The 138,788-nt window shown below is 42.2% G+C and overlaps 20 protein-coding genes and 2 pseudogenes across 22 annotated transcripts in view; 14 read left to right on the plus strand and 8 right to left on the minus strand.

The window, feature by feature from the left end:
- LOC127763417 (vacuolar protein sorting-associated protein 29) overlaps positions 1 to 4,349 on the minus strand; it is a 5,480-nt gene extending 1,131 nt beyond the window's left edge. Inside the window, exons 1-2 of the mRNA XM_052288110.1 lie at positions 3,874 to 4,349; positions 1,238 to 1,375 (exon numbers count right to left, since the gene is read on the minus strand). Coding sequence (XP_052144070.1) covers positions 1,238 to 1,375; positions 3,874 to 4,005 — 270 coding nt within the window. The 5' untranslated portion in view covers positions 4,006 to 4,349. The remainder of the gene's footprint in view (positions 1 to 1,237; positions 1,376 to 3,873) is intronic.
- Positions 4,350 to 11,191: 6,842 nt separating this feature from the next.
- LOC127764113 (uncharacterized) lies at positions 11,192 to 12,796 on the minus strand. The gene is made up of 2 exons (XM_052288947.1): positions 12,369 to 12,796; positions 11,192 to 12,265 (listed from the first exon to the last, which is right to left on the minus strand). Exons 1-2 carry the CDS (start codon positions 12,519 to 12,521, stop codon positions 11,696 to 11,698), a joined length of 723 nt encoding a protein of 240 aa, XP_052144907.1. The 5' UTR covers positions 12,522 to 12,796; the 3' UTR covers positions 11,192 to 11,695.
- A 7,665-nt stretch (positions 12,797 to 20,461) lies between these two features.
- Positions 20,462 to 28,432, plus strand: LOC127762854 (uncharacterized). Its single transcript, XM_052287357.1, has 6 exons — positions 20,462 to 20,840; positions 23,329 to 23,658; positions 24,418 to 24,570; positions 26,235 to 26,527; positions 26,614 to 27,181; positions 27,579 to 28,432. Exons 1-6 carry the CDS (start codon positions 20,672 to 20,674, stop codon positions 28,085 to 28,087), a joined length of 2,022 nt encoding a protein of 673 aa, XP_052143317.1. The 5' UTR covers positions 20,462 to 20,671; the 3' UTR covers positions 28,088 to 28,432.
- A 680-nt stretch (positions 28,433 to 29,112) lies between these two features.
- LOC127764263 (uncharacterized) lies at positions 29,113 to 30,136 on the plus strand. The gene has a single exon (XM_052289117.1). The coding sequence runs from the start codon at positions 29,284 to 29,286 to the stop codon at positions 29,887 to 29,889; it is 606 nt and encodes a 201-aa protein (XP_052145077.1). The 5' UTR covers positions 29,113 to 29,283; the 3' UTR covers positions 29,890 to 30,136.
- Positions 30,137 to 31,778: 1,642 nt separating this feature from the next.
- On the plus strand, positions 31,779 to 34,511 carry LOC127761085 (reticulon-like protein B2). Its single transcript, XM_052285303.1, has 5 exons — positions 31,779 to 32,104; positions 33,343 to 33,523; positions 33,600 to 33,741; positions 33,838 to 33,907; positions 34,000 to 34,511. Exons 1-5 carry the CDS (start codon positions 31,975 to 31,977, stop codon positions 34,167 to 34,169), a joined length of 693 nt encoding a protein of 230 aa, XP_052141263.1. The 5' UTR covers positions 31,779 to 31,974; the 3' UTR covers positions 34,170 to 34,511.
- A 2,111-nt stretch (positions 34,512 to 36,622) lies between these two features.
- LOC127764630 (N-(5'-phosphoribosyl)anthranilate isomerase 1, chloroplastic-like) lies at positions 36,623 to 39,481 on the plus strand. Its single transcript, XM_052289533.1, has 5 exons — positions 36,623 to 37,087; positions 37,254 to 37,322; positions 37,968 to 38,323; positions 38,426 to 38,586; positions 38,944 to 39,481. The coding sequence occupies exons 1-5, from the start codon at positions 37,069 to 37,071 to the stop codon at positions 39,173 to 39,175; spliced, it is 837 nt and encodes a 278-aa protein (XP_052145493.1). The 5' UTR covers positions 36,623 to 37,068; the 3' UTR covers positions 39,176 to 39,481.
- Positions 39,482 to 40,012: 531 nt separating this feature from the next.
- Positions 40,013 to 44,062, minus strand: LOC127764632 (U1 small nuclear ribonucleoprotein C-1). Its single transcript, XM_052289534.1, has 5 exons — positions 43,958 to 44,062; positions 43,521 to 43,563; positions 42,754 to 42,795; positions 42,367 to 42,637; positions 40,013 to 40,722 (listed from the first exon to the last, which is right to left on the minus strand). Exons 1-5 carry the CDS (start codon positions 43,963 to 43,965, stop codon positions 40,400 to 40,402), a joined length of 687 nt encoding a protein of 228 aa, XP_052145494.1. The 5' UTR covers positions 43,966 to 44,062; the 3' UTR covers positions 40,013 to 40,399.
- A 105-nt stretch (positions 44,063 to 44,167) lies between these two features.
- Positions 44,168 to 48,250, plus strand: LOC127764628 (pentatricopeptide repeat-containing protein At3g16010). The gene is made up of 3 exons (XM_052289531.1): positions 44,168 to 44,386; positions 44,999 to 47,020; positions 47,466 to 48,250. The coding sequence occupies exons 1-2, from the start codon at positions 44,305 to 44,307 to the stop codon at positions 46,813 to 46,815; spliced, it is 1,899 nt and encodes a 632-aa protein (XP_052145491.1). The 5' UTR covers positions 44,168 to 44,304; the 3' UTR covers positions 46,816 to 47,020; positions 47,466 to 48,250.
- A 281-nt stretch (positions 48,251 to 48,531) lies between these two features.
- LOC127764629 (uncharacterized) lies at positions 48,532 to 52,492 on the minus strand. Its single transcript, XM_052289532.1, has 7 exons — positions 52,195 to 52,492; positions 51,108 to 51,218; positions 50,904 to 51,002; positions 50,703 to 50,813; positions 50,309 to 50,609; positions 49,876 to 50,015; positions 48,532 to 49,386 (listed from the first exon to the last, which is right to left on the minus strand). The coding sequence occupies exons 1-7, from the start codon at positions 52,336 to 52,338 to the stop codon at positions 48,835 to 48,837; spliced, it is 1,458 nt and encodes a 485-aa protein (XP_052145492.1). The 5' UTR covers positions 52,339 to 52,492; the 3' UTR covers positions 48,532 to 48,834.
- Positions 52,493 to 57,939: 5,447 nt separating this feature from the next.
- LOC127764008 (uncharacterized) lies at positions 57,940 to 66,785 on the plus strand. 2 transcript variants are annotated; one of them, XM_052288814.1, is made up of 12 exons: positions 57,940 to 58,188; positions 58,267 to 58,479; positions 58,695 to 58,779; positions 59,597 to 59,672; positions 60,198 to 60,374; positions 60,736 to 60,841; positions 61,582 to 61,691; positions 61,793 to 61,882; positions 61,977 to 62,057; positions 63,686 to 64,495; positions 65,423 to 65,575; positions 65,693 to 66,785. In XM_052288814.1, exons 1-11 carry the CDS (start codon positions 57,975 to 57,977, stop codon positions 65,513 to 65,515), a joined length of 2,055 nt encoding a protein of 684 aa, XP_052144774.1. In that variant the 5' UTR covers positions 57,940 to 57,974; the 3' UTR covers positions 65,516 to 65,575; positions 65,693 to 66,785. The 2 variants fall into 2 exon arrangements, with proteins under 2 accessions (XP_052144774.1, XP_052144773.1); XM_052288813.1 differs by having other exon boundaries at positions 65,423 to 65,589; positions 65,693 to 66,782.
- Positions 66,786 to 69,742: 2,957 nt separating this feature from the next.
- LOC127761266 (bZIP transcription factor RISBZ3) lies at positions 69,743 to 72,858 on the minus strand. Of its 2 annotated transcripts, none has more exons than XM_052285536.1 (6): positions 72,467 to 72,858; positions 71,310 to 71,415; positions 70,853 to 71,009; positions 70,622 to 70,697; positions 70,326 to 70,451; positions 69,743 to 70,208 (listed from the first exon to the last, which is right to left on the minus strand). In XM_052285536.1, the coding sequence occupies exons 1-6, from the start codon at positions 72,638 to 72,640 to the stop codon at positions 69,954 to 69,956; spliced, it is 894 nt and encodes a 297-aa protein (XP_052141496.1). In that variant the 5' UTR covers positions 72,641 to 72,858; the 3' UTR covers positions 69,743 to 69,953. The 2 variants fall into 2 exon arrangements, with proteins under 2 accessions (XP_052141496.1, XP_052141495.1); XM_052285535.1 differs by having other exon boundaries at positions 70,853 to 71,012; positions 72,467 to 72,838.
- Positions 72,859 to 78,493: 5,635 nt separating this feature from the next.
- LOC127763306 (chloroplast processing peptidase) lies at positions 78,494 to 85,014 on the plus strand. The gene is made up of 6 exons (XM_052287962.1): positions 78,494 to 79,121; positions 82,493 to 82,561; positions 82,653 to 82,721; positions 83,603 to 83,689; positions 84,294 to 84,361; positions 84,459 to 85,014. The coding sequence occupies exons 1-6, from the start codon at positions 78,660 to 78,662 to the stop codon at positions 84,598 to 84,600; spliced, it is 897 nt and encodes a 298-aa protein (XP_052143922.1). The 5' UTR covers positions 78,494 to 78,659; the 3' UTR covers positions 84,601 to 85,014.
- A 1,227-nt stretch (positions 85,015 to 86,241) lies between these two features.
- LOC127763308 (expansin-A13) lies at positions 86,242 to 87,818 on the plus strand. Its single transcript, XM_052287963.1, has 2 exons — positions 86,242 to 86,794; positions 87,230 to 87,818. The coding sequence occupies exons 1-2, from the start codon at positions 86,319 to 86,321 to the stop codon at positions 87,540 to 87,542; spliced, it is 789 nt and encodes a 262-aa protein (XP_052143923.1). The 5' UTR covers positions 86,242 to 86,318; the 3' UTR covers positions 87,543 to 87,818.
- Positions 87,819 to 97,117: 9,299 nt separating this feature from the next.
- Positions 97,118 to 98,289, plus strand: LOC127762051 (uncharacterized; annotated as a pseudogene).
- A 7,015-nt stretch (positions 98,290 to 105,304) lies between these two features.
- On the plus strand, positions 105,305 to 106,176 carry LOC127761959 (uncharacterized). The gene is made up of 2 exons (XM_052286297.1): positions 105,305 to 106,088; positions 106,172 to 106,176. Exons 1-2 carry the CDS (start codon positions 105,305 to 105,307, stop codon positions 106,174 to 106,176), a joined length of 789 nt encoding a protein of 262 aa, XP_052142257.1.
- A 5,385-nt stretch (positions 106,177 to 111,561) lies between these two features.
- Positions 111,562 to 112,714, plus strand: LOC127763711 (expansin-A14-like). Its single transcript, XM_052288492.1, is given in 3 exon segments — positions 111,562 to 112,127; positions 112,235 to 112,296; positions 112,299 to 112,714. Coding segments are annotated over 3 exon segments (771 nt in total). The 5' UTR covers positions 111,562 to 111,651; the 3' UTR covers positions 112,532 to 112,714.
- Positions 112,715 to 114,640: 1,926 nt separating this feature from the next.
- Positions 114,641 to 115,885, plus strand: LOC127763710 (expansin-A24). The gene is made up of 2 exons (XM_052288491.1): positions 114,641 to 115,260; positions 115,357 to 115,885. The coding sequence occupies exons 1-2, from the start codon at positions 114,737 to 114,739 to the stop codon at positions 115,667 to 115,669; spliced, it is 837 nt and encodes a 278-aa protein (XP_052144451.1). The 5' UTR covers positions 114,641 to 114,736; the 3' UTR covers positions 115,670 to 115,885.
- Positions 115,886 to 118,933: 3,048 nt separating this feature from the next.
- LOC127761291 (expansin-A23) lies at positions 118,934 to 120,160 on the plus strand. Its single transcript, XM_052285562.1, has 2 exons — positions 118,934 to 119,550; positions 119,663 to 120,160. Exons 1-2 carry the CDS (start codon positions 119,048 to 119,050, stop codon positions 119,973 to 119,975), a joined length of 816 nt encoding a protein of 271 aa, XP_052141522.1. The 5' UTR covers positions 118,934 to 119,047; the 3' UTR covers positions 119,976 to 120,160.
- A 972-nt stretch (positions 120,161 to 121,132) lies between these two features.
- LOC127763811 (glutelin type-B 4) lies at positions 121,133 to 122,967 on the plus strand. Its single transcript, XM_052288606.1, has 4 exons — positions 121,133 to 121,460; positions 121,571 to 121,833; positions 121,941 to 122,426; positions 122,542 to 122,967. The coding sequence occupies exons 1-4, from the start codon at positions 121,133 to 121,135 to the stop codon at positions 122,965 to 122,967; spliced, it is 1,503 nt and encodes a 500-aa protein (XP_052144566.1).
- A 3,360-nt stretch (positions 122,968 to 126,327) lies between these two features.
- Positions 126,328 to 128,018, minus strand: LOC127762015 (uncharacterized; annotated as a pseudogene).
- Positions 128,019 to 131,344: 3,326 nt separating this feature from the next.
- LOC127763830 (glutelin type-B 5) lies at positions 131,345 to 133,179 on the minus strand. The gene is made up of 4 exons (XM_052288627.1): positions 132,852 to 133,179; positions 132,479 to 132,741; positions 131,886 to 132,371; positions 131,345 to 131,770 (listed from the first exon to the last, which is right to left on the minus strand). Exons 1-4 carry the CDS (start codon positions 133,177 to 133,179, stop codon positions 131,345 to 131,347), a joined length of 1,503 nt encoding a protein of 500 aa, XP_052144587.1.
- A 972-nt stretch (positions 133,180 to 134,151) lies between these two features.
- LOC127761290 (expansin-A23) lies at positions 134,152 to 135,378 on the minus strand. Its single transcript, XM_052285561.1, has 2 exons — positions 134,762 to 135,378; positions 134,152 to 134,649 (listed from the first exon to the last, which is right to left on the minus strand). Exons 1-2 carry the CDS (start codon positions 135,262 to 135,264, stop codon positions 134,337 to 134,339), a joined length of 816 nt encoding a protein of 271 aa, XP_052141521.1. The 5' UTR covers positions 135,265 to 135,378; the 3' UTR covers positions 134,152 to 134,336.
- Positions 135,379 to 138,788: the final 3,410 nt, after the last annotated feature.

Genomic DNA, 138,788 nt, shown 5'->3' on the forward strand with positions numbered 1-138,788 from the left:
GCAACATGTGGAAAGCAAATATACACACACGCTCATCCACTACCCTGCAGTCAGTGGGAAACCACATAACATCCATTGAACTAAATAACATCTTTTTTGCATGAGCCCTAGACCATTTGACTGCTGAAATATTGCAACATCTCAAGTTGCCAACCATGTGTCTTCCATACATGTACGGTGTACCCACATAAAAATAAAAAATGTGATATGTGTTTCAATCCCATAAATTGCAAACATTTCCATAAGCTAACAAAACATCCCAACAAAGAAACTAGCAATTAACATGGAGAAAAACTTAGCCGTGTTTTTACAAGTACCTTATGGGGTAAAGTAGACATCTGAAGCTATAGCAATTCCAACTAAAGGTACGGTGGAAATGTCCTTGTTGATCACTAACTGAATTTAGAATCGATAGTAGTAGAATATTTCCAGAAAATAAGCCGCAATTTTGCCGCGATGGAATGACCTAACATAACGCGATGTGTTAAAGTGCTTTATCTCGCCGCAATCATGCGAGGGTGTAAAGAACAAACAGCACTCCCGGTTCAAGGATGCAAACCATGTAGTGCCTGGGTTACAAACCACTACAAATATTTAAAATGTTTAGCCCAAACTCCATTGGCATTTGAAGAAATATAAGCGAGAAGGTTGCTATAGATACTAGCATTGTTTCTTTATTTATAGAAACAAAAGAAGCAAACATTCTGGTTTAGCAAGAATAAAATATTCTTATATTCATTCCTAGTAGTGTAACATTTAATTAGCATGGCCTCATGTGGAACAATATATAATCACATAAGAGCAAGTACTATGGGCCTCCAAGTACAAGCCCTAAGATGCCACATAGGACTAAATGGTGCGGTGGAGGAGAAAAGGTGTGTGTGTGTGTGTGTGTGTGTGTGTGTGTGTGTGTGTGTGTGTGTGTGAGAGAGAGAGAGAGAGAGAGAGAGAGAGATACCCCTCATGCAAGGGGCAACCTATACACAAACTCCAAGAAAAATGTGAGAGTATGAAAAGTATTGGGGTTTGTGTGTTAGAGGTAACACGTTGTACATGCTATCTCTCAATTTATAGGTTGATGATGTGGACTAAATAAGAGGTAGCAGCCACCTCTACTATAAAACTTGCTCTATGACTGTTCTAAAAAAGTAGCATATTAAAAGTCTAGTATCCCTGATTCATGGTCATGAAGCTCATACTAACAAGGCAAGTAATAGTTCTAGAGTCAAAAGCAAACCTGATGACCATGGCACAGCCCTAGCTTGAACTGACCAATAGTAAGTGTCTTGGTCTCTGGGTAACGAGCATCCTCATCATATTCACCTCTGGTTATATGGAGATCAGGACAAAGGCTTTTCAGGTAGTCATGAACTTCCTATAGAAAAATTACAAAAAAATAAAAATAAAAATCAGTCTGCATTTCATCAGACCAAAAGATAAACAGTTCCATACAGTAAGTCTGTGTCAACAAATCAGTAGATGAAAAACAACTACCTTAGTATCGTCCTGATAACATGTTAATCCAATACAAAGTTCAAAAGCAAGAACAGTCCAATAAAAGAAACAGCACAAGGATCAAGAGCCATTAATCATGCAAAGAAGCTGATGAAAACAGGCAAATAGTTCTTCGGCTGTTATTTCATCATGGCCCCACAATTTTGTGGCATGGATCCTTAATCCTCTAGGAGAGCTTCCTATTCTTCACTCACTTTAATATGGTTTATTGTGCAGCCCTCTAGTATAAACAATTTCAAATTGCTGTCAACAGAACTGATGTAATCTTTTGAGCTTCGTGTGCTTGGCATCTATAAAACCCTATCACTTTAATACGGTTTATTGTGCAGCCCTCTAGTATAAACAATTTCAAATTGCTGTCAACAGAGCTGATGTAATCTTTTGAGCTTGGTGTGCTTGGCATCTATAAAACCTACTGTATGGTTTACACAACTCAACATCTTGCACCGCTGGTATGTAACAGTAGTCCTTATTTAAAATAACAATTGTTGGCCTCTTTCACCTGGCTGCAATTTAACTTCATTTAATGGTTGTTCATAGCTACAACTAAACCACGCAGGTGGAAGCTTGAGCATCTCCTGTGAGCTTGAATCTTTTACTGTTTTTTGTACTAGTATCATAAAATAAGCTGAAAGCAGTGCAAGCATGGGCAAACAGGTTAATTATCATGGTAATCACTCTATTTGAAAATATTGATTATGTAGCTTCTAGAAGCCAACTGTTTACATTTAAACTTCTAAAGTGTGAATTGATCATCCAACTTGTAACAGCACAAGCATAGTTCTGAGTAGACACGATATTTTGGCAGGCAAATAGAGTTCCTTTAATCATGTACCTCGGCAGTACATAAATTATCTGGGAAAAGCTCCTCATAGTATCAGAGAAAAGTTCAGTGAAAACAATCTAATGAGAGAAAGTTCATTCGAATTCAATTTGAACATTAAATTCAATGTACAGTTGTACATTGAGAGTTTACCCCTGAATTTCTAACGAGAAATGGAGATCTCTGTCACCAAGATGTGAGATGACAAGAGTCCACTAATAAATTGGAGAAGCTGTTACTTTTGAGAAAGCATCAATAGTGGGGAAAAGAGTGACCCTTGCAAAGATGCCACACAAAAGGTAAAATTTAAACATCAGGAAATAAGTTCACCAATCATAACACTAAAATTTCTTATCTCAAGGGAAGAAGGATACTGACTCTATCTACTCTAGTGCAACTATCATGAAGTGTCTGTTGATAGGACAACCTAGATCCCCTTAACACTCTGTTAGAAGAAGTTTTACTATATGTGGTGACCAATTATTTGTTTCCAGAACACTTCAAAGTAACAACTGCATTTTCTTCGAGTCGACGAAATTCATAAAATTCTCTGTGAACGTATTGAACAATATAATAGAAAAGTAGGGATTAAGAATAACGGTTGCATAGTTCAAGTGGGGGATGGGATTGCTCGTATTATAGGTCTTGGTGAAATAATGTCAGTCGAATTAGTCGAATTTGCAGAAGGGAGTACTAGGGGTATTGCTCTGAATTTGGTATCCAAAAATGTTGGGATTGTATTAATGAGCTATGAGTTGATGATACAAGAGAGCAGTTTTGTAAAAGCAACAGGAAGAATTGCTTAGATACGCGTGAACAAGGCTTACTTGGGTCGTGTTATAAATGCTCTATCTAAACCTATTAATGGGAGAGGCAAAATTGTAGCTTCGGAATCTCGCTTAATTGAATCTCCTGCTCCGGGTATAATTTCCAGGTTTTCTGTGTAATGTTCTATGTGTGTCTATCAAGGACCAAGTGGCACCTCTCGTGTAACTTGGTGAGAACAATGCAAGCGTCACCAACTGGAATTTAAGCTCAACCTCCAAAAACCAGGCCCTTTGCTAAAATCAAAACCAATGGTGCTCACCAATCATCAATAGGTTTTAAGATAATGAAGCATCACATTTGGCCCCGTTTGTTTTCTTGTTCTTCCTCTTTCGGAATTACATTTGATCCCACTATCTCTTCAAATATGTACATTTGATCCTAATCTTTGATCCATGTAAGCTCACGTAGTGTTAATGGTATTCATCCCCACATCATTTTCTCCCTCCAGTACTCAAAGTAGTTATTGTACCTCTGCTTTAGATAAACTGATAAACTAGTAGTACTAGTCAAAATCATACGACCAATGAACCAAAGGTAATCTCAGACCAAAATCGGCGTTCTCTGATTCCAACGAGAGGGCGAATACCTCAACAACAGATTCGCTGGGCAATGCTAAACAGGACGCTACAAACAAACTAGTCAACCATGATGGGGCGCGCGCCAAGCACGAGAAACCGCGGTAGGGAAGGGAGGTAGCGGCCGCTAACCTTGATGCAGAGGTTCCCCGTGCAGATGATGTGCTGGATCTTGCCCGGGACGAGCATGGACTTGAACTTGGCCGGCAGGTCGGCCGCCCGGTGCGGCACGTGCAGATCCCCGAGCGCGAGCACCAGCACCATCTCCTCCTCCTCCTCCTACTACTCCTCCCCTCCTTCCCCCGAACCGGAAACCCGCTCCTCTCGCCGCCTCAGTCCGCGCCCCTTCGAGCTCGCCGCGATCCGGCTCAAATCCCTAGCCCCCCACCGCCGCGCCCCCCGAGGTGAGTGAGAGGGGGGGAGAGCTCGATCGATCCTGCGGGCGATCAGGAGGGGATCGGGAAGAAGCTCCCCGCCGTCGCCGTCGCCGACGCCGCCGCCGCCGCCGCGACCGCCGATCGGATTCGGAAGTTGTGGGGGATCTCTGTTTTTTTTTTCTTTTTTCTTTTTCTTCCTCGCTTCGAGCGTTGGATGCGGAGAGGAGGAAGAAGAAGAGCACGTGGGGATACGAATCGGATTCTGATTTATATTGAGGAAGTCAAATTGGACTTCTCCGGTGGAGAAGCATCGATGGGGTGATTGATGGGCTTTGGGCCGGAAATTTATGGGCCTCCATTGTTGTCACGTTTGTCATCGATGGGGTGAAGTTCCAGTTCTGCTGTTCTCCTTGTGATCTTCTTCTACCTGTTGTTTCTTGGTACTATTCTCTCCATTTTCAAAATTTCAAATGTATAGCAATTTTTCTTATATTTGATAATTCATTTTATTAAATTTAGTGTAGATATTAAATAAAATCATTTTTAAAGTACTTTTGACAATAAAAAAATTCACAACAAATAAATGATATACTTACGTAGCTATGTAGCTTTTTTTAATTAGATAAATGATCTAACGAGTACTTAAAAACTTGCATTTAAAACGAATGCGCTAAAGTCTTAGTGATATGACAAGGATAATTTCTGCGGCGCTGCCTAACAAACGTGTCTCTGGGACACCCGACTCAACCAGCTGATTTCCTAGAAACTGAACTTGGTTGACTTCGCAATGCCCTGCATCATTCCTGCCCCAGTTTTCTGCTAATTGTAACTGGATTTGAGTAATTCAGATTATGTTTTCTTGACCACTGGAGATTTTTTTAAAAAAAATTAGGGAGTAGGTCAACAAGGGATGAGGAATTTGGCTCTTCATGAACAACACTTGTCACACTTGTACGGCATAAGACAAAAGGGATCGTTATTCGTGAGCGACTTTTGTTTCTCCGGTAATCTGATTACGCAAAGTGATCTAAGCAATTAGGATTACGTCTGATTCAAGTTGATCTAAACAAATTAGTGTCCTATCGAATTATATACGACTTGTTCATCAACTAGAACACCTTGTATTGTCCTTTTAAAAAAAGCCTCTATGCTATGCTTTTGTTGCAGAATGTGTTCGTGTTGGATGATGTGTTTGCCTCTAATTATCTCTCTCAGGAATTGATTGACTCCTCCGTCTTTAAATATTTGACGCTGTTGACTTTTTTAAACATGTTTGACCGTTCGTCCTATTCAAAAACTTATGTGAAATATGCAAAACTATATATATATATACACACACACAAAAGTATATTTAACAATGAATCAAATGATAGGAAAAAAAATTAATAATTACTTAAATTTTTTGAATAAGACGAACGGTCAAACATATTTTAAAAAGTCAATAACGTCAAATATTTAGGAACGGATAGAATATAATTGGGTAGCTGTTTGACCCTCCAAGGTTCCGAATGACACAGTGAACTGATCAAGGTTTTTCTTTTTCTTTTTTTTTTTTTGGCAAGACTAATAATTGATGAAGAACATGAACCAATCAGGCACTGCTTGTATCACAACCTTAACCATCCAATGCTGCACCAACAAATGCATGCATACGGCTATCACAATTCACAAGTGGCTATGTTTTCTACTCCTTTTCTTGCAGCTACCGTTCTGCTTTGAGAATTCGCGTCATGGGCATCCAGTATTGCTGATCACTGTTGCTGCAAACAGTATGTTGCTAACAACTATTGCATCTTTTTTTGGATAGAAAGCATAGCGCTGACACTTGAGATCAACGAGAGCCTAGCGACCAATAAGTTTTTATTACATGGTAGATGCACAAGCATGCACATCACTGTATACATAACACCATACATGTACAATCGTAAATACACCCCTAACATAGGTAAAATTCCTCCATTCATCGATGCCTACAAGAGAAAAACTCTCTATAGGCACATAAACATGTGGTTTATTTAGATATTGTCACAGTTTAGGTAGCATATGTTTGTAAAATAAAATATGTAGTATTTTGATTTTTTTTTTCATGTGTCCCATCTAAATACCTCTCTCTTTTTTAATATATAACGTTGTTAACTTTTAAACATAAGTTTGATCATTCGTCTTATTTAAAAAAGTATATGTAATTATCGTTTATTCTGTTGTGATTTGATTTGGTTCTTTTAAGTATGACTTATAGATTTTTCTATGTCTGCATGAAAATTTTAAATAAGACGAATAATCAAACGTATATAGAAAAAGTTAACGCATCATAGATTTAGAAAAACGGATGTAGTAGTAGTATCTTATAGTGTACTAGCTAGTGCATAAATTAGTTTGGAAGTTTGACCAAAGTTTTATCTAAAAACAATAGATCTCATGACAAACATCCGAAGAAGGCAGGCACTAGCTAGTGTGATCCATGCATAAGGAGCTTGAACTGACAAAGATCAAACTAAACTATTAGTAACAATTTTAACACACCAAAATTTAGCCTAATACATTGCGTGAAGGATATGGCTAATTATGTGCAGCCTAATATTAGGCTAAAAAAACCGTCAATGTCATGGATCACATGCCGCCACCGGCTTGTAGTAGTTTCAGCAATGGTAAAAAACCGGACCAGCTATTGAACCGATCGAAGTGTTGGTTCACCGGTCCACCGATTGGACCGGCGGTTCGCCGATTAAACTGTGGTTTGCAAACCTTTGTTAGGTTTCATATTCTCTCTATGCCACATGGCCCACATCTAGTCCACAGCCTAGGTCACTAGAGGAAGCTCCCATCGCAGTCACCCATGATAGAATCCCATAATTGCTCCTATTTTGACCTCTTTTTTCCATAGAAATGTGCCTTCAAAGCCTATATTTGGCCTTAAAGTGGCCCAAGTTCTGGTGCAGAAAACGTTGAGCCGGCCGGATCGGTCTCCATCGGCCACGATTCACTAGAGAAATCTATTGGTTTTGGCCTTTTTTTTACTGGTTCAATTGCAAGGGCGGTCTTGGGAGCAGGTAACGGAGCCGTCTAAAGTACTGGTTTTGGTTTTTTCGGTTCAACCATGGTCCGGTACGGTTTTTTCCACTAGGGTCTTTTCCGGTTCCACCATCGGTCCGATCGTTTTTTCACTAGGATCCTAGCAGCAAACACACGGAAAAGCTAGTTAGCGCACGCACGCCGACGGCGCGCGTTTCAGGGCCAGAAGGCCCAGCACCGTTGCGCCGGCGCGCGTGCGCCTCCTCCACGCTTTTTTTTTGTTTTTTTACCCCTTTTTTCCCACTTTTTTCTGATTTTTTTTATCTTTAGCATGTTTTGAGTTTGAAAGTTTTTAAATTTTGAGTTGAAAATTTTCAAATCTAAACTTGAAAGTTTTTAAATCTCGATTTGAAAATTTTCAAATCTGGATTTGAAAGTTTTCGAATCTCGAGTTGAAAGTTTTCGAATCTCGGGTTGAAAGTTTTCAAATCTTAAGTTGAAAGTTTTCAAATCCGAGTTGAAAGTTTTCAAATCTCGAGTTGAAAGTTTTTAAATCCAAGTTGAAAGTTTTCAAATTTGAGATAAAAATTTGAATGTTTTCAAAAATTGACTTAAAAAATTCAAATTTCAAGTCAATATTTAGATAACTTTCAAATCATATTTTAAAAATTTTCAAGTCAATATTAGAAAAACTTTTTACTCAAAAATTCAAAATCAATTGTTTCTATTTTTATTGAGAAATTACTGTAGCATTTCGTGATTAGTGCTAATTATTTAGATTAGCAATATTGCGCTATTTTTCTTCCAGAAAAGCGCTAAGCGCTTGAGGCGGAGGCCCGCGTGCACGCGACTTAAAGTATACGCGCGAGCTAGCCACCCCCGCAAACACAATCGATCCTCATCCTCATTCCTTTGCATGACCAGTGACCACATATATATATATAGGGTGTGTTTAGTTATTGAAAAAAGTTAGAAGTTTAGAAAAAAAAAGTTGAAAGCTTATGTGTGTAGGAAAGTTTTGGATGTGATGTGATGTGATAGAAAGTTGGAAGTTGGGGTGAACTAAACACGGCTAATGCGTGGTTTTCGATCAAACCACCCATGGAAGGAACATGTGGTTTAATTCAGGGTGGTATCGCACTTCACATGGGGAGAAATGCTATTAGGGCAAAAGCTGATTGCATGTGAGAGGCAGCCTAGCTGGGACGGGGCTAGTGGCCACACTAGCTATCCCAATAATTTTTGCGAGGGTATAAACACTATTGGCTGATTGGTTGATTGGCTTTCCCCGACAAGATATTTCGTAGCGGATGTGTTGCTGCCTTCCAAATCGATCAATAATTCAGCAATTCAATTAGCGATCGGTCGGTCGAGCACAAGCTGTTTCTGTCTGCTCATTAATTTATTAACCAACTTGCTTTTCGAAGCGTTCGTGGTAATGCTGCTGCCCTGTCGACTTTGTCCATGAGATCAGCCCGGCCAATGTTCGAATTTGTCGGAGTCCAGAACACAGTAATTTGCGCATTACTTCTTTTCAAGCTTGTTTTCTCTAAATAAAATGTAAATCGTGTGTCTGAAATTTAGACACTCATTATTTTAAAAGCTATTTATACATTTCATCTATAACCATACAATCTGAAACCAAAACCTAGCTAGCGTCCCTATCAACCCTAAAAAAAAAAACCATCTCCATATCCCTTTAACTTTAGTTTTATGCCACCACTTTTAATATGATGCTACCTGTGTCATATAATGTAAGCGATTTTCCCCATGTAATTCTCTCTCGGACACTGTTTCGGTACACTTTAGACTACTAAAGGAAGGTAGTGGTAGTAGAATTGAAATCTAACTATAGATCTTCATGAGTATATAATTTTTTATTCAACACTTTTTTGAAAAATATTTACCAATTCATCTATTTTAACATTCTCTACCGAATGTTAAAACATATGAATTTATCACAGGATTATATATTTTAATTCCAAATTTAGCACTACAACAAAACGCACCATCCTCGTCCCACTTTCTCCTATCTATGGTTCCTACAGTCTCAGATAAGTGTGTCTCTCTTTCTTGTCTCTAGCTATTGTTAGACCGATCATCTCCTAAACATTCTCATCATCATCGCCTACATCCATCTTCTAGTATCATTCACCCTCTATTGGCGTATGAATCCAACGGCGCCACCACTGCCTTGCCCTTATCATCTAGCTATGATTGTTCCAACCTTTCGCTAATCAATCTTACATGAAAACCCCCCAACCATGGCTAATTTCTACCGTACTTATCTAGACAACTGTGCGAATCAACATAAATTCTATGCATCGTCCAACAAAATTTATGAATTCAATTGTTCTATTTTTTGAACGAAATTATTTTGGTAGAGCTATGGGTTTTTACGCCCATTTAAAGTGAGAATAACTTGCCCAACCAAAATTGACAAATTCTGGTCAAAGACAACAGGAATAATAAAGAGATTATCATATTAACCTATACCCTTGTAGATAACTGCATGACCGACTAGTCAAATGAACCATTGAGAGTTATGGTAGGGGAAAAAGACCAAGACCGAGGACCCGATTGAAATAATCGAGACCGAGACAAAATTTCGCTCTCCCTACTCAACTAACTGAATTTCCTTCGACCAATTCGGTTAGAGTCCTCGGTAGCTGAATTAACCAAACTCTAAATCCCCACTTAATGTTCGACGATTCCATGAACACACGCACCCAAGTAGTAGTTCATTTGCAGCCTTGCACGATTGAGCGTAACCACACCTCTTGCTCGCATGTAACGCCGCCTCTGCCTACATCTCACTATCGCCAACCACATCTCGAGACAACCTGCATCGTAGGATGCCCCGACCGTCGAGCCCACCCCTCCGCCAACCGCATCAACCCCGTCGCCCATTGATTGCGTCGCGCTCCCCCGCTTTGATGGGCATGGGTGGCACTTCCTTTACTTGGACGACGATATACGATAACTTCGGGTAACACCTCCACAATGAGGTTGACTATGACGAAAGGCCAAGTAGCCAATGGCCCACTGCCCGATCTGAGATTTTTTTTCCTTGTGATATTGGTGAGTTTTTTAGGTGTACTATTTATTCATGATTCGTGTGTTTTCTTGACCTGCTGAAATTTTAGTCATCACCAAGACCGAATTGCTCGGTATTTACTATTTTACAATGCAATTTGGTCTCCAGTTTTAAATGATGGAAATTTTCTAAAAGATTGAAGACGGTCTAAGGGCATGTTTAGATCCTCCAAAACGGCAAAAGTTTTATCATTTTGGAGCACTTTTTGCCATTTTAAATCTAAACACTAGTAACAAAAGTTGGCAATTTAACATTTGGCATTTGCTAGTCCATGGTAGTAAATTTTGCAAAAAAGTGTTCCGGGACCACACCATCTCTCTTTCTCTCTCTCTTTAGTGCTAAAATGATAAAACTTTAAGATGCATTTAAACACCAACTAGTAGTTTTGCAATGACAAATTTTTTGCCATCAAAACTTTTGTCATTTGCCATTCCAAATGGATCTAAACAGGCTCTAATTGAATGCCCACCACCTAAGAGCAAGTTTAATAGTATAGCCAACTACTAGCTCTAATTCATCTATAGCCAATCTAATAGCTCATTTATACAATAGTTATATACTATACTATTAATATCTGGTCCCATCTATCATACACACGCTACGTCTTGGAGTTCGTGCTACAGCTGGCTACAAATCTGTAGCCCGCTGCCCTTTTCTCTTCTTATTTATCTTCTTAAAATATGTTTGCAGCTGGCTTATAGCCTACTATTGTACCTGCTCTAATTGAGAGGGTAAAAAGTGAAACAATACCTGTGTAAAATAATAATATAAAAGGATTTCACCAGTCTACTTGGACACACTTTTGGCATGCGTGGTGTGATGTGCTGTTGCTGTAAAAGCGATGGCCAAACTGGACGAGTCCCTCACGGGCTGCAACCGCTGTTTATCAGCTTGCGTGCAATGTGGACCCGGGTCTCCAGTGACTGGCCGGCCAGCTTTCAAACGGCTCTTTCCCAGACCACAGTGACCTCTGCGCTGCGCATACGAGGTTTTAGTATTTGGGGTATTGGGAGGGACGAGCGGCTTTGCTTCCGTGTGCAAAAGCTGTTAGGCCTATTGATTCTTTAATTTGTTTTCCCTTCAAGTGCAAATTAAAGCTCAAGTTGCGCTGTTAATATATTAAAAAGAGGGGCTCAAGTTGCAGTTTTCATATTAACCGATAGATAGATTTTCTCTTTGATTTGGAATAAAAGTAGAAGGAAAAAGTACGAATTACCCCCCGAACTATCGCGGTCGTCCGAATTACCAACCTAAACCCGAAAACCAAACATCCTTCACCCTTAACTTTTAATACCGGACAAATTACCCCCCTCGACCCAACTTAAGCGGTTTTGCCCTACGTGGCGTACGCGTGGCAGTACAGTCAGCATTTTATTTATTAAAAAATATGGGGCCCACGTGTCATACTCCCCTCTCTCTTCCTCTCTCTTCTCTCTCTCACTCTCTCTCTCTCACTCTTCTTCTCGCTTTATCGCTGGCGGCGCAGACGGGGGATGCGGCGGCGGAGGCGGCAGCGGGTGACGCGGACGCAGCGGCTGCGGCGGCGGGGGACGAGGCGGCGGTGTCGGCCGCCGCCACGACGAGCAGGCACCCCTCGGCGCGGGGACAGATGGAGGCGGTTGCGGGCGGCGGCGCGGGACGCAGAGACGGAGGCGGCGGCGGCGGCCATGACGAGCAGCCGCCCCCTCGCGCGCGGAGTCGGACAGAGGCAGCGGCGGCGGGGGACGCGGAAGCGGCGGCGCGGCGGGCGGGATGGACGAACGGCGGCGGTAGCGGCGAACCACGCGAGCCCGCCACCGCTGCTGGCCTCCTCCAGGAGCTCGCCGCCGCGCGACGCCTCCACGGCGAGCGCCGACACGAACCCCACCATCGCCAGCCGCCCGTTGATCGGCTCCGGCGCCGGCCCGCTGAACGCCAGCACGTCCCACAGCCCCGTGCTCGCCGCCGGCTTCGCCTTGGGCGCCGCCGCCACGGGGCTCGGAGTCGGGGTCGGGGTCGACGATGTGGTCGTCTCCTCCTTCGTCGGCTCCACATCCAGCTGTAGATCGATCGAACGACGATGACGAAGTCGCCCCAAGTTAGCACACGAAGCAAATCACCAGAACACGCACAGTGAAACCAATCAAGAACGCTCAGCTAACCTCGGCTTGGGCCCTAACGACGAGCGCGACAGCACGCCGGCGAGGCAGGAAGCCAACCGCGACGCGGCCGGCGCCGACGACACCACGCCATGGCGCGCCACCAGCGGGGGCAGCGGCGAAGGAGGAGCTCAGCGCCATGGTAGCAGCCGCCATTGTTGCTAATAACTCAAATTACACAGCAGATGAACTCAGGCGAGCTAGTTAGATCACTCTTTTTTCTTTTTCTTCTTTTGCTGCTGCTGCTGTTGATGATGAGGCGGGTGACGAGACGAGTATAAATAGGCGGGGGATCAAGGAGGAGGTCACGAGGGCACGCGGCGAGGTGGGGAGTGGTGGTGGTGGTGGCAGCGGCGGCGGCCACGTCGGCGAGGGAGGAGGAGGCGGCGACGTGGAAGACGAGAGGTTCCGCGCCGAGGGGGTGGCTGCTCGTCGTGGCCGCCGCCGGCTCCGTCTCCGCGTCCCGAGCCGCCGCCCACACCCGCCTCCATCCATCCCCGCACTGAGGGGCGGCTGCTCGTCGTGGCCGTGGCCGCCGCCGCCTCCTCGTTCCCCGCCGTCGTCGCTGCGTCCCCCGCCTGCCGCCGAGTCGCGCCGACCGGCGAGAAAGCGAGAGGAAGAGTGTGAGAGGAGAGAGAGGAGAGAGAGGGGAGTATGACAGGTGGGTCCCATATTTTTAATAAATAAAATGCTGACTGAACTACCACGTGTACGCCACGTAGGACAAAACCGGTCTGGATTGGGTCGAGGGGGGTAATTTGTCCGGTGTTGAAAGTTGAGGATGAATAATGTCTAGTTTTCGGGTTCAGGGGGTAACTCGGATGACTGTGATAGTTCCGGGGAGTAATTCTTACTTTTTCCAAAGTTAGAAATGGATGAATCTTTAAACAATTCCAGGACGAGAGCTTAGGCAATTGGTAATCCACTAGCTTTAGCTTGAGCTAGCTTCAGTGAGATACATTGTTAGGGCTAAATAAGGGCACATGAAAAATATATAAATTAGCTGTATATAATTCTTGCCCATGTCATCGAGCCAAGTAGACAAGCAGTGGATAACATAATAGATAGACTTCCATCACTTTATCTATCCTTTTTCCAATGAGGCTGCACAACTAGCACTTTATTTTTCTTTTCTCTTATTTTCTTCGTAGATGAGAAGCATCAATGAAACAACTTTACAATGACGTGCGATATCGACTCACAAGAATGGCCAAATAGCTCACTACAAGGCCACTATACCCCCAACCTGCAGGCATTCGTCACTAGTTTTAGCGTCCCACACGTTAGTTGGTGCTCCATATTACCGATGTCATGCATGTCTTTTGTTCTAGCTAGATATCTGCAATAACTTGTAATGTCCATATGCACTTTTATGATTTAAAAGGCCAAATCCGAGAAAAAGGTTATTTTTTCTCCTTTTATCCATTTTCATAATGAAATGTATATTTCAATCATCTTAACTACTATTTTCAATATAACTACGACTATTTATTTCACTTTGCATATTTTTTTGGGGCTTCGAGTCTATTAAGAAATTGCCAAAAAAATCTAAACCACAATTTATTTATCATAAAATATATGCTTAATAGTGATGAAACTGACATGATATGGTAGCACTTTGAGATGTGATTCAAATTGATTTTTTTTATATACTAAACATGCAAACCGTTGATCAACATATACAAAGTTTTACTTCCCAAATACGTTCATTTTTTTCATTCATCCCACATACCAATATAAAATAAAAAATATATAATATCTATACTTTATCAAACCCCAATGCAGTTATTTTTCTTTATCTACTTTCAATGCATTTACCCTCTACTTTTATAAATTTCGATATAATGATGGCTAAAAAACAGTGGGATAAAAATATATTACTACTATTATGGAACAGATGTAGCATCTTTTTATTTGTTGATTAACCCTTTCACTCACTGTTCTTCCGCATTAATATCTTCAATCATCACAATCCAGTTCTTGCGTCTTCCGTCCAGACCATCATTGAGCATCCTAACGAAAAGGTCAATAGCACATAGAGAAACAATTCAATTTCACCTGCACATGCCATCATAATTGAAATAATAATCAAGAGTTAACACTGGTAGAGAAACCATCTTTCATCGGTCGGGCTAATTCCACAATAGTCCTGATTGCAACAAAAACCGGGACTAACAACAACCGGGACTAAAGATCATCTTTTGTTCCGGTTCAAATGCTGTCAAGTTTTGGCAGGCCCCCCCGGATCTTTAGTTCCGGTTGGTAAAGATCGTAACTTTAGTCCCGGTTGGTGTTACCAACCGAGACTAAAGATCCCGGCGATCTTTAGCCCCGGTTCATAATACCAACCGGGACTAAAGTCCCACCCCTATATATATGTCTTCTTCCTCCTCTAGCCCGAGCAAGCTTCAAAATTTCTCAAAAAAAGAGGGGAGGTTATGCCAAATTTTCTAGTGAATTTATTTTGGTGATTATATACAAATCGGAGGTGCCTAAAAGGTTAGCAACTTCATCCTCCAATGTTTTTTTTTCATATTACATTTGGAGCTATGTTTTGCACACTTTTTTGTCTCCAAAATTTTGTTGTTAGTTGATGAGAGAGAAAATTTGTGTGGGGGAAGAAAGAATATATAGAAATTTAGTTTATTTAGTTGAGAAGGAAAATATAGTGAAAGTTAATCTTCAAAAATAGAAAACAAACTAAAATGAAAAATTAAAATAAGTACAACACATTAAAATTAGTTTTAAACTTTATAAATAGTAAATATATAATTATTTGGTGTAATATTTCATAATTTGTGTATGAATAATGATATGTCATTATTGTGTGACTGTTGAAAGAGTTTATAATTATTTTATAATTATTATATGACTTTCATTATTGTACGAATAATTATGTGTGTACGATTTTTTTTCATGTCATGTAGATGGATCGGCAATGGATGTACGCTGACCGGCGGTCCAAAGAGTTTATTGACGGCGTGCATTATTTTTTGAGAGTGGCCGAAGCTAACAGGCAAAAGGGTTTTATTTGTTGTATTTCCCTATAATACCACGGCTAAGGCGTTTGTTCAGGAACAAGGGGAATGCTAGAATGATGCGATGGCATGCTGAAGAGCGTCAACAGGACGGGATGCTGAGACACCCCGCCGATGGTTCGCAGTGGCGAAACATCGACAGAAAATTTAAAGACTTTGGAAAGGACGCACGAAACATACGTTTGGTTTAAGTACGGATGGCATGAATCCTTTTGGAGAGATGAGTAGCGGCCATAGCACTTGGCCCGTTACAATGTGTATCTACAACCTACCCCCGTGGCTATGCATGAAGAGGAAGTACATAATGATGCCGATTATAATTCAAGGCCCCAAGCAACCTGGTAACGACATCGATATATACCTAAGACCATGGACCTCTCAAGGTCCCTCTATTCCGGTGCCAATGGGCTAGGTTGACTGGTGAAGGCGTAACGATTGATGACAGTAGGATGGCATCGGTTGACCTTAACAAGGTTGGATACTCGGACGAACCTTTTGTCCTTGCCAATGATGTAACCCAAGTTTTTTACGTCAAGGACATGTCTAGCAAAGGAAAAAAGGGCAAAGGGCCTGACGAGCCGAAGCGCCACGTGGTTCTCCCAGGAAAAAGAAAAATCGTCGGAGTGGAGGACAAGACTGACGAGGATTACGATCAGTTTGATGGGCAACCCCCTTTCACGGTGACGATTGACCCTAGCATCCTCCTATCAAATGAAGACACCCTTTACTCACGTAGTGATCACAAGGAAGGAACAATAGTGAGGAGAAAGTACGTGCGGTCAACCGTCACCGCCGATGTATTGCCGTAATTGTTCTGTACACGATGTAAACTATATTGGATGTACTGAATATCCATACAAATCAATTGTTGTATGGCATATGTTAATTATGTATGATTATTAGAATTTTTATCAAATTGAAATCATCCATATGCTAGTTATATATGATTATTAGATTTTTTATTAATTATGTATGATTATTAGAATTTTAATCAAATTGAAATCATCCATATGCTAGTTATATATGATTATTAGAATTTTTAAAGGTTTTAAATCATGCACGTGGTATTTACATATGTTAATTAGAATTTTCAACAATTTAATATCATGATATGCTAGTTATATATGATTATTAGATTCTTTATTAAAATCATGCATGTGTTATTTACATATGTTAATTAGAATTTTCAACAATTTAATATCATGATATGCTAATTATATATGATTGTTAGATTTTGTATTAATTTTAAATCATGCATGTGCTATTTATATATGTTAATTAGAATTTTTAACAATTTAATATCATGCATATGCTAATTATATATGATTATTAGAATTTTTAACAATTTTAAATCATTCGTGTGCTTATTATATATTATCCACGTATTCTACTACATACAACAATAATTTTTTGAAGGAGAGGGGAACGAGGATCCAAACCAGTACTTAACGAGGAGGGGAACGTGGAGAGGGATGCGGAGGGGAACGAGGAGGGGAACGATGAGGAGGAGGCTAGTCGAAGTCATCCCTCCGCTGGATAGAAGAGGGCACGCGGACAACGAGGTATATTCCCTTCAAGAACTTATCAATCAAGGTATACTCGTAGTTTGATGATTTTTGACTTGTACATTCCGCAAGTTGCTGCTTAGGTTGATTACTAATAGATAACCTCTCATCACGTGAAGGTGGCGTCGGGAATGGCCATCCCAACGGACCCTTCCGGGACTTACCACTGCAGGCCGATTCCAGCAGGATACTCGAGGGTCGAAGTTGAGCTGGTGGAAGCCGCGTACGAGGACCTCGAGTTGGACTACCCAGGAGGAGACGGTGAGACGCATCTATGAGACACAAGCCACACCATCATAGTATGGCGCAAGCGGTACATCATCCTTCCTGGGCGACAAGCGGCGTCTCGTGCACCATCTCCTCTGGCTCCGCCATCTCCTCCTGCACCATCTCCTCCGGTTCCTCTGCCACGTCCTCCTGCACCATCTCCTCCGGCTCCTCCGCCACCTCCTGCTGCACCATCTCCTCCGGCTCCTCCGGCTCCTCCGGCTCCTCCGCCTCCGCCTGCACCTCCCAAGACGAGGTCTCGCCAAGCTCCTCCGCCTGCCCGTACAAGGGCAACGAAGAAGGCGAAAGTTGACGCCACCAAAAACAAGGAGCCACCGTACGATTGTAGTCAAGAGGAGCTTGATGCTTATGTGGCAGGAGAGGTGAAGAGGCAACTCAAGCCTCGGAGTCCTGAAAAGAAGATACCTATTGACCCGAGCGTGAAGAACTTCTTCAAGGGAATGTCCACAACAAACAAGGAGGCGTTACAGATATTGGACTATGACCGAACACTTCAGAGAGCCTATCACAGGAAGTCCAAACCAGTCCCTCGGCTTGGAGAACAACCAAACCAAGAGGTCGAGCCGTTGGTGACCGGCGAAGATTTTGGCATAACGGAATTCATTTCAGACACCGGTCTAACTGTGGATCAGTTGGTTGGAGGCGCACCAATCCCGAAGGCGGAAGTGGCATACAAGTTTGAACTCGGTAAACCGCTTGTCAAACCTGAACAGCTGCAGTCCCTACCGACACAGATGTACAAATTCCATGAACGGTACATGGAAATGAGCGCCGAGGGTAGAGTGATGTTCGGAGCGAGGATCAGAAACCCCGACTTCTTGCAAGGAGAAGATGTTCTCTGGATCCATTTCAAGGATCTCTTCGATCTGTACTAGTTGGACGCCCTCGACGTCTCTCTTCTGAGCGCATGGATTTTGTGAGTATCTTTGAGTTCGATTTGTTTCGTTCAATAATTATCTCCTAGCATATATGTAAGCAATAATACTTTTCTTTCATCGTTGTAGAATGGAGATTCAAAGGGCCTGACGGCGGAGGGTCTACGATACTGGGTTCATCGACCCTCGGAAAATCAACACCGAAATGATCGACAAGTACGAGAAAGACACAGAGGACAATCTCGTCCATCTCCTAACGCATCAGCATTTCAAGACGTACATACTATTGCCGTACAACACAGAGTGAGTTTTTATTGTTGTTCGAACAAATTTCGTTCCCATACATATAGCATGTACATTTTCGATCATATATATCTCATCTCACGCATATTCCAGATTCCACTGTGTCCTGTTATTCTTCGACTTGGACGCATGCAGAGTCACTGTGTACAACTCAATGAATAAAGAGGAGAAGATTTTTGACAAGGTCTTCAAACTGATAGACAAGTAATATAATGCCATCTATTCCAAAGTCGCGGGGAATCTATTGCTATTATGTTGATCTCAGGTAATAATTAATTAATCATAGCTTGCAACTGCATATGTAGGGCTTGGGATCGGTTCCGTCAATTGGTCCGCGGGACTTGGAAAGAAAAACTTGGACTGAGGTTTCATTTTCCAGTGAGTACATGCATGATCCAAAATTATATTGAATTGAATCTCTAATTATAGTTAATATAAAGAGTATATTAAATCTCTCATCGTTTCTCATGTAGTGTGTAAAGCAGGACCAGGGAACTAACTTATGCGGCTACTACGTATGCGAGTATGCCCACTGCCTATCAAACCAAATATGCACAACACGAGAGCTCGATGTACGTATACATAAACCATTCAAAATTTCATTGCGTATCGATTTGTTAAGTTGTTTATTAATTTCATATATTGATACGTCATTATTTTTCGAACGATAGCGTATTCACATGAGGGATAATCTCCCAAACAAGGATTTTATCACGGCTGTTCAAGAACAACTGATGGGATTCATCAACGAAGAAGTCCTTAATCCCGACGGTGAATTCTACTACGACGGATCGACAATTCATAACATCGTTCCTTCCTCTTCGGACATAATGCCGGCGTCGAAGTTGTAGCTATAGCTACCGAGCAAATGAATTTTACTATATATGCATGTATATATATATTTATATATGTACACATTTTTTTTGTGTTAATATATATTTTGGTAACATATATATATGCACATAAAATGTTAAGTGCTTTAAATTGTACATATGTGTGTGTAATATATGATTTATTCGTATGCATATATATATATATATATATATATATATATATATATATATATATATATATATATATATATAATCAACCATGCAGCGAACAGGGCCATGCAAATAAAAAAATGGTGCACCGATCTTTAGTCCCGGTTGGTAACACAAACCGGGACTAAAGATGGTTTAGCCGGCCACGTGGCTGATCGATCTTTAGTCCCGGTTGGTAACACGAACCGGGACTAAAGATCGATCTTTAGTCCCGGTTATTTCACTCGGGACTAAAGATAGCTATCTTTAGTTCCGGATTCGTAGTCCCGGTTAGAAAACCAGTTTAGTCCCGGTTTCTCCACCGGTATAACACCCAGCCACAAAATCACCATCATAGAAGATATCCCCGGATCCAATCCTTCCAGAACTTTCAAGAAAAAAAAAGAGAGAAAAAATAATCCACACCTCACAAAAAAAAAGAAAACGAAACCCGATAATAATAATAAAAAAGAAACTAAGAAACCCCTCAAAACCAAGCTGATGTGCTGTGTTGCCACCACCACAGTACAAGAATGCCACAAGGATAACAGTTCTAGAGGTAATTAAAATAACAAAGAGTTAAAACAGCAACAGAATCGCCATCACAGGAGATATTCCCCCCCGGATCCATCCTTCCAGAATTTTCATCAAGGGAAAAAAAGAAGAGAAAAACATAATCCATGTAAACCCCAAAAGAAATTTAAATGAAACCGGATAATAAAAAGGAAACTAAAAAAAAAAACACCTAAAAACCAGGCTTACTGCGCTGTGCTGTGCTGCCACCGCCACTGTGTGGTCTACCCGCCTGGGCAGTGAGAGTGCATGAGACGGGCCAGTGGGCCCCACGCCCGCCTTGTATTTTCCCGAAAACTATATATACCTCCCCGCTCCCTCCCCTCCGCCTTTCCCTTTCCTCCCCACACACCCACCCACCCCCACCCCCACCCCTCCCCTCCCCCTCCCAAGCCCTAGATGTACCCCACCCCCTCCGCGTCGCCCTCCTCCACGCCCCGCGCCGCCGCCTCCGCCTCCGCCCTGCCCCCGCGCCGCCGATCCCCCCAGATCTCGCGCCAGCCGCCCTCCCTGGCCTCCCCCGACGCCCGATTCGCCGGTCGCGCGCCCCGAATCGGCGCCGATTTGGGGGGATTTTGGTGAGCTGTTGTGAGGGGGAGGGACCTGGCCGTCTAGGTGAGAGGGGGAAACCCCCGGCGGTGGATGGATGCCGTCGAGCTGCCTCTTCCGGCCAAGGTGGATTTCGGGAAGATTTTGACTCCCGCTGCGGTGGAGGGGCTCGAGGGAGGGGGAGGAGGAGGAGGAGGCGGCGGCGGGGGCGGGGGTGGGGATGTTTTGAGGCGCTGCGCAGATGCGGATCGACGGCACGGTGGTATAATCTCTTCTTTGATGCTTATGTTTTGCTCGGTTTTGCCATGTGGTGTGGTGGACTGGATGGTGGAAGCTGGAAGAATTGGGTGTGATTTGAAAATGTTTATGGGGGGAGCCAGCTTTGACTTGTCCTTGGGGTGATAAATCGAGTGAATTCTCCCCACGCTCGATTTGGTTTGATTTGTGGAGTTTAGTAGGGATATGCTATGACGAGTGAATTCTCCCCAAGCTCGATTTGGGGATTTTAGTGGGGATATGCTATGACAATTGATTGCACTAGGGAACAATTTCCATTTTCCTTTTGGAGAGGTGGTTTTGCTGGTTAGGCGTTACAAGATTTTGTCGTTTATGCTCGGTGGCGATGCGTGGCTTGGTTTTGTGCAAAAACGCTTTTGGTCGTGTGTTGATCCCCCCGCCGGTTCGCTGATTGCGTGCTGCTTCGACATGCTCTCCCTTGTCGTGGTTCAGAGAGTGCCACAAAAATGTGTGATGATGTGTTTGCTGTGGAACGATTAGGAAGAATTTTCTGTAATGTTTCAATAGCTTGAGTGTTGGTGCATGGGTGCTCACCTTCTGTTTCAAGGCGCAGGGTTTCTTGTTAGCAGGTTATTGAATTGTTATCTGAGAAACTAAGTGGTAGCTAGAACATTCTAGCAGGGTATTGAATTGTGATTCGAGAAGCTAAGTGGATGTCTCTCGATGAGGATTGCAATGATTTTGGTGTTATGGTTGTCGACAATTTGTTCCTTGATGTGTTATTTGATGTTCCCGGCCATTGGTGATACGTAATTGTCTGTAATGGTTAATGTGGGGTGTTCCTTGTTTTACTATTTTGCATGCGGCTCTGTGTAGTGCTCCTGTTCCTGTCAACTCATACCGATATATTGACCTACGTATTGATTTGTGAAATGATTATCATTGTTCTGATCTTGTGCCTTTTTCCTTTGTTAGAGATGATTTGGTAGCTGTGATGACTTAGCTACTTGATGAATATGCATATTCTCTTGTTTTCCTCTGAGTATTATTCAGTGGTCAGTGGTGTAACCAAGCAGAACATATGCGATTTACTACTATTAGGTTATATTTTATTTTGTTATTAGTGTATAATATATGCTAGTCCCCGAATCCTATTTTTAAGAGTTTGCCGAAGTCCGACTCGGACACTGACTCGTGTCCGACTCCCGGTAACACTGCTTGTGATGGGAAACTTGGCCACGCGAACATCTACTGTCACCTGTATAATCATTATTATGTTTGTATGTTTGATTATTTGAGTAGGGATACAAGAAATATGTTCAGTTTGGGATTGTGATGTGAACAATTCGAGGCAGTCATGGGCACATGGCTTGTAACTTTGGATGTGAAACTATGAATTGGTTCTGTAGGCATCTCCCTGTATGTCATATGACTAATAAATGGGCCATGGCTTAACAAAAGGGTCTGGTACATAGCAGTTTCATCTGTCTTATATTTAATTAAATGGGCCAAGGCCATTTACATGATGACATGAACATACCAGGTATATGAGAGTGCTCGAGAGCAATATATATGGGACAATGCCCCACCCGATGAGCAGTACTTTCATCGGTCAATTGATTACATGTGGAAAGAAATTTCGATCCCCATCCTGAAATGAGGAATTCCCTTGCATGGAAGAGGGCATTGTGCCCCATTTCCATCCCTAGATAGTACTGTGGCTAAAGACCAGCGTGTTTTGTTATCCATGAAAATGGATAGTTCCTACTTATCGCTTTAAACTGATGTAGTGACCCACATTGTTCGAACAACTATCATTGTATCTGTAGACCACACATTGGGTATTTGAGTTGCAGCAGTTGCGTGAAAGCTGCTTTGTTGTTGTGTCTGGGAAATCTTTTGTTTATTATTTCTTTACCCTATGAATCATTAAAACTTCTTGTTACTGAAGTTTGACATACTTACCTTGTGAGTTTAAATTATTTGAACGCCTTGACCATGTTACCTAAAAATTTGATACGACTTTGCTGTTTGGCCTAAGAAAGAGAGTTGAACCTACAATACAGAATTGCAGATAAATCTTTCTAGAAATATGAACCTTCGTTCTTCTGCTAGTTGGGGGAGTTGCAAAAGAGAAGTGAATTTACCTTGTGTTTATGTGGATTTTTGATTTATAAGAAGCATTGCATTGGTGCTGTTAAGCATGCAAACCCACTGCATGCATGCTTAATCTTCCCAGGTGTATGCAGCTATTAACTATTCATCTCTTCAGAGCTTGGACATTGCAACATTGTTTCCTTTTCCGTGTCAAAATTAACTGATATCCTGTAGACTTTAAACATTCATGTTACCTTCAAAGTAATAAAAACAATTTGTTTGTTCCCTGGAAGGTTCATAAGATCCTATATTCTTTTTTTGCCACACGCTTTATCTGTCAACTGGTTTTTGTTATATACATTATTTCTTTATTTTTGACAACTGATTTACTAATCCTCAAACGCATGTATTGGCAGATGTGAAGCAGCACAATCAGAATGTAGATAGCATTTCATCCTACAGAATTAAAGGGACTTCTTCAGAAGTCCCTATGCAGAAATCTCTTGCCCTTGGCATCAAGTCTGAAAACAATGGTAAGCGGGATTATATTGGAACTGAAACTGGTCAAGCCTTGCATAAGCAAGATAGCAAAGTACTGACGAAAAAGACCATAAAGTTGGATGCTCCACCATGTTCGAAAAGGCCAAAGCTAGAGCCAGTACAAATCACTAGAGAGACTGAATCAAAGAGCCATGATTTCTTGTTGCAGAAAAATGTGCCTGAATTGATGCAATGCACACCATCCGGTAAGTTATCATGTTCCATTGAAATTCTCTGTCAATAGTTTGGAGTGGTATTCCCTTCTCCTTCACCCAGGCAATTCAAGTAGCTTCTTAAGTTCGTCTTAGTGGGGTTGGTCTTCTTAGGAGACATTGAGTTATATTCTGACTAGCAGATTTGCAACAATGCTTACAAATCTCTAGCACTGCCCTATCCAAATAGCATATTCATGGGGCTCTTATCCATTTTCATCCTTTATAGTTCCTTTCTAAATGTTCATCATCCTGGCCAATGTTTCCGTTCCCATATTCTAATGCGATAGACAACTTACCATGCTCTGAATAAACCAAATCTTATTTATGTTAATGCACGCACTACTGATCTAAATCCAGTTTAGTATATGCATCTGGCTAGATCTAGTCTACTACTAATATTCTTGTTGCTATAGTATTCAAGTGATTAAAATGTCCTAGAAACCATGTTTTGTTATATGACCGACCCTTATTGGTTCTGGTCAAGTGCAAAGCTTTTGATATATTAATTGTATGTACGCACCATGAGGGGGATTCGTGAGTGTTATGTTATATATAGCTCCATTTGATGGCCCATTTTGGATCACAACATGCTTTTTACCATTTTCCTGACTTGGCTTTCATAATCCATGTTTGATATAATTCTACTTTTGTCTGTGTGGTCATTTGTTTAGTTACTATAGTTCCAGTGCTTCTATTAACTTCTTTGATATTCTGACAACAAATGCTTTTGCTCTTATCCTAATTGTACAGAAAAATCTCGTCTGCTGAAGCAGAAGCGCATTTATGATCCAAAGAGAATTGATAAGAAGAATTTTAGGTCTGGTGTCAGGTCTAAATATGATTGTTTCACATCAAGGGCCAGTTTAGGAAATTTTGATCCTTGCTTGGGAAACAACACGCTTGGTATGTGGTAACTGGTTGTAGCTACACTGTAATTTTGTTTATTTATGCATTCTACCTGTTATTATTCCTTTATTGTCTATATTTGCTATGCTGCACTCTCTCACGGCAACCAGAGTCTATTGATTCATTAGAGCTCTTATCAATTAAAACCTGTCAAACATCAATTAGTTAAATATAGAATCAGATATTCCTGATCTGAGACAGTTATTCTTCTAATATGTTTACACACATATGAAATTTCAAAAAATGATTCGAAGAAACATCAGGACTTCAACTTGAATATTTGCTTATGGTCTTCTCAGGTGAAATGGAGTTCATTTTCCCTTGAAGCAATTCCCCCCTTTTTTTTTGTTTCATCTACCCTTGAACTTTTTCTAAAAAACGGTGCATATTTTCCTTCCTGCTGTGCTTCCTTTTATCTGAAGTCATTGTTTGTGCTGTCAAACTTCTGACACTCAATCTTTCACAGACCATTGTTTCTAATTTTGTTCTCGAGTAAATTGCACTGATGGTACATTAACTTGAGAGATGGGTGCAATCTAGTGCATGAACTTGTAAAACACCCATTCTAGTGTACGAACTTACGTAGTGCGTGCAAACAAAGGCCAAAATGGTACAGCACTGAGTAGGACGCCACACGTACGCTCACAGGGCATTGGGCACGCTATATTTGAAAATAACTGTATTGGATTTATGTTTTATCTATTCTACACTTCTATTCCTACATTTTTTTATTTTATAGACATATTTCTATGCACAGTAAAAGTACTTTATGGATGACTGAACAAGCATGCAACAATGTAGCATCCTAATCAATATCCAAGCCAGAAATATGTTTATAAAAAGAAATATAAAAAAAGATAAAAGAGAAATCCAATACATATAGTTATTTAAAAATATAACATGTCTAATGCCCTTGTCAGTGTGCGCGCAGCATCCTAATCAGCACCCACCTCAGCAAGATTACCCATGTTGTACCGTTTTGGCCTTTGTTTGCACGCACTACGCAAGTTCGTACACCGGAACAGACGTTTTACATGTTCATATACTAGATTACACCCACCTCTCAAGTTTGTGTACCACCGAATTCTCTTTGTTCTCTCTCTCTCCTTACTCTTGATTTCCATTTTTATTACGTATCAACTTACCATGTTGTCAACTTTGTTTTCTTCTATGTCTGATATTCATTTTTGTGATCTACGCCCCCTTTGTATTTCTTTTGCATCTCTTTAGCTGCACATACTAATATAATAATACACCGCTTCCATATTTAACAATTTTGTTTAAAGTTGTAGATTGATGGCCTGGCTGTGACTTTTGCATTATAGGACATCTCTCAGTTTCATCTGATTAAGTAACCTTAAGAATGATTGATAATGTATTTTACAATGTTAATTCCGCACGTATTTTTATTTTAGTGTGCAATATTTCACATCATCACATCACATGGCATGTCAGTGCCATTTGCGTTGTAACACCACAACAGTATCTCTTCCAATTTCGTCTCAAATGAACAACCTTCAGAGGGAGAAATATCATAATGTAATGGAGAAAACTGTTCCTCTTAGTACTTTTCTGGGTCATCAACAATATGAAATCCATGTCTGTTTTTGTTGATCCATTTTCTTGCCTGGCACATAACGGTGTCTGACCTCTTATTTCAGGGACTCATGGTCTTAGATCCGATATCCGTGACATCACAAATCACATTGAGAACCTCTCATTGAGTGAACTTCTCAATGGAACTTACAAATATTCCAGCTTAGGAAGAGAAAAAGGAAAGAAAGTTTTGCGCACAAAAGATGAACTTCTAGTCTCTGTCAGAAAAGCTTTTTCCATGCTATCTGGCAGGGACAGTTATAGTAAGGATCCTAACTTCCTCCTGAGCCCTAAACTTCCTACAGCAAGCACGTCCAGCTGTGATGGCAAAGACCAATGTACTGACAAACCAATGAAGGTAACTGAAATGATTAATGTTTTTATTTGAATAGTAGTAATTTATCATGTTCTCGTCTTTGAGTTTAACTGAGTGTAACTACTCAGGGCCCTTCACAAATGGAGGTCTGTGATTCCACAATTCATTGTCCAAAAGATATCCTAAACCGTTTAACACTTCCCCAAGGACAGGATCTAGACTCTCTTTTATCACCTGGATGTGAGAGTTCTGCTGCAGTTAAGCCTTCTTTACCTTCCGTGACAACTCATGGAGCTAGTTTGCCACCATTTCCTTGGTCGCACTCACAAGCGGGAGGGTATCGACCAGGTGCTGACTGTGGTAAACATGGGTCGAGTAGGAGTAACACCCAATGGCAGTGGGTGAGAGTTGGAAGCAATCTCACTGCTCTAGATAGTGAAGATCCGTCTGTGCATAAAATTGATGATCTTCTTCAAGAAATGGATACGGCAAAAACATCTATAATGGATTCGTATGGCAAACAATCTAGTTTATGCTGCACGGAATCAACTTCTGGTTCCCTTGGACAAATTATTCAATCAAGAAAAAAGTTGAATGGGCATAATCCACAGCAACTATTCTCCATGGACAATGTAGATTCGTCAGATAGCTTCCAGAAGAATGATAACGAATCTTTTCTTCTAAGAACACCTCAAGGTATGCAGTTCATGAAGGAAAAAAGCTTTTAGCCATACCAATTTCCTTTTGATAAACTCAAGCCCTTCTGATCAATTTCAATTGTATTAATCTCCATGAGTTCTTGCTATGAGCTTGTCAATTGTATTAAGTTCTTGCTATGAGCTTGCTGTTGACATGTTATATTGGAGAAGCATAAAAGCTTTACTGGAGTGGTGCTTCTCTGTCATACATCACTCTAGCAAAACCTAAGAATGTGGGATTTTTTTATTCCTTTTTTTTTTCTTTTTGACACTGGAGCTAGTTGCATGTAGGTTTTACTATCAACCTTAATTACTAGTAATTGCATGCTTGATATACTTAATTTAATTGTTACAATTTGATGATAAATTGCTGATGTGGAGCTTTTTATGAGCAGCATCACCAAAGGTATTGCAGGCTGCTGAGATCCTATGTGACATGAGAAGCAGCATGGATGTTTGGAGTCCGCAGGTATTCAGCAATGGGACAATCAAGTGGCCAAAGTCACCTTCTGAGAAGGTTATGAAGGCCCGCAAGCCTTCATCCCCATTTGGTACAGCCGAGAGCTCATCTGGATCTCGGAATAGTGATGCAGCTCGTGCCGGAAATAATCACTCCACCAAGAAAATAGTTGATAGGAAGAATGATTCTGTACGCATGAATAACCCTGGGAAAGGATCTATTAGGTGGCCTGTTCCTATTGAAGATGGCGTATCTCCTGTCAAGTCTGAGAGAGGGCTTGTGCTTGATATGAGGCAAAACCATGTCAATGCTGCAAGGCATCCGAATCAGGTGTCATCGCAGGCAAAGGAGTATGAGAACCAGCAGAAGCTGAGGAAAGCAACATTGACCTCATCTCTAGGATCTGCAGGAGATTGGAATAGGGACAGGAACAAGAGAATGTGAATTGTACATTATTCCCGTTGGAAACCATAGTCTGCGATATATATTGTCTGGGGGCAGCGTAGCCAGACAACTGTTACATAAGAGGTAACAGAACATTGGGAGATGCGATAATTTAGGTGGCGCATGATGTATTTATCGGGGCATTTGTTGGTACAATTGTTGTAACAATTGTAGTTCTTTTTATTTGCCATCTTACCGGAGGTCTCTCCCTGTCTCACCATTTTCATTGTGTATTAGTATGTCTCGATCAACTTTCAGCCAAAGTAATAATAGCACGGGTGGTTAATTCCATTGAGGGAAATATTCATGCAATATATTGTCTAATTCAAGTTTATATGTTTCATATGCATTGGCTTTCATGGAAATTATCGGTCAAATCTTGATCACCTCAATGCTGTAGTTTTTTGAAGTTGTTGGCAGTTGCTGTGGTGAATCTTGAGTAGAAATAATATGTGAATCATCAAGATCTATTCACATTCTCTGTTCAAGGCTTATCCCTTTATCTGCACAAAAGGGATCTGTTTATCCAAGTAGAAAGATCTGTCTGAGTTGTGGATTTATTATTTGGGACTCATCTGCAGGCATGTTCTGCATGTTTGGTTATGCACTTATCTGAATTAGGGATGTAAAATGTTTTTTTTTCTTATTTCTTTTGCCCCACTAAATAGTTAAATATGGAAACTTCCAACTGACGGATAATCGTTCCGGAAGAAATGATATTGTTTCTGACCGTTTTCCTCCCTTTCTGTACCTGATGTTGTTTATCCATGTTCCTTGTGCATGCCCAATGTACTGTACTCATACCGCTCTCATGCTTACAATCTGAAATGAGTGTTTGGGAGGTGAAGGTGACCATGTACATTCTGATGAACTTCATAATTTTTCTGATTATAAGGACAGAATTTGTGTAGTTTCACTTCATAGTTATTCTGTTTAAGAACAGGGAATTTGTGTGGTTTCACTTTGTTTACATTACAAGCATGTACAGAGACACTGAAGGGGTACTACCAACAAGCCACTGCCTTGATTTCTTAATAGCAAATTATTTAATCTCATACTATTCACTTACATGACCAAACCACTTGCTACTTACCACACCTTAATCCGCTTGTCCTATCCCATCTACGCTATGTTTCACTTTGCCTCGCTCTCCTACCTCTTCTCCAACCTCTCTTGCATTTCATGCGCTCCACCACATGGACACCGACGACGCCGCGAAGCCTCCCTCGCCGCGCCTCCGCGTCGCGCTCCTCGCCTGCGGCATTGCGTCCGCCGCCGTCGCCGCCGCCGTCCTGCTCGCCGTGACGCTCACCGTCTTCCGCGTCCGCGAGCCCGTCATGACGATGAACGCCATCTCCGTCAAGGGCTTCGGCGGCGCGGCGCCGGGAGGAGGAGGAGGGTCGTCGCCGCTGTGGATGACCGTGGTGGCGGACGTGTCGGTGAGGAACCCGAACGCGGCGTCGCTGCGGTACGCGGGGAGCAAGACGGCGGTGTACTACCGCGCGGCGAGGGTGGGCGGCGCGTCGGGCCCTCCGGGAACGGCGCGCGCCAGGCGCACGGTGCGGCTGAACGTGACGGTGAGCGTCGCCGTCGGGGCGCTCCTGGGGGACCCGGGGTTCCTCGGCGACGTCGCGGCGGGCGCCGTCGCGGTGACCACGGCCACGACGGTGCGCGGGCGCGTGGCGGTGCTCGGCGGCGTGGTGCGCCGGCGCGTGGTGCTGGAGATGAACTGCACGGCGACCGTCGCCGTCGCCGACATGTCCATCCGCAACCAGAGCTGCCTGCAGAGAGTGTGGTTGTGATGCCGTGCACTAGTTGATAGTACTCCGTACGTGATAGCCACATTGGCATGAACTCCACCGGCCGATTGTTTGATGAATTCGTACGTCGCGGTAACAAGACATTGTTTAGATTTAAACTTTTTTCTTCAAACTTATAATTTTTCCGTCACATCAAATGTTTGGACACATGCATGTAGTATTAAATGTGGATGAAAAAACAATTGCACAGTTTGCATATAAATCGCGAGATGAATCTTTTGAGCCTAATTATGCCATGATTTGACAATGTGGTGCTACAGTAAATATTTACTAATGAGGGATTAATTAGGCTTAATAGATTCATCTAGCAGTTTACAGGCGGAATCTGTAATTTGTTTTGTTATTAGTCTATGTTTAACACTTCAAATGTGTGTCAGTATACTTAAAAAAAAATTGGCACACAAAGTAAACACAGACAAGTGATGTGTTTCATCGTCGTACTTGGTAAATTTTTATAGGGTTTTGTGAACTTAAATGCACTTTCCACATAAATTAAGCGTCTCAACTTTGATCGTCTAATTGTTAGCTTATTAGCGATTTCGAAGTAAAAAACCATTTCTCACCGGTTTACCGCAATCTGACCGAAAACCGGTAAAAACCAACGACTTTCGGTCAACGCCGTACGAAAACCGGCTTTACCGACCGGTTTTCATAAACCGAGACCTAGCGGTTTTAAAAATCCGATCGGTTTTCACGAAATTCCATTGGTTTTCTGAACCAAAATTCATTTTTTATAACTTAATTTTAGAGTTATTCTAGCATTTGTTTTAAACCGCAAATGCCAAAGGTATAATTATCTTAATTTTTTGTTTAATTTTTCACAGCTAATCGGTCGTAGCTTAAACTATTTGGGTTTTAGCATGGTCAAGTGAGTTTTTTCCAATAATCCGATTACATAGAATACACACACTATTACACACGCACATATCCACAAATATGCTCTTAACACACGCTAAAAAAACGAACTACTACCTCCCTCTCAAAATGAATGTATTTTTATAGTTCAAATTTTGTCTAAAAAATTGTATTTTTTGCTAAGGTGGCACGGAACCTTCCTTTTAATCAAGATTAAAATGGTAATTAAGTGGGCTTATTGCCTCAATATTCCTTTTAATTAAGTGTATGTATGGAATGTGTGCATGCAGTGTATTCATTGAATTGGGTTATAGCGGTAAATTGTGTTTGTTGTTAATTTGTCTTTAATTCCCTAAAAATGTAATTATTCTATTACATATGCATGTATCCATAAGTATACTCCCAAACACATACTAAAATAACGAAGACAATAGTCTAATTCCTTGACTATCCATAGACTCTTTTTAGAAACACAGTATAAAAAACCGGGATGGCATATCATGATGGAGTATTAACAAAGTCATCATGAACACCTTGCCTACCACCAAAAGAATAAATAATCATAACTGCAAGCACATGTGTATATTCTAGAACTTAAGGTTGGTTCCATCATGACAAATCTAACCATGTGAGTTACGCTCACTTTACAATTTCTACACTTGCTAATTTTAATGGACACAAGAATGCAAACTATGATAGGTGGAATCCATGGCTCTATCATCACACCTTCGATGCTTTTCAAAGGTTAGAAATTTAACACTGTTCTCCAATCCCTCTAAGCATAAATTAAACGTGCACCGACGAATGGACATGTCTTCCATATAATCAGGAAGCGGTCTCAAAGGGACCATGAACTTAATGAGTGGACACAAAACCATATCCTCTAGCAAGATATGCCATCAATCTCCTAACAATCTTTAGCTACAAAAAGAAACACTTTTGTGCCCTGCCAGGTGCCAAACGTGTGTTAGCTTAGCTGGGTAACCCTAACACTTAACTACTCCTCTAATCACCCCTCTCTGTCTCTCTGTCCAACCCCAACTCGCCACGTGGGCAGTGTGGCCTCACAGGAAAAAAAAAAAACACAAGCCGTAGCAGCTAAGGAAGAGAAGAGAAGAGAAAGCCAAGCACACACACCACCAGCTTTGCTCCCGCTAGTTCCCGCTGATCGATCTTTTTTCGGGAGGGCGTTGCTTGCTCGGATCGGCGGCCATGGCTGAGCCCGCTGGGGAGGCGGCCCCGCAGGCGGACGGCGTCTCGGAGGAGGCGGCGGCGAGGCCGAGGGGGTTTAGGCTTCTTGGGGAGGACAAGTCCGTGCACCAGGCTCTCGGCGGTGGTAAAGGTAAGTGTGAAATTCGTGCGTTTTCTTTGTCTCGGGGTGTCGATTGCTCGTTTAGGGCAGGAATTGTGTCCGGATTGTGTGCTGTTCCTCTCTGTGTTAATCAGTAGGGTCTTGAGGTGGATATAATAATTGCGTGGCTTTGCCTTTGATTATCGAGCTCTTGAGTAGCGGGTAGGTAGGTATACTTCAGTTGAGTTGTTGGCGTATAGGCCTGATTAACCAAATTGATTTGGATGATTATCTCAGAAGCAAAATTGGCTTTGATTCTGAAGAATTCTAAGCTGAATTAGCTTCTTTCCCATCCTAGAATTAATGGTTATAGTTGTTTGTTCTTCTTGAAAAGCACAAGGGCCATGTGAACTCCTCAAACTTTTCTTCTGTGTTGGTGGAAATTAATCTTCGTTTTGTTTATGTTGTTATTTAATTCCATGTACCTGATCAATCATATACTGCTGGTTGAAACGGAGCTAGTTATGGTGATTTAATCAAACGGCGGGATTTTCCTCGCCTGCAGACAGTATTTGTTCACAAAATCATCGGAGAGGGAGTATATTTTGTGGCTTGGTTATCCGGTACAGAGTTATACCAATAACCATCTGAAAGCTTCTAGAAAACATTAAAATTAGGCAAACCATAATAAATTAGGGAAACCATAAGTGTATGAATATTTAATCGGCGTCATACGGACAATTTGTCTTGTGTTCATAAACATAAGAATGTTAAGTTACCAATCGTTAGCTCCTTCCAAACTCCAGAAGTTCTGTTACTTTCATAAACCAAATCATGAATCACTAGAAAATACAAATGAAAATGGTTTTAGCAATTTGGAATTTTTGAGCAAAGAGTTCAAAGGGGAGAAATTCATTGTCCTGTTAGATGTGTTTCATGATGGAGGATAGGATGACAATTGTGAATTGTAGGAAAGGTTAGAGAGCATATCATGACTCTCTTGAAAAAAAGAAAAGAAAAAAGAAAAAAAAAAGAAGAGAAGAGATAGACCATACCATTGCTCCCTGCAAGAGATAGACCCTACCATGTCATGATAGATGGAGGCTGCTTTGACAAAAGAATCGTCTAATGTGCATCCCATAAAGGCATAGATGATCTTTCATATGTAAAGTTGTTCAGAGTAGTATTCAACTAACCAAATGTCTTCTAGTAACTCAGTTGCATTGCGTAGGTTATCATGGTTCCTTTCATTATATAAATTCATCTTGTCTCTATATTCCTCTGTGCAGCTGCTGATGTACTTTTGTGGAAAGACAAGAAGATCTCTGCTGCAGTGATAGGTGGCGCAACTGTGTTGTGGGTTCTCTTTGAAGTTGTTGATTACCATTTCCTCACTCTGATATCTCATGTCCTGATCGGTGTACTGGCCATCTTGTTCTTATGGTTCAAGGCAACCATCTTCATCAAGAAGTGAGGAACAAATATTAAGATTCTTATGTGATTAATACTGCTCCGGTTTATTGATGACAAAGTATTCTACTTCCAGGAGTCCACCTAATATTCCAGAAGTGAAGATATCTGAAGATCTTGCTGTGAATGTTGCACTAGCACTGCGCACTGACATCAACCAAGCACTTCACTTGCTTCGGGAGATTTCTCTAGGGCATGACCTGATGAAGTTTTTAGGCGTATATCCCTATTTACAGAATCAAATTTGATTTGATCCACACTGACAGGTTACTACCTCATTCAGCTTGTCTAAGCTTACATTACTAACATTTCAGGTGATCGTTGCTCTCTGGATTCTTTCTGAAATTGGAAGCCTCTGTGATTTCCTGACCCTGTTTTACGTTGGTAATGATTCTTTCAGCTCCTTAAACTCTCTTGACTTAATTCTTTAAACTTCCAATGTAGTTTACTAAACAAAAGTTTTTTTTTCCAAACAGCTGTCTTGATGCTCCATACAGTGCCGATCTTGTATCACAAGTATCAGGACAAGGTTGATCATTTTGCTGGGAAGGCGCATGTGGAACTCAGCAGGCAGTACTCTGTTCTCGACGCAAAGGTTCTCAGCAAGATACCTAGGGGTCCAGCAAAAGATAAGAAGCAGAACTAGAAATGAAACACCATATCACCCTGGAACCTGACTTGGGAGTGTTGGCATCTCACATCACAGCATATGCATGAATCTTGAGTCCTTGACTTGGTTTGGCCCTTGTTGGTGCTTGGTACATATATGACCTGTCTGTAGATTTGTGTGTTGGGAGTGTCTTGTGTAGTAAACTGTCGATATGATGTGGTTGGTGTGCAACTCTGCAATGTTAATATACAAGATCTTGCTGCAAGCCTGCAACCATATATGATATACGTACAAGGACTCCATACCTATAATTTACGTTAGTGTGGTTGTAATGTAGATCGTGCTCAAGTAATTGTAAAGTGCTGTGGTTCTTTCTTATATCGCTCCAAGTAATTCTCAGTTCTTGTTACTTTTAGTTTGGTTAATTGTTTCCGGTTCTCAAATTCTAGGCCCTCTACTTAATTTTAGCATGTCAATTGACTGGCTGCTAAATTTGCTCAAATCTTATCAGCTGCTAATCTTTTGCTGACGTCCCCTCTCAATTAGCTCGACCCCTCACAGTTGCAAAATTAATTTGAGACCTTTTTTCCTTTCAAAATTTACCAACAAGAAAATAACCTTCAAAAATTAGACAGAGGTGATACATTTTTTAAAATTAAATCTCAACTTCGAATTCGATTTGTTTTGTATTCTAGATTTATTTTAGATAACGGGAAGCATCTATTTCAGATGTATGCCGTCAAAAAAAACAAAAAGAAAACGTAGCACATGAATACTTCCTCTGATCCCAAATATAAATCGTTTTAGCCTTATAAACTTTATAAACTTTTTAAGTTGTTTTATGACTTCTAGACAATTTCTCAACTACTTTTTTTTTGCCCTTGATAAATAAATGATATATTTCTCACAAATAAAGTGATCCGTATTTCCCAATGCAATATAAATAAATGTTTTTTACTTCTTCAAACTGAATTCTTTCATTGCTATCAAAATTTCACTTATCTGCTTTACCACTGTTTCGTCTCTACTAATTTCTCCTTTGCTATTACCATCGGTCAACATTAGTTGACCACCATATTTGCCCACCAAAATACCATCATGCCCTTATGTTACTAAAAATTATAAGAAATTATAGAAATGCGTTTTTGAAGGTTGCATAAAAAAATATGGCATAAATTTTTTTAGTTAGCTTAGAATGTTTCTACATGCAGCTTAAATGAAATTGAAATGGAAAACAGTTTGCTACTCCCAATACTCAAAAGAAATTGAAATATCCATGTGTATAGTTATTCACTATAAATTATTTTGTGAAATTTTAGTATCTTTAAAGTGAAAAAAATAGTTTAATTAATGTTTTGTGGTATCTGTTAAAATTCTAGTGTTATTTTCTTTTGAAACATTTACTACCGCATAATGGTGCTTTAGAAGCAACCTTAACGGTGAACTAATAATATTGAGCAAACAACGGTGGTGAAACAAAAATGCATACTAACGGAGGAATGGTAAAAGAGAAAAGTGAATATATATATATATATATATATATATATATATATATATATATATATATATATATATATATATATATACTTCATTTTTTACAGCGGAAGAGAGAATACGGTTGCAACGGATGCTGAAAAAAAAAAGGGAAACCAAGTCTGATTTTCTTCTTGGGAAACGGCCCATATTTGACATCACGTGTTATATCGTATAACGGCTTATGTATAAAAGTACAAGGCATACTATTTCTTTTGTTCTAAAACCAAGGAGGTATTAACAAATTTATACCGATGAACAACTATATTTTTGGACATGGAACTGATAAGTAGTACTCCCTCCATCCCAAAATATAATAACTTCTAGCCTTTATAATTTGTCTCAAAATATAATAACTTCTTCACCAGCAGTCTTTTCTCAACCAATCACAACCCTCCACCATTCAATTTTTCTACCTACCCTCACTTCTACTCCAATCGCAACACTCCTCCCATTTAATTCTACCAACTTTCTTAATAACTATGTCCAACTCTAAAAATACTTATATTTTAGAACGGATGGAGTAAGATGTTTGCTTGAATTTTAGTCACCAGTTTAATTTAACACATATAAATTACTACATCCGTTTCAGAATATAATGAACTTTAGAGTGGAACACGGTTATTAAGAAAATATGTATAATTAAATGAGGAAATGTTATAATTGGATGAGAAGTATAGGTAAATGAGGAAATTGAATGGTGGAGGGTTGTAATTGGTTGGAGAAAAAATATTGGTGAGAAAATTATTACACTTTAAGATAAATTCTAAAATGTTAGTGTTATATTTTGGGACGAACAAAGTAAAAAAAAAAGACCATCTCATTATAAACAAGAACACAAATTCGTAACATCTACTTCTAATAAGCACAGTTATGGTCCAGAAAGACTGAAAGAGAGAGAGAGAGAAAAAAGGAAAAAGAATAATCCCCTTTGTGGACAAGATAGATACGAGGTACTATTCAGTTCCAACGATGGATATTCATTGAAGATACAGCAAAAGGATTTGGGGTTCTCCCCTTGTCGCCGGACGAATTGAAGCTCGCCGCCGCCGCCGCCCCCGCCCCCGTCCCTGCCTCACCTTCTTCCTACTCCCTCTCTCGCTATTCCGGCGAGGGGAGGGGATCCGCCTCGGCCGCCGCTCGATCCGCACCCGTACCCGCTAACTCCTCCCCACCCCACCAACCGCGACCAAAGAAGGCGACCCGACCCGATATTGGTCATTGGTCTTCCTCCTCCTCCCACCCCCGACCGGCGTCGCCTCGGCCTCGCCGCCGTCCCCTCCACGGAGTTTACGGGTCAATCAGATACTCGGAATTTGGATACAAAGCCAAGCACGTATCAACAACCACTTGCCATTGCCCCACACCCACCTCCTCGCCTGCTCCCCCGTCTTCCCCGGCAATGGCGGCCGCGGCTCAAGGTACTCGTATTTCCCGGTGTCTCAGGCGAGCGCCGATTGAGGCATTGCCCGTCCTTCTTCTGACTGACCCCGATTTTTACGGGGCGCCATTTCTTTCTGTTTCTTTTAGCTCCTATAATCTGAACTCTCTCTCTCTCTCTCTCTCTCTCTCTCTCTCTCTTTGCAGCGACGGTGGCGCCATCAATCTCGTCAGTAGCCAGGCAACCTCAGCGATTCCCTGCACCGAGTACTAGTGGTAAGAATCGCGAATCGGTGCTTCTCCTCCTCCTTTTGTGCATGTTGTAAGTGCTAGAAATGGGTGGGTTGTGCAGTTTTGTTCTTCCCCAAAATTGATAGTACTTGAAAGGGGGAAATGAACAACACATTTGAGATGTTAAGCCCAGGGTTACACTGTATATTTGCATGATATCTATGATAAGCAATGGGCAAAGGTTGTATCTTGTAATGCTACAGTAACAAACTACCTTGTCGAATTTCAAGTAAACTGTACCATACATGTGTTCTGGGGAAAAAAAAATTTGTGCGCATACTGTTTATTGTGCACAAAAAACAGAAGCCCCTTGTTATTTCCCTTTTAAGTAACTAACAGTCTCTCGACTACATTCTTGGCTCGTATCGAAAATTATATAAGTTGTACCCATCAAAACTGTACTGTATATCGTGGACAAAATCTTGTGCCATCACTGTGCCCCTTGTTTTTTTCTTAATTAACTAACAATCTCTCAGCTACATTCTCACCTTCCTCGTATGCAGAGATTATATAAGTTGTACTTATTTAACTAATTTGTATATCAAGTATCAACTGCTATAAAATTCTGTAAGGTCAGTACTTTTCATTCACATTATTTAAGATGCTGACAGACTTGGTTTTCTTAATCAGGGAATTCGAAATTTCCTCTATTTAAAACATCATGCTTGGCAATGAGCCATGGCCTTGTATCCAATACTGCTGTGTCTTCACGACCAAATGATGGAGCTGCTAAACTCATCCAGCCTGTAGTCAAAATGTGTGGCATCACATCAGCTAAAGATGCAGAAACGGCTTTGGAGGCCGGAGCTAAACTTATTGGCATGATACTCTGGCCAAACTCCAAGCGTTCTGTTGCGTTAGCAGAAGCAAAAGAAATATCAAGAGTAGCACAGTCTTATGGGGCTGAATCAGTTGGTGTCTTTGTGGATGATGATGAAGAGACCATCTTACGAGTGTCTGATTCATGTGACCTTAATCTAGTGCAGGTTTGATTAAACTATGTTATTTCTGTTGTCATGCACTACTTCAGTTTTTTTTTTTTTTTTTTTTGCGCTGTGCTTATTACTTGCATTATTTCCCCTATGCAGCTTCATGGAGATGAATCTCGTTCATTACTTCATGTGCTATCGAAGAACAATCGCATCATTTATGTTCTAAATGCCAATGACAACGGAAAGCTTATCAACGCTCTTCCTGATGAAAAATATGAGCTTGATTGGTTCTTGGTGGATAGTGCCAAAGGTGGAAGGTCAGATTTTGCTCTTATTGCTTCTTCTATGGGAAGTAGAAAAATTGCTCAAGTGCTGAAATTCTCTGTTTATTCCTTAATATGAGATCATGGGATTTGTAATGAATGCTCAAAAGAGTAAAAGTTGACTCAAATAACCTCTTACATGTTTGTGATATACCAACTTAAACATCAGCACCTTGTAGCACTATCATATATATGCTAGTAGTTCTTGAGTTCAATATTCTACTTCAGTTCTTTATCTTGCATAATGCATACTTACTAAAAGTTCTTGGAGTACATGCTAATTTACTTGCATATTTCCCTGCTAGAACAAATATATGGCTGACATCTACATCTTGCTCTATATGTTTATAGTGGCAAGGGATTCAACTGGCAGAAGTTTCAGATGCCGTCTGTTCGAAGCAAGAATGGGTGGCTTTTAGCTGGAGGCCTTCACGCTGATAATGTTTGTGATGCCTTTTATGCCCTGAAACCAAATGGAGTGGATGTTAGCAGTGGAATATGTGCTCCTGATGGTATCAGAAAAGACCCCACGAGGATTTCTTCTTTCATGAGAAATGTTAAATCCTTGGGCAGATCACAATGATTATTCTGGTGTTTGGAGGTTAACCTCATTTTGTTTGCTTAATGTGGAGAATGAAGCAGAGTCTCTTCTGAAGCAAGCTGTTCATTTATTCAGCATGGTAGTGGTAAATGCCATTGGGGTTAAAGTCGAAATAGTGACCAAATTTCTGAGGATTTTGCTAGTGATGCAGTAACTAATAAGTGCACTCTCTGTGTCTCAAGTCGAAGGCAAAATAAATTGCAGAGTTGCCATAGTTAGAGTTTGATGTACTATCAATTGTATGTTTTGATCAATGCAATAAGGCTAGAGTAATTTTCACCTTTTCCATTGGGCTTTTCGTTAGTTGCCTAGGTAGAATACAACGCGTATGTTTCTTAATATACTCTGGCCGGCATCCTTTTGCCGGCCCGGCAAAAAAAAAAAAATACAACGCGTATGCAAGTACACGCAATTACAACAACAGACTTTGCATTATTTGAATTATTTCTCTAGTTTTTCATGCTAGTGGAAATTTGGATAGCAACAGAATCCGTTATATTTTCAATTCATCAAACTATAATCAAGTTCCTAGACCAGCCAACAAAGCATAACCATGAGCAGCAAAACCCGCCATGTAGATGTGGTTCGCAAAACTGAAGAGAAAATGCAGGAAAAACTCTTTAAGCTCTCACACTTAGTCAGGAGCATGTGTATCCTCTGAAAGAAAGGGTTATCCGAAAGGATTGCTTCATTGGTTGACATTCTGTGTATTCAATGGTATCTGATTAATATCGGATGGAAGTTGGCGATTCATGTCATATGTTTCATAGTAGTAACAGTGTCATCTTGAGGATCCAATAATCTGGAAGTTGGATAACGTTTTCAGACAAATTACACGGTGTGATATTAACCAAAATCTTTTTTTTTTCATACAAATTACACGGGGTAATGTTCACCAAACCGAAGAACAAATCATCACAGAAACTAGTACTACAGAGCCATGCCAAATATTTGAGGAACGATCCCGTTACCAGCTTTGGTAAATGTGTTCTGAAATCAATACTAACTTCAGCAGATTACAAAATTAACGTTACATATCTAAAATACCATCACCAGATGCACAGATACAGTTACAAGAAGCCTTCTTCAACAATCCCTCAAATTAAGTGACAGTTGATCTCATTTAAACGATAGCAGCATCATATTCCAATGGATCAGACTGGGCATACTTCATATGCTTCTTAAATAAAAGCCCAAAGAACACAATCAGTGGTTGCCCTCAGGAGGTTGTGCATAGGAGAAAGGAGCCTGTGGAGGTGCTGCTGGAGGTGGAGCAGCAACCGGAGGTGGAGCACCAGAAGTTGGGCCTGCAGGTTGCGGTGGATTTGTTTGATACATGGCTGGAGGTGCCCCACTGTTGGGGATGGGGGCCCCTGGGGCTCCAGATGTTGGAGGTGGTAGTGTCGGAGGCCTTGGGAGAGGTGCCATCTGCATAGGCATAGAACCAGGTGGCATAGAGCCAGGCGGCATGGAACCAGGTGGGGCGCCTGTTTGTGGCATGGTTGGAACATTTGGAGCACCAGGATAACCTGAGGAGCGTACACAGAGAAGTCACATAAATAATATACTCGTTATTTGGTTTGATCAAGTGAAATGGATTAATAAATGGAAAGAACATCAGTCCATGATTAGCGTGCATTTTCTGTAAGTGTATGCAATGGCAAAATGATAACATTAGCAGTAGCGTTCCTTTGGTAAGTGGTAGCTCATCTTCTGTGGCACTGCGGAATGAATTGAAGTACCATGATAGCACTGGATGTAGAGCTCATCTCACCATCCATCATCCACTATCTGGTTTATACAATTCCATGATGAAATATAATTTACTAAGCTACAGTGAGTCAATTAAGCTATTCTAAAGAAATAAATTAAATAAGAAGAAGCTCATAGTTTAGTTAAGTTGTAAGATAAAAATGATGCCCATATTTTCCAAACCATGTCACCAGATCAGTGAAAGTGGTTTTTATACTCAAGGCCTCTACTTTAATAATAGTTGCACATATTTAAAAGTTGAAGGTCGGCTTTATTTTTGTTAACTAATGTGTTTCAAAACTGCAACTTTGGCCACTTATTTCTATTCTGATTTTTTTTTATCAAACACGATATGCTATGGAAGTACTTTTTGAGACAAATCTACACATGGTACCCCATGACCCAATCTAAATAGCTAAAACAATACTAAATATCAGATGATCAAATGCTTAGACTAAGAAAAAATACTTTTTTTTGGATAAACTGTCTATATTTCAAGACCTTAAAAAATGAGTACAGAAAGGTTTGCATTTATCTATAAACTATGATTGGCGGTTAAAACTCAATAAGAGCTCCCTTAGTGTAACTTGGAGGATCAGAAATTTTATTTTGATTAAGAAAGTATTCCTTGAGAGTATCCAAGTCAGTTTTACTATGGTCAAAATCATCAAGTCATATAATTATGGTCTAACATGTGGAAGGCATAGGGTTTTGTTCTTAATCTATACTCCTTTTAAAGAAGGCAATGCTGCTGCAGGTGATCGAATTCCCACGTCATTTCCCCTACACTACAGATGTTACAAATCACACTATGAAGTTCTTCAATAGTACACAATAGACCTTTCACACATTGTTGTTTTTGTATTTGGCCTTCAAAAATACAAATTTAATACAGAAAAGTTACAAGATGACTTGAACTGTCAAATATATGTGGTATACATGTTAATGGTAAATACTGTCAAGTGATCTTTCCAATAAGATTGTGATGGGTGTCTTCATTGCAAAATTGAAGTCACATTCTTTCGTATTGAACAATATTAGCCTATTAAGACATGTATGCTTCATTCTTGTCCGTGTGATACATTAACCCAAATAATGTAGTGAACATAGCCTGAACATACTGAGCACCCAGAATGAAGCTATGGAAGAGTTTGTTATCATTATTGCTCCACTTAAATATGTATCGCATTCCTTGTTGAAATCCAATTGGTAGTTTTTTAGCTCCAATGGAAGGAATGAACTATATAAGCTATCAAGATCAGGAAAGTACACACCACAGAAAAAAAAATATTCGCCGGGTCACACCACAGAAAAAAAAATTCGCCGGGTCACACCACAGAAATTATATGCCATATAATTTGAATGAGAACTTGGTTAATGATACTGTAATTATGAGCAACAACGAAAATGAGTTGTGTTACCTGGAATACCAGGAGCTGGCAAAATAGGAGGCCTAACGCCTGGCATCAAAGGTGCACCAGGTACTTGAGGAACACCAAGTGGCATGCCAGGTGTTGGCAGAATTGGAAGACGAGGACGAGGCACACCTCCTGGAAATGAGAGAAGATGTTGATTGAAAGGAGCACCAACTTGGAAAGCTGCAGCTTGTCCAAGATGTTCTTTAATTCTTTGATCAATCAAGCTTTGAGTTTGCTGCTCCTCAAATTGTTGATAGTAGGTTCGAACATTTGCCTAGAAATGTTCACATGAAAAGAAAAAGGTCATAACATCTACGCAGATGAATGAGAAAAAAATAGACACCAATTACAAACTGGAATTATTAAGATGAAGAGAATTAATATAGATACCTTATGTTTGTACCCAGCATTGTGCTGTTTACGGACAGATGGCTGCAGCATTTTTTTTAGAATAAGTTAACAGACATATCAACTATACAAAAAAACTATATATCTAGAACAGAATGCACCACAGAGGCACATATAATTACAAAAGAATTGGATAATCGTCATGGGATTTATAGAGCTTTCAACACTAATCACATACAATCCATGGTATTTGACAGTCTCAAAAGCAACAAAATGATCTATTGAAATTTACAGAAGCAATAAGTTGAAAGTTCGTAAATATTTCACTGCATTGAAGCATTTTTATCTTAAAAATGATGTTATGTAGTTTGCATATATCTCACTGCACATTGCATATACGTAAATAAGTGGCCACCGAGTGCTTAATTGTGTGTTTATTTAGGCTAAGCAATCCAGGGTAAACTAATATCCAGTTACACATTAATTATATGAAGACAACATTAGTTACAGCTATTCACATGTACTTGGCACAAAATTGATTGAATGGCCATGATGGTATTCAGTGGCACAGGAATATCTTCAGAAACAGGCATGAATATACTGTAACATCCTCCCAGTAAAAAAGAACATGTACTGTTGACAGGGAACTGATCTTTAACCACTTCAGCAACAGCATTATACTTGGTAACGCCAATCATGCTATGATTATTTTACTGGGCATAATACTATAGTAACCTAAAATCAAATTAAAGAACTGGCTATCTATAGCAGTGCAAAGTGGAGGGGGAGGGGGAGGAGGAGAAACTCACAGAGTCATGGGTCAGATAGGTGTCGCAGTAGTCGCAATAGTACCTGCAAAAAGAAAAAGTTAAAACGAGTAAGAGATAGAACAATTAAAACAAGAATAAACACGTTGAAACGGAGCGCCGAGGATGGCAGCAACAAGTAGCAGCAGCGCAAAGGCTCCCCGCAGTGGGCAAAAAACGGCAGCTCTCTCCTCGACTTCTCTACCGCAAATCCCCAAACCCAACCATACACAATACGCAATCCACCAACGCGATGTACGACCTAACCACAAGATTCACGGCGTTCTAAGCTAGGGTCTCGAACCCGAAGGCTCAAACATCGAGCTACGTATACTATCTAGGGTTCGAAACAACAGCCTTCCCACCCACCGCCCCCCACCCCCCATGTTACCTTCCGCTGCGCCCCCAACAGGAGGAGGGACAGAGACACGGATACTCACCGAGGCATCGCGGCGGATGATGTCGTCGGCGACGGCGACGAGAGCGATAGGGATCCCTGCCGCGAGCGGAATCGGAGCAGACGACCGCGGCAATGGTGGGGGGGAATTTCGCGATTCGCTCTAGCTCGATTCGCCCTAAAACCCTCGCGAATTCCAGAGCATTTCGTGGGCCGGGCCGGTCACTGACATTGTGGGCCCTGTCCAGTTTAGGCCCACGCGGCCCGAGAGGAGAGTCATAGGAGGAGTCCGAGTTGGGCCCACCGTCAGTGTGAAGCCCTTCGACGCTTCACTCCCCTTTCGTCCTCGTCGTCGCCGTCCGCCGCCGCCGCCGCCGCCGGTGGCCAGGGATGGCGAGCCGCGCGCCGTGCCTCCTCGCTTCTCGGGGCATCGCCTCGTCGCCTCACCTCGCGCGGAGGTTAAAGCAAACAGGTGATGCGTGGGGTGGGGTGAATTTTTTTTTTATCATTATTATTTTTTTTGTTCTCTTTCAAATTCAAGAATGATGCCGTCTCTCTCCTAAGATTACGTTGTGAGCGTGGTGGTAACCTGTCGATGTGAGTATGTAGCTCCTGGTGGTTGATTTAGATTTTGAATGGTGTATTAAGGGGATGGGTTGATTTGGATGTGGTTCGGTTAGTGGTAATGGTGAAGAGCGTGTGAATTATACTAGCGAGATCGTATTGTGAGCTTCTTTTGTTTTGGATGCAACTTATTTTGGATTCCGGGATTGCTATCTGTTAACTGCGAAGAACCTAGAGGTTCAAATCAGCTTTGGATGGTCTGTTGAGTGAAAAAGAATTCTTCACTGATGTTGTTTAATCATGAAATGGGAATGCTTGATTATTTGAATGGTTAAGTCAATTTCATTTTCTAGCAGTAGTACCAGTACCAGAATACATGAGTTCCTTCAAAATTTGTTCTGAAGTGAATTGTGCCCCGCACTGTTTTTGATCCTGTATGTAACACTATCTGAAACGCCATGCTCAAGCTAATTGCGTTCTTCTTCTTTTGTTTAAACAATTTTGACTTGTTGGAATGCAGAAAATGAGATTGTTCAAATGTTCCGAACCCCATCTCCTCGGAACGAGGATGCGGTAGCAGCTCTTTCGCCAAGGTACACAAATTCCGTTCGTGTGTTGGATGAGAGATTCATTAGGATCCTGAAAATATTCAAGTGGGGCCCCGATGCTGAGAGGGCATTGGAGGTACTCATGCTGAGAGTTGATCACTGGTTGGTACGAGAGGTTATGAAAACAGATGTTGGGGTCAATGTGAAGATGCAGTTTTTTAGATGGGCTGCAAAGAAAAGGAATTATCAACATGACACATCCACTTACATGGCCTTGATACATTGTTTAGAGCTAGTGGAGCAGTATGGTGAAATGTGGAAGATGATCCAAGAAATGGTACGGAGTCCTATTTGTGTTGTCACCCCAATGGAGCTTTCACAGGTAATTCGGATGCTGGGGAATGCCAAGATGATTGGCAAGGCAATTACAATCTTTTACCAAATCAAGGCACGGAAGTGTCAACCAACTGCTCAGGCATATAATAGCATGATAATCATGTTAATTCATGAGGGGCAATATGAGAAAGTGCATGAACTTTACAACGAGATGAGCAATGAAGGCCATTGCCACCCAGACACTGTGACTTATATTGCACTCATTTCTGCTTTCTGCAAACTCGGTCGCCAGGATTCAGCAATTCGTCTGTTGAATGAGATGAAGGAGAATAGAATGCAGCCAACTGCTAAGATATATACCATGATAATATCTTTGTCCTTCAAAATGGACAATGTTCATGGAGCATTGAGTTTGTTCGAAGAGATGAGGTACATGTACTGCCGACCTGATGTGTTTACTTACACCGAGTTAATCAGGGGCCTTGGTAAAGCTGGGAGAATTGATGAAGCATATCACTTCTACCATGAAATGCAACGAGAAGGCTGCAAGCCAGACACAGTTGTCATGAATAATATGATAAATTTCTTAGCCAAGGCTGGTCGTTTGGATGATGGTTTGAAGTTATTTGAGGAGATGGGAGTGTCGCACTGTATTCCAAATGTGGTGACGTACAATACTATAATAAAAGCACTTTTTGAATCAAAATCCCGTGTTTCCGAGGTTTTCTCATGGTTTGAGAGAATGAAGGGAAGTGGGATCTCCCCTAGTCCATTCACGTACTCCATTCTGATTGATGGATTCTGCAAAACCAACCGGATAGAAAAGGCCATGATGCTACTAGAGGAGATGGATGAGAAGGGCTTCCCTCCATGTCCAGCAGCATATTGCAGTTTGATTGATGCTCTTGGAAAGGCTAAACGTTACGATCTTGCATGTGAGCTTTTCCAGGAACTAAAAGAAAATTGTGGTTCCTCAAGTGCTCGAGTGTATGCAGTGATGATAAAACACTTGGGGAAGGCTGGCCGTCTGGATGATGCTATAAATCTTTTTGATGAGATGAGCAAACTTGGTTGCACTCCTAATGTTTATGCATACAATGCTCTCATGTCTGGATTAGCGAGAGCATGCATGCTCGATGAAGCTCTTACTACAATGAGAAAAATGCAAGAGCATGGATGTCTTCCTGATATTAACTCATACAATATCATCTTGAATGGACTGGCCAAAACCGGGGGGCCTCATCGTGCAATGGAGATGCTTACTAACATGAAAAATTCTACAATAAAACCAGATGCTGTGTCATATAATACTGTTCTTAGTGCGTTGAGCCATGCTGGCATGTTTGAGGAGGCAGCTGAGCTGATGAAAGAGATGAATGCATTGGGATTTGAGTATGATCTTATTACATATTCATCTATACTTGAGGCAATTGGAAAGGTTGATCAAGAATAAACTGAAAAATTCACTGAAGAACTGGATTCTTTGCTTTTGTTCATGTTCACAAGAAAAAATCTTGATCCAAGGCTTCTTTTGCATCACAAGTTTTACTCTAGAATTTCTTCTGGCTGATATACATCAAAAGTTATGCCTCCTCGTCTCCTTGAGTGCAAATCTGGCAAACCATTATTGGAGAAATCTTAGAAGACAGACTTAGAAGGTGTGTATTTCATTATTTTGAGTATCTTGCCCTTGATTTCCTATAGTCAGCTTGTTTACTCATTTATAATGTGAATGATTCCATTATTGTGTAATGGTGCAAAGAATATTAGAGTTTTCGCTGAAAGTTCCAAACATTTAGGTGTAAGGTTAACTAGTGTATATTGAGAGTTGTTTCTTCAGCAACCACTGTTGGAACATCGATGTGTATCATTTACCAAGTTATGGTCGTTTCTTTTGGACATTCTGGGTATTTTTAAGCTGTAATACAATGCAAAATATAAGGATTCAGAACCAAAGGATGAGTAGTTGCGCCGTTATCATTTATGTACACCCGGTTTAGCGAGCTTATAGGATCCCCAATATACTGTTTATTATAGATCTGGTAGGTTAACAACCTTTTAATAGTAGTTCTGACCTTATTAACACATTCTTATCTTTTATAGGAACTTACTCAATTTTGGACAGTAGTAAGCTTACCAAATCGGCAATCTGGCACTACCAATCCAAGAGCAACTGTGCGGAACATTCTCAGTCCAAGTGTCCAGATGGGGCTTTACATATGGATGGCCATTGCTTCACAATGACGGACCTAGGAATTTTCTAGAGCTTGTGCAGAAGCATGCGAAAGCAATCTACAGTGGAGCTATCCACCGGTGGTGAGCCTCGCACAGCCTTGGATCCACCCTGTGCTTCATGGCAAAGTACTTCTCGCTTATAAAAGTGTCATATAATTTTGGAAGTTCAAACATTATAACAGCATCGAAGCTTGTTTTTCTGAGGACCAAAGTCAAGAATCCAGATGTGGTGGACATGTGCTCCATATATGTTGTTCTACCTTGGTCTCGAAATATAAGGGAACCAGATACTTCTTCAAAATCCCTTATATTTTGGATAGAGGTAATAAAAATTATGTATAGTGGAGATCTGAGATCCTCAAGAGTTAAGGTTCTTGTCTTGTTGTATGATCTGTTTCTCGCTGGCCCCCTGTCTGTGCTCTTTTGTCATTCTATAGAAAGATATCATTCTTGTGAATGCTGTCGCTGTTGCACCTATAGCTCAACTGTACATGATAAGGGCATCATGTGTAAACTATGATCTTTTTTATAAAAGGTGAACTGAATGTCATCACATGCAAATGTTTATGTATCTTTCTCAAAACATGATACTAGCTGGATCAGCTATTTGAATATGAAAGTAACGTGGAAGACTTCCTGAGGAAGTAAATGTGATTCTTCTCGTCATTTGTATGTGGTTTTATTCCCCTGATATTGTTCTTGTCAAGGGTATTTAAGTCCGTCTTTTATCTTTGGTATCACACAGCTTTCGGTTGGTTTCTCATGTAATTTATATCTGTTGACGTTCAATCCATATTTACAGTATTAATCTGAATCATGTTACTATATATTTTCATTTTTCTGATGTAAAAGTTGCTGTGTCAGCTTCTCTTCGCTGAATGGGAAATGAATCATCACTTGATAGGAAGACATTAGGATAACTTGCGTGTATTACCTGGACAAGGACAAGACTTTCATCACCTCTAAAAGATGCTTCGTAATGCAAGAAATGTATTTACAAAGGCTTATATACCTCAATGGGAATAATAAAGAACTACATGCGTATTAGTGCTATTGTAGAAGGGCATAAATCTTACCTACCAATGTGAATAGATACAACAGAAAGAATAGCCAGCAAAAAAATTGGACCAAATCCCACTATTTGATTCCATCAAAATCCTTGAACCTGACTGAAACTTTGTCTGATGTCGATGAGCTTCCAATTATAACCAAAAATTTGTCTCCAAATTGGTTGGTGTCACTGCAACTGCCGCTGTTTGGAGATCTGCTTAAGGCCAGCTTCCAGGTCTTCCAATGTGATTGTGATCATAGTATTCGCATCGTCGCAGTTGAAATCAAGACGTAGATCTAGATTCTCACGGGCATTGATGAGCAGCGTGTCTACAAGGCCACCATTCATCTGTTTACGCCGCTGTTCAGTTGTCTCCCTGGCAATCAGCTCTCCAACGACCTCGATGCTGCAGCTTGGGTCCAGCTTGAACCCATACAGCAAACTGCTCTCAGTTGGGTTATTCATCTTCAGATGTAAGATCTCTGCTAATTCTGTTGTGGTGAAATCGTCAAAATAAAAGAACTTTGTGACCCTCCTACAGAAGCCGTCGTTGGAGGCGATGACGCGCTTCATTGGCTCACAGTATCCAGCAAATATCACAACTATCTTGCCATTGTCCATTACAGACATTATCTCCTCCAAGGCCTCCACACCGTAATCCTTATCATCAGATTTTTGCATCGGTATCAACCTGTAAGCTTCATCCACAAACAGAATTCCACCCTCAGCATCCTGTATCTGTAGAATGTATACACATTATGATGTATAAGTTAATTAAGTAGAGCAATGACAAATTTAATCATAATAACTCCAAAGTCAAATCTACCCATGTATTTATCCAATGTCCCTAAAACCTACTCCCTCCGTCCCAAAATATAGCAACCTAGGACCGGATTAGACACACTCTAGTACTATGAATCTGGACAAAGTTACTATATTTTGGGATGGAGGGAGTATTTATTTCCAGATTTAACAATTTTTTTCTTTTCCACTTTATCTCAAATTGATAATTGAGAAACCAAGTCTTCTGACAAAAGCAAGTATTTGCAGAACATAAGAATCCAAATACTAAGGACCAGTGTAAGAAATAAGAAATAGTTTGCATAACTAGTAATAACAGATAAATAGTTGGAGCTTTAATACTCCGATTTCCATTTTTAAGGATAGAGTTTGTATAGTCACACGGGAACAAAATTCAGAACTCAATTGAACAGAGAACATAGCTACCTTTCGCCTAGTTTTTGGTCCAGTGTGCCCCACAAATTCTCCAACAAGATCAGTTCGCTGTACTTCAGTAACTTTGTCGGTAGGGAGAACCCCAACCATATGAAGAAGCTTTCCAAGAATCCGAGCAACCATTGTTTTACCTACATTAGAGGTTGCAATATTATATAGCTGGCTTTAGCACCTAAACTACAAACACTTGAATGATTTGTATGGCCTTGTTTATTGTTTTAAAACTTATTTACCCAAGCTTTGGGAGAAATGCTTTCAGCATGCATCAAAGCAAGAATCACATGCAAGAAGTTCACCAAGCATACATATTTCTTAATTGTACTGTTCCAATAAAATTCATCGGTGCACAAAATAGTAATTATGACCGTAATACCATGATGATAAATCATGCTTTTGATTATCAAACTGAACATAATTGTGGTACCTGTTCCTGGATTGCCAAGAAATGCCATATGGGGAGCCCTTCTGCTAGCAATCCCTAAGCCCATAGCTCGTCGTTTCTCATCAAAAAGCATTCCCCTGGCCCATCTACGCAATTGCATTTTGAGGTCCTGTAATCCTACAATTTGTGATATTGCTTCTTCAAACTCCGCCATTGCTTTTCCTTCACGGCATGACATGAGGGCTTTCCGTTTTCTTTGCTCTTCCATATGGCGAGTGAGGAGTTTCTGCAGCTTCTCATTACCAGCTCCTCCAGGAATATGATTCGAAGGGATTTTGCCTTCCTGGTGGGGCAATGTGTGATGAGAACAAGATTCAGTACACTAAAGTTGTTGTAAAGAAAGCAATTTACCACAATAAGAATCAAGTGTCTATACATTGTCTTTTGCATAGCAATCCGCATTGTAGCTTAGCAACACGCTTACGGTGCTACAATCTCCAGATTGAAGTGCATGCCAGACAGCTAAATGCAATGGTGCCATGCCATTCTGCAACAATGAGTTAAAACAGATTAAATATGAATACCCACAAATAATACGGGATAGAAAGAAAAGTAATACTAGATAGACAGATCCTACATTTGCTTTGGCTTCTATATGTGCACCACGTTCAAGTAGCAATTTTGCTGATTCACAAGAACTGTTTTTCACAGCCATGTGCAGGGGTGTCTCTCCATACTGCAGAACAACAGAAGCAGTAATTTATATCTTAAGCTCACAGCATACAATTAGTGTCGCAGAGGTGCCAATAAGGCTGCAACAAATGCCAGATACTTCAATTACCATGTTCTTTGCTTCCAGCTCAACTTTATCCGTGCCTTGGAAATCAAGCAAGAATTTGACTATGCCAGTGTTATTGTAGCCAGCTGCGACATGAAGCGGTGTTTGGGACATCTGCATGGTACATTGTCAAAGAGAAGGTAAGGAACACAATATTATGCAGTACTGCACAATATTATGCATAGCAATTATGCACTACAAAATTCTAGTCAGAAAACAAAAAAAAAATTAAGGCCTCAGTTGTTTAGAAACTAATCAAATTCATCATCGTGCAATTCAGGTCTAGCCTTCATGTTATCTCTGGCAGGAATTTGGTGTGTTGTGAACTGAGATATACGCAATATCCTTTTACTGATCTATTTGCAAATTGTGCGCAAATCAAGATTGCAGTGGCAGCAACATTACAAGATATCCAAATCTTATCAGTTCACCAAACATAAACGTCTAAATCATCTCGAAATGCAGAGTTACAAAGTGTATAAGAAAGCGACCAATCTGAGAGAAGTCGCAAACCATTTCAAAGAGGAATTAGAGAAACCTACAATTGCATAAAACTAAATTCCACCGAAAGAAAAATTGACAGTTTGAAAACCATTGCTGCAATAGTCTGAAATTCCACCTAAAGAAGAACCGACGTCGGAATTAAACGAATCTAGAGGAAATTTTGCAAACTCTTGGCGAGAAAAGAAACTTGCATCCATATCACAAACCGAGAAAGAAACATCAGAGCAAGCAGGAGGATGGGGAGAAAAAATATTCCCCCAAAGAAAGCACCACCTCAGCATCCTAAATAAGGAACGAAATGGGGGAAACCGCCAACATGGGGATAAAAATCCAAGAACCAAAGCTCATAGAAACCAAGAAGCAAGCACAAAATCCGATCAAACCAACATTTTTTCTTCACAACGAAAGAGACCCCATCTCTTGCGAATCTCGAATGCTCACTCCAGTCCACTCCACACTGCAAGGAGTGTCAAACGAAACCGCGCAAGAAGCAAGCAAAAGATCGAAATTTCTTTAAAAAAAACTAAATTAAATGAACAAGAAGCAAAAGGGGGGGGGGGGGGGGGAGCAAGGCGCGGGCACGCACGACGGGGTTCCGGTCGTTGATGAGGGCGGGATTCTCCTGCAGCTTCCTCTGGACGCCGGCGAGGTCGCCGGCGCGGGCGAGGCCGTGGATGGTCTCCGCCTTCGCCGGCCTCGGCCGCCCGTTCTGGCTCCCCGGCACCGGCATCTCCTCCCTCTCCTGCTCCCCTCCCTGTGATAGTGTGTGCGCGCTCGCTCGAGCAGCTTGCGCGTGTGAAAAGGAGGAGGAGACGAGGAAGAAAGGGAGGCGACGGGGGGCGAGCCGACGGGGACCAAATCCCTCCTGCTGTGCTGTGCGCTTTAAAAATTGGATTTTTTTTTTTGTTTCTGGATTTGTTCTTGTTTTGGTTTAATTTTAGTTTGTTTCTTTGGAGCTTTATTTTTGGCATCTATCCCGGGGTTTTCTGGCTTTGTTCGTTGTGAAAAAAAAAAAAGAACATTTTTTCTCGTTTTCTTTCCCTGCTTATCGCATGCAAAAACCAATGATTGACACTAATTTGCTTTACGTACAGCCCTTATAACCAATGATTGACACTAATTTACGTTCAAACTTCCAGCTTTTCTGTCACATCAAATATTTGGACATATACATAAAGCATTAAATATTAAAAAAACTATAAAGCATTAAATATTAACGAAAAAAACCAATTGCACAGTTTGTATGTAAATTGCGAGAGGGATCTTTTAAGCTTAATTACACCATGATTTGGTAATGTGGTGCTATAGTAAACATTTGTTAATGATGGATTAATTAGGTTTAATAGATTCGCCTCGCAGTTTACAGACGGAATCTGTAATTTGTTTTGTTATTAGTCTACGTTTAATACTTCAAATGTGTGTCTGTATACGTCAAAAAAAGTTACTGTCAGGGTTATGGATACCACATAACTAATAGTAGTTGACTAAATCTTGGCAGGACCCACCATATACCATGTCTTATACGGAAACAATCTTCAGATATAGGAGAAGTTCCGTATGAGGAAGAATGAATAGAGTTCTACATGGAAACGACAAGGACTACGGCCATAGTGCAGAGAGTATTGTTGATCCTTTGTACTTCCTCCGCCCCCCTAATATAAGGGATTTTGACATTTTGCTTGCACTGTTTGACCACTCGTCTTATTCAAAAAATTTATACGAATATAAAAAATGAAAAGTTGTGCTTAAAGTACTTTGGATAGTAAAGTAAGTCAAAAAAAATAGATAATAATTCCAAAAAATTTTAAATAAGACGAATAGTCAAATAGTGTAAGCAAAATGTCAAAATCTCTTATATTAGGGGATGGAGGGAGTAACATTTTAGGTGGCGTTTCTCCCGATGAAGATGAAGATTAAGTTTTTTACGTAAAACGATGTTGTATTAACGTATGATTGATTATTTTTAACTATTGCAAACTTGAAAAATAGATTAATATGATATTTTAGAGCAACTTTCATATAGAAAGTTTTCGCACAAAAGTCACCATTTAGCAGTTTGAAAAGCGTGCCACGAAAATCTTACATCCAACCCTTGTTGGAGAAAAGAACGGGACCTTGAAAGCACAAGAATATAACGAAAATACAGAAAATCATGGAACATGAAGAAAATGATGTTTTAAATGGCACGTTGAAAAAAAAAGTGAATATGAAGAAATAGGAAAAATGGAAAAACACGTTTTGATTTCCACAAAATTCCTATGGAATAGATTGTTCCGTATGCTTTCAGGTATCTTTCATGAGCTAATCATTTGTTTCAAAAGGACTTGATATTCATTTTATCCATATGATTTAAATCATAATTTACTTTTCTTTGTTCATAAGGGGAAAAATAATCAAGTGATTCTTAAACACTCCAAATTTTTTATTTGATGTACTAAAATAGTATCATCCTTCCAGTTTTATCGAATTCAATCATTTATCAAGAGTGCACAAAAAGACTATGTAGCATTACATGAACGAGTAAATGTGCCACAAAAGGGCATCAAACCAAACAAAAAGGAAAGGGGAAAGGAGAAAAACATAGAAAATTAATTATAAAAATTGTTTTTTAGCGCATCTGCTTACCCAACATATTTTTTGGATGAATGTTTTTGTAACAAAGATTTTCGAATGAAAATTTTCATATGAAAGTTTTCCTGATGAAAGTCTTCAGAAGTTATCGAAAAGACTTTTGATAGAAGTTAATAGTGCAGTCCTTCCAATTTTATCAAATTCAACCATTTATCAAGAGCACACAAAAGGACTAAGTAAGAGACGAGTAAATGTGCCACAAAAGGGCAACAAACCAAACAAAAAGGAAAGGGAAAAGGAGAAAAAAAAGAAAATTAATTATAAAAATTCCTTTTTTTTTTGGATGAATGTTTTCGTAACAAAGATTTTCGAATGAAAATTTTCATATGAAAGTTTTCCGGATGGAAGTCTTCGGAAGCTATTGAAAAGACTTTTGATAGAAGTTAATAGTGTAGCTACATTTAAAAGTTTTCCACCTAAATACTTACAATAGTTTTTTAGTAGTCCTAATTTAGAATTACTTGTACAACAATATAGTTTTAACTTTTATCCGATATAATTAAGAATTTGTTTATTGTAAATGGGTTATATCCAATGTGTTTTATTTGATAACAATATATTTGAGGCCATCGACCTAGCTTGCTGACAGACTCTTATTCCAGAGATGGACGACATGATTTGTGTGACATACTTGCATCAAGAAGAGGACTAATCGATCTTACTTTGCATCTATGATTTGAAGAAGCCAAGCTTTTGATTTCTTAGCAAAAGAGCCATTGTTACAGAGCACCTCACACGTTTACGTCGATATGCTAAAAGAAAATTATATTATGTTGGTAACATAGGATCATTTTGTAGTGATGCCATATAAAAATATTGTTAGTGTAAAAACTTATTCAAATAACTTATCTAACTACCAAATTTGGTATAGTTGAACTAAAAGCTAAATATTGAAGGCGTGAGGAAAAACTTACATGAAACTAAACACCTGTATGTTACTAATAGTATTTCTATTTTGAGTCTGATTAAGATACAAATTTCGTTTTTCAAGTTGTCAATTGGTGTGTTTCGTGCGAAAACATTCTTCCGTACAAGTTAATATTAAATCTATTTTCGAAGTTTGAAATAATTAAAACTTAATTAATCATGTGCTAATGAATATTTCGTTTTGTGTGTCCGTACTCGAGACATCTATAGCTTCTCCCAATTATTTGTATTTTGTAAACGCAATAATACAATGCAATTTGTTATTCTTCCGAGTCTGATTTAGGGCTTGTTCATTTTATAGCCATTTTCAATCTTTCTAAAATTTGGTATTGCCAAAATCTTAGCAAGTTAGCAACATTACTAAGTTTTGGTAGTATAGGTTAAATATATTATTGTCAATTCTCTAAGTATGACAAATATTTGGTAATAAACTAAATATTATCATGCATTTGTTAATTTTATCAAATAATGGTATGGTTTAAAATATCATAAATCTGAACTTGCCCTTAAAAGTAATCAGTTTTTCAAGGACAAAAGCACATATCAAAACCTCTAGTACTAGTACCAAACAAGACCAGCACAATAATGTAATTGTACAGCCAGCATAATTTAGCTTGAGGATAGCGTAGATCTACGCATAAGATTGGATTAATTTTGGGCTAGCATAGCTATATTGAGGCAATGTTTTTTCAGTTTGGGATTATTATAATCTAAATTATTGAGTCAGATTACTATAAGCTAGATTGTTATAATCTATAGTAGAATAAACGGTTAGTTGTTTCTTTCCTAGATTATTAGATTTACAAGTCTACAAAGGGAGTGGGGTGGCATGGTGGGTAATTTTTACCCAATAATCTGAAAAAAGCTCACCTAAATGAGTATATCAGATTATAATAAGCTGAGCTCCAAATTATAATAAGCTACTTCAATAAATTATCTGTTTTTTTCAACTTGCTCCTAATAATCTAAATTACAATAATCCTAAACTTAAAAAAATAAGGCCTGACTCATCTGGACCCGCCCCCGTACGGACCCCAGTCCCCAAGTGATGCAGGCAGCAGGCTGTCTGTCGGCCAGCACGTGGGAAGCCGGCTCCCCCGCGCCCGCGTCGGCTCGCACGCGTGAGTGCGTGACGCATCAGCTGTTCCGCATCTCGCTCGCTCACTGCCAGTGCCAGCTCCCCGCCGCCGCATCGCATCGAATGCCAGCGGTGTTACGTCTTACGTGTTCAGAGAGAGTGATTTTACACTGTTCAATTATTAGTATAGATTTACATGTCATTTAAATAAATAAAAAAATAAAAAAAGAGACGATGGATATTTCCATATCACTCGAATAGTTATATTTTCTAAAGGAAACGAGACGATGGATTTACATAAGTTAAAATTCAATTTCTACGGGATTAAAATCAAATTAAATTATACTAACTAGTTAACATATATTTACAGTTAAAAATATTTATTCCGTTGTAATATGTATAAGTTAAATTTGGCCTTGCATATTTACGAAGTGATCAATCACACATTAATCTTATCTTGTTGATATTTTTGATTTTTTCATAACTATTTAAATGATATGCAAGTGCAATCATAAGGGCAGTAGCAATGCAAGCTACGCTATGCATGTCTCTTGCCCATGCAGAGCATGTTACCTCTTTTGTGTGGCCTTAATTGGGGTGAGGTACTATCGAAGCCACAAAGCCCACAATACTGGTGACCAAAGCAAGGAAAGTAGCCCAAGGAATTAATTCCCCCAACTAATCTTGACGAGTCTCTCTTGGACGCATCGCATCCCTCAACCCGTCGCCTCCAGGTCCACTACACGCCTCCCAATCCACCACGGCGCATCGCTGACCACCATATTCCGCCGCGAAGGGTTCATGGCGATGGAGCTCTGGAGCGAACTGGTGCTGCTTCTAATTGGATATACCCCATCTAGGCCGACAAGAGTGAGGGCATGAAGAAGAGGGGCAAGAAGGCGATGGTAGTCGTCAAATCCTTGCACTGAGAGATCAGACTTGTCAATTGAGATGTGGACCGAACCTAGGGTCTAGGATGTGGTTGACATTGATGTTCTAGCTCGTCCACTTCCAACCCCGTTAACTGTAGAACAGGATGTGATGGCGGATGCGGTGCTGGCTCCAGCTCCACCTGTAGCAGAGGCTTCTTGAACTCCTCCAACAACCAAGTCAGCTCAGGTAATGGATCTCAATCCTAGGTTTTTGTAAATTTGGGTGTCCTTTGGATATGAATCATATGAAGTTGTGCTCTTGATTTAATGGCATGAATCGGTGGGCACGTGAGAGCGATTTTAGGGATTCCATCTTCGGTGTGGCGTGAGGGGAAAACGACTCGGAGCCATGCCCTCCACAGCGCAGGCGCGATGTGTTTTCTCGGCCGCGAGTGGACTCACAAAGGGCAAAGAACGTGTCTCTCTGTGTGGGGGAAAGAGGCTCAGCAGAGACGCGCATTTAGTCGACACATAAGTAAATATCCGAGCTGGCAATACGAAGTAACTTACCGCATCCTCGCATGGTAAAGGCCTAAAGGGCCTAGGGGCACATCCTCTCCGAGAGTTTTCAATAGTTTTCCCCATTTTCTCCATGCTTGGGCGGTTGGGCCTCCATTTTTCCTCTCTCCGTTGGCTTACGCCTCCTATTAATGGGCCTAATATCGGCCCATTTCATGGGTCGGCCCGTGCATCGGTGCATGCCACCTCAGGCCCATTCGCTCTAAGAAAAAGGCCCTAAAGTCTAAAACCCTACGCGTCCGTTATCCCAATCCCCTCGATTCTCCGGCGACTCCGGCGATGATGCCGCTCCTCCTCCTCCTCCTCCCCGTCCGCTCCGCCCCTCTCCGGCGCCTCCTCCTATGCCGCTGCTCCTCCTCCTCCTCCTCCGCCGCCGCTGCCTCGGCCTCGTCATCCGCGTGCCCCGTCCCCGCCTCCTCAGTCCTCGCCCCGTACCACCGCGCCTTCGCCCGCCGCATGGCCCTCGCCGGCGTCCACCCGCACCACCGCGTCGGTACGAATGCGGCGTCGCTTTATTGGTTTTCTTGCTGAACGAGTGGCTCTGAGGCATGGTTGGTTGGCTGGTTTGCAGCGGTGGGGGTCTCCGGCGGGCCGGACTCCATGGCGCTCTGCGTGCTCGCGGCGGCGTGGAAGAAGGCCGGGGAGGGGAGGGAGCAGGAGGATGAGGGAGAGGGCGGCGTCTCGGGATTCGTGGACGGGCTCCTGGGGGTCGTCGTCGACCATGGCCTGCGCCCTGAGAGCGCCGACGAGGCGCAGCTAGTCCGTGATCGGGTGCGCGGCATGGGTAAATCTTACTTATGGATTAACACTGTATAATTTCTTTATTTTAATACAAATTTACTCTGCACCTGCGCACATAGAAAATTGCAATGATGATTGGCTTCCGTTAGGTCTGCTCCTTGAGTTGCATTTGAATGGGACCTTTTCTTTTGAACTGTTTTTTTTAATGCGACTTGATCCACAAAATAGACATTTTGAGGTGCCACAATTTTGTTGTAGGTGTTGTTTGTGAGATTGCTACATGTGAATGGCCGAATGGGCGACCAAAGCTGGGGCATATTCAAGAGGCTGCCCGTGAAATGAGGTGTGCGTCTCCCTCTGCCATGGTTCACTACTTGTCAAGGATAATGCTATCTGAACAATTTGATTTTCTGCAAACTTAGTATTGTGGTTGATATGGCCAATTTTTTTTTATGTCTCATCGATTTCCAAAACTTACATGCATGCTGTATGGATATCTGAAAAAAAATGTACCTCACCTACTAACAACTTTGTATGAAATTTGTGTAGACCATTTACTTGCACAAAGTGTTAGGAGTTAAGGGGCTTTCCCTTCTCTTTACCGGCACCTAAGGCATTAGATTTAGTTGTTTGTTATACTTAAGAGGGCACATATGTTAGTATTTTGAACTGTGGGTTGTGTAGGCGTGTGTTGTATGGCTTTATTTGCCACTTCTCTTATATGAAATGATACATAGCTCTCCGGCATGTTCAAGAAGAAAAATAATGAATATTTTGTTTTGTTTAGTTAAAACTCTGAACCTTACATGTTGGTATTAGTGCATTATTCTCACAATGTATTGGCGCTGAGGGTATCAGGAATGTTCTTTAGGATTCTTCATGGACATTACCTCCTGCACAATGTGCATTTTTTTTTTCAATTTCCAGTGTTGAGAAGCTGTAAACTTGCCACTTCAAAAGTAATGAGTGACATGGTTCACACTGACTACTAAAATATATGGAAATTTAGTATGCTATGGCATTGTGAAAATGAATGCTATGTTCTTCATGACTGTATATATCTACCTGATATATGCTCTGCCAGTTCCATACCAATTTATTCACAAACACAGAAATACCTTAGTGCATTTTAACAAGACTTCACATTTTAATAAATTCAGGTACCAAAAACTGTTGGACATTTGTATAAAGCAACGAATAGCAGTCTTGCTTATCGCACACCACTCTGATGACCAGGTCTGTTAAATTGAGAGATGTATTTTTCCTTTTTCCCTTGGTTTTGAATGAGTGTTGCCCCACTTATGGAATTGTGAGTTAACACATAAAATCCTTGTTATGTAAAAGCATTGAGCCAAATGACACCTGTTATCATCGTCAAATAAGCGGTGCTAATTTTTTCCTCTTATATTTTAAGTTTTTGTGGACTTGACAACTTGCATATAGGGAACTATTATTAGATATGATACTATTGTGCCTTCATGTACTACTGTATCTTTGTTTGTGCATTTACTCTCTAGGCTAACATACATTGTCACATGAATATCTGATATCGGATTTAGTGGACCTTGCACTGATCCTTGAATTTAGACATGGTTACCTTCTAATTGTCGTAGTATCCAATGTGGTATTGAATTAAAGATTACTGAATCTAATGTATACTAACATCTTTCTACCATTCTATGTTATGATTTTATGCCATTATAGTTACTGCAGATGCAGATTATATGTTTTCTCTGAGTGAATTTAGGCTTATAAATGCAGGCCGAACTCTTTGTTCTGAGACTATCTCGCAACAGTGGTGTTTTGGGGCTTGCTGGTACAGCCTTTGTATCTCAGTTGTTTGCGCCTAATCTAAAATATGATGGAGATAACTTCAGTCGTTATGGTGTTATTCTTGTCCGTCCCATGCTTGAATTTTCAAAAGATGACATGTATAAGGTAAATCATGATCTCATGATATTTAGAATCAGCCTTGCATTTTACTTGAGGAGCCTTATCTTACTTTTATCTTTCAAATATAGTCAATATTTCATCATTAGACACTTAATTTGAATTTTGATTTCCCAAAATTCATTTAACATGCTGTATTTAATGAGTTCCGCTTATGTATGTTTCTAGAAATTCCTCACCAATATTCCTAATTTCTCCTGCTGACTAGCCTTTCTCTGAAAAAGCAACATAGCCTTTTCTTGTAGGAGACTTTGATGACTTTGCTTCGAGCTGTCATTTTTTTTTTTAAAAAAATGATCATATTTGTGTAGCTGTTACTGATTGATCTGTCATACTTGGTTCTCCACAGATATGTCAAGGAAGTAATCATTTGTGGGTTGAAGATCCAACTAATAATAGTTTGCTGTACGTTAGGAATCGAATCCGGGCATCTTTGAGAAGTTTATCCATAGAAGGTTCACAATTGCACTTAAGCTGTTGCTTTTGAGTGATTTTAGAATCATCATGTTGAATCCTTTGTCTTCAACTTTACCTCATTTATATCATAATATAGATCATTCACAGATGATGATTGATGAAAGGTGATGTCCATAAACATTTGACAAATGTATAAAGCTTGATTGAGCATGCGTACGTTTTACTCATTATAAATTTCAATGAATTTTCCATCACTATTAATTATCAAATGCCATGTTTGGTCACAGGAACAACTTGTTCTATTGACCATCCGCAATTGGGTAATTCTGTTGAATAATAACTGACTATTGACTGTAGATACACCATCTTCTGGAATCAGCATAAATGTTTGCTTGTGTGCACCAAATTGTGATTTTTCATGTTTCTTGTCTAGGTTGGTCTGTACACAAGGTCTACTTATTTTATAGTAAATAAAAAGTGTGTCAGACTATCAGTGGCCCAGAATTCATGGGTATCTAGCTCAAGAGATTGTATTTAGTTAAATTCACTTGTGCAAGTAGGTCACAGAATTTGTAGCAAATGACAACATTTTCACTGTTTCACATGTTGCCAATTCGTGGCCGAAGTTATTTGTGGCAAGTCCTAGCTCCAATTGGTATGTGTGAAGCTACATCAGCTCTGGCCAGCTTGTCTGCAGTTGTAAATTTGCACACGCTATCGCCTTATGATGAGCGATGAACGAATGCACATTCAGCTGACAAATTTTGCTTATCTACAGGTACCTTTCAGTCAGAGCTTCACAAACTGATCTATGCGTGCCGGTTGACACGAGCATTTATAGATAATGCCTGCAGTATGGTTTTAAAGAAGTCTTTAACAATAATGGAGGTATACCCTTTTTCTGTAATTCGATGTCTCCTATATCATGCCATTACTAAAATTTATATACTAACTCTTTTCCCCCGTAAAATTCATTTATCATTCTGCAGCATGGATATGCTGTCATTGACCTGGAAAAACTTGACCCACATAACGTTGATGATCTTTTTCTTTCACGATATTTAGCATATGTATTACAGGTACGTCTTTTGGGAGAAAAAAATATTCTGAAGTTTGAAGATCTTAGACACCTTATTGCCACGGGACATTGATTCATTTTTTTCTCCATTGTAGTTTGTTTCACAAAGGCATAGGCCACTCCGTGGTAGATCTGCTCAATTGCTCATAGACTACATCCGTACCATCCCCTGCAAGGTTCCTTCTAGTTGATGTGCATGTGTACTGCTTACATCCTTAAGTTTTTATTTCTCTTGTGTGTAATTTTTTTGGTAAATATTACTGTTGTTGATTGGAAGCCCAATCAACTTGAAATGAAAACAAGCCCTAAGGACCTGTTCAAAGTTCACCCAAGTCTGGTCCAAAGTCTGAATTGAAAATTAATATGGACATTTTATACTTCCTTTCCAGATCAAAGATGCTTACATACACATACATATATTTTTCTATGCTTGAAATAAGTCATTGATCTCTCTTAGATTCATCGACATAGCCATCTGATGATGACGATAGCGAACTAGTAATTCTTACGTAGCACATAGGCATGCAATCTGAGTTTACTATTATTTTGTGCAGAAAAAGATTTTCTTGTACGTGTTGGGTTATCTCATTTGCTGAACTGTACGATAGCATTTCATGTGCTAACTTATGGATTACCAAATCCTGGTCTAGCACCAAATAAAGATTACTCATTGGTTCCCCCAAAACATGGGTTAAGAATCGACCTATGGAGGGTGGGCCCTAGGGGCCTCAAATCACGGGTTAAGGCCTGATCTGTAGGGGGCGACTCCTTGTGTACGGGGGACCGTCTATTGTGACCTTTCTCGGCCCCTGTTGATCAGCGTATAACGTTGCTGCACCGAGACCAAGAAACCAAATCAATTCTGCATGCACATCATTTATAGCTAATTCTCCCTAATTAGCATGCAGCTCAACGGATTTTTTCTGCATGCATCTCAACGCATGAGACTTCAAAAGACTCTGCATGTACATGCATAGCATGCGAGGCATTTACTACAACCTGAGAAAACGCTAGTACCTAGTTTATACGCTGATCAATTTGGAATATTTGAAATTTGGTTAGGCGCTGATCAAAAGGGAATGGAGGGAGTATAATACATTAGGGAGGTCTTTCCCTTTGGGGCCGAGTTCTTTCTCATCTTTTTATTATTATTATTATATTAGAACCATAGAAAATACTGTTATATATTAAGAAGGTTTGTGAAAATATTGTTGAAGTATTTGGAGATGGGTACCTGAGATCTCCAAAGAATAATGACACAGCTAGATTACTTGCCATTGCAGAGCAAGGGGGTTTTCTCGGAATGCTTTGGTGCATTGATTGTATCACATATTAATAATTGGAGGATAGGGGGAGATAGAATAAATGAATCATTGATACAATCAATGCTCCCTAGCATTCCTGGAAAACCTCTCTACTCTCCAATTGGAAGTAATCTATCTATGCCATTATCATTTGGAGATCTCAAGTACTCATCTCCGAATACTTCAACAATAGTTTTCATTCACAAACATTTTAAGCTTATGACAGTATTTTCTCCAATTTCAATATTGATTATCCATAGCATCTCTTGGTACTACATAAGTTCGCATTCAAAAGCTGCTGTACACTTGTGCAAAAGATATAACCCAAGACCTCCAACAATATATCTTTTTTTGCATAAGATACTCATCATGTTCTTCTACAGCACATACTATGTAAATACTCATCATGATCTCTCTATAGGAGTACTATTGGGTAATTCTGTACTTTAGCAAAATAAGATCCTTCATGGTTCATTCAGTTCTGCTTGAATCTCATGCAGGCTGCCCTGAGTGTAGCTGGTTGTTACCTTTGTGCAGTTCCAAGGTCCAAAGGTACAAAAGTACTTGTCTGTTGTTCTGTTGATCTGATGGAGTCATCTTCTGTTCATATGTCCTATAAGTGTTCCTATGTAAAGCAACCACCACCAGTATCCGAGATCAACCAGATAGTCACTGAATCACGCATATACTCTGATCAATTTCGACAGAACTGCCCAAACACACCTTTTCCGAGTTCTAAATTTTCAACTGATGTGCTGAATAAGGCAAAGGATCTCAAGCTAATAGGTGATTGTACATTAGAAAAGCTCAATTATTTGCAAACAGATGAACACCAAAAATTCATTACAACAAAAGAGCATGGACAAGAACAGTACTTGGAGAAAACAAGCTTTCCTTATTTAGAAGTTCTAAATCTCTGGCCTGGTGAAACATGCCACTTTATGGGCAGGTTCTTGATTACATGGAGAACCTCGGAGGTTGTTGTGAATGGAATGTGCTTGCATGACAGTCAAAAGCATACTTGCCAGTATTGTATGGTAAATCAGGATGGAAGTCTTGCTATTAGGCATATGTTCGATACCGATTGGTTGTTCCTTGCTGAAGTTTGTAAGATCCATTCTTTGGAAGAGAATAAGAATTATTCAAATGCTCTCTGTGACAAGTTGGAGGATGCTAAACTCGTGCAGCACTCTAGATATTTGCAATTGTCAGCAATGAAATCTCTTCAAATCCTGAGATCTATTCCAGCACCTGCAAGACGAATGCTACCAGTGTTGACCAACTCGCAAGGTGCTGTATTGAGTATACCGGTAAGGATTCCACTCAAAAGACATTATTTTGTTTTCATTTTGTAATTTTAATATGTTCTATTTTTTTAAGTACTTCATTAATCCGATGCATTGTTTTTTTAAATCAAACGTGAGCTACCGAAAGCTAGGTAGTGGTGAACTACTCCAAACCTTCTAATTGCATGAGGTTAGCACAGCATGAAGCACACATGACCTAGCTGCCCTTGCATGCATGCCTTTTATTTGTTAGCTAACTATGGAAAACAGCTGAATATCAAAGTTGGCACTTTGATATCGATTTACTATAATATGGTGAGTATGCGAAACTCCAAGAGCAGTACTGGCCATGCGTGGCATAGTTCTCAATTCTCAAATATTGAAAATAGTAAAACCTGTTTTTGGACCTGGCAACTGATTAGGAGATCTGACTTCCTAGTGATTAGCCAATTGCTTCAGTCTGTCACAATTTTTAACGGGTTCAGTACCAACTGAAATAGCAGGTGACTAGGAAATAGGAATATCGTGCAGCCAGTGACTTGGCTTGGAACAGTGACAAACTGAAGTTGTTCATAACATGGAGTAGAAGTCCTAGGTAGAAGTCTATAAACCATCTGGTTATCTTGAAAATTGACCAGAGAATTTTCATGTTGATTTCTTTTCTGTCCAAAACCATACTGTCATTCTATTACTACATGTAGTTACTGAATGCACAGTTTTCTATAAGATCAAAGGCTTCATGATTCAGGTGGCAAAGAAAATTTACAGATATGAAGTTCTGGGAGATATTATATGTAGTCTTTCTGGAACTTGCATATTTTGGTTTGACATACTCCTAGCATCGTTTATCAGATATTTGAAAGCATGTAGACAGTGAATGCATTTACTCCTTCAGAGAAAGGCTTTACTCCTATTGTGCTAATACTCTCTCTTTTTTCCCTTCTTGTTAAGAGTATTGGCTTCCGATGTTGCCCAAGCCTATTAATTGAAGCAGTATTCAGTCCAAGAGTACCACTTGGTGGAGGATACACTTCATATTTGTAAGTGGTTGATATCTATTGATGACAAAACATGAAACATCAAGTGTATAACTGCTGTTGAGATGTAAGCAGCCGCTGGTAATACAAAACATCTGATCAATCTTCTCCCTCAGTCAATCATTATATGCGAGCTGCTAATGATATATACTAGTATCATGTTTGTCCCGTATAACTATTTCAGGTGCTGAATCGCTTGCAACAAACCGTCCAATCATTGCCAAATGCGAAACAGCCTTAGCTTGCCAACGTCGTTGTGCAGTTAACTGATGTTTCGTGATCCCTGGTTCATACATATGATGATTTGACAAGCTTGACAAGAACGGGATTTTTACACGACATTTGCGGATTTGCCAGTTTGCAGGGATAAATCACTACAACAGTTATATGCCAGAACAGGCCCGATTCTGCACTGGTTTCCATCTCAACACCTGTCGTTGGACATCAGGGTGATCATGGCTGAAATCTCGTAGCTTCGCTTTGCAGTGCCAACCAGGTGTCGCTGAGGCAATAGCAACTTTTGGCACTAGGCAAGTGGAAATGAAGGTACCACTAGATCACTGTGAGAGCAATTTTGTCAGCGCTGGAGGTGGCTCAAGTGCCTAATCGTTAAGAATTTTAAATAGGAGGATAGATAAATATATCAAGTACCTGAGCGCTGGAGGTGGCTCAAGTGAGATTTACCTCCCCAAGAATGCATCGCCTAGCAGACTCCCAGTTGGACATCAGCCTGTAATTTGAAGCCAAGAATCGTTTCATGTGAATTATTCGTCAGACATTCTTACTAGAAAAGCAATGCTTAACTCTACTTACGAATACGATAACAGTGTTCAAGCAGTGACAGACAAAACACTGTAAATGATTGTTCATGTCTTGGTATGTATGCCTTCTCATTCTCTTCACATCCAATGGGTTCGTGCTTTGTTCGCACGGACAGGACATACCACCCTCCATATCCAACAGCGATTCGCTGTCAGAATCCGAACCACTTGTGCCTTCCAGAGTTTGGTTCATATTCAGATTGGTAGCTGATGTGGGACTTGCTGCTGCAGCTGATCACAGCATATGAACAGAGTAGTGAGCAAGAACAGCTAAACATCTGAACATTGTGCCCCATCATTAGATGCAGTTTTGATGCAGCACATAACACATTAATAACTACTGTCCATGTATGTCCATTGCTGGAATCTCCATGTGCTGAAAAATCCCAAGTTGACAACGTAGAAACTCCTGTTAGGCTGTTAACCAGAAAAATGATTTCTCATCTTCCCATGCTTAGAATTCAGGGTTCCCTCTTACCAGGCAATTCGAATAAAATTCCTCTAAAACATGAAATAAACGTTCGTTTGTAGACTAAAATTGTGCGAGAAAAAAAATATACTACTAGTCACTATGAAAAAGTTACTGAAGTAGCAAAAAATTGGTAGAGGTTGAAACAGTCTTCTACTTGAAAGGTAGCAGGAGGCAGGAGCTGATCAGTAGCAGTAAATGAAATTTGAAGACATGAAATTGCAGTCAATTATATATGGACCGTGCTACTACAAGCTACTTCCGGTAAAACTATGAAGATTAAGTTGACACATGTAAAACGAGAAAGATATTAATATATAATTAATTAAGTTTTAATTATTATAAACTTAAAAAATGAATATATATTTAATATTTTAAAGCAAACTTGATATAGAAAATTTTTACACGAAACACATCGTTAGTAGTTTGAAAATCATACTAGCAGAAACCGAGGTGAAATGTAAATCTTAATTAGAAAAGAACAGTTAATAACGTTAAAAGTAATGATATTTCACTTGTGAGCGAGGGCTTCCACTTATTTTACACCTCTCAAATAAGCTTATGAAGTTGGTTTAAAGTCAAGCTCAAAGTTTTCTTTTCCTGCTGATTCTGTCAAGCCCATTCCTTAGCTGTGGTTTTCTTTCTTTTTTTTTTTTCTAATTTAATTGAGAAAAAAGTCTCATCTTTAATTTTGGCTACTCACCAAACGAAAGGAGAAAAAGAAGAGGAGGGGAAAGCTGTTTTGGTCCATCCAAACGCCCCAAAAGCCTCCCCCACCGCCCCACGTCTCTCCTTGCCCCTCCTTCCCCTCCGTATTTGCAACACTGCCATTCCGTTTCGTTCAAAATCTGACTCAAGCCCTCGTCCACGTCTAGTACTGCAGCGGGGAGTATTTCGGGGAAACTTGGGCGCTGCTAGTTTAGGGCATATTTGGGTTGGAGAGCTTTCAGCTGCTGTAGCTTCTTTTAAAATCAGAAGCTCTTTAAAATAGTCCAGCTTTTGATCTAAATTCTAAAAAACTATAGTAGTATAATCTAGAAAATAAACTAAAAATTAGAAGCTGAAAAACTTAGGTTTTCAGATTCCAGCAACCAACTGCTTCTTGAGCAACAGACCCTTGGGAGTTGATTCGGATCCGCACCACGCACCGACCTTCCGCGACATGACGGCGCAACACGTTGGCTGCCGCGCGATGTCCTGCATGCGCTCTGACACTGGGGTCCACCGAGCGGGGGCCCATCTAGGGGTGGGACCTAGCAAGGCGCATCCTTGGTGGAGACTGGAGAGCCGTGGAGTCTCTGCCTGTGTGCACGGGAGGCGGGCTACGTGTCAGCTTGGCGGGATCTTCTGGGGCATGCCGGCATGTGGCCGGCCACAGGTTTTGCACGATGAGTGGTGGTGAATGGACACGAGGGGATAGATGATGTACATGTATATGAGCAAGGTCAATATTATAGCAGCTGATGGTTTTAATTAGTGTTCATGTTATCTATAGTAGACACTATAGTTAATATGTACGATAAAGAAATTTTATGTTAACTGTGATATTTTATTATTTTTGTGGGTCCCACAATCTTCTTCTATCTCTTCTCTTTCTTTCTTTTTTCCAGCTTCTCTTCCTTTCTTTACCTTCTCTTTGTTTCTTTTGCCTGCAACGAGGCTTGGAGGCTGGTGACCGCGGCGGACGCATACGATGGCGGGCGCAGGAGACGGTAACAGCGACGGCCATGGCGGACAAGGCGGACGCAAACTGCGACGACGGCGAACTCAGGCGATGACAGCGGTCACGATAGCTACAACGGACGAGGCGGATGCACGCGACGATGATTGCTGCGGTGGATGATGGCGGACGCAAGCGACGGAAACATATGCAGTGGACCAGGGTGCCGGCCATGGCGGACTACAATGGATAGGCGACAACACCGATGCGACGGCTGCGGAGGATGGGGCCGAAGTTCGCGGCAGATGCCGAAACCGACGCCGACGATGAGGCGGACGTCGGCGGTGACGCCGGCTGTGGCGGACGCTGGCGATGACGCCGGCCGCCGCGAACAAGGCGGACGTACGGTGGACGACGGTGATGGGTGCGGCGGCGATTGCGATGGACATAGTCACGGACCATCGCTACAAGCGGGCCCCACAACCTTGGGCCGCGCGTGGAGCCGGGCGACTAATTAGTCGCCCGCTCACGCTCGCGCTCCACCGCTCTCTCCTCCATGAAATTGCAAAATCCTAGCTGGAGCGTTTATCGCCGGTCATTGTACCGCTCTTAAAATTTTATACTCCCTCCATAAAAAAAAGTATGGGACACTGTTAATTTATAATATAAAATAAAAGGAGTATTTATAATAAGTTTTCGATGTTTTGTATAAACAACATCATATAATTTTAAATGTAGATAATACTTTATTATAAAAAAAATCGGACAATTTTACGATGGAGGTAGTACTCTATTACTCTTCGGACATAGACAACGGGATCCGATCACCGGCGGCTGGTTGCGAATTCAGTCGCGGTGTGGTGGGTAGCGCAGAGAATCCAAGGGAGGGGAGGTGTCCACGTCGGGTGATGCACTCCGGCCAAGTTGGCATGATTTGTCCTTGTCCGCTAGCTATGTCACTCCCCACCACCTTCTCACCAAACTCCTTTTCATCTTTGTTGCCCCTTGTTTACAGCAAATTAATTTACCTATGTTTAGCAAATCTGTGGCGACGGCGCAGTGCAGAGGCCGGTGTCTTGGCCATTCACAAATCACAATTACTTGAAGCACAAAGAAACCACACTAAATTATCGCCTTTAATTGTTCAGAAACGTAGTATTCACTCCAGAGTAAAATTCATTTACCATATCCCCTATCAGATGAAAACTTTTGGACCGTTTGGTCACTTACCTGAATTCTCCAGGCTCTCACCAAGTGGATCATGGATTCAGAAGGCAACTGCAATAAAATCAGAGAAAAGCTCTAACCTCCACAACATTTATACTTCATAGTTTTTCAGTCTCTTACCAAATACTGTGTACTATATATAGCTAGTCAGTTCTATTACAGGACGACACTTGACACGACACGAGGACTCTGAAAAACTCAAGTCCGTTCACTTGGGACATCACATTTTTATACGTAGCTGAGCTGACAAAGCAGTAAGAAGTAGTTTTCACTTGGACATGGCGCCATTGGAGTGGTTGTCCCAGCCCCAGGCGTCACCCACCTCGCCACCGCCGGGCATCTGCACCTGCTCCGGCGGGGACAGCCCGGTGAAGGGGTCGTCGCCGGCGTAGTCCAGCCCGGTGAGCACGTCGGGGACGCGGCACGCCCCCTGCCGGGGGTTCAGCGCCGGCGACAGCCCGCCCAGGTGGCCGAGGCCGCACGACAGCGCCCCCCGCGCCACCATGTCCTCCGCCATCTTCACCTGTACAAAACTCGGGGACAGCTTCAGAGTTCAGAAACAGCCGAAATGCGTGATGCCGATGTGATGATGATCAAATAATAATGCAATGCAGTGTGCAGAGATGAAATGCATGATCACCTTGACCCGGAGGGCCTCCACGTCTGATTTGAGGATTCTGTTGTCCGTGACCGCCGTCGTGAATTGCTGATTGGCATCTGTCAACTGCTTGAAAAGCGATGCGTTTTCGCCCCGGAGCTGGTCAACCTGACGAAAGAGCACACGAATTTTGAAATCTGAATAAACCCAGAGACCATCACTCAAAATTACAGTACCAATTGGCACAATATTTTGTTACTCAATCTGATATATGGATGGTGCTGTTTGAATTTTTAACATTAGCAAAGGCGCAACGGGTACAAATCAACTCAGTTTACCTGCGTCTCGAGATCAGCTAAGTGAGCTTGCTTTCTCTTCCTTGATCGACGAGCAGACTCCCGGTTGGAAACCATCCTGTAATTTGAAGCCAGCAACCGTTTCATGCAAGTTCTTTGTCAAATATTCCTTCTGAAAAGTAATGTTTACTTCTACTACTAGCGAATACGCCCATAATTTTCATGCCGTGACAGACATAATGCTTGACATAATCGCTGATGTTCTTGGTGTACCTTCTCATTCTCTTAACGTCCAGTGGGTTTGTGCTTTGTTCGCATGGACCGCCCTCTATATCCAACAGCGACTCACTGTCAGAATCTGAACCACTTGTGCCTCCCAGAGTTTGGCTCTCCTTCATGTTCAGAGTGGTAGCTGACGTGGGACTTGCTGCTGCTGATCACAGAAAATTGAACAAATAGTGAGCAAGAACAATTAAAGAACTGAGCATTGTTTGTGCCTCATCATTAAATGCAATTTTGATGCAGTAACAGCACTTGTACTGTACTACTGTCCATGCATGTCCATTGCTAAAATCTCCATGTGTTGAAAACTCCAGGTTGCATGTGTTTTTTCAGTGTGCAGTACAGTAGCAAATCATTACATACATGGATGAGTGACTGTTTTTGGTGTGCAAACTGCAGTCTTATTAACTGATGAAAATTGTGGAAGAGGACGTGTGTTAGGCCATACCACAGATTGATGATTGCGACTCAATTGTGTAGACTGCAGGATGCCGTGCGTTGAGGCTCTGGGACTGGGGCCATATGTGATTGGGAATGACCCCAGTGATGGTGCTCTGCTTGAAAGAAAAACAAAAGCATAATTAATCGAGTAATCAATCATGCATATCAAGAATCAAGTACAATTTAAGATAAGCAACCAAAACTTGTATGTATATGCTGCTACTTATAATTAGTTGTCAGTATGTACTAGTACTAACAATCATCTTCATTACCTAAATAACTTACTTATCATCAGTTCTCAATAACAAGTTTTTTTTTTTTCGAGGATGTTCTCGATAACAACTTAATCAACCCTGTCATGTAAACTCTCCTGTTAGGCTGTTAACCTGAAAAATGATTTCTCCTCTTCCCTTCCCATGCTTAGAATTCAGGACTCCCTCTTATCATGCTATTCAAATATTTTTTCGTGAAACATGAAACATCGTTTGTTTGAAGTTTGAAGACTAAAATTGTGTGTGGTGTGTGAGCGTGTGTCTCTTCTATATGATCTAAAAGAAACATCCTTCATTTTTTTTTCTCTCTTTTTTTTTCTTGTTCTCTGCTTTCCCGCTGTATTTACTCCCCTCCAACTTAATACAATGATACGCAAAAGCTTATGCTTATTCGCGCCAAAAAAAAAAGAGTTTTGAACTAGCAAAAAAAACTGGCAAACAGTCTTCAATTTGAAAGGTGTTGCAGGAGGTGAACAGTAGCGATTAAAAATTTGCAGGCAACAAATTCTAGTCAAGCATAATATGGACCGTGCTACTACCAATAGAACAAGAATCTTAGCCGCTCTTTAATTAAGCACACGAATTAATAATACTCCACCCGTTTCGAAATGTTTGACACCGTTGACTTTTTAGCACATGTTTGACCGTTCGTCTTATTCAAATTTTTTTTTGTGAAATATGTAAAATTATATGCCTACATAAGATATATTTAACAATGAATCAAATAATAGGAAACGAATTAATAATTACTCAAATTTATTTTTTGAATACGACGAACGGTTAAACATGTACTTAAAAAGTCAACGGCGTCAAACATTTCGAAACGGAGGGAGTAAGTAGTACTCCACTCTTTTAATCAAGCACAAGCATGATCAACAGAATAATCACTCACCGTCACCGAGTCCGCGAAGCCGAAGCTGGAGAGGTCGGCGGCGGAGAACATGGCGAACGGCGGCGGGTGCGGGCCGCCGCCGGGCTTCTGGTCGGCGGCGGCGTCGGCGTCGTCCTCCCCCCTCTCGCCGTGGAAGAACGCCTCGAAGTTCAGCTCCGACGGGCACTTCTTCATCTCCTCGTGTGGTCTCTGCTGCTGCTGCTGATTCTTCCAGCGGTGGTGAATTGATGGTGGTGAACTGGTGGTGGTGGCGTCGGAGTCGGATGCTTTTAGAGATGCCCCAGCGAGGCAGATCACCGAGGGAGGAGAAGGAGAAGGAGAAGGGAAAGCTCCTCTTTTTCGCCCCCCACAAAGCTGAGCTGCCCACCCGTGCGCGGCTGGAGCGGTGTCAGTCCGGCGTGGAAAGAGGCTAGAGTATCATCCTTGCCCCTCTTTCCCCCGCATATTTACCACCCCCTGCCATTGGGGGTCCTTCTCCACGTGTACTCCACTCGCAAGCGGTACTTGTTAGGAAGGTACGCTGTAGGTGGTCTCTTCCTACCTCCCTAGTGGCCGGCTCCGGTGCCGGCCGTCAGATCTCCGATGCCGCACACGATGGGGAGGAGGCGGCGGCAGCACGACCACTGCCACATGAGGAGGAGGAGGAGGATGATTTGGCGGCGGTGACGTGCGGCACCGACCATTGCAACGAGGAGAGACTGCGTGCAACCGTGCGAGGAGGTAGCGGAAGCGTGCTCCGCGAGGGAGCCACGTGGATTCTAAGATTTATTGAATCATAATTCACATATTCAATAGAGAAATATTAGTAAAATTTTACAGATTGCTAATATTTTAAATCTGCTTCGTGATTGCTCTAGTAAGCTTCTTCAACAACTCGTGCGGCCTTGTTGAATAACAACAAATAACGATCAATCATGCCTCTGAGATTAATAAAAAAAGGTAGCAGCAGCAAGCTTCCAGGATCGATCAATTAGTTGGCAAGACAGCGAACGGCGACGGCGTCCTGGTTCTGGGCTTGGAACCTTGGCAATCTCCTTCCCCACCTCTCCTCCTACCTCCAAATCCTTTGCTTAGCTTCTAGAGTCTTTTAGCCCCTTGTATCCTTCCACCTTCCACCTCAAAACCTTCCACTATTGTAATAGAAATCAGTGGCTTCTTGTATTGGATTCGCACTGCTACTTCTGAGTTTGTTATTGTTCCAAGCGAGATAACTGGGATCCTAACAATCTGGTATCAGAGCCACCATTCCCCCACCAAATTCCACCATGAGTGACCAAGAGTGCTTGGAGGCCAATCATAGGCTAGAGGAGAAGATCGATCTGATTTTGAAGAAGTTGAATGAGATAGAAGCTAACAGGAGCAAGTTCTTCGAGGAGATGAGCGCCTCCATCAAGGCGACCACTACTGTCCTCACGGCTGCATCACATCCTCCACTCTAGGCACCACCTTCTTCGACGCCCACCACCTGTTTGATGAAGTGCTCCAACGACGATCGTCCTTGGGCGACGTCGAGCTCAGGCCACATTGACAAGGAGACTGCTCCAACAGTTGCCCTGGACCTTGGGGATGGCGAGGACAAGGTTCATGACCCCTGCATCGTCACCAAGGACTCATCCAAGGTCACGCCCACCATGTGTTCGATGAAATGCTCCAGCCCCGATACTAAGCTCGATCTCACCATGGTTGCGGAGGTTACCTATGCCAGTGCAGCCACTACCTCTATGGAGTTGGTAACTGCTCAGGAAGCCATTGGTGCCATGTACAGCGACACCTCTGACCATTCCAAGGTGATGCACACCAAGTGTTTGACGGTTGTCCTCGATGCCATTGGTGACATCGGTCAAGCTATGGTTGTGTTCCAGACCTGGACAGATGCATTCAAGGACGATCCAACCTCCGTTCAGTTCATGGACTTTTTCTCATCAAGTATGATGGCTAACATCAAGTGGAACACACCAATGCCCACTAAGTGTTCGGTACAGTGCCTTGGGCATGGTAGCATGGCATTGATGCCTACAAACGCTTTTGATGTTAATCCATGGCCACCTCCTACTCTAGAAAAATATAGAAGTCAAGCAGTTGTGCATATGTTGTTATTTGAGACACTATTCAATGAGGAGCTAAGGTTGGAGAGAATTGAATTGAAGCCATGGCCACCTCCAACCTACGATGGAGTAATTAGTGGATGGGATTCACAGCCTATGGCTGGTCCAGAATTCAAACTCTATTGGGCAAGAGTACGTCGTTTGCCACCTTGGCCGCCACCTATCGAAGTAAGTTGTCTTGCATTGGTGTGTCATGACAATGTAATGATTTTCACTGAGCTGAAGGATATTAATTTGCATTGGGGTGAGCTGAAACCATGGCCCCCACCAAGTCAAACAAACTTTAAAAATATTATGGTTCAGCCCGAGCAATGCAAGTATTGGGAAATTAGAGTGGAAATGAGTATATTTGCTAGGAAGGAGAAGTGGAATTTACTTAATCAGAAAAGTTGCACAATGGTTGCAATATCTAGCTTGAAGGAGCATGTCAATGGGCAAGAATAGATCTGGTGTAGACCTTGGAATCCTAGTGACTACAAGGTCTCCCCTGACATAATTATGTTGATTACTTCGTCCGTACTGCACCCCTATCATTTGGACCATATTGTTAGCCTTACATATCCTGAAGGTTTGGACACTCTAGTTAGTCATAAGGTGGTTCAGTTTGGGAGGGCTGATACTGCATGCAGTCATCAAAATAAACATACAATTGTTAGGACAATAGGGACATTTGTTAGGCCTGAGCTTGGTACTGGGAATGGTACACACATATTACTTGTTTCAGAGGCAGAAGCTGGATATGTGTCCATGAGGAATTTGCTTGAACTGACAAGGAATGCTAGGCAGTGGCATAATTCCATGGTTGAGTATTTGTCATGGTTTGTGGATGCATGGATGGTTGCCAAACATGCAAGTAATTTTGGTTGGTATCTTGGTTGGGCTTCCCAAATTAAAAATATGGTGAAGAATTTGTTGCGACAGGCAAATAGGACCAGCAATTTTGACACTTCTATACTTGAGATGAACACACATGTTTAGAAACATTCAGCTTATACTCAAGTGCATAGCAGAGCTGAGGTAGTTACTGTTAAACCTGAAACAAAGGAGCTATTGAACCCTGAACTCTAGTCCTTTGCTATGCTTGTCAGCAACAAGATTGAGGAAAATGATTTTGTATTGTTGCTTCTGAAACATCTCACTTCCTTAAGATTGATAGCTAAGATTGCATTGATCATGCCATGGGATCTAGCTGAAAGCGAAGGACAAATTTATAAAGCTTTTGGGACAGTACAAGTGTGCAATATAAATCAAGAGTGGAGCTTTGCAAGTTCAAAAGTTTATTTGATATCGACTTGCGGACAAGTCGAATTTCAAGGAGAGGGGATTGTTAGGATCCGTGGGCTGTACGTGGGCCAATTCAGCTGCTACGCTTACAAAGGCCCAATCATGTCTATGAGATTAATACAAAAAAGGCAGCAGCAGCAAGCTTCCAAGATCGATCAATCAGTTGGCAAGACGGCGAACGGCGACAACGTCCTGGTTCTGGGCTTGGAACCTTGGCGATCTCCTTCCCCACCTCTCCTCCTACCTCCAAATCCTTTGCTTAGCTTCTAGAGTCTTTTAGCCCCTTGTATCCTTCCACCTTCTACCTCAAAACCTTCCACTATTGTAATAGAAATCAGTGGCTTCTTGTATTGGATTCGCACTGCTACTTCTGAGTTTACTATTGTTCCAAGCGAGAGAACTGGGATCCTAACGTAATCTTGACCATTTAGGGTCCTAGGTTAGGGTCATAATGACAAGAGGGTCAAAAAAGGGGGAAGATAGAGGGGGGGAGGGGAGTCGTTGGTTCTAGAGGGATGACCGTGGGTGTTGGAGGACTGACGGTGGGATGCACCATCGGCGCCGTGGGGACGGAGGAGAACGATGGGTCAGCGTCGGTGGTAAGGGCTAAACAAAGCAGTTGGTTTGGAGCTAGGTGGTGATAGATCATGCGGTGGAGTACTTAATGGAGACGTGAATTAGGGGAGGGGGGAGGGGCTCGCCGGTGTTGTTTGTGCCTTCTGGCCAACCAATGATGCTTGGTGGCGGCATCAGTGCTCGAGGAAGTGTGCGGGGGCAAGCTCGCGTCACGCTTGTGCTGCGTGCGGCTAGGGAAGGAGAATGGGAGGAAAAGGATAAGATCATATTGTTACGTACGAATCTTAAAGCATATAGTTGTCCAAAATACGAAAGACATGAGCTACGATTTTATGTCATAAGATATACTCATCTCTAGCTCATTCAGTAGTATAGATTAATGTCCTCCGTTTCACAATGTAAGACTTTTTAACATTGCCCATATTTATATATATGCTAATGAATCTAGACATTATTATATATATAGATTTATTAGCATCTATATAAATGTGGATAATGCTAAAAAGTTTTACACTGTGAAACAGAGGAAAGTACCATTTTAAGCTGATGATGCGTTCTTAATTAGAAAACCACTAGTTGACTAGTTGTAACGAGGCTATATATAGGAATTGAAGATGGATTCTCGTTCAGACCAGATTTCGGCCCATCCACGTCCAATGTTAGGTGGTAAAAGTTCAATTTTCATCCTTCAACTCTATATCGAGTTTTATTCGTGTCCCTTGTCTAAAAAAAAATCTACCTTACTGAGTGGTTTCGATAATAGTTTTATCACATATGATACAGTATAGGTTTAACTGGACCCAGGTATATGTGAAATCCTCCCTTTCTTCTACATCTTTGAATGACGCGAGTGACAGTAAAATGCATAGATGTGGCGATAGTGCTACCATATATTGCATCCTGTGTCGCCATTATCACACACGAACGATAACCATATATTGCATCCTGTGTCGCCATTATCACACACGAACCACAACGCAAGTGTGACAAGGGCTCCATGGTCTCCGTCCCATGCTTTGCCTTATTCTATGTCCTCGTCGTGACACTAGACAACCTTATCGACGAGATTGACCATTTGGAGGGCCTCTTCTCTTCGCCTCATCAAACAATTCCTCTGTTTGCACATTTTTACCACAATCAGCCACCCAGTTCCCTGATCCCCTCACCTATTCTCATTGAAAATAAAACTAAACAAAACTGACGTATTACATATTATATTCAAAACATTTAATGGGTAGCATCAAAATTCCAACAAAAATATGAATTATTGGATTAGTAAGAGCAAGTCTAATAATACAGCCGATTGCCAGTGACAGTAGTATCCAGGTCATCAAAAACCTTCATAAGAGCTATCAAATACAATAACAGTTATAATAGGATGGTCCACCATATTATCTAAGAGAATAATTAACTCTGACAAAAGCACACCAAACCTTCTCTCTCTACCTTGTCTCCGTCGCGCCAGCCACCACACACCATCCATTTATTTCTGATATCTTTTGTGTACTCTCCCATCTTCTTCCTTGTTTTTTTATGAACACAAGCAGCAGGCCAAGCTTGCTCTTGAGCTTATCATGGGCTGTCTCCCGAGTCCTTACACGTGGATGCTGTGTCAGCCCGCGGCACCGCCTATCGCCGCCATGATGGCATGTCCTCGAGCTCCTCTAGTCATCTTCATGACAACCTTGAGCTTCACGGGTAAGCTAAGAAGCGGTCGCAAGTGAGTCCGCCCGCTGGAGGTCTGGAGCAAGCTAAGCAATGGTGTGACGGTAGCGAGCAAGCAAGGAGATGACGACGATCCCGCGGCAATCTTTAGCTCCTTCTCTCCTCATCAACGTCTTCATATGGGAAGTTGTGCTGTAGTCGGGTGATAGGATAGTCGCCGGCTCACATTCTCTCTCACTCCCTCTCCCTTCCAACCCATCACCACAGTCGACGTGGTCTCCTTTTTGCCAGTCCACGGTGTCTTATTATACCTGCTCTAATATTTGATAAGGTAATGATGTGATTTAAAAAAAAAACAAAATTCAGTTGCAAATGCACAGGCATTCGTAGACCAATCCTACCACGCCGACCAAACACTACCTTCCCCGCCACTAGCTTATCCTCCTCGTCTTCCCTTCCATCCCCCAACCCAACCCACCACCGCCTCGCCGCGGTCGCCGGCGAGAGGCGCCGCGCCGCGCGCGTCGAGAGGATCGCCTCCTCCTCCTCCTCCTCCGGCAGCCATGTCCTCCATCCACTTCTTCCCGGCCACCTCCCAGGCCGCCGCCCCGTCGCGCCGCCCCCTCACCAAACCCTCCCCAAAACCCCCCGCCGCCACCGCCGCGTACCACCGCGGTGGAGGCAACGAGCCGGTGCTCTTCCCGCGCCTCTTCCTCAGGAGGCGTGCCCGGCCCGCCGCGGCGCCGGCCGAGGCGCCGCCGGTGGGCCCCGACGGCAGCAGCAGCGGCGGCGGGGGAGGAGGAGGGGAGGGGGGCGGGGGCGGAGGGGACGACGAGGAGGATGAGGGGACGAGGAAGGGGCTGCTGCCGGAGTGGCTCAGCGTCACGACGGACGACGCCAAGACGGTGCTGGCCGCCATCGCCATCTCGCTCGCCTTCCGCTCCTTCGTCGCCGAGCCGCGCTTCATCCCCTCGCTCTCCATGTTCCCCACCTTCGACGTCGGCGACCGCATTGTCGCCGAGAAGGTCCGTCTGCTCTTCCTTGACTTCTTTCCTTTTTGTTTTTGTCAACAGAGGATTCAGATTTTACTTAAATGTGCTGATTACTGAGTTCCGGGTGCACACATTTGCCTAATGTTTCTGATAAAATGTGTGCCTTTTGAATTTCGACTTGGGTAAGTAATCAATACAGCACAATCGTAGAAATTTGTTCACGTACTTGTTACTTGTTGGTTTGCTTCCTGGTTGCGTAGCATATGATGATCACTGCCAAATTTTGTTTAGACGATAACCTGGTATAAGCATTGGTAAAACAAAATCCCCAACATACTAGAATTCCGCATTGACATCAGCAAATAGGCATATGGACACATGACACATGTTCACATTATCATGCTCACCTCTTCAGGCAATGGCTGATCTTTTGCATATTGTTTTGTCCAGCCATCAGTCAAACAGTCATATATAGCTTGAGTTAGCTATAAAAATTATGAATGAGCTGTTTTAAATGGGTTTCACAGCACTTCTAAGTGTAACAGGGAAGCAGGCGTAGACAGTCCGATTGTTGGTTAACATTTTAGGACATATTTTTTTTTTCATTTTTGTGTTAAATTGTAAGAAATGATCATCGTCTAGTTAGATAGCATGCCTTAATATGTTCTATGCCTCCTGTTGGCAGTAAAAAGTTCTGAAATGAGGCTATTTATTTTGTAAAAAACTGCCTTCACAAGACTTGTTCATAATCTCAATAGACTTTGATCATATTGGGGATATTTGGAGTAATATACGATAACCTACATAAGTATAGAAAACAATGACAATATTCCACATAAAAAAGAGAGCATGACAATATGCACCCTTTGAATTGCATTAATCTTTCTACATAATCCTTAGTCCAAAGTATGTGCTTGTTGTCATTAACAGAACTAGCACGGTGGCCCACGCAGATTGCGCGGCTAGCATCACTATATTTTCTCTCATATAATAGCATATATGTTTTCTCATTATATTATTTAAATATATTAAAATGACAACATAATTTTAAATTTTGCAATAACTTTACAAAACTACTAATGTGTAATATTCATATTGTATTTTATATACGTGTTAGTTATTAATTATTTTTAATATCAAATTTTAGTTATTTGTAAATTATATATATTCCTATATGGACTCTAGACTTGTCTTTTAATATTTCTTTTTTTAATTCTGAATTTTCTGTAAATTGTATTTCTATATAGACTCTATGCTCTTCTTCCAATATTATTTATTTTATTTCTGAATTTTTATTATTTCTAATTGTATTTCTATGTGGACTCTAAACTCATCTTTCAATATTCTTTAATTTTTAATTTCGAATTTCAGTTACTTCTAAATTGTATTCCTATATTGATTTTAAACTCTTCTTCCCATGTTTTTCTTAATTTCGAATTTTAGTTATTTGTAAATTGTATTTTTATACGGACTCTAAACTCTACTTTTAATTTTATTATGTTTATTTCAAATTTTAGTTTGTTTTAAATTCCTATATGGACTCTATACTCTACTTCTAATATTTCTTATTTTTTAATTCCGAATTTCTATTTTTTTTCTTAATGTATTTCTATATGGACTCTATACTCTACTTCTAATATTCCTTAATTTTAATTCCGGATTTCAGTTATTTCCTAATTGTATTTTTATATGGACTCTATACTCTACTTTTAATATTCCTTATTTTTATCTGATTTTAGTTATTTCCTAATTGTATTTCTATATGGACTCTAGTCTCCTCTTCTAATATTTCTTATTTTTTAATTCCTTTCAACTATTTCTAAATTGTATTTATAAATGGACTCTAGTCTCCTCTTCTAATATTCCTTATTTTTTTAATTTCGAATTTCAGCTATTTCTAAATTGTATTTCTATATGGACTCTGCCTTTTCTTTTTCTCCGATTAATGTGAGAATTTCTAGGCCATGAGAGCGAATATGGAGGCTCCTTTTTCTGTTCCTTTAATAATATAATAGATGTCACAATTCTCTCAAACAGTTCCTAGTACATCTTGGGCACAGGGTTTGACCTATCGGAACACTGATTTGTATCGGGGGTCACCGAAGTTCTAAAATTTCGGAAATATTGCGGAAATTTTGGACGATTTTTTTTTTAAAAAAATGAATTCAAATTTAAAAATTGTGGGCGAAATTTCCAAAAAAAGAACAAAAACAGATAGCAACACTCGCTCTGTTTGGCAGCCATACAAGCAGCAGCTGCTGCATCACAAATTTGCGGCAATTCTTAACTACTGCAGCTGTGGCAACCAAGCTGGAAAAATACCAAGCTGAAAATGCACAAGGAAATATACCAATCTCGTCCTAGAACCAATAAGCCCAACCATTCTTCCATCAACTTCTAGAATATGAGATGCACATGAACAGAACTAGCTGGTTGTTGAAGAATATACTGAGAACAAACAAATGTGAAGAAGAGGGATAACCAAGCTGGTTGTTGAGCACCATCACCTTCACCGGCAGGTTCTCGACGTGGATCATGGCGAGCTCCTGGATGTTCATCAGGAAGCTGCCGTCGCCATCGATGTCGACCACGGTGGCGCCTGTGTTGGCCACCGCGGCACCGGCGGCGGCCGGCAGGCCGAAGCCCATTGCGCCTAGCCTGGCGGATGAGAGCCACTGCCTGGGTCTCCTGTAGGTCTAGTACTATGTCGCCCACATCTGGTGCTGCCCGACGCCCGGCTGGAGCGGCTGCAGGCGACGGCTGGGGGCGCCGGTGGTGGGCTGCGTCGGGGCGGCGAGGCGGCGACCGGCGTCGAGGCGGCGACTGGCGACTTGGCGAGATGGCGATTTTTTTCGATCTGGGTGTGGTGCGGCGCAATGAGGGGAGGCGGAGGGGGGGGGGGGAGGGGAGAGAACGGCGATTTAGGGTTAGGGGAGAAAATCGCGTCAAAATTTTTTTGGCCGAAATATTTGACCAGAGCTCACTTACAATCGGGACCCACCGAAACGCCCGAAATTTCCGAAATTCCGAAATTTCCAACGCCGCTTCGGCATAATACTGCTTTGTTTTATCCAACTACCTTTTCTAGTTGTGATGATTGATTAGTCCATTATTAATATTTTAACTACGATGAATCAGGATACCAAATTCATTGTGGTTGTTGCTTATTTTCATTTGCTGAATTCCAACCTTTAGTGTCTTTATAAGTTCCAAAATTTGTTTAAATTTGCAAGATGGTATGATGGACCACTATTAAAGGTCACCTGCATGGGTGTATAACTTCACCCTATATATTGTTATTCATGTTGAGTTTGTTTATATTTCTGTCAAAAGATGTCTTTTTATATCTTACTAAGCAATGTATTCACATCATATCATAAATTTACCATATGAATGCTTTTCAGGTTACATACTACTTTAGAAAGCCATGTATAAATGACATAGTAATCTTCAAAAGTCCACCAGTGCTGCAGGTACTTGCATATTAGCTAAAAGTGTGGTGTTTTGGGAATTTGGATGATGTATGCTGTTTTTCTTGATATCACTGTGAATGTTTCTGTTCAGGAGGTCGGTTATACTGACAATGATGTTTTCATCAAACGAATTGTTGCCAGGGAGGGAGATGTTGTTGAGGTTGCTTTCAAACTCAGAAACTTCTTTTTCATGTGTATAACTATATCTTGTAATCTTCACTTAATTAGTTTCTTTTTCTGTCTATGAATTCCTTCCTGCAGTCTGTGTGTGTTAATTTCAACACCATGAAATTCTTTGAAATTTTTTAGGTAGTCCAAGGAGTGTACTAAAATTGGGAAACGTTTACTCCATACTGTTTAAGCATTGGAGAAATCATTATGTCTATTATGTGATCACAAAATAGATTTGTGATCTTTCCATCTTCCTGTGCTCACTTTGTGCCATGAGCTGCTTCATGGTCTCTTCCACATGGCATGATACTCCACGTCAGCTGCACCAGGCTCAAAGGCAAGGCCCGCTATGGCAACTCCTCAGCCACATGGCAGTTCTACTTTGGGGATGGTGGCGTCAGTCTTGCAGGAACGGCATTGATGTTTGAGATGCTGAGTGTGGATGTGAATGCTGGAGCAGTCTCACTCCCACTTGCAGTGGCTAGGGCGGTGATGCTGTCACTGATGATGAGTCTTGATATCTTGTTCTCGTATGTTAGCCTACAATGAGTCTGAGGTCTTATATTCTTCTATGTTAGCCTCCGCTGCCACTTTCTGCCCTCTTCTCCTGCATTGTTGTTCTTCAGCACTGTTCTTCCAGATCAGTTGTTTTGAGCTAGAATTTGCGACAGGATGACATGTCTCATGGAACTTTAGTACTTGTGAAGTATAACATAAGCAATAGAAAAATCCTTACCCTATGAATTGTTTGGAGTGACCTACTTACTGTGCTCAAGTATTAATTTAGGTTCTTTCTTTCTTTCTTTCTTTTGAAACACTGTGACATCCTCAAACAACAAAATACTTAATTTTCTTTTCATCTTATTGCAGGTTCATAAAGGAAAACTAGTTGTCAATGGTGAAGTTAGAAATGAAGAGTTCATTCTTGAGCCACCTTCTTATGACATGAACCCAGTGGTAAGATATTACTGAGCCACCCATGAATGATACATGAGCTCAATAATGTAACAACCAACCAAATATAGTTTGAACCACATTCCCCAGTTAAGGCTGATGAGCAATAAGAGGATTAAGAAAACACAAATGGTTTATTAGTTTTGATTCACTGACACTACATATGTGGATGTGTCAGTGGAATGAATGGAGACATTTGAAGAAACAATCTTGATTAGATCCCTTACTGTTACTGATTTTTAAATACTTTATCTGCATTAATAATCAGACGTATATCATGACGAATTACATATAAAAACTTGCATTTTGCGTGTGGTATACCTCCAAGTTAGCTGAAGACATAAAATTTCTATAGAATCTATTGAATAGTGCTCACTAGCCACACCTAGGTGGATATAGATATGGTTACCACTATTTATAGATACATTATTGTGTATGGTTTCTTGTGTTGTGTGCTGTGTGCATATTCTGTACATATGCATGAACATGAAGTTGTCAACAACACTTCATACTTGATTTATGTTTCAATCCTTGTAGAAGAAAAATGAACATGATTCTTTTCTGGGTTATATTTTTGTGTTTGTTGATACTATGTTTTTCATGACAGCAAGTACCTGAGAACTCAGTTTTTGTAATGGGAGATAACCGAAACAACAGTTATGATTCACATGTGTGGTAATACTCTCTGCTGATTTTCCCATGTTACTTACTATTAACTTGTTTTGTATCTTAATTGAATTGGCCTGTACAATACTGCTATTATTTTCCTCAGGGGCCCTCTTCCTTCTAAGAACATATTGGGGAGATCCATTTTCCGGTATTGGCCTCCTGGCCGAATAGGGAGCACTACTACTGATTGCCTCATCCCTGAGATAAATCCAAGCTCGCTTATTGATGTCAAACTGGCAAAGTAGAAGTTCAGGCATTGATTATTGCAGTGTGAAGTTTGCGCTTCATGTAAGCTCCTATTCTTTAATATTCCCTCTCTCCTGGAAATTCGGAGGAATATTTGACAGCAGGCCACGTAGAAATTAGAAAGGAGAACACATTTGGTTCTCCTTGATGTCACAAAGAATGCTAGCAACTAGCATGAGCATAGAAACCATTTTGTTTCAAGGTTTCTGCGACTCTCGCTCTTTGTTGTATATTAAGACTGTAAGGATGTTGCCTTAGTGATTCGCATCAAATGATTCTTCTTGTACATCACGTTTTGTAGCACCACGTGTGTATCATCCTCATACAGTGCTTGACAAAAGATGTGTAACGCGTTGAGCCGGCAGTTCACTTCATTGCCTTACATGTTGCTAATGCTGACAGATTCTTCAGAATTCAAGTTACTGCCATCCTTTTGGTCTGTATGAACAATTGCTCCCCCGTGTCGGTGTACTCATGGATGGCATATAAATATTTAGGTTTAAAGAAGTGGATTGAAAAATATATATTGGTTATCAACAATACAATTTCCCAAACTATATATGATGATTCTATGAGCAGGGATCCTGCATATTTTTCAGACGGGAGAAATCTGAAATCTGTGCAACCTATATATATATCAATCCATCCACGCGGCACGTCCCTTCAATATCAACACGGTGGCGTGCACAATACACAGTCGCACAGAAGAATAACAAACAAATTGGTGGGTGTTAGTTTCCCTCTACTGACTGAAATCGCTTGCTTGCTTTAGTTTAGTCGCGTTGGCATGGAAGTAAAACCCATATGTAGTCAGATTAGATTCCCTCCTCACGCAGCAATTGGCAAATGCTTGGTTGGTTCGCAAACGCACTACTAAGAGTGAATAAACAGTCACTGCAACATGGCCCAGCAGCAAATTAAGCAGGATAAGGCCATCATTTCGATCCAAACCGGCCAACCAAGCAAGAAAACCAGCAACACGTCTCGATGTCATCACATGTACATGATCTCCAGCGATATAGAGCGCGCGCGGCGACGAGTCACGACTGCAATTTGCGACGCAAGAAACCTCCTCCCTTTAGATCGCGGCAACACATACGTTATCTCTGACAAACAACCGTGAAAAGAATAATGGCCGTTTCGGTAGATCGATCTCCAATTGACGATCGAATTGGGAAGAAGCACCTCTAACCTTACTGCTCCCTCTGATGTGGTGTTCACTGATATATAGACTCACAAGCTATGGAACCGATATGCCAACCACTCAAAAACAGAGAAAAGTAAATTAGAGATTCATGAGCTGTGAAAAATAATTAAGGGCCGTTTTCTAGCTGTCCTATTCATGGATATGATCAGTTGGTAAGTGCCTGCAGGCACCTAGCCAGAGACTATCCCGCCGTATTATTTCGACCAAATTCTCCAAGCAAACATGGGAAGATAGATACGTACTCCTACGCGTGTGCCGTGGCCGTACGTACGTGTGCCTGCATCTTCACCGCAAGTCATGCACATGCGCATGTGCTTCATCCTAGCCTACGTTGCTGTTCCCGCTCGCCACACACTTTCGCCTTTCTGACTTACACGCGCGTATATATACACGCAGCACGTCTGCACCGGCCGTTTCACCATTCCTCGAACACCATCATCCACAAACACACAAGTACATCTCGATCGAAGCTAGCTAGACTAGAGCACGCACACGTACGATCCATCGTCCATGGCGGGCGTCGCTCGCATGCTCGCGGCCGTGGTCTGCGCGATCATGGCGGCGGCGGCGATGGCGGCCGGCGGCGTGGGCGCGCTGGAGCCGAGCGGGTGGGTGAGGGCGCACGCGACGTTCTACGGCGGCGCGGACGCGTCGGGAACCATGGGCGGGGCGTGCGGGTACGGCAACCTGTACGCGCAGGGGTACGGCACGAGGACGGCGGCGCTCAGCACGGCGCTGTTCAACGACGGCCTCGCCTGCGGGCAGTGCTACAAGCTCGTCTGCGACCGCAAGACGGACCGGACGTGGTGCAAGCCGGGCGTCTCCGTCACCATCACCGCCACCAACTTCTGCCCGCCCAACTGGGACCTCCCCAGCGACAGCGGCGGCTGGTGCAACCCGCCGCGCCCCCACTTCGACATGGCCCAGCCCGCCTGGGAGAAGATCGGCATCTACCGCGGCGGCATCATCCCCGTCATCTACCAAAGGTAAACAACACAATCACATATGTCTAGTGGTTGTTGCAGTGACCTGAATAGCACTCTAAGGTTCTAAGTTTAGATCTTCATAGGAGTGAATTTCAGATTATATTGTTTGAGGGACTGAGTTTCCGATTCAAGACGATTTGAGAGGCTGGATAAAAAATACCATTCTCTAAAAAAAATTATCACCTTCGACATCGCAACATCGATCAACCATTGATGATTGATTCTACTGGGTGGCGGAGTCAGAAAAACATTCACATATAAGGCTGAGCTAATGAAAGTTCAAATATTTTCACAACCACATAGTATTTTTTAAGATTATAATGAGAGCTATGGATCTAGGCATTAGGCTCGAGTCCTGGCTGCCCCATGCCTGATGCCGCCTCAAATTTGTACTACCACCGTAAAAATCACTTTATTTTTGATGTTTTTGTGTAGGGTTCCTTGCATGAAGAAGGGCGGGGTGCGGTTCACCATCAACGGGCACGACTACTTCCAGCTGGTGCTGCTGACCAACGTCGGGGCGGCCGGCTCGATCAAGGCCATGGACGTGAAGGGCTCCAAGTCGCCGGACTGGATGGCCATGGCGCACAACTGGGGCGCCCAGTGGCACTCGCTGGCCTACCTCACCGGCCAGGGCCTCTCCTTCCGGGTCACCATCACCGATGGCCAGACGCTCGTCTTCCCCAACGTCGTTCGCCCCGGATGGAGGTTCGGCCAAACGTTCGCGAGCAACCTACAGTTCAAGTGAGCCACCGATCGAAGCTTCTATATAGGCGCAGCTAGCATCGTCGTGCATATGCGTGAAGGATTTAATTTGGCGTCCAAACTTTATATATACTTCTTTTCCAAAATGATCGATCACTCTCTCAATTTGGATGCTGATGGGGGTTGATTTACTATGGTATTGTGTAATTAATTACCAGCCTGAAACCAACATTTTCATTGGGCTTTTGTATGTATGTGCGATGTACATAAAGAGTTCGATCTAAATGATTCTTATGGAAGTATGATTTTCACGCGATTTGAGTAAACTCCAAATTTGGTGTTTAGTTGAGTAGACCATAAGTTGGATTCCCTTGAGGAGATAATTACAAGGTTCTTAATTAGTGTGTTAAATTTGTAACACCTTCTGGTATATAGCTATTTTGGTTCAAAATCCGTAAAAAGATCTCAGATAATAAAATTGTCGAACGATCAACTTGTTGGAAAGTTTTTGTAGGCAGTGGCGAGTTACATTGGGGTCCAGTAGATCGTGTATAGTTGTGCTTGCTTGTTAATACTACCTCCGTCTAAAAAAAATAAATAAATCAAATTTAACTTACGAATATGGACGGATGCTTATTGAGATTCACAGCGAAAGAAATCAATTTTAACTTATGGATATGTTACAACCGTGCGCGTAAGTAAGGTCGATCTACACGCGATGACTATACTTTGTTTAAGATATTCGCAACGGGAAATATAACCTTGAAGCTAGCTTACCTTGTGCGAAAGATTATTAGTCAAAACGGTGAAGTGCATATGTGGGTTTCCAGCGTCAATGCACCTAGCTAGAGGCAGCTATATGTATATAGCTTGAACAGTAAGCGTTAGACTCTGCAGCTAATTCAAGCAATGGCGTTGAGAATTCGTTCCCCACAACATCCCTCACATGCATATGAAGCTACTACGTACTTGGGATTTCGTACTAACGGTTCAGTTTTCTCTTCTTGCCGGCCCAGTCCACTTCCTCTTCCGTTGAAAAACGAGATTTGAAGGAAGAAACGTCTCTCTATTGTGTTGAGGATTGAACAGGGGACTTTGGTATTACTACTACACTATAAAGTGTATCTGGCTTCGTCTTCCATTTGTCTTATCGCGATAACCGAATTGAGCTAGATCGAGCGTAGGCGATCGAGGTGCCCGGTGCCGGCAAACGATCAAGCTTGGGGACCAACATGATGGATGGGAGTTGGGTAACGAGAAGACTCGCTGTCGCCGACACTGAAACCTGCTACGGCGGCGCCACCGTGCGTCGTCGACTTGGCTAATTGCAACATCCACAAGAAGCAACCTGTCACAACAAGTACTACAAGTCTCTACCTGATGAGCCCGGCAAGGTGCACCGCTGCAGCTACCTCCTGGTGCTCCGCGCGCGCGGTGAGCTGCTGCTGTCCAGCGTCCTACAGGCTACAGGACTCCGGCTGCACCGGCCACGAGCGCCCCTCTCGGTGTCGGCGCACGTACGCTTTCCATTGCGACACAGCCTTGCACGCGCTCGATCACGATCCGGACGACGACGAGGCGCCGCCGCCGAGCATGCATGGGAGAGAGGAGAGACGACATGCTCGGTGACCACGTCCTCTTCCTGTGTTACCCGTGCAGCTTCTAACTAAACGTTAGGCAATAAACGATAAAAAAATAATAGATCAATCATAAAAGATACAAGATTTAACGTGGAAAACCCTTCCAAAGCAGGAGAGAAAAAAACCACGAGCGCCAGCCAACAAAATATCTTCACTATATCGGGGTGAGATTACAACACCGAACGACGGCTTAAAAGAGATATATATATGATGGTGGAACCCTAAAAGGGATGATGATCCGCTTCGCTCTGGCTCAAGCCTCCGGCGACAGGCCTCCGCTGCGCTCCAGCAGAAGCTAGCCTTTATTATGTGTAAATGAATTTGGACCACAACTCAACAGCTTCGCCGCGGACGCCGTGCGGTTTGGCTGGGACGTGCGCCCAACGGCAGCGTTGACTTCGTTGTTAGGTCGGAGTCAGTGTAGGAAGAAATAGAAGGGGTTTAAATAAACTAGATAAACTACTTCCCCTTTCCATTTACATATAGTAAAAGATTTTAGTAGGGGCTTCATGAGAGCTCTCATGGTCCTTGCCCCAGTATTAGAGGCTCGAGACCCTGCCATATTCATGCTAGATCCGCCCTTGGGTCAGACCGTCGGAGCCTTGCCGCGTGTATAGGTACAACTTCACGTGGATGCATGGCGGCAGCGGCGGCACGTGACACTGGTGGACATGCTGCCCGCCGAATGGAACGACAAGAGATGCACGTGGTTCTTTGCTGAGCCCGACATTAATGCGAAGAAGAAGAAGAAGAAGAAGAAGAAGAAGCTCCAGCAAGCCAGCAAGCCAGCAGCGCCGAGACCTGTGGATCTACGTTGTCGATCTATCCCCGAAAGTGGATACGACAAGCACAAAATAAATTTCCTAAGAGGCTAGGACTACCTTAGGCAACTCTCGCAATTTCCTAAGACTAACCACAAAATAAATTACTTTTAATTGAAAAACCATATCATATCATTTGTGTGTAGCACTAGCAACTTTTGTTCGAATGGTCAGACCGTTGCTGACGTTTTATATAAAGAAAAGGGTATCCTATTTTAAGGAGAAAACGAGACCAAACTTTACAATGCATAGTTGGGAAAAAGTGAAATTAAACCACAACTACAACAAACTCTCCAACTACGACGGCAACAAAAAGGGACAGCCAAGCACAACACTCAACAAACGTTGCTCAACATGTGAACAACAAGGGGCCAATCAACAAGCTAGAACAAAACAAAACTCCTACACTGGTCGGCGTCAGATGCGGCCCTAGAAGTGAAGGCATGTTGGATCTGGGGCATCCACACCTTGGTCCGGCAACTCACCGGCTCGGCTGGTGATGATGGCGGCTCCATTTATTGGAGGATGTCGACAATTGTGGTGCAAGAAAGTAGGCCACCTCCATACGCTGTGATGGGCTAGGGCGGTTCCAAACACACCTGCGAGCGAGCGCAACCGATAGTGGGATTGCTCTAACATTTGTAGCTCGGTGAAGACCAAGGTGAAAACTTGAACGATGATGTCTGTGGGCGTCGTTTCTTTCTTGGAAGCATTTTATGTGTCTCCCCGTCCAGTTGTATTTTGATTCTCTGGGTTAAAATCTAGCACAATTCTTGAATCGGCGATGAAGACGCATTCTAGCATCATGTCCTTCTTGAAGTCATCATGGAAGAAATCCATGGTAGTCCCTAGTTTTACCTTGCATTGCATGAAGAATGGCATTTGGGAAGTCTGAGCTGCAATGTTGAGGCATTCGACGAGCTTGGCAACGATGACTCGAAGCTTTGCTTGGTTTCATTCAGGGTTTGTCTGTTGTCCTTTGAGAAGTCAGAGCTGCTGCGCGATTGCAAGCTTGGCAACAATGACCCACATCAGACCACGTCAGTCGTGTTTCGCTCTTGTGTGGGGTAGCAAGCTTTTCAGTTTTCATGGCTTGTCGGTCTTGCTCACCCGTGCACAAGCAAGACTGGTGATCGTGAAGTCGGAGCTACGACATCGACGAGGTGTGACGTGTGACAACGATGACATGAGTCCTTTTGAGTTATGCTTCGGCATGGGTCGAGGCGTTGTCCTGACTTGTTCTTGACGAAGGTGTTGGAGTCACCTGATCACGTGGGTGATGGTGTAATGACGAGCACTAGCAGCTTAAACCTGCCATACTTGAGCCACACACATGTGACAGATGGTATTCGTACCCCATCACAGACCAAGTCATTTGTGAAGGGCAATAAAACACAATAGGTGAGTCATGTGAGGTTGGAATTTCCACCCGGTTGATCATAGGGGTTAACTCTTGGGACCCTGTTTAGATGGGACTAAAACTTTTAAGTCCCTATCACATCGGATGTTTGGACACTAATTATAAATATTAAACGTAAACTATTAATAAAACCCATCTATAATCTTGGACTAATTCGTGAGACGAATCTATTGAGCCTAATTAATCCATGATTAGTCTATGTGATGCTACAGTAAACATTCTCTAATTATGGTTTAATTAGGCTTAAAAAATCTGTCTCGCGAATTAGTTTTCATTTATGTAATTAGTTTTGGAAGTAGTCTATATTTAATACTCTAAATTAGTGTCTAAATAGAGAGACTAAAGTTAAGTCCCTAGATCAAAACACCACCTCATAAATTCTTGCGGAATGTGACATTGGATCTATAAATTTTCTTTTTAACATAAAAAATTTCACTATGATTTGTGATAGGTATTTTATACGGACCATCATTGTCATATATCACTGATGGGTCTCACCTCTATTACAATTACTAGGATCCTACCATCACACTCCCTCCGTTCTAAAAAAAAGGCAAACTCTGGCTGTGTAGATATGATGCATGTCCAGATACATAGTTAGAGTATACTTTTTTTTTTGGACAGTGAGAGTACAATTGTCGTAGTGGGCATCCTCAATGTTTGTGGTGTAGTGTAACCTTAAGGTGGGCCCTATGAATAGTGAGCCATTGTTAAAGCCATACCCACAATGCTATGGTTAGAATTTAGCCGCAAGATGGGCCCACATAGAATGGAAAAATAATTGTTTCATCTCTTGTTCATGAAGTGAATGAGAGAGAAAAAATATTTTCTTTTTGCTTGTGGTAGACCTTAAGCATAAGGTGCACCCTAAACTAATGCTACTTTCCACAATGTATATAGCTCACTTTACAAGTGCAATCATTACCTTAAGGTCACCTTTTTCATACATTGTGGTTGCCCTAAAGCCTTAGAGGGTAATAAATAGCGTTTTTCGCATCGGGCAGGCCCATGCATGATGCTTGTAGAGTCGTAGTTGAGTCTGAGCCCGACTTTGCGATGAGGCTGGCCTTGTGCAACCATATCACCCGGTTCTCCCTAATCAGATTTATCGATTACAAGTTTATTATAGACTAGAAAAAGTGCCCATGCGTTGCAAAGGGAAGAAAATTAAGGAAAATCTCCTTGGCGGATCCGACCGTTTGGAGCAGAGGGACGCAAGCCGCCGTCCATCTCGAAGGCCCGTCCATCTCGAAGGTGGAGCAAGGAGAGCGGAGCCGATAGGTGGCACTAAAGATGACATATGTTTTTATGATTTCGGGTGTGTTAGGTCTTGGATACGACTCATATGTTCCTCTTGTTGCTGTGCTCTTTTTTGAGGATTTTTGTTCTGTCACACCCTCATTTTCGTTTAAGGGATTTGTAAATTATTTCTAAAATTTATATTAAATTTCATTAATTTACAAGTGAAGTTTAATGTGAGAAATAAAATTTCCTAATTAAAACATGTCTATATTTAATCATTTTTAAATTATATATCCATGATTAATTATACTCTTAGGAATTTTCCTATTATTAATTTTAATAATACAAAGAACATTTTAGTAATTATTTAAACAATTACTCCTTCCATCTATTTTTGATAGTTATATTTCATCTTGGCACAATGATCAAGGATAAGTAATTCTACTTATCATCCATTTAAACATGCCACTAGTTATTCCTCTTTTTTTTCGAACACGCAAAAGGATTGCACGTTAATATATTAGAGGAATAGAGTTTTTGTTACACAACGCAATCGGCCAAACCGGCCTATGCCAGAGAAGGAAGAAAACAAAGCCAAAAACAAGGAAGAAAAAGAAAAATTCGTACGACGGGTAACGCTACTCCAAACAACGAGAGGGGGCAGAGCCACGCTACACTCCCAATAAGTCCCCAAAGGAAGCAACGCCCGCTATCGACCACGCAGCCGACCCTCCGAAAGGACTCTAGAACCACTGAGACCGAAGAGAGCGCAGAGTCAAACATCCTAGAGTTACGTTCCTTCCACAGCTGCCAAGAGACCAGGAGGACCAGGGGGTCGAAGCTGGCACGGAGGTGATCAGGTAAACAAGCCCTAGAAGATGGCCACCAGTCCTGGAGCCAGCTGCCACGGGGTTGGGGGGGGGGGGAGGGCAGTCCACCCAAGAGGTGACAGCACCCATAACTAGACCCGACGAGCGAACACGCAGTCGAGGAGGATGTGGTTCGCCGTCTCAAGCTCTTGAGCGCAAAAGGGGCAAGCCGAGTGGCTATCGATGCCACGCTTCTAGAGGAGATCAGCCGTTCAACAGCACTGCTGAAATGCAAACCAGAGGAAGAATTTGTATTTAGCAGGGCCCTTCACGTGCCAGAGAAGATTGACACAAGCAAAGGAGTGCTGGCCAAGGAAGAATGCCTGGTACACCGAACGCGCCGAGTAGCACTGGTCACTCGTCCAACACCAGACAAGACGATCCCCGACACCCGACGAAAGCTGAATGTGAAGCACCATGTCCCAGACAAGAAGAAACTAGGAGATGACCGGGACAGTGAGGGCGCTGTGGATGTCAAAAATCCAAGTGTTGTTCGCCAGGCCAGAAGCAACTGTGCACGAACCACACGGCCACTGATCTGGAGCTAAGGAGGCAACCGAGCGGCCATTGATCCAGTGGGCAGACCAGAAAAGAATCGACTCACCATCACCCTGCACGAAGAAGGTGGATGCCTGAAACATGTCAGAAACGGCTTGCTTGGCTGGGGCCTTTAGGCCGTCCCAGTAAGGATGCCCTGAGCGCTGGAGCCAAAGCCAACAAACTCGCAGGGCAAACCCTACCAACCCGAGGTCAGCAATTCCTAACCCACCGAAAGCTTTGGGATGATAGACGTTCGTTCTAGACACTCGGCACTACCCACCATGAACCGAGTCCGTGCCCGTCCACAAGAAGGCGCAACGCTTCTTGTCAATGGCCTTGATCACCCAGGTTGGAAGACCGATCGCCATGGACACATGGACTGGTAAGGAGGAGAGAACAGACTGGACCAGCACAGAGCGGCCAGCCAGAGTGGCGAGTCGTCCCTTCCAGGGTGGAAGACGATGGGAAACTTTATCCACAAGCGGTTGCAGGGCTGCCTTCGGCAACTTGCGAACGGACAGCGGAATGCTGAAATAGGAGCAGGGAAAAACCGAATCTTGTGTGGAAGAATGAAGAGTCATGCATTAAATCCTCATAAACAAGCGATTCATTGATATTTACATTTCTCGATGCGCATATAGCCAATCTTGTGTGGAAGAATGGAGAGTCACGTATTAAATCCGAGAAAGTCATTAATATGATACGTGGTTGGATTGAAATATGCCTATCAAAAGTAAATTTTTTAGATTTGAAAATATGCCTATTAAAAGTAGATGGAAGGGAGTATTAATGATTAAATGGTCTAGATAAATATTTTGTTAAATACTTTGAGTGTCCAATTATTTTCATTTTTTTTTGAAATTATTTAAGCATTGGAAGTGTTTTTGAAAATTGAAAGATCATTTCAGTGATTAACATTGACGACGGGTGAGGAGACGCGATGGTGCATGTCGAAAAGAGCTACGTCCACGTACGCTAGCTCTCTCGAGAATCGAGGGTCCAGAGTCGGACTGCTTGCACGTATCCATGCCCCAGCCGCAAGCAATATAATCGGACACTATCTCTATTTCTACTATTAAGATGTTTTTGCTGGTGGTTTAGTAAGTCGTCCGTATCCGAATCTAATTGCCATATGCTATCTTCGATTCAAAAACTACTGACGTGATCCGTGGGAAGCAGTGCCATGTCCTCGTCCGATTCCCACGTACATCGCCATCGAATCCAAATATGCTCCCGTTGCCTTTTTTTTTTCTTAAGCATGTCCAAAGCACCCCCTCCGATTCGGTTTTACCATTGCCATGAGCCCACGATCAAGCGAGATGAACTTGGCTCTGTACTCCGTAGAGATTGGAGAGATGTGCGCCTGGTTAGATTGGAAGGAAATACCGATGGAGATGGCCTGCATCTAATTTTCGTCCGTGTTTTCGTCCATACACAATCCGATTTGGTTAGCAATAGCCACAGAAAAAAACTACAAAAAAAAATCGGTCATCGCCGAACCGCCGTCGCCGCCGCCGCCGCAGGGACGCCTAGCCGCCGGCGGATCCCCTCCTGCTAGATCCGGCGGAGGGAAGAGCGCCGCCGCTGCTGGGACGCCGACGGGCTGCCGCCGCCTCCCCTCCCGCTCGATCCGCCGCCGGTGGTGGGGGAGGGCGCCGCCGCCGCTGCCGGTGGTGGGGAAGGGCGCCACCACCGCTCGCGGGAGGAAGGGCGCTGCCACCGCTCGTGGGAGGAGGGGCGCCGTCGCCGCTGCTCGGGGGGAAGGGCGCCGCCGCCACCGCCGCTCGGGGAAAGGTCGAGAGAGAGGGAGAGAGCATCGGGAGCGCGGAGGGGAGGGCGGCGAAGAGAGAGAAGGGAGGGAAGGAAATGGGATAGGGTTTTTTCGGCGGCTGAGGAGAGGGAGGGGGGTTTGATTCCCCGATCTCGATACTCAGCTGTCCGATCAAAACCCTAGAGATCGGACGGCTGGCGTCGGCCGGGCTGAAATTGGCCCAGAGGGATCGAGAGCGAGGCCACTTTTCCGGCCCAAGCCTAGGTTGCGGCCTGGAGAGGGGAAGTGCGCCCGCGCGTTTGCAAAAGCCATGGGCCGACTAGCAAGGGCCGGAAAGAAGTCTATTTTAGGTCCCTCGGGCCGAAGAAAAAGAGAAGTTCATTTTAGTACTTTTTTTTTCCAGAAGCATTTACGATTATAGTTATTGAATGTGTTTATTTCTGAGCAAACCTAAAAGGAAGGATTTTCTTTCTTTTTCCAATTAAATAATTGTTAAATAATATTTGTATTATTAAATTAGCAATTAAGCTCTGAAAATTCCAAAGAGCGTAACTAATTCTAGAGAATTTAATAAAATTAAATTTAACTATGTCATTTTATTTCTCAACTTGCTTTACTTGTAAATTTATTTAATTATACACTTACCTACTTAACAATACCAAATATTTCAGCAAATTTGTAGTTTAATTAATTGCATATTTTTTTATCTGTACGCTTCCCGTTGCAACGCACGGGCACTTTTGCTAGTCCCTCATAAAGTATAACTTATACTACTAGGATACTACAGGGAAACTATTTTAACAGCTCGTGGATGTCCACTAGTTTATTGCATATCATTTAAATAGTTATGAAAAAAATTGAAAAAATATGAATAAGATAGATCAATATGTAATATGTAATGTATCAATCCACAAACATGCAAGCTAAAATTCAACTTCTACATATTGTACCAAAAATAACAAACAAAACTCAAATTAATATATGTATGTTGATAGTTAAATTTGTTGTTTTTTTTACAACTTGTAGGAGTTGAATTTGAACTTTAATGTTTGTGGAGTGATATATTACATATTGATTTATCTTATCAATTGTTTTAAAATTTTTTCGTAACCATCTAGTTGATATGCAATAAACAGGTGGATGTCCACTCGAGTTATTAGAATCCATTCCCGTTTACGTTTAGTTTCTTGTATTTTGGTACGATGGGAGTATGACCAATTACATACTAGGACGATTGGTACGTAGGCACGCGCGTGTACGTCTTTGATCGAGATCGAGTTGCTGTTCCCGGGAGATCGATCGATCGATACACATCATGACGTTAATCTCAGACCTCCCACCGGAGCTGCTCCCCTGCATCGCCGGCCACCTCCACGCCGCCGTCGACGTCGTCCGCTTCCACGCCGTCTGCAGGGAGTGGCGCGACGCGCTCCGCTATCTGCCGCGGCGCCCTAGCTTCCTCCCGTGGCTTCTCGCGCCATGGCCGACGCCCGACGACGACACCGCCGCCGCCGGCGGCGCGTGCCGCTGCGTCTTCTCCAGGACGACCTACCACGCCCCCGGCCTCGGCATCCGGGACAAGAGGGTGGCCCACTACGACGGCGGGGCCTCCTGGTTCGTCGGCGGCCTCTTCGTCAACCCTCTCACCGGCCGCGCCGCCGCCTGCGCCGTCGACGACCCGTATCTCTCGGACTGGATTGATAACGAGGGCTCCCGCTGCATCTTCTCCGGCGACGGCACCCTCCTTACGTGCTGCTTCTACGACGCAGGGCCACCCTTATCTATCTACGGTGCCATTTGGTGCCCCGATTACCAACAGGTATGGAAAAGACTCGGCGACGCCGCGACAGTGACGAACGCGCCTGCGCCGTCGCCTACCACGACGGCGCCGCCGTGTGCGTGGACTTGGCGAGATGCTACGTCCACGAGATCGGAGGTCCAGCAGCTGGGGATCAAACCACGTTTCTGCCGCTGGCTGATGAGCCCGGCAAGGTGCGCCGGCGCAGCTACCTCTTGGAGCTTTGCGGCGAGCTGCTGCTGGCCAGCGTTCTACAAGAAGCCGGCTGCACCGACGACGACGACGACGACGACGACCGCCTCTCGGTGTCCGTGCACGCGTTCGATCTGGTGGCTGCCCTTAACGCTCTCGATCAGCTAGATGCAGCTGTGGACGGCGCCGGCGGCGGCGACCCGCCATCGCCGTCAGTGTGGGAGAAGATGGACGGCGCAACCGGTGACCACGTCCTCTTCTTGGGCTACCCGAGCAGCTTCGCCGTGGAGGCCGCGAGGTACGGCGGGGAGGTGCCCGGCGGAAGCGCCTACTTCGTCGGAAGGTCGAAGCCGTGCCGCGTGTACAGGTGCAGCTTCGAGGACGACGGCACGGCGGCGACGCTGGTGGACACGCTGCCCGCCGGATGGAACGACGAGAGGTGCATGTGGTTCTTGCCCGAGCCGGACATTGCTCCGGTGATCGGAGCACGGACCTAGGAAGAAGAAGAAGTAGAAGCTCCGTGAAGCCTGCGGCGGCGGCGAGACCTGAGGATCTACGCCGGCGATCTGCCACAGAAGATTTATAGATCCAGGCGGCGGCGAGTGATGTTCATCAGGCACTGGAAGGAGGTGTTCCTTGCGTGTACTCCAATGGAGATGATCTACGCCTTATGTTTTGTTGGCCTCCTCTTGTTTTTTGGCTCACTATTTTGTAGGCTGATTTGCGGTTGGTTTTTTTAGTTTTGCTATGTTTTAGTGTACTAGCAAAAGGATCGTGCATTGCACTGCATGCATAACGACATGGTGAATGAAGTTTGACCTTAACGATTTATCAAAACACCCAAGTATATATGATTACTAGGTGAAACCCCGCAAATAAAAATAACGTGTAAAATAGCTAGATAACATCAGATTAAGTAAATTAATGTGGTTTATAATAATTTAAATTTAAATAGTATGTAGAATGATGATTCAAACGAAAAACTAAGGTGGCATGACTTTATGGAAGAAGAAAAGTAAGGAGATAGTTTGGACCGTAGATTAATCATCTAAAGGCAAAAACAATTGATGTGATATGATTTAATTAGAGGAAAAAAGGAGAAAGATAATTTGGACCATAGATTAATCATTTAAGCACTAACTAAGTGAGGATGAACTATATAAGTATATAGGATATCATAAAAGATAATAAAGATATACGTTGAAACATTATGTGAATTATATTGGATGATAATTTAACATGTTTGTATTTGAAAAGCTCTTAAATTATAAAACCTATAAAGATATAGCATATTTGCATGATGTTTAAATGTGATGATTGTTAGTGGATGATGATGTGGCATCTTATTAATTAGTGGATGATGATTTGACATCTTGTTAGTGGATGATGATGTGTCATCTTTGCATGTTAAGCTTAAGGAGTTAGTTAGAGGAAAAAAAGGAGAAAGAAAATTTGGACTATATATTAATCATTTAAGCACTAAGCGAGAATGAACTATATAAATATATAGGATATTATAAAACATAGTAAATATATACATTGAAACATTATGTGAATTATGTGGAATGATAATTTAACATGCTTGTATTTTAAAAGCTCTTAAATTATAAATACTATAGAATTATAGATAATATAACATGTTTGCATGATGTTTAAATGTGATGATTGTTAGTGGATGATGATGTGGCATCTTGTTAATTAGTGGATTAGTACATAATGATGTGGCATCTTGTTAGTGGATGATGATGTGGCATCTTTGCATGTTAACCTTAAGGAGTTAGTAGGAGATAACTTTATAGTACTTTATATTTATAGTAAGATAGGATAAGTGGACAATTATTACAAAGGTATATTTGTGCTTGACAATTTGTACGCTATACACATGTGGAATGTGATGATGCTCCGGACATATGGGCACCATGATTATTGTAGCGCCCGTTCCGTCTTGGCGCCTAGCGGGAAAACTAGCTCTTAAAAATCCTATTTGCAAAATCCGTTTCTTTGCTTGTTGTCTAGTGCCCGTGCCATCTCAGGTCTCAAATCCCCGATCCATCGTCGAGTTTTATCCCGAATCCAAATCCTTCCCAAATCAAATCCCTCCGCAAAAGTCTATTTCGCCTCCCTAGGGTTCGATGGGCCGAATCCCTCTCGGCCCATCTCCCCCTCCTTCCCCGGGCTCTCTCTCTCTCTCTCTCTCTCCCTCTCCCCCGCTCTGCCCGAGCGCTGCTCGCGCGAGCCGCGCCGCGCCGAGCCCTCCCTCCTGCTCTCGCTGCCATTCCCGCCGACGCCGCCAAATCGTCGCCGCGCGCCGTTGCTTCCCGCGCGCGCGCGCCGTGGTGGCCGACCGGCCAGTCGCCGCCGCCGTCAGCGCCTGCCGCGCCTGCCCCGCGTCTGCCGCCCGTGTCGCCGCTCCACTCCAAACCGCCCCCGCCGTCATCGCCGTCGTCATCGGCTCGGCCCCGCCACTCCCCGCGCGTGCCTCCATGGGACGGAGGCAGAGCCCGCCCCCCCCCCTCAGCCGCGTCGCCCCCCCTCTCCCTCCTCCTTTTCCCCGAAACGGCAAGGAGGCAAGCCCCCTTTTCTCTCCTCCTTTTCCCCTTTTTCTCATCCCGCCGGCGTCATCCTTCCCCCACCTCTGCGCCGCTTGACCGCCGAGCGCTGGCTCGCTCTCCTTGACCGCCCCAAGGTCGGTTTCCAAACCGACATCGCCGCCCTATAAACTCAAGAACCCTCCCTTCCTTTTCCCCTCCCAAACTTTCCCCGTTTTCGCCCGCGCCATTGCCGTCCCTCTCGCCGACCGCCGCCGACGCGTGTGCCGGAGGAGCCGGCACGAGCAAGGACGCGGAAGGGGACTCCGGGCGCGCCCTCTTCTTCCTCTTCCCCGGCCCGAGGCCGGAGAGATCGCTCCCGTGCCATCGGCCTCTCGTCACTGCGCCCCTTCACCCCGCACGGTAGTGTCGCCCTCCGTTCTCCCTCCTCGTTCCATCTCCTCCCCTTAGCTTTGAGTAGAAGCTCGAGTAGCCTCCCCGTAGCTAGCTGGCGCCGCCCCGACCGTTGCCGCCGCCCGCCGTGTGCTCGCCGCCGTCGCCGCCCGAGCTCGAAAGCGCCTCTCGTCGCCGGCCTTCCTCGATGCAATTCCGCCCAATCCGACGCTAGCAACGGATTCCCGTAGCCGCGTAGATGCTCTCACCGCCGGGAATCGACCCCTCGTGACCTCGTCGCCGTTTCCCCCTTCCCTCGCTGCTGGTTGCCGCCGCCGCAATCCGCCGCCGTCGAGCATCCCCCGGCGAATCCGAGCCGTTGGCTCGTCTCCTCTCGTCCCGTGCAACCTCCCGGTGTGCTCGCTTTCGCCTGTATCGCCATGGCTCGCTCCGCCGCTCGCCGCCGTCGCCCGCCGTCCGTTCCGGCCGGCGTCGTCGTCTACCTCCCGCCGGCCCGCGTGGCTGCCACGTAGGCGCCACGTCAGCGCCACCTCGACCGCGACCGGATCGGCTGACCAGGCCAGCCGCCCCCTCCGTTTCCCTCCCCGTGCGCGCGGTCCACCGCGAGCCATGAGGCTGCGCGTGGGCCCGCCGCACCGCGTCCTCCGCGAGCCGCGCGCATGCGCCGCGCCTCCCTCCCCAAACCCTAGCACGCCCCGCGTGCACCTCGCTCACGGTGAGCCGAGTCGCTGACAAGCGGGTCCCACCCGGGACCACGCGGGATGGACCCGGCCCACCGGCTCTCTCTCTCCCCTCCCCGCCCGCGCGCGCCTTGGGCCGCCTTCTTGGGCCGGCCGGCCCATAAAGCTTGGCCGAGCCGCCCCTTTCTCTCGGGCCGCGCCCTAGCCGCCCGAGGGAAGTCTAATTACCCTCCCTCCTTCTTTTCCTTTTCTTTTCTTTTTCAAAAAGGATTTAAATAAATCCTTTTCCTTTAGACCACAAATCCAATAATCTTAGAAATTCAATATCTTCCCAACCGTAAGTCCGTTTGACTCCGTTCAACTTCCAAAATTCCTCAAATCTCGAGATCTATCTAATGGCACGCTTAGAGGTCAATAATAGGGCTTTATTTTCGCCGTTTGTTGAGTTGTCCCGTTTCGCGTGTAGTTTCGGAGCCCGATGACCCGCAGTGCGAGGATTTCGAGGATCAAGCTCAAGATCTCGAGCAAGGCAAGCCACCTTTGAACATCTTGAGCCTATATTTGAACTTAATTAATTTACTTGCAAAATATTATGCATTGATAGGATTGCACTTAATCTGTTTGCCCCGTCTGCAAGGCAGACCGGTGGGCCTACCCAACTTGTTGCATCTGATCCTTCCACTGTTAATTGTTATATCATGTTCCCTTGTAACCACCTAGTTGCGCCTCGATATTCGTGCACTCTGTGCGAGTATCGACGGTCGCCTTCAAACTTGAAATCTGAGAAACAACTTGGATAAAACTTGGGTTTTACAAAAGACTTGGAAAACCCGACACCTGGGTCGGTGCTTGCGAACTAAATGAATTTCCAAAATCGCGGACCGGGGAACGTACCGGGAGTACGGTTTCCCGCTCTTGCACTTAAGAACCGTTTCCTTGGAATTTCATCCGAACATAAGACAAGTACGACCACATGGGTGGAATGGGACACCCCTGGCTGAGTAATTAGCTAATCGGGGGAGCCTTGATGCCAAGAGACATGTGGATTCGCCGGGGTGGTGTCGGGGAGGACCCCTGGGCTTCCTGGCACAGTATGGTCTGGGACCTAATCTGGTGTTGGTCTGGGACCCCTCTCGTTGGCATATGGTGAACCTGTGTCGGCTTTCGAAATGCCTTGTCATGAAAGCCTTAAGGTCTCTAGTCGTGGCCGTTCTGCACGGGCTGGATGATCTGGGTTAGTAATGTCATGTGGGTAAAGTGTACCCCCTCTGCAGAGGTTATTAAACTGTCCGAACAGCCGTGCCCACGGTCATGGGCGGATGTGAGGTGATTCCTAGCGTAGTTTTGTTTGACTACTGCCTTGTGAAATTTTGCTGTTGTGAAATGGGTTTGATGTTTGGAAAGTCTGCGGCTGATGGGACCAGCCAGGCCCGGGTGGCCGTTTGAAAGCTATTGGCCGGGTGCCAATCTCGATCAATTCAAAAGACTGATACATTGCACAAACTCCGACCGGACGAGACGCACTTTCTCATCCGTGTCGTTTGAGAAGCACTCACTTAGTTGTTTCAGGAAAAAGTTCAAATAAAATCAATTGCAAAAACAACAGCCCTTCTTTGAAGCCTGCATTAAACACTTATTTCCCATGGCTTGCTGAGTACTCTCGTACTCACCCTTGCACCATATAAATAATTTCCCCCCCAGTTGCTGAAGAAGATGAAGCGGATCCCGCTGACGAGGAGTTCCTTCAGGAGCAAGCCGGCTACGATGAGTTTTAGGGTTTCGGCCTAGTTCCCAAGTCGCGCCTGTGATATGTGGTCCAAGTCTTGGCTTCCGCGTTCCTTTCGTAATGCAGTTGTGAGCTCGGGATCTATCCGCAGCCCAACATGACTGTACCCCTACTCTATAATAAAGAGACCTCTGTTGCTGTGATATTCTGTCTTCCTATTATACCAGCACTGTTTCCTGGGACTGGTATCGATTAACAGGTTAATTTGGAGCGTCACGGGCTAGTTCCGCTCGGGACTAGTTCGGGGCGTGACAATTATAGCATGGGAGGAATGGCGGATGGGCTAATGACTCACCTTTGAGCAGGAGGCGATGATGAAAATTTAGGAGATTATTAAATATTTCAAATTACATTTCTTATGAAACTTTATAATATTTTTTTCACAATTGATGATTTTTATGCATGTGCATTGATTATAATCACAATGCAATAGGTCGAAAGTTGGTTTCTCCATGTGTATGATCTCTTGTTGATTCGGAGCAGGTTTGAAATTTCAGAAACTCCGCCCCCACCGGTAAGCTCAAATCTCACCCGAATTTTTTGTTTTTTTGTAATTTTTTTATGAATTTGGTCAAATTTTATTCAAATTCATTTAAATTCAGTCAATTTTTCAAATAATTTCGGCTAGAAATTTCTGAAATTTTGGTGACCCCGATATAAAATTAAATTTTGAAATTGAAAACCCTGAGTCGGCGTCGGAGTCCGACTCTTCAGTCTTCACCCGGCCTGATCGAGCAATATAATCAGATTGATCGATTACGACGACGATTGATTAGCAATATAATCAGATTGATCAATATTACGTACGTACTCACGTGCACGTCTTGATCAAAGATCGATCGAGCTGCAGTACGTTCCGGCCCTCCGGGGGAGAGATAGATCGATCGATAGGTATATACCTACATCAGGACGTCAGTGTCCGACCTCCCACCGGAGCTGGTCTGCCTCATCGGCAGCCGTCTCCACACCGCCATCAACGTGGTCCGCTTCCACGCCGTCTGCTCTGATTGGCGCCAATCGTTACGCCACATTCCGCCGTCGCCGCCGCCGGCCGCCGCCTTGCTGCCGTGGCATCTCGCGCCGTCGTCCGGCGACGACGCCGACGCCGCCGCCGGCGTGGCGTGCCGCTGCGTCTTCTCCAAGACGAGCTACCACGCGCCGGGCCTCTGCTTCCGCGACAGGAGGGTGGCCCACGCCGACGGCACGGCCTCCTGGTTCATCAACGACAAGCTAGTCAACCCTTTGACCGGCTGGATCAACGTCGGCCGGGTTAAGAAGTATCCATGGATGTGGCGATGGGGTGAAAACGGTAACGGTAATTACTGGCCGACCGGCGTTCGTTTTCGACTTTCTACCGGCCGAGCCATATGGAAATGGTAATCGACCGAAACAAAAATGGAAATGGTAAAAAATATGGAATGAAAACGGAAATGGTTTTGCTGTTATACCGATCGTTTCCGTATTTACCGTATTCTCGCGGAAATTACCGTTTCTTATAATATGGTAATTACCGTATTCTAAATATGTCGATATTATAGGACATGTCTATAATTGACCCACAACTTATAGATTGAATGACTCTTCAATAAAATCTCTAACTTTTGTACATGGCTAAAATGAAGTTAATTTATAATTTATATAGTATAAGCTTGAATTTATGTATATATATATATAACATACTTATGTAAAGTTAAATATATGTTTTTATAGTTTAATGTTTCCGTATTTGTTACCGGTTTCCGATCTGTACCGACATGTTTCCGTCCGTATTGTTCCGTTTCCGGTTTTCCGATATTTCCGATATCGTTTTTATTTCCGACTTTACCGTTTCCGATTTCGTTTCCGAGAAAAATATGGTTACGGAAATGGTTGAGGCTGTTTTCCGATCGTTTCGGACCGTTTTCATCCCTATATGGCAGCAAGGGCTTCTTCCACTGCGTCGTCTCCGGCGACGGCAGCCTCCTTGTGTACCGCTTGTCGCCGAGGTGGCGCTCTCCGGACAGATTATCTATCACGCCTACCACGGCGGCGCCACCGTGAGCGTGGACTTGGCCAACTGTTACATCCACAAAGAGCCACTGTTCTGGCTTCTCCGCACGCCCCTATGCCGCTACCTGACGAGCCCGGCAAGGTGCGCCGACGCAGCTACCTCCTGGAGCTTCGCGGCGAGCTGCTGCTGGCCAGCGTTCTGCAGGACGACGACGACGACGACGACTGCCTCTCGGTGTCGGTGCACGCGTTCGATGTGGATGCAGCTGTGCACGCGCTCGATCCGAATGCCGCCGAGCCGCCGGCGGCGGCGGCGCCAGCCTCGCCAGTGTGGGAGAAGAGGGACGATGTCCTCGGTGACCACGTCCTCTTCCTGGGCTACCCGGGCAGCTTCGCCGTGGAGGCCGCGCAGTTCCACGGCGACGTGTCCGGCGGCAGCGTCTACTTCGTCGTCAGGTCGGAGTCATGCCGCGTGTACACGTACAGCTTCGTGGACGCCGCCGCCGGTGGCGGCACGGCAGCGGCGACTCTGGTGGAAACGCTGCCCGCCGGATGGAACGACGAGAGGTGCATGTGGTTCTTGCCATTGCCCTGTATTGTTGATCCGGTCCTGACAGAAGAACAGGAAGAAGACGCCGCTGCTAGGGCAAATCTGCAGCGGCTGCATCGGCATCAGCAGCGAGACCTGAGGATCCACGTCGGCGATCTGTCGCCGAAGGTGGATAGCCTCCAGCTGCGGGAGATGTACAGCGAGCACGGGAAGGTGGTGCGGGCGAGGGTCGCGTACGACAAGCGGGGGCGATCGCGAGGGTTTGGGTTCTTGACCATGGCGACGCAGGAGGGTTTCGACAGGGCCCTCGGCCGTTGCAACGCCGTGGAGAAGCCTGATCATCCCCTTTGTACAACGGGGATCGTCTTTGGCTGGTGTTTGCTTGTCCTGCTATTGTTTTTAGCTTTACTATATTATCGGTGGCTTTTGTAGGTTGATTAGCCGTTGGATATGTAACTTAATTCCTGTTGGCCAAATCTTATTGCCCACACGTGTATACTTCATCCATTTTTTAATAGATGACGTCGTTGACTTTTTCTCACATGTTTAACCATTCGTCTTATTCATTTTTTTTACAAATATATAATATATAAATCACACTTAAATTACTATGAGTAATAAAACAACTCATAACAAAATAAATTATAATTACGTAAATTTTTTGAATAAGACGAATGGTCAAACATGTGGGAAAAAGTCAACGGCGTCATCTATTGAAAAACGGAGGTAGTATATTTTTACGGAATCGTTATATTCGTGACGACATTTTTTCCCCTCAAATTACAGTCAGATTTCTAATCGTTCAATCTATCTATTATATACTAAAATTCCATTAAACTTCCTAAAAACGCTCTTAAGCCGTCATGTGGCGTTCCTACAAATACTCTTAGACCGCCACATGGCACTATTTAATCTCACTGTCGATTTTTATTTAAATTGGTAGATCCGATATTATAGACCATTAGATTAGATGTGTTTTTTATAAAAAAGTAATAATTTCATATCTATACTATGGGCCTGACAAAGAAACAAAACGTTCCGTAAGTAATCCGTGTACGTACATACGTACATCTTATCTCCCTGTTCACCGGAATAAAGGAATACATGTATACCGACTTAGATAAAAGCGACTAATAAGTAAAATACATAATTAAAGTAGGTACGTAGTGCCACTAAAAAAATTGATGCTCCATAAAATATGATATTCTACTATTTTAAAATAAAATATATTACTCTATAAACTTATACATAGTTAAACTAGATCGTTTACAATATAAAAATAAAATATCCTATCAATGATCTGAAAATATCCTATCAATGATCTTTAAACATCCTATCTATAAATTATTTTAAAATCATATATCTAATTTGGATCCAGTCAGATCTTGGAATTAAATAAACTATTGATGTCTATGTTTATAAATACATCATCACACATGAGGTCGACATATAATAAATAATGCTATAATAATGTTTGAAAAAATAACGAATTACCCCTTGAACTATTACGGTAGTCAGAATTACCCCCATAAATCCGAAAACAAGACACCTATCACCCTCAACTATTAATACTGGACGAATTCCTCCCCCCCCTGACTCAACACGGAGTGGTTTTGGTCCTACGTGGCGATTCAGTTAGCATTTCCTTAACAAAATGGTGGGACCCATATATATCATATATCTTCCTTACCCCTTCATCATCTCTCTCTATCTTCTCCCTTCACATCTATCAATCGGCAAGGCTAGGGGCGGTGAGCGGCGGAGGTGGCTCCTCCTTGCCCTCCACCGACGCGCGCCTCTTTGACGATCGCGTGGCTTCTCCTCGACCTCCACCGGCGTGTGAAGAGGACTACAACGGCGGGGCAAGGGAGCTCGAGCGGTGGAGGTGGCTCCTCCTCGGTTGTTTCGGCAGCCACATGCGCACTCCAGTGGAGGCTATCATCTCCATAATTTCCGTTGCATATCATCGTCACGTGACGAGAGTTGTAGCTGCCGAAGGTGAGCACTTGCGCTGGTCCTCAATGGCCAGGTTCGGCTACGCTCCCGCCATCGAGAACTCGCCCAACAAATGCGGCCGCAGCTCTGTCTACCATAGCGTGCCGTCCCACCACAGTTCTTAATCGATCCCCACCACCAATGCCTTTCTCCTAACGAGACAACGAAGTGGATCAATCAAGCAAGCAAGAGCTAGGGAATAGCCGAAGGAGGAGAGAAAGAGCGGCGAGGTGACGGCGTGCCTGCCTGGCTGGCCCCAGCAACAATGGGAGGGAGAAGAGTGAGGCTGGGGAATGGGATTGAGGTAGAGAGGGAGAGAGAGGGGTGAGAGAGGAGGGATTGAGAGGGTAGGGATTGTGACAAGTGGGCCCCACCTATTTTATTTTTTTAAATGCATACTGGACTACCACGTAGGATCAAAACCACTTTGGTTTGAGTTTTGTGGGGGCGGAGAGGGGGGGGGGTAATTCATCCGGTATTAATAATTGAGGGTGAAAGATGTCTGTTTCCGGGTTTATGGGATAATTCGGTTGACTGTAATAGTTATGGGGTAATTCGTACTTTTCCTATTTTAAATAATTTTGCATCATATTCCAGGTGTCAAATAACACTTGATGACTATATAATGCTAATTTAAAGCTACATATATAAAATAATTGAAAACAATTGTGTATTTTTAAGTAGATATGATTTAATTTAATATATCTGAGATTAAGATTCTCATTTTTTTGAACTTTTAGAACTATATGATAATTGGGCAACATAAATGTAAAAAATAATTATGAAAAATATTTCAAGCCAGTGATCTTGCTATGAAACAACTATTTAGTCCATCATGAGATTTATGGTCATATATGTATGCTTTTCTCTTTGTCAAATAGTTTTGATAACAAATGAACAATCAAGTAGCATACGCAATAAACTACTCATGCTATATTTTCTTATAGTTGAGGAATTCCAATATATCAGGCATAATTTGATGAATGTATTTCATGCACTCTATTGATGTGACAATGAAGTATACTTCAATCAATTAGTTATTATAAATAAGTTTGGGAAGATAGATTCATTTCCTAAATTAATTAGTAAAGGTGTCTTATGTGATTATGAAGAATAGGTGTTGAAAAACACGAGACATAAAATTATAGATATTTGTCAAAATATAACCAACAATATGATCCGTTAGAGATTTTATCCTGGTGGTATTAAAAAACACTTTATTTAGGTTAAAAAAAATCACATATAATACAAATGGATATGAAACAACTCCATTATTCCATTATTGTTTTATTATCGTGACACGTGTTGTTCTCATAAATTCATGTCATTATCATAAATTCAAGGCTATATGGTTTCATGTAATATGTCATAACTAGATAATAACTAAAACATGTTTAAAATAGAGTGAAGATCTATTTTGAAAATATAATCTACATATAAACATTTATAATAAAAAAATTAAGCAACATTAAATAAATCCCCGCGCATATGTGCAGACTACCTTCCTAGTTGGTTTAATTTTTCGATTTGTGCTGACCTAAACCGAACCCATCTCATCATGTCCGTAACCAGTCCCTTGTCACGTTGACAGGCCCATTAAAATAGCGAGGCCAAAAATGTTTGAACAATAGCATTTCTCAACTTAAAATGTAGGTGAAGCTAAAATTACATATGTAATTTTGAAACTTACATTAATACACCAAAATTATATATGTAATTAAGGAACTTACATATGTAACTTTGGGAATTACATGACAATATACTAAAATTACATATGTAATTTATGAACTCACAATGTAAATGCACACTGACCATTTTTTCATGAAAAATATGACGATATAAATATAAATTCCATTATAAATTGAAAATAAAAATAATAAAATCAATTCTATTTCAGTTTTCTGATGCAATATGTGATATTCAAATTTTGGAATGTCACAAGCAGACATTTAGTAATTAAGCAATGGAAACATGGTTACTTTCCCTAATATAGTGGATTAATTTCCATTAAAGGATTTAAAGTGTAATAAAAAGCATTTATATCATATGATGAGGTAAGATAAAATATATTGATGAGTAGGATTTCCCAACCGGCACTACGAAGACGGCATTGATGAGGAGGACTCAAAGGTGCCGATTTAAAAACTGGCATCTTTGAGGTATACGGTTTGCAAAACACAAAAAAGCCATCGAGTCGAGCCAACAGTTCTGAGTCAAAAAAAATAATATAAAAAAAATCCCCCACCCAACGGTGCCGTGGAACAAGAGGTGGAGGGCACGATAGCGCTGTGGCGTTGTGAGGTAAGGGTGGCGAGGACAGCGACGGTGCCATCGTGCAGGAGGATCTGCTAGGGGAGCTCCTACCGAAGCCTGATCTGTCGTGGGAACGGCCGCTGAAGCAGCATTCGCTGCAAGAGCCCCCGCTGACACCGCATCCACCCGCTTCCGACGCCGTCGCTCATGCTGCCGCTGACACTGCAGGATCCATTTCTGCCCGCCGTCACTATCGTCTCAGCCGATCGAAAGGGGAGGGGGCGGAGGAGGGGAGGATGAGGGGAGAGGCTTAAGGGGGAGAGAAAGAGAGATGGCGAGAGGGGGCAGGGAGAGTGGATAAGCCCCCTCTCACCCCCTTTGCGCCAAAAAAAGAGGAACCTGACTCCCGGCTCGGCTCGGTTTTCCCGAATGTCGGTTTTTTAATATTTTACAAGTGTCAGTTGAATACCTATAATATATTAAAGATTTCCTTTAAAAAAACAGGTATCAATTGTATAGGTGTCGGTTCTTCTCTAGAACCGGCACTTATAGTTGCTTAAAGGTATTGGTTTTTTTTTATGTATTTTTAGCTTGTGGAGGTGGGAAAATATTTAAATGTGCCAGTTTTAGTACTTCCTGCATCTACACTGCCGACCTCTATTTGCCTTTCTGTAGTAGTGATAGGAGGAAGGCACAATGTATTGTTCTCTTTACTGAAATTTTGTTTACAACAGATACTTGATACAGAGCCAGTACAGAATTTCGGGGAAATTTAACTTGACTCGTGATCAAGAGTTATATAGGCCATAGTGTGTCGCTTTACCAAAAGTGTGAAATATTTCCCCTGTCCCTTGTGGTAAATTTGTACGAACAAATATTAGACTGGCGAATGGAGAGTAACCCGCAAATAGTTAAATTTCCTTTTTACAGTACTCCTGTTACCGGTGTCTCAGAAAAAGTGACACCTACAGGCACGCGGCACGCCATGGCAAGTGCAATATTGTGATGTCAAAATGCGTACTACGTACTAGTATGTGCAAAGGTCGTTTGATTAACCAGGAATTCCTCGTCTGCCTTAACGGTGACTCAACTTTAAAAGTTCGATCTATACCAACGAATATTATTAATTTATTATTATACCATTACACGCCGTTGGGCGCGACTGATGCTGTTGGCCAGGTGCATTTCAGCAGTAAGATTCAAGGAAGAGACGACATCCTTACCTCGACAAGGGAGTACACCGAACATGGAATAATCTCTGCAAATAATTAAGCCGTCCATTTCACCATTGGAAGTAAAGCAAATCCAAGATATATCCTCTCAAATTAAATCAAGTTTGTGTCAAGGAAATCAATAGTTTGGACAATACGTGTCTGCGTGTTCGTAACTTCGTATAAAAATCTACCGATTAATTAACCCGTAAGCTATGCTGCGGCTGCACGGGCACATGGCACGCTACACGATTCATTAACTTAAGGTGATCCTTGTTGAATTAATCCAAAGAGGCTGTAGCCTATATATATTTATCTAGACCAATCATCCCATCATCATCTCACAATCATCAGAATCAAATCCACAGCTGAATCAAACGCACACCACACAGTCTACAGCGGATCTGCTTGCAGAGCTACAACTTTCAGCGCCTACTGATCACGACGACAGACATGGCTTCATCGCCTCGAGCTTTCGCGTTGGTGTTTTTCGCAATCGCGGCCGTCGGCTGCACTCAGCTGACCACGGCCGACGACGCGGCTCCGCCCGTGTGGCAGAAGGCGCACGCGACGTTCTACGGCGGCGCCGACGCGTCGGGCACCATGGGAGGCGGGTGCGGGTACGGCGACCTGTACTCGCAGGGGTACGGCACGCGGAACGCGGCGCTGAGCACGGCGCTGTTCAACGACGGCGCGTCGTGCGGGCAGTGCTACAAGATCGCCTGCGACCGCAAGAGGGCACCGCAGTGGTGTAAGCCCGGCGTCACGGTCACCATCACCGCCACCAACTTCTGCCCGCCCAACTGGAACCTGCCCAGCGACAACGGCGGCTGGTGCAACCCGCCACGGCCGCACTTCGATATGGCGCAGCCTGCTTGGGAGAAGATTGGCATCTACAGCGCGGGCATCATCCCGGTCATCTACCAAAGGTACATAGAATATACATTGACAGAAAAAAAAATATTGTTTTCGGACATATTGTACCTATGACATGACGATAGAGCAGATTTATAACATTTTTTGGTAATGTTTTTAGGGTTCCATGCATAAAGAAGGGTGGGGTGCGGTTCACCATTAACGGGCACGACTACTTCAATCTTGTGCAACCACTGGTTCGATCAAGTCGATGGACATCATGGGTTCCAACTCAACCGACTGGATGCCAATGGTGAGAAACTGGGGTGCAAACTGGCACTCACTATCGTATCTCACGGGGCAGACGCTCTCCTTCAGGGTGACCAACATGGATGGCCAGACGCTTGTCTTCAAGAACATTGTGCCATCTGGATGGAAGTTTGGGCAAACATTTACAAGCAAGCTGCAATTCAAGTAACCAATTCCCAGAAATTCAAGATTGGGTTTCTATGGCCTGTGACGGATTTGTCATGGATATTTGTGCTGTGTATATATACACTGTAAAGATTGTTGGATTGTGCTTCGGTGCTCGGTTGTTCACGGCTACACAACTGATTTCCATGGTTTATATCTGATTTATTGATGTATATACTTATGTTCATATCCATGTGTAGGGGTGGATACTTGCACATGTATATAAAGAGATGTCCATCCTCTTCATTGAATCAAAATATCTTCAAATCAATTTGTGCTACTAGTCTCATATAAACTTGAACCGAACTTATAAATAAATTAAAACTATAGTTCATAATTAATAGGAAAACATCTGATTTACCACTCACCGGCTCTTGCCAGTCCAATTCAACCCCATCAACTCCTCCAAATCACCACACAGTCGCGTGAAACAGGCGGACAAGTGAGCCCATCACATCTGGGGCCAGATGAATAATAAGTTGTCAATCCTTCCTCCCCAGTCCCAAGAGGAACAAATGTAGGCAGAAGAGGCCTTGCTGTCAAAATCGTCCCAGGATGGTGGTAAGAGTACAGGTTGAAAAAATTTGTGGGTGGGGGACCGGGGGGGGGGGGGGGGGGGTGTTAAAGATGTAGAGATGATGGATGTGTGAAAAAGCAAGATCCCGTTGAAAACCAAACATTTCATGTATTTGGTGGGTACCATCGATCTGCTATGCAGTTCGTCTGTAGGAAATGGAAAGGGGGTGATGAGAAATGCAACTTGTGTCTGAATGGAAACAACTAAGCACATCATGTTTAATTGTCCAATTGTTAATTTATCTTATGTACTGTTAGGGAAGCACTGGAGTTAGATAATATCCCTAGGGAGCTGTGGGGGTGCATTTATGTGTTCAAACACAAATTTAAGTCCAAATTGTGGGTGTTTTTTTTGTTGATGCTTTGTGCTGGTCTATGTGGTTAACTAAGAATGAATACGTGTTTGAAAACATTTTGGTCAAATCTCCATTGCAGGTGGTGTACAGGGCCGTATCCTTGATGCAAAGATGGAGAACTTTGCAAAAGGAGGAAGATTGCGCTCTGGTAGATAAATGAAAAGAAATAATCCTGAAGATGGGGTGTCTTTGACAAGTTGGTGTTTTGGTTGAAGTTTTGTAAAATTGGGTAGTGTGAAGAAACCATATTGATCCCTCGAAGTGATATCCCCTCTCTCGTTGTTTGCATGTTACTTAAATAGTTATGAAAAAATTTAAAATAAATTTAGAAGTTATATTAACACGTGATATATTACTCCACAAGCACATAAGTTCAAATTCAACTTCTACACCTGGAGGCTTTCTTGGTGTCACAGCCTCCGTGTAGGTGTTGTTTTTTCTCTATAGTCATTGTAGGCCCGATGATGACTGGCCACGCATAGCGGCGGCTGGTTTTGTGGAGGCTCCCCTCTTAGTGGCATGTGTTTGTGTGGTAGATGAGTAGCTTTTATACACATACTTCGGTACATAATAAAACTCGATAGCCTTGATGATAGTGTTTCTTGTAACTCTTTTTTCTTTGATCCTAATATAGTTTGGATGGCCTTTCCTTTTGTCATCCCGACAATAAAAAATACTTTTCTGGCGAATTCTCCATTACACGCGATTGGACGCGATTAAAATTGCTGGCCAGATGCAGAATCACCCGTACGATTCAAGGAAGAGACGCCATCCCTTTCTTAAACAAGGAAGTACCCGAACATGAATAATTTCTGCAAATAATTAAGCCGTCCATTTCACAATCAGAAGTCAAGCAAATTAAGAGATAGTCCTCTAATCGAATATAATCAAGCAAAAGTTGAAGCAAAGATCGGCGAAAAAGTACACAGATAAGAGAATAATATATAGTTTGGGCCATAATACGTGTCTGCGCTTACACAAATCGTTGGATTAAACCGCAAGCCACGCTGCGGCTGCACGGGCACGCACATGCATGTGCACGGCTGCACGCCATAAGCTTCGTTAATTAACTCAAGGTGTCATCGGTAGTCCTTGTTGAATTAATCCGAAAAAAACAGGCTATATATATCTAGGGACCTAATCATCTCACAATCATATCAGATCAGTTGTTTAGTTAATCATTAGAACCAAAAGTGACATATATAGCTAAATCACACAACCATCTTGCAGCTGCAGCTTTCAGAGCTACAATCTTTCAGCGCCTATTGATAACGTCCATGGCGGATATGGCTCCAGCTCGAGCTCTCGCCTTGGTGTTGCTCGCAGTTGCAGTCGGCAGCGCGTTGCTGGCCGCGGCCCAGGACGCGCCGTCGCCACCGACACCGATGGCTCCGTCTCCGTCTACCGATGAAACTCCGCCCGTGTGGCTGAAGGCGCACGCGACGTTCTACGGCGGGGCGGACGCGTCGGGCACCATGGGCGGGGCGTGCGGCTACGTCGACCTGTACTCGCAGGGGTACGGGACGCGGAACGCGGCGCTGAGCACGGCGCTGTTCAACGACGGCGCGTCGTGCGGGCAGTGCTACAAGATCGCCTGCGACCGCAAGAGGGCGCCGCAGTGGTGCAAGCCCGGCGTCACGGTCACCGTCACCGCCACCAACTTCTGCCCGCCCAACTGGAACCTCCCCAGCGACAACGGCGGCTGGTGCAACCCGCCGCGGCCGCACTTCGACATGGCGCAGCCTGCTTGGGAGAAGATTGGCATCTACCGTGCTGGCATCATCCCGGTCATGTACCTAAGGTATATAATTTAAACTGAGAAAAAAAAACATATTGTTTTTGACATATAGCACCTATGGCATATTTTAAGTTGTAACATATTTGGTGATATTTTCAGGGTTCCGTGTGTGAAGAAGGGTGGGGTGCGGTTTACCATCAATGGGCATGACTACTTTAATCTTGTGCTCGTGACAAATGTTGCAACCACTGGTTCGATCAAGTCGATGGACATCATGGGCTCCAACTCAACCGACTGGATGCCAATGGTGAGGAACTGGGGTGCAAACTGGCACTCGCTGTCGTATCTCACCGGGCAGATGCTCTCCTTCAGGGTGACGAACATGGATGGCCAGACACTAGTCTTTAGGAACATTGTGCCCTCTGGATGGAAGTTCGGGCAAACATTTGCAAGCAAACTGCAGTTCAAGTAATTTAATTCCCGGAAAGATTTGGGTTTCTACGGCCTGCGACTGATTGGTGATGAACATTTGCATTGTGTGCAAATGTAAGGGAGCGTATCCTATGCACACAGGCCCTCGCGTGTACACACCGTGTACACCAACTAAAAATTATCACAAAAAATTCTAGAAAAATTCATACATGTACTTTCAACAGTATTACATCTACGTGGAAAGTCGCATCTTCAAATTCATTCTACATAGAGAATAACAAAAAAGATAAAATTCTGACAAAATTACAACCTTAAAACTGTCAGATTTTTTGTTTTTTTTGTTACGGCTAAAATATAATGAATTTGACGTTAAGATTTTAACCCTATGTGTAATACAATTAAAAGTATGTGTATGATTTTTTCTAGATTTTTTGGTGACATTTTTTAGTTGGTGTGCACGTGTGTACACGTGAGGGCCTGTGTGCATATGATATGTTGCCCAAATGTAAAGATACATTAATTGTAAAGATTGTTGAATTGTGTGCTTTGGTGCTTGGTTCACTGTTGCACATCTGATTTTTATTGTTTATATTTGATTTATGGATGTATATACTTATGTTCATATCCATATGAACGGGTGGTTACTTGTATTTAAAAATATCTTTAAATTATTTTTTACTACTCTCGTTATCAACTTCAACGTAAACTTATCAAATCATAAATAAAAGGGGAACATCCGATTTACTAGGTCAGTACATCAGGTCTGGGAGACTGGGAGACTTGTGAGCTCATTGAGGCTCGGCTCATTTCAGTTACGAGCTCATTTGCTAATCCAGCCAAACCGAGCCGAGCCATTTTTTTTTAAAAAAATAGGACTAAGGCTTTACAATTTGTTAGTGAAACTTATAAAATTTTCCCTAATGAATGTTTTCTTAGTTTATAGGTGGAAGTTTGGGTGTGTCTAGATCTTGGGTGCCTGATTCTTTTTTTTTTGAAAATTTTAGTCATTTTTATGATCCGTTAGATGAAAATACAATGTTTCTCATCAATGGTTAAACAATAAAGTATTGTAATAATAAATTTACAAAATTAAATGAAACAAACATATAACTCATAAAAATCTACAAAATTGTGTGTGTTTTGGATTATGCAAAGGCCATAAGTATGTATGGTTCTATCAACTTAATGTAATCGTCTGATATTAATAAAAGCTTTCCTTTATAAAAAAATAAACTTAGATAAAAATAAAGCATAATAATATATAAAAAAAAACTGCAGTTAAAATAAAGGTTGCAATGAGTAATGCTGCTATTAAGACGGGTGGCCGATGAAGTTTCATATCAATGTATGGGTGGTGCCTAAACACGGGAAGACTGCAAGGATAAAAGGGTTAATTTGATCCGTGCTATTATAAATGTCTATTCAGATAAATATCATTACAATTCGTCTATTTGTAGCTGTGCCACTCGAGAAAAGGGAGAGATACAAGCTCCTTGAGATGACTCATTTTGCTATTTCGCTGAGCAATTCTGGAAAGTTTGGCAGAGACCATGTAAGGGTCTGTGTTCATGGATGCTCCATCCCCTGCTGCAAAAGGTTGAGTGTTTTAGCTTGTGTCAAACTCCTGCTGTGATAAAATTCACGTTTCTGGTAATAGAAAACGGAGGAGGGCGGCCTGCCCTCTCTTGCTAAAAAATAACCCTAAAATTGCATAATGCACAAGCACAACACTGTAATTTTAGGTTTAGTAATATGTACTCCCTCTAGTTCTATATTTCATATTATAAATCGTTTGACTTTTTTAGTCAAACTTGATTAAGTTTAACGAAGTTTATAGAAAAATTTAGTTATATCTAGAATATCAAATTAGTTTCATTAAATCTAACAATTAATATATTTTGATAATATATATGCTTGTTTTGTGTTGAAACTACAACTATATTTTTCTATAAACTTGATCAAATTTAATTAAGTTTTACTAAGAAATAAGTCAAACAATTTATAATATAGAACGGAGGGAGTAATTTTTAGGTGCCTGAAATATAGCAAATATATGCAAGTGTTTCTATAGGAAAATTTACTTTTATAGACAAAACTGTTGAAACGGCCAGCTTACGAGAAAAACAGCGTCAATGGAAAAAACTGCACAAGATATTTTTCTACGTCTAGGTATATGTATGCATTGTGGTTTAAACAATTATATAAAAATTTTATATAAAAATTTCATAAAATTTGACAAGATAAATTATGATGATATAAGATACCAGACAAGTCTAATTTTTGTCTACGATATGAAGAAAAAAATTACAAAATTTATTTCTGTTCAACAAGTACTTTTCACCATCTGATTTTATTAATTGTTTGTCTAATTGTAAATTAAATTTAGCTTTACAGGTTTGTCTTTAGAATTATAAGATTTCAATTAATGTAAAATTTTTCCTTGACCGTTCAAGTTGTATGCAAATAATGGATACCATTGTACCAAGTATAGAAAATCCTTGTCCGCCATGGCAAATGGGTGCAATTGCAAACACGCACCTATGTTCGGATTGATGCCAGTAGCAACCAAATATTCTTCTTCGGTTTGGAATTACTTTATCTTTTTAGATTTAGCTTTGTCCTGTCATCAATCTATATAAAATTTAACAATAAAATAAACTAGTAAAAATATTTCCCACGGTGAATAAAAAAACCTTATGGTGTTTAACTATATAAATTTATGGTCAACATTAGAAATGTTTAACTTGGTACAAATATAAAACGATAAATAATTTAAAAAGGAGAGCACATATATAAATGAAGATAGCAAAGCATGTAAACCTTTTACACCCTAGAATTTTTCTTCTTGCAGAACATGCTGTACTCATATCTAGGTAAGTTCTATAATATTGTTCAATATTACTCAATACTTATACGTGTTGCTTAGGCAGGAGAGAACAAGAGCAGAGAAACGTCAAAAGGCGTTCATTTGTTATATAGTATTATCTCGCACCAATTAAGGAGGAAAACAGAAAGCAATACAAGCGCGACATACTTACGTCTGCGGCGGCCGGCGGACACACATTTATTCGGATTAATTGGCGAGCAAGTTATAGTAGTACTGCGGCTGCGGTGTGGCTGCGCACGGCCGGCGATGCATGCACATGCGCGTCGCCGCGCGCTAGCTTCGTCCCGTGGCTTTCCAGAGTTCACACTACTTCATTATTGGGATTTCATTAGCCACTAATGCAGCAATCCAACAATGACCGAGCGATGGCTATATATACCCATCCAATCATCAGGAGATCACCAAGCAAACAGACATCACATAGAAGATCAACACAAAGCAACAGAGCAGTGTTGCTTTCAGAGATAGATAGCTCCAGATAATTAACTCGGTCATCAAGTCTCAAGGGCCTAGTTACAGAGTTATCCGATCATGACGACAGACATGGCCCCAGCTCGAGCGTTCGTGTTGGTGCTGCTCGCAGTCGCCAGTGCATCGACGGCCGCGGCCAACACAGCGACGACGACGCCCACAAACCCGGTGGATGCGCCGACCCAGTGGCAGAAGGCGCACGCGACGTTCTACGGCGGCGCGGACGCGTCGGGGACGATGGGCGGGGCGTGCGGATACGGCAACCTGTACTCGCAGGGGTACGGCACGCGGAACGCGGCGCTGAGCACGGCGCTGTTCAACGACGGCGCGTCGTGCGGGCAGTGCTACAAGATCGCCTGCGACCGCAAGAGGGCGCCGCAGTGGTGCAAGCCCGGCGTCACCGTTACCATCACCGCCACCAATTTCTGCCCGCCCAACTGGAACCTGCCCAGTGACAATGGTGGCTGGTGCAACCCACCACGGCCGCACTTTGACATGGCACAGCCGGCTTGGGAGAAGATCGGCATCTACAGCGCAGGCATCATACCGGTCATCTATCAAAGGTACCAATAAAAATGCATACTCCAATTGTTTTGGACATTATGGAGAGAACAGTACATATCCTGACCGCTGCTTCCATATGAAAATATCCTACTCTTGCGATGATTTCTACAGGGTTCCTTGCGTGAAGAAGGGTGGCCTGCGGTTCACCATTAACGGTCACGACTACTTCCAGCTAGTACTGGTGACCAACGTCGCGGCGGCAGGGTCAATCAAGTCCATGGAGGTTATGGGTTCCAACACAGCGGACTGGATGCCGATGGCACGTAACTGGGGCGCCCAATGGCATTCACTGGCCTACCTCACCGGTCAAGGTCTATCCTTTAGGGTCACCAACACAGATGACCAAACGCTCGTCTTCACCAACGTCGTGCCACCAGGATGGAAGTTTGGCCAGATATTTGCAAGCAAGCTGCAGTTCAAGTGAGAGGAGAAGCCTGAATTGATACCGGAGCGCGCGTTTCTTTTGGGAGTAACATCTCTGGTTGCCTAGCAAACATATGATTGTATATAAGTTTCGTTGTGCGTTTATTCTTTCTGTGTGTAAAATAACATACATGCTTTCCTGATATTTTCTTGTATATATATATATACACACGACAAATCCTTCCATTTCTATTATTATTGAACAATTTAATCGATCGCGAGGGCAAGTACTTGTCTCTTTACTTTTTTTTTCAGATGGCATTTTATAGTTTAACCCTTCATGGACAGGCGGTAGTTTTAACAATGAATGAAAAGAAATCGTAGTCCACACCACGCAGGGACATTGTGGTCATTTTAGACAAGACGATTTGATTATTGTCTTGTATGATATGGTCGATAGTGAGAACTAACAAACATATGGCATATTTTATTACCGGCGAGTTAAACAAATTTATGTCACATTAATAAACTGCCTAATAAATGCACGCCGGAATATATAATGATAAAAAAAAAGAAAAGATACATAAGTCCATTGCTTCTACTTTTTTAAAAAATAAATCCAACATTTTCTATTTTTTGGTAACTAAACTTGGAAGTACTAGTTGGATATGCAAAATCATCTAGCTTCCATATATTTCATCAATTTGTTTACTTTACATATGGGAGAGGATAGTATGTCAAAGAAAATGACAACAAGCTTACAAGTTTCTTATTTTAAAAGTTCCGCTAACTTATCAAGCATAGTGTGCCACGCAAAACTGACAACAAACCAACAAATTTAAGGAACACCTAACTTATCATCTATGACATACCGCACAAAATGATAACATAGTAGAGAAACTTTATTGCACAAAAGGAAATTTATCCATAAGGCAAAGGAACATCTTATATATACATTTACCAACAAGCATTGTTTGTATTACCCCTAAAGCGCAAGACATGTCATCCATGAGTCATAGTGTGTATATCTCAACATTGCAAAGCTACCTTTTTTCTATTATACTTTTCGCATTATAGGCTAGATATTATCTATACATGTCAACAAACTCTATCCCTACGTCATATCTGAAGATTCTTTTCTTCACTATATAAGTTGGCTTCCCAGTCATTGAACTCACATCAACCAGCCCAAGTTTCCAATAACATCCTCAAATAGCTATGGCGACCATAGCTTTCTCTCGGTTATCTATCTACTTTTGTGTTCTTCTCCTATGTCATGGCTCTATGGCCCAGCTATTTGGTCCGAACGTAAATCCATGGCACAACCCTCGGCAAGGAGGTTTTAGGGAGTGTAGATTTGATAGACTACAAGCATTTGAACCACTTCGGAGAGTGAGGTCAGAAGCCGGGGTTACAGAGTACTTTGATGAGAAGAATGAACAATTCCAGTGCACAGGTACATTTGTCATCCGACGTGTCATTGAGCCTCAAGGCCTTCTGGTACCTCGATACAGCAATACTCCTGGCATGGTCTACATCATCCAAGGTTTGTATAGCAGAATACATTGTTCATATGGCTACAAATTATGCTTCTCCATGTTACAATAATGTCATTTTAGGTTATATCCACCTGACATGGACATTTCTAACTTTCAGGGAGAGGTTCTATGGGATTAACTTTCCCCGGCTGCCCAGCAACCTACCAACAACAATTCCAACAATTCTTGCCTGAAGGCCAAAGCCAGAGCCAAAAATTTAGGGATGAGCACCAAAAGATCCACCAATTTAGACAAGGAGATATCGTTGCACTGCCAGCTGGTGTTGCGCATTGGTTCTACAATGAAGGCGATGCACCAGTTGTTGCTCTATATGTCTTCGACTTAAACAACAACGCTAATCAGCTTGAACCAAGGCAGAAGGTAACTAAATTTCTTCACCATTTTTGTTTCTCATTGTCATATATATGAATATGTTGCAGTTCATGTGGCAAAACTTTATCATTGATTCCCACTGATAAAAATTTTAGGAGTTCTTATTGGCGGGTAACAACAACAGGGAGCAACAAATGTATGGTCGCTCAATCGAGCAACACTCTGGGCAAAACATATTTAGCGGTTTCAACAATGAGCTACTAAGTGAGGCCTTAGGCGTCAATGCATTGGTAGCAAAGAGGCTACAAGGCCAAAACGACCAAAGAGGAGAGATCATACGGGTAAAGAATGGCCTTAAACTGTTGAGACCTGCTTTTGCACAACAACAGGAACAAGCACAACAGCAGGAACAAGCACAAGCTCAATACCAAGTTCAGTACAGTGAAGAACAACAACCATCTACGCGTTGCAACGGTTTAGATGAGAACTTCTGCACAATCAAGGCGAGGTTGAACATCGAAAATCCTAGCCGTGCTGATTCTTACAACCCACGTGCTGGAAGGATCACACGTCTCAACAGTCAGAAGTTCCCCATTCTTAACCTTGTACAATTGAGTGCTACTAGAGTAAATCTATACCAGGTATTTATCAAAGTGGAGTTTTGTTCACTCTCCATCTCTCTCCCCCTATCTTTCTATAAAAATAGTTTTATCTGTGCCACCATTTATATATAACATTGTTCTCTACTCTCTACAGAATGCTATTCTCTCTCCGTTTTGGAACGTTAATGCCCATAGCCTGGTGTATATTGTTCAAGGGCATGCTCGAGTTCAGGTCGTTAGTAACCTTGGAAAGACGGTATTCAATGGCGTTCTACGTCCAGGTCAATTGCTGATCATTCCGCAACACTACGCTGTCTTGAAGAAAGCAGAGCATGAAGGATGCCAATACATTTCATTCAAGACCAATGCAAACTCCATGGTGAGCCACCTTGCAGGGAAGAACTCAATATTCCGTGCCATGCCAGTGGATGTGATCGCTAATGCTTACCGCATATCGAGGGAGCAAGCACGAAGCCTTAAGAATAATAGGGGAGAAGAGCTCGGTGCCTTCACTCCTAGATATCAACAACAGACCTACCCAGGCTTCTCAAATGAGTCGGAGAACGAGGCTTCAGAGTGATGTACTAATGAAATAGTATAGGTGTATCAAAAAAATAAAATGCCACAAGTATGTGAAACTTTGTGGCGGTTCTGTTCTAAGTTTATGAAGCACTAATAAAATGCTACAACTGTTTTATTCATGCAAATTTTGCTACAGGACATCGTGACTTCGCGGTTTTAGCTGTAGGACACTACACGAAGTGACTTTTGGGAAAAGACACTACGTAAAGATGGAAATTAGCTCGTGGACAACACGCCTATTCGAATATTCATCTTTAATTGAATAGGTGAGAGAAACCGCATGAAAATATTAAAATACCCCTGGTCCCAAATGCCAAGTCTTGCTTCTCTCTCTGTCTATCTCTCTCACACAGAAGCGTCTCAACTAGCACGTTGTACTGCCGGGAGGTCTGCCGCCTACACAAGGATGGGAGGAGGCAGAGCACCTTGACCACCTGGTCCATGAAACTCAAAATCACATTACCTGCATGGGCTGCCGCTACTAAGCAATCAACTGTGGACTCATAAACACTTGAACCAAATGCATGATCCGCAGTCCCCAATTCGACAACCCCAAAGCGACATTCCCAACACTGATGAGAAACGATTTAGAAGACGACCCATCCGATGACGAAGACACTATCGCCGCCCTACCAGGGAGAAAGCTCGACGGGATCCATGGTCAACCCGCCTAGATCCAGGCCAGCGCCATGGATGGACCCCACCCCACCACCACCGATGCAGCTGACGGGATCGGGACCCCTATCTAGCTCACTCCCTCGAGGCGGCCGCAGGAGCGATCTCTCACCAGGAGTCGCGTCGGGAGGAGGAGGGATGCCGCTCTACACTATTGACGCCCTTCAGTGCTAGAGAGATACAAATAGAGAGATGAAAGTGCTGACTTGTGGGCTCAGGGGTATTTTAGTACTTTCATGCAATTTCTCCCTCCTATCCAACTAAAAATGAATATTCCAATGCGCGCGGTCTCCACGAGCTAATTTCCACATTTACAGAGTGCTTTCCCCCAAAACTCACTTCGTGCAGTGTCCTACAGCTAAAACCGTAAAGTCGCGATGTCTTGTAGCAAAATTTTCCTTGATTCATTTGTTCTATCAATATAGATGAGACCGTGTTATGGCAGTTTACATAAAAAGATTGGGGCAATTGCAAATTTACCACTCCTTTGAATCGTTATTACGAGACTGTCACTAGAAAATTGCAAAAATACCACTAGAACTATCATTCGAGTGACATCCTTGCAAAATTGAAAAAACCGGTGGCAAATTTGCAAATGCCCCAAAAAGATTTGCCCATACCAGATACATCTCAAAGAAGATTTGATGCAAAGTATGACTTGTTAATGCTACATTTTAATCTCAGAATTATTATAAACGGAAAAAGAAATGTTTATTATCTAAAAGGAAAATATGGCGTGTTTCCCCTAAAAAAAGGAAAATATGGCATGTGGCCTAGTTACGTAATAACATATAAGGACCGATTCCTTGGAGAATCTTATCCAAGCATCTTATAATGTGACCATATGAATATTTGATTCCCCTGGCTAAGGCTCTGTTTGTTTCAGCTTATGATTATTATAATCTAGATTATTAAACCAGATTACTATAAGCTGGATTATAATAAGCTGACATAGAATAAGCTGTGAGTTGTTTGTTTGTCCGGATTATTGGAGGTATGGATTATTGGGTTTGAAAGGCTAAAGTCTATAATACCCTCAGCTATTTTGGATGCCTTATTCATCCTTGTCACTGTATAAAACAAATAAGTAATTTTAAATAATGTCATCTATTAATAAATAAAACATTCATGAATATGTTTTTTTTTACAACAGACTAAACAATAAATTATTATCTCCTAGCAAATAAAGCATCGGCAATATTATCACGAAAGATATTTGCGTCGCCCTCTTCATCTCCCAATTGACTAGAATTCCCTCGAGATGAAGGCATCGGCATATAGTTTTCATCGTTATCACACCGATCGAACTCCTCGTCACTCAATTTACTATCTCGAATGAAATTATGAAGCGCCATGCATGCATGTATTATTTTTGTTTGCTTGGGCATTGGATAACTCGGTAAGTCCAATAGAATTCTCCATTTCATCTTCAAAACGCCAAAGAATGCTCAATCACGTTACAAAGAGATGAATGTAAGTGGTTGAACACCTCCTTCTTGCCACTAGGACGTGGACCCGCTCGAAACTCTGGTAAATGGTATTTAGTCCCTTTATATGGGGCTAGAAATCCCATTCGATTTGGATAGCCCAAGTCAACAAGGTAAAATTTCCCTGTTGATATAAACATAAACATACTCTATTAGACATCACTTTAACACTGAAACTAGTAAGAAAAGTGAAAAGATATATGTGAAATTACCTGGTGGAGGGTGAGGGAAGATAGCGGCATATTTGCGTAAAGCATCATTAAACACTCTCATATCATGTGCCGATCCGGGCCATCCCGCAACAATGAATGTAAACCTCATATCAAAGTCACAAACAGGCAAAACATTTTGAGTGGGATACTTGTTCCTACCCACATGCTGAACCACCTTTGATGCGGGCACAACAACTGGTATATGCGTCCCATCTATTGCACCTTTGCAATTATTGAAATGAGGCTCAAACCGATCACCAAGTAGTCTTGGGTGAATTGTTGTGAAGTGTGGATCTCTAGGTTTGACTAGATCTTTTGAGAGAAGGTAAACACTCTGCAACACTTCCTCAAATTTCACGCTGATTGTTCCTTTTGATCTCTCAAATCGGTTTTTAACTTGAACAAATGACTGTGGAGCCCCAATAGTCCATAAAAACATTCCCAACGCTTCAATTGAATCCATCTTACTAGTTGACCTCAAACCATAAGATGTTACCAACAAATTATGTAACCTCTCAAATAGTGGCCTACTCATTCTAAACATATCATAACAATCTTGTGGGAAATTGAGGTTTCTCATAACCCAATCATAACCAGCTAAAGTAGCTTCTCTATACTTTGACTTGTTCAAATAAGTTTCAGCATATAACATACCAAATGTTGTCAATACAGGTCCAACTTTTCTCATCATGTCTAGTTGTCTGCTAGCAACAACAAAAGTTTCATCCTCATCCTCATCATCACTTGCATACAAGCCAATCTACAAACAATGCAACAAATGATATCACACAAGTAGGCACATAAAAGTTCATGCATTCAAATTAAAGCGTCATATTACATGGGCAATTCATTAGTTCATGCATATAAATAGAAGTTGTCTTGCTAATACATATTGTCTCACAAAATTTAAACATAGATGATAAGTTCATCCATATAAATAATTAGCACTATCCTACTCCAAGCCTTCCTTCACGCACCACCTCTTCAACCAACTGAGCCTTCCCTCCTTGGTGGTAAAAGTCTTGAACACGTCACGATGTTCAGGTTTCACAAATAATTGTGTAGCCATGAAATGCTCGGCACTTCCTTCTGCTGCCCCACACTCCACTACCAAGTCCATCACTTCCTTAATAGAGTTGTACCTAAATTCACCTTGCATCACCTTGTTGGCAATACTACAATTGGTGTCCAAAGTGGATTGAATATTCTTCATCACCTTAACCATGGGGTTCTTAACCTTCTTCAGTGGACTATTTTCAGTGGTAATACACCCTCGTTTCACTGATTTGTTATTCGTTGTGTCTCTATGCAATGAGATGTCCACTAGTGTGTCATCAAGGCTTTGTACACCAGCCCCTACAACATCCTCTCCAGGTGCACAGGAAGAAGAACCATCAATAGCAACCTCACCAAACATTTGACTCAATAAATCTTCACAATCCGGGGGACCATGTTGTAGCTTCTTCCATTCAGAATGACCCTAGAAATAAAGGAACAGACCATGAGTACTAATTATTGCAAACACTAAAGACAATTTCATGAAAAGGATGTATATTAGCCCCGAATAATTTATTACCTTAGTGACTTGCTTCCAATATTCATCACTTGCTGAAACTATTTCTTTTGTACTATCTCATCCAAGCCCTGTATCTTTGAGGAGGCCAAGCCAAAAGCTATACAAGGCTTTTAGTATATCTCATCGGTTCTTCAATTGCATCTTGCTGTGTCGTAGCCCTATTTTTTGCAAGTACTTGACGTACAGCAATGTTCTGGTACCCCCTAGTAGTCATTATCCCGATAGGCCTATTGCCGGCTTCGATTTGTTCTACGCATAGTTCACAAAATATCCTAGTGTTTGTTGTAGACCATTCTGCTTTGTCAAACTCCTCCTTCTATTTGATAGAACAAACATATTGAGATTCAGTTTTCAATGTTGTCGTACATCTATAGCTCTAACTAAAAAAAACATGACTATTTAGAGCTCCAGAGCACATGAATAGTATTTTATTATAGCTTTTAGATATGAACACTAGTTAATAATTATATCTTTATTATTTGTCAATACGACCTACCCTTTAGCACTGAGAACAGAGCAACACAAGCATTATTAACAACAGTCATAAACCTGGTTTGCTTCTTCCCATGCACTAGTCAAGATTTTTTTGGACTCTTATATGTCCACATGACATTTCTCACTGGTGTGACAAGAATTATAAATCAAATATGTAATAAATACAACCATAAGAGAGACATACCATTCCACTTCCATTAGATGTCTCACTGTCAACAAATCCTTCTGCGCAGAGATTGTCTGCACCGGCCGTTACCTCGGTAGCAGCTCCACTGCTCGATGGCCGTGGCTGCTTGTATGGCGCCTTCCTCGGTCGACCACCACGTGCTGCCGAGGATGGTGCACTGCAAATCGATTGTGTGGTGGGTCTCTTCCCACGTCCACCATCATGCCCGCCGCGGCGCCCACGACGTGCAGCCGAGGATGCATCCTCCACCACTTGGAACGAATTGCTGCCATGGAGTTCGGGCAAGCAATGATGGCCATCTTCTTCATCTTCTTCAACCACGCCATGGATTCCTCTGGATTGGGTTCGGTTTCTTACCAATTGATCGCGGTACCGCAGGGCTTTGGCGACACTGTCCTCCGCATTTGCAGGCTCCATCTCCACTGATTGTCTCACTGCATGGAAAAAAAAGCATTGTGTCGTTCTGTAATTTGAGCAAGAGCTAGCAATAGATAAGCACCTAATCCAATGCAAATCTAACTGATAAATCTACCTAATCTCAACTAGCACTTCCTATGCTCCTGTCTGCCCAAATAAAATGCTGATTTGCATGTAACTTCGCCGTTCAATCCCGTTGAAACGCACCTGCCATTGTGTGACAAATCGTCGGGTCCCAGTGGACTGAAAAAATTCAGTAATTTTCCTGATTACATCATCAGCTGTGAGACACCCGCGTGCAGTACATTAAGAAAATTCAGTGTTTGATCAATTTCATCCATTCATTCATTCAGTACAGTAGAAAATATCATCCATTCATTGTTTAAGAAATTTCACATATAGCAACCTACAAATGAATGTGCTCTCAGGTGATACACACATATGTAAAATCATGTGATGAAAAGCAACATAAAGGGAAATTCAATTTCTTTAGTTCCATGGCATGGGACAAATTTCTGAGTGTGAAAATCAAACAAATCAATTAGTGTTGAGAGAGAGAGAGAGAGTACTGCATCCAGGAGTTGGGGCCGCGTCGCCGCAGCCTGGGGACGAAGGCAGGGTATGGAGTGAGGGCAGGGACGGCAGTGGCGCGGTCCAGGGAAGAAGACGGGACATGGAGTTGGGAACGCGGCGGCGCGGCCGGGGGTGGAGAAGGCTGCTCGCGCGCCGGGGGTGGAGAAGGCGGCGCGATTGGGAAAGGAGGAGGTCGGATGCGCGCGATTGGGAGAGGAGATGGCGGCGCGACCGGGAGAGGAGGAGCCGAGTTCGCGCGCTCGCGTAGAGAGGAGAGGGCTATCTGTTCGGTTGATGGCATAGGTGGGTAATATTTTTTAATTATCTAGGGGTAGTGGGTCTTTAGCCACTCAATAATCTGGAAAAAGCTCTTTTAGAGCAGCTTATTAGATTATGATAATCTAGCTTATGAATTATAATAATCTGCTATAATAATCTACCTGTTTGTTTCAGCTTACTCCTAATAATCCAGATTATCATTATCCTAAGCTGAATCAAACAGGGCCTAAGTTATATGACAATAGTTGTGTGTTTGTCTGAGACACTTGTGCAAGGAAGGAAGACGATAGCCCTTGAATACCTAGAATTTTTTTAGGGGCCCCCTTGAGTACCCGAAGTCTTGCGTATATATTCACTAGATGTGTATATATATTGGGTACATTGTGGATGGGGAAAATAGGTATAGACCTAGGCAACAAAATTGGAGAGGCTTTAGGATGTTGCTGGGCTTTAACGGGACTAATCGTAGTCGAGATCGTAGTCGTTTGTCTCGATGAGCCTATGTGTTTATACCTCCTAGGTCCTCCATGTTCATCTTGGGCTTGTAGGGATAAAGAGAAAAAAAGGCAGATTTTTTTATTTTTTAAACTTTTAAAATTTTCAATTATGAAAATAAACCCTTTCAACACGTAATTCCAAGAACCGAATCTTTTGGCCACGCCAGCCAAATTGGCATAGCAAAACTGCAAAATAACAGTGTCACAACAGTCTGGCTAGCGCGGCAGCATTATTTGGTCATGCTGGTCTAGCTAGTGTGGCATTGTAAGTTTTAGTTCCAGCTAGAAGAAGTCCTACTCGAACATAACTTGATCGGCTACCTTACAGAAAAAGAAAACTAAACAAGTCCGATTCAAACAAAATTTGATTGGCTCAAGACTCCATCTATAGAAAATGAAACTAAAAAGAAACGTTTCCTAATACGGAGGCTAAAATAAAATAACTCTAAACTTGATACACTTTCCAACTGAATCAAATATAATCACATCATTAGTCACTCCATTGACCCGATCTTGACTAACAGTAGTTACTAAATTTTGCCGCTAACAGGCTGGTATTCCTTATTTGTTTGGTGCTGTACCGGTTTGAGGATAACCTTCTGGTAGAACAATAGGTAATATATGCGTGAAATTGTGTTTCCTAGGAGTGGGGCATGCCATATTTTACACACTGACCACCATTCTATATGCATATATGTAACAAATATACGATATACCTCTAACATGGAAATCGGTTATATATATACAATTAGTTGACAAGTTTGGAACATACACTTTCCATGTTAGATCAGCTGGTTTCATCTTTATTGTTATACCGGACATGCCATTTTGATTTTTTTTATGTTTTAAACTTTTTTACTTTTAAATTTTAAAAATAGACCCTTCCAAAACTTATTACTAGAACCTGAACCTTTTGGCTATGCCACCCCGTCTGGTGTGGCAAAACAATACTGACACGCCACACACAATGGGCGTGACAATTTTCTCCTACCATGCCAGCAAGGGTGGCATGGCCAAATATCATTGACATGCTAGCCAGACCAATGTGACCAAAAAACAATGGCACACCAACTAGACTAGCATGACTAAATAACGTTGCCACGCTAGCCAGACCGGTGTGACAGTGTTGTCTCGTGGTTTTGCCATGCAAATTCGGCTGGCGTGGCCAAAAGGTTCGGATCTTGGAATTATGTGTTGAAAGGATTTATTTTCAAAATTAAAAATTTTAAAAGTTTTTTTAAAAAAATCTTTGTTTTTTCCCTTTATCCCTACAAGCCGAACATGGAGGACCTAGGAGGTATAAACACATAGGCTCATCAATAAAAATGACTATGACTAGTCCCGTTAAAGCCCAGCAAAATCCTAAAGCCTCTCCAATTTTGTTGGCTAGGTCTATACCTATTTTCCCCATCCACAATGTGCCCAATATATATATACACATCTAGTCAACATATACACAAGACTTTGGGCTATTACTCAAGGGGGGGCCCAAAACCAATTCTAGGAATTCAAGGCTATCGTCTTCCTCCCTTGCACAAGTGTCCCAAGACAAACACACAATTATTGTCATATAACCTAGCCAGGGGAATCAAATATTCATATGATCACATTATAAGATGCTTGGATAAGATTCTCCAAGGAATCGGTCCTTATATGTTATTACGGAACTAGGCCGCACGCCATATTTTCCTTTTAGATAATAAGCATTTCTTTATCTCTTCATAATAATTCGGAGATTAAAAAATAGCATTGACAAGTTATACTTGGCACCGAATCTATTTTGAGATGTATCTACTATGGGCAAATCTTTTATGTAAACTACCAAAACGTGGTCTCACCTATATTGACACAACAAATGAACAAAACAGTTGTAGCATTTTATTAGTGCTTCATAAACTTAGAACAGAACCGCCACAAAGTTTCACATACTTGTGGCATTTTATTTTTTTGATACACCTATACTATTTCATTAGTACATCACTCTGAAGCCTCGTTCTCCGACTCATTTGAGAAGCCTAGGTAGGTCTGTTGTTGATATCTAGGAGTGAAGGCACCGAGCTCTTCTCCCCTATTATTCTTAAGGCTTCGTGCTTGCTCCCTCGATATGCGGTAAGCATTAGCGATCACATCCACTGGCATGGCACGGAATATTGAGTTCTTCCCTGCAAGGTGGCTCACCATGGAGTTTGCATTGGTCTTGAATGAAATGTATTGGCATCCTTCATGCTCTGCTTTCTTCAAGACAGCGTAGTGTTGCGGAATGATCAGCAATTGACCTGGACGTAGAACGCCATTGAATACCGTCTTTCCAAGGTTACTAACGACCTGAACTCGAGCATGCCCTTGAACAATATACACCAGGCTATGGGCATTAACGTTCCAAAACGGAGAGAGAATAGCATTCTGTAGAGAGTAGAGAACAATGTTATATATAAATGGTGGCACAGATAAAACTATTTTTATAGAAAGATAGGGGGAGAGAGATGGAGAGTGAACAAAACTCCACTTTGATAAATACCTGGTATAGATTTACTCTAGTAGCACTCAATTGTACAAGGTTAAGAATGGGGAACTTCTGACTGTTGAGACGTGTGATCCTTCCAGCACGTGGGTTGTAAGTATCAGCACGGCTAGGATTTTCGATGTTCAACCTCGCCTTGATTGTGCAGAAGTTCTCATCTAAACCGTTGCAACGCGTAGATGGTTGTTGTTCTTCACTGTACTGAACTTGGTATTGAGCTTGTGCTTGTTCCTGCTGTTGTGCTTGTTCCTGTTGTTGTGCAAAAGCAGGTCTCAACAGTTTAAGGCCATTCTTTACCCGTATGATCTCTCCTCTTTGGTCGTTTTGGCCTTGTAGCCTCTTTGCTACCAATGCATTGACGCCTAAGGCCTCACTTAGTAGCTCATTGTTGAAACCGCTAAATATGTTTTGCCCAGAGTGTTGCTCGATTGAGCGACCATACATTTGTTGCTCCCTGTTGTTGTTACCCGCCAATAAGAACTCCTAAAATTTTTATCAGTGGGAATCAATGATAAAGTTTTGCCACATGAACTGCAACATATTCATATATATGACAATGAGAAACAAAAATGGTGAAGAAATTTAGTTACCTTCTGCCTTGGTTCAAGCTGATTAGCGTTGTTGTTTAAGTCGAAGACATATAGAGCAACAACTGGTGCATCGCCTTCATTGTAGAACCAATGCGCAACACCAGCTGGCAGTGCAACGATATCTCCTTGTCTAAATTGGTGGATCTTTTGGTGCTCATCCCTAAATTTTTGGCTCTGGCTTTGGCCTTCAGGCAAGAATTGTTGGAATTGTTGTTGGTAGGTTGCTGGGCAGCCGGGGAAAGTTAATCCCATAGAACCTCTCCCTGAAAGTTAGAAATGTCCATGTCAGGTGGATATAACCTAAAATGACATTATTGTAACATGGAGAAGCATAATTTATAGCCATATGAACAATGTATTCTGCTATACAAACCTTGGATGATGTAGACCATGCCAGGAGTATTGCTGTATCGAGGTACCAGAAGGCCTTGAGGCTCAATGACACGTCGGATGACAAATGTACCTGTGCACTGGAATTGTTCATTCTTCTCATCAAAGTACTCTGTAACCCCGGCTTCTGACCTCACTCTCCGAAGTGGTTCAAATGCTTGTAGTCTATCAAATCTACACTCCCTAAAACCTCCTTGCCGAGGGTTGTGCCATGGATTTACGTTCGGACCAAATAGCTGGGCCATAGAGCCATGACATAGGAGAAGAACACAAAAGTAGATAGATAACCGAGAGAAAGCTATGGTCGCCATAGCTATTTGAGGATGTTATTGGAAACTTGGGCTGGTTGATGTGAGTTCAATGACTGGGAAGCCAACTTATATAGTGAAGAAAAGAATCTTCAGATATGACGTAGGGATAGAGTTTGTTGACATGTATAGATAATATCTAGCCTATAATGCGAAAAGTATAATAGAAAAAAGGTAGCTTTGCAATGTTGAGATATACACACTATGACTCATGGATGACATGTCTTGCGCTTTAGGGGTAATACAAACAATGCTTGTTGGTAAATGTATATATAAGATGTTCCTTTGCCTTATGGATAAATTTCCTTTTGTGCAATAAAGTTTCTCTACTATGTTATCATTTTGTGCGGTATGTCATAGATGATAAGTTAGGTGTTCCTTAAATTTGTTGGTTTGTTGTCAGTTTTGCGTGGCACACTATGCTTGATAAGTTAGCGGAACTTTTAAAATAAGAAACTTGTAAGCTTGTTGTCATTTTCTTTGACATACTATCCTCTCCCATATGTAAAGTAAACAAATTGATGAAATATATGGAAGCTAGATGATTTTGCATATCCAACTAGTACTTCCAAGTTTAGTTACCAAAAAATAGAAAATGTTGGATTTATTTTTTAAAAAAGTAGAAGCAATGGACTTATGTATCTTTTCTTTTTTTTTATCATTATATATTCCGGCGTGCATTTATTAGGCAGTTTATTAATGTGACATAAATTTGTTTAACTCGCCGGTAATAAAATATGCCATATGTTTGTTAGTTCTCACTATCGACCATATCATACAAGACAATAATCAAATCGTCTTGTCTAAAATGACCACAATGTCCCTGCGTGGTGTGGACTACGATTTCTTTTCATTCATTGTTAAAACTACCGCCTGTCCATGAAGGGTTAAACTATAAAATGCCATCTGAAAAAAAAAGTAAAGAGACAAGTACTTGCCCTCGCGATCGATTAAATTGTTCAATAATAATAGAAATGGAAGGATTTGTCGTGTGTATATATATATATACAAGAAAATATCAGGAAAGCATGTATGTTATTTTACACACAGAAAGAATAAACGCACAACGAAACTTATATACAATCATATGTTTGCTAGGCAACCAGAGATGTTACTCCCAAAAGAAACGCGCGCTCCGGTATCAATTCAGGCTTCTCCTCTCACTTGAACTGCAGCTTGCTTGCAAATATCTGGCCAAACTTCCATCCTGGTGGCACGACGTTGGTGAAGACGAGCGTTTGGTCATCTGTGTTGGTGACCCTAAAGGATAGACCTTGACCGGTGAGGTAGGCCAGTGAATGCCATTGGGCGCCCCAGTTACGTGCCATCGGCATCCAGTCCGCTGTGTTGGAACCCATAACCTCCATGGACTTGATTGACCCTGCCGCCGCGACGTTGGTCACCAGTACTAGCTGGAAGTAGTCGTGACCGTTAATGGTGAACCGCAGGCCACCCTTCTTCACGCAAGGAACCCTGTAGAAATCATCGCAAGAGTAGGATATTTTCATATGGAAGCAGCGGTCAGGATATGTACTGTTCTCTCCATAATGTCCAAAACAATTGGAGTATGCATTTTTATTGGTACCTTTGATAGATGACCGGTATGATGCCTGCGCTGTAGATGCCGATCTTCTCCCAAGCCGGCTGTGCCATGTCAAAGTGCGGCCGTGGTGGGTTGCACCAGCCACCATTGTCACTGGGCAGGTTCCAGTTGGGCGGGCAGAAATTGGTGGCGGTGATGGTAACGGTGACGCCGGGCTTGCACCACTGCGGCGCCCTCTTGCGGTCGCAGGCGATCTTGTAGCACTGCCCGCACGACGCGCCGTCGTTGAACAGCGCCGTGCTCAGCGCCGCGTTCCGCGTGCCGTACCCCTGCGAGTACAGGTTGCCGTATCCGCACGCCCCGCCCATCGTCCCCGACGCGTCCGCGCCGCCGTAGAACGTCGCGTGCGCCTTCTGCCACTGGGTCGGCGCATCCACCGGGTTTGTGGGCGTCGTCGTCGCTGTGTTGGCCGCGGCCGTCGATGCACTGGCGACTGCGAGCAGCACCAACACGAACGCTCGAGCTGGGGCCATGTCTGTCGTCATGATCGGATAACTCTGTAACTAGGCCCTTGAGACTTGATGACCGAGTTAATTATCTGGAGCTATCTATCTCTGAAAGCAACACTGCTCTGTTGCTTTGTGTTGATCTTCTATGTGATGTCTGTTTGCTTGGTGATCTCCTGATGATTGGATGGGTATATATAGCCATCGCTCGGTCATTGTTGGATTGCTGCATTAGTGGCTAATGAAATCCCAATAATGAAGTAGTGTGAACTCTGGAAAGCCACGGGACGAAGCTAGCGCGCGGCGACGCGCATGTGCATGCATCGCCGGCCGTGCGCAGCCGCCTTACTTCTATATCTTGCTCGCTAATTAATCCGAAGAAATTTCCGGTTTTTCCCTGGTTGGCGCAAAATGACGCAAAACACACGCGTTTATGAATGTACAGTACTACGTATATCACACGCGCGGCGACGTCCAGGCTCGCGCCATCGCAAGCAAGCGCATGAAGGCAACGTTCAACGGCGGCGCCATGAAGAATGGGGTGGCGTGTGTTGTGTGTGGCCGGCGATCGAGTGAGGCATCTCTGAAGTCTGAACTGAAGCATCTCGAGTGTTTTGGACTCGTTTCTTTTCCTGGTGACGTTATGAGGTGTTTTTTTTTCCGGGGAGACGTTGTGATGAGGTGTTGATCAGAATTCATCACCTTGTTAGAATGTCAACAAGAACAATTGACGGAAGAAACAAATAATCGTTTTAAAAGTTGACAAAATCATCGAGGGAAAAAACGTTTTCAATTAGACAAAACAATTGACGAAATTCCGTTGTCAAGTAAACAAAACAATCCACGGAAAAGACAATCTATCTATGATATACTAAAAATCTATTAAAATTCTTACAAACACACTAAAACCGTCACGTGTATTCCATGGCACGTTAACAAACCAGTGGACCTGATATTTTTATCTATTAGATTTTTTTTAAAAAAAAACCAAAACAAGTAGTCACGTATTTGATGGGGCCCACCCTTCCACCGGGCGTACTCACGTACGTGCTTCCTCCCTCCCCTCCTATCCAATCTCCTTTTTTAAATTATTAACATTTTTGAACAATAACAAATCTTAGATAACCACAATTTTCCTATAGTTATTTGTGTTCTTTAACAATTAAAAAAATTAAGGTGTTCTTTAACCTATAAGAAATATTTAATTTTTATCATATCCAAAACTTTACATATCACTTTAAACTGTTATGTAAAATAGGGAAAATTTGATAATGCTGATTATATGATCAATTCGCCAAATATGCATAAATAAATTAAGTTAGATCTATTATCTCTACTATTAAAAAATTGAATATATTTTTGCCGGTACTTTGGTACGTTATCCGTGCACGAGTCGGTTTTTAAGTTTGTTCTTTTTGGAAATACGGATCCGTATTTGAGTCGGTTTTTAAGTTTGTTTACTTTTGTAAATACAGAACGAATCGTATAATAAATCTCTTTAAAAAAACTCACGTGCTAACTCGAACTCCTAATTACAGCTCATGATTTTCTAAAAAAATATATATAGGGCTTTTCTTACGTATCACTTCTATGTCCACTTTTCTTATGTATCAACTAGTTGGGTGGCCCGCGCAATTGCGCGGCTAGCACCTAAACAAAATCATATATTTTTCAGTATGATTTTACTTAAAATTTATTAAATAGCTATCACGTTGTCTTAAGACTTTGAAAGGCCAAATCTTATCATCCCTGTATTTCTAATTATATAGTTTTTTAAAAGTCACACCAGCAACTACCCCTTACTTATGTCATATCTCTTTTATTTGCTTGCTTGATCTACCACTATTTCTATTCATTCTCCTTAAAACCTTTAAAAATCAGATCTTATAGTTTTTATAATTTCTAGAAGTCCCGTCAAACACTGTCATTATACTCATCTACAGGTTGTCAACTGTCTTTTCTCTATATTGTCATTGGGATTTTACAAATCGAACATAATTATCGTTTGGGTTCATTTTTTACTTTCTAAAATCCCGCTAAACCATCAGCGGCTTTGCCATTGTTTTCCTTTATGGCACACCCGCTGCCTCCCTTCTTTATCGTCATTGAGATTTTAAAATCGAACATGATTATTATTGTGTTTTTTTTACTTTTTAGAAGTTCCAAACCTTTGAAAATTGGACCTCGTAGTTTTTAGAATTTATAGTCTTGTTGGTTTCATTTTTTATAATTTTTAGAAGTCCCGTTAAATGATGTCACTATACTCCTCTATGGCCCATCCGCCGCCTAATCTCTATTGTCATTGGAATTCTAAAAATCGAACATAACTATCGTTGGAATTCATTTTTTTATTTTCTAGAAGTCCCGCCAACCGTCGGCGGCTCTCCTATACATCCCGCCCGCTGCTTCTCCTTTTTATTATCATTGAGATTTTAAAAATCGAATATGATTAGCATTGGTTTTTTTTTTAATTTCTAGAAGTCCCGGCAACCGCCTTGATCGATTGCTTCATGGTCTACCCGTCGTCCTTCATTTCAATCGTTATTAGGATTCTATTTAGTGTTTTATTAACAGTTTTTGTATGTCATATCAACCGCCACCACTCTACTCCTTTATAGGCATGTTACTTAATTAATCTCGTCATGTGGTTTAGATGGTATTTTCTTTCAATAGTCTTGATTTTTTATCACCAATTTTAGTTATTTATAAATGGTATTCCTACTATTTTTCTTTTTCTAATTTCAGAATTTATTTTATTTTTCGTATTGTGTTCTTTTGATATTTTTATTTTTTATTTTCAATTTCAGTTGTTTCAAAATTGTATTCCTACTTTAACTCTCTTTTTAATTCACCTAATTTCTGATTTCTTTTTATTTTTTATTTCGAATTTTAATTAATCTACTATTAGGTTGTTATATGTACTCTTATTTTCAGCGCTGCTTATATTTAATTTCGAATTTAAGTTAATTTTAAATTGTATTCCGAACTCTTCTTTTCTTTTTTTCTAATTTTGATTTTTTTTTTAATTTTTTATTCCGAATTTTAATTAATCTTATATTGGATTCTTATATGTACTCTTATTTCAATATTTCTTATTTTTAATTCCGAATTTCAGTTATTTTTAAATTGTATTCCTACTCAAACTCCTCTTTTTTCTTTTTCTAATTTCTAAATTTATTTTTTTATTCCTAATTTTAATTAATCACGTATTGGGTTCTTATATGAACTCCTCTTTCAATATTGCATATTTTTAATTCCGAATTTCAGCTATTTTTGATTTTATTTCTATTTGGACTCTTCTTTTCTTTTTCTCCGATTAATGTGGGAATTTCTAGCCTCCACAACAAACGTGGTTATGTATTTTTGGCTTGGTTATGTATTTATTGGCATGACAATACTGATACAATTTGGAAACGGCAGAGTTTGATTCGGATTGTTTTGTCTTTCAATGTTTCTAAAAGTGGTGTTAACACGCGTATTCCCAAAATATTGTCCGTTTCTAATATGATTATGTTTTTCTTTTCTTTTGTTTTTTTTTTGTTTTTGACCGATTGTACATTACG

This window comes from Oryza glaberrima, chromosome 2, assembly GCF_000147395.1.
Source record: "Oryza glaberrima chromosome 2, OglaRS2, whole genome shotgun sequence".
Classification (NCBI taxonomy): domain Eukaryota; kingdom Viridiplantae; phylum Streptophyta; class Magnoliopsida; order Poales; family Poaceae; genus Oryza; species Oryza glaberrima.

Coding starts and splice junctions, on each gene's coding strand:
- LOC127764263 (XM_052289117.1), top strand. CDS start 29,284: ATGGACACCGACGACGCCGCGAAGCCTCCCTCGCCGCGCCTCCGCGTC.
- LOC127762854 (XM_052287357.1), top strand. CDS start 20,672: ATGGATGCCGTCGAGCTGCCTCTTCCGGCCAAGGTGGATTTCGGGAAG. Junction 23,659..24,417: donor GATGCAATGCACACCATCCG/GTAAGTTATCAT, acceptor CTAATTGTACAG/AAAAATCTCGTCTGCTGAAG. Junction 27,182..27,578: donor TCTTCTAAGAACACCTCAAG/GTATGCAGTTCA, acceptor TTTTATGAGCAG/CATCACCAAAGGTATTGCAG.
- LOC127761085 (XM_052285303.1), top strand. CDS start 31,975: ATGGCTGAGCCCGCTGGGGAGGCGGCCCCGCAGGCGGACGGCGTCTCG. Junction 32,105..33,342: donor GGCTCTCGGCGGTGGTAAAG/GTAAGTGTGAAA, acceptor TCCTCTGTGCAG/CTGCTGATGTACTTTTGTGG. Junction 33,908..33,999: donor CCTGACCCTGTTTTACGTTG/GTAATGATTCTT, acceptor TTTTCCAAACAG/CTGTCTTGATGCTCCATACA.
- LOC127764629 (XM_052289532.1), bottom strand. CDS start 52,338: ATGCCGGTGCCGGGGAGCCAGAACGGGCGGCCGAGGCCGGCGAAGGCG. Junction 50,814..50,903: donor ATATAGAAGCCAAAGCAAAT/GTAGGATCTGTC, acceptor TCATTGTTGCAG/AATGGCATGGCACCATTGCA. Junction 49,387..49,875: donor GACCAAAAACTAGGCGAAAG/GTAGCTATGTTC, acceptor TACATTCTACAG/ATACAGGATGCTGAGGGTGG.
- LOC127764632 (XM_052289534.1), bottom strand. Junction 42,796..43,520: donor CCTATCTGACCCATGACTCT/GTGAGTTTCTCC, acceptor AAAATGCTGCAG/CCATCTGTCCGTAAACAGCA. Junction 42,638..42,753: donor ATGCTGGGTACAAACATAAG/GTATCTATATTA, acceptor GAACATTTCTAG/GCAAATGTTCGAACCTACTA.
- LOC127763306 (XM_052287962.1), top strand. CDS start 78,660: ATGTCCTCCATCCACTTCTTCCCGGCCACCTCCCAGGCCGCCGCCCCG. Junction 79,122..82,492: donor ACCGCATTGTCGCCGAGAAG/GTCCGTCTGCTC, acceptor AATGCTTTTCAG/GTTACATACTACTTTAGAAA. Junction 84,362..84,458: donor AGTTATGATTCACATGTGTG/GTAATACTCTCT, acceptor TATTTTCCTCAG/GGGCCCTCTTCCTTCTAAGA.
- LOC127764628 (XM_052289531.1), top strand. CDS start 44,305: ATGGCGAGCCGCGCGCCGTGCCTCCTCGCTTCTCGGGGCATCGCCTCG. Junction 44,387..44,998: donor GCGGAGGTTAAAGCAAACAG/GTGATGCGTGGG, acceptor GTTGGAATGCAG/AAAATGAGATTGTTCAAATG.
- LOC127763830 (XM_052288627.1), bottom strand. CDS start 133,179: ATGGCGACCATAGCTTTCTCTCGGTTATCTATCTACTTTTGTGTTCTT. Junction 132,742..132,851: donor CATGGTCTACATCATCCAAG/GTTTGTATAGCA, acceptor TCTAACTTTCAG/GGAGAGGTTCTATGGGATTA. Junction 132,372..132,478: donor AGCTTGAACCAAGGCAGAAG/GTAACTAAATTT, acceptor TAAAAATTTTAG/GAGTTCTTATTGGCGGGTAA.
- LOC127761959 (XM_052286297.1), top strand. CDS start 105,305: ATGCCGCTACCTGACGAGCCCGGCAAGGTGCGCCGACGCAGCTACCTC.
- LOC127764630 (XM_052289533.1), top strand. Junction 37,323..37,967: donor CCCTGCACCGAGTACTAGTG/GTAAGAATCGCG, acceptor TTTCTTAATCAG/GGAATTCGAAATTTCCTCTA. Junction 38,324..38,425: donor GTGACCTTAATCTAGTGCAG/GTTTGATTAAAC, acceptor TCCCCTATGCAG/CTTCATGGAGATGAATCTCG.
- LOC127763308 (XM_052287963.1), top strand. CDS start 86,319: ATGGCGGGCGTCGCTCGCATGCTCGCGGCCGTGGTCTGCGCGATCATG. Junction 86,795..87,229: donor ATCCCCGTCATCTACCAAAG/GTAAACAACACA, acceptor GTTTTTGTGTAG/GGTTCCTTGCATGAAGAAGG.
- LOC127764008 (XM_052288814.1), top strand. CDS start 57,975: ATGATGCCGCTCCTCCTCCTCCTCCTCCCCGTCCGCTCCGCCCCTCTC. Junction 58,189..58,266: donor CCACCCGCACCACCGCGTCG/GTACGAATGCGG, acceptor GCTGGTTTGCAG/CGGTGGGGGTCTCCGGCGGG. Junction 60,842..61,581: donor GAGAAGTTTATCCATAGAAG/GTTCACAATTGC, acceptor GCTTATCTACAG/GTACCTTTCAGTCAGAGCTT.
- LOC127764113 (XM_052288947.1), bottom strand. CDS start 12,521: ATGGCGGCTGCTACCATGGCGCTGAGCTCCTCCTTCGCCGCTGCCCCC. Junction 12,266..12,368: donor TCGTTAGGGCCCAAGCCGAG/GTTAGCTGAGCG, acceptor ATCGATCTACAG/CTGGATGTGGAGCCGACGAA.
- LOC127763811 (XM_052288606.1), top strand. CDS start 121,133: ATGGCGACCATAGCTTTCTCTCGGTTATCTATCTACTTTTGTGTTCTT. Junction 121,461..121,570: donor CATGGTCTACATCATCCAAG/GTTTGTATAGCA, acceptor TCTAACTTTCAG/GGAGAGGTTCTATGGGATTA. Junction 121,834..121,940: donor AGCTTGAACCAAGGCAGAAG/GTAACTAAATTT, acceptor TAAAAATTTTAG/GAGTTCTTATTGGCGGGTAA.
- LOC127761290 (XM_052285561.1), bottom strand. CDS start 135,264: ATGACGACAGACATGGCCCCAGCTCGAGCGTTCGTGTTGGTGCTGCTC. Junction 134,650..134,761: donor ATACCGGTCATCTATCAAAG/GTACCAATAAAA, acceptor TGATTTCTACAG/GGTTCCTTGCGTGAAGAAGG.
- LOC127761266 (XM_052285535.1), bottom strand. CDS start 72,640: ATGAAGAAGTGCCCGTCGGAGCTGAACTTCGAGGCGTTCTTCCACGGC. Junction 70,698..70,852: donor GACGTTAAGAGAATGAGAAG/GTACACCAAGAA, acceptor TTCAAATTACAG/GATGGTTTCCAACCGGGAGT. Junction 70,209..70,325: donor TGGAGGCCCTCCGGGTCAAG/GTGATCATGCAT, acceptor AGTTTTGTACAG/GTGAAGATGGCGGAGGACAT.
- LOC127761291 (XM_052285562.1), top strand. CDS start 119,048: ATGACGACAGACATGGCCCCAGCTCGAGCGTTCGTGTTGGTGCTGCTC. Junction 119,551..119,662: donor ATACCGGTCATCTATCAAAG/GTACCAATAAAA, acceptor TGATTTCTACAG/GGTTCCTTGCGTGAAGAAGG.
- LOC127763710 (XM_052288491.1), top strand. CDS start 114,737: ATGGCGGATATGGCTCCAGCTCGAGCTCTCGCCTTGGTGTTGCTCGCA. Junction 115,261..115,356: donor ATCCCGGTCATGTACCTAAG/GTATATAATTTA, acceptor TGATATTTTCAG/GGTTCCGTGTGTGAAGAAGG.